Source organism: Equus asinus, chromosome 8 (assembly GCF_041296235.1).
Source record: "Equus asinus isolate D_3611 breed Donkey chromosome 8, EquAss-T2T_v2, whole genome shotgun sequence".
In the NCBI taxonomy this organism is placed as follows: domain Eukaryota; kingdom Metazoa; phylum Chordata; class Mammalia; order Perissodactyla; family Equidae; genus Equus; species Equus asinus.
In genome coordinates this window covers 43,797,360-43,941,538 of record NC_091797.1, presented here as the reverse complement: position 1 = coordinate 43,941,538, position 144,179 = coordinate 43,797,360, and the positions used below count along the sequence as shown (strand labels likewise).

At 39.2% G+C, this 144,179-nt stretch overlaps 1 protein-coding gene, 1 long non-coding RNA gene and 8 other non-coding genes across 11 annotated transcripts in view; 4 read left to right on the top strand and 6 right to left on the bottom strand.

The window, feature by feature from the left end:
* Positions 1 to 8,683, bottom strand: part of ZNF322 (zinc finger protein 322) — a 22,041-nt gene extending 13,358 nt beyond the window's left edge. Inside the window, exons 1-2 of one of the 2 annotated variants that reach the window (XM_070515471.1) lie at positions 8,377 to 8,683; positions 7,466 to 7,552 (exon numbers count right to left, since the gene is read on the bottom strand). The gene's annotated coding sequence lies outside the window, so the exon portion shown is untranslated. Of the gene's footprint in view, positions 1 to 7,465; positions 7,553 to 7,681; positions 8,340 to 8,376 lie in introns of those variants that run through there. The other variant, XM_044777065.2, reaches the window with a different exon arrangement.
* A 20,979-nt stretch (positions 8,684 to 29,662) lies between these two features.
* On the top strand, positions 29,663 to 29,735 carry TRNAM-CAU (transfer RNA methionine (anticodon CAU)). Its single transcript has one exon. It is a non-coding gene; the product is annotated as a tRNA-Met (tRNA).
* A 13,140-nt stretch (positions 29,736 to 42,875) lies between these two features.
* TRNAI-AAU (transfer RNA isoleucine (anticodon AAU)) lies at positions 42,876 to 42,949 on the top strand. Its single transcript has one exon. It is a non-coding gene; the product is annotated as a tRNA-Ile (tRNA).
* A 16,713-nt stretch (positions 42,950 to 59,662) lies between these two features.
* Positions 59,663 to 59,735, bottom strand: TRNAM-CAU (transfer RNA methionine (anticodon CAU)). Its single transcript has one exon. It is a non-coding gene; the product is annotated as a tRNA-Met (tRNA).
* A 4,071-nt stretch (positions 59,736 to 63,806) lies between these two features.
* Positions 63,807 to 63,879, bottom strand: TRNAA-AGC (transfer RNA alanine (anticodon AGC)). The gene has a single exon. It is a non-coding gene; the product is annotated as a tRNA-Ala (tRNA).
* An 8,406-nt stretch (positions 63,880 to 72,285) lies between these two features.
* Positions 72,286 to 72,358, bottom strand: TRNAV-AAC (transfer RNA valine (anticodon AAC)). Its single transcript has one exon. It is a non-coding gene; the product is annotated as a tRNA-Val (tRNA).
* A 1,536-nt stretch (positions 72,359 to 73,894) lies between these two features.
* TRNAR-ACG (transfer RNA arginine (anticodon ACG)) lies at positions 73,895 to 73,967 on the bottom strand. Its single transcript has one exon. It is a non-coding gene; the product is annotated as a tRNA-Arg (tRNA).
* A 19,774-nt stretch (positions 73,968 to 93,741) lies between these two features.
* On the top strand, positions 93,742 to 93,835 carry TRNAI-UAU (transfer RNA isoleucine (anticodon UAU)). Its single transcript has 2 exons — positions 93,742 to 93,779; positions 93,800 to 93,835. It is a non-coding gene; the product is annotated as a tRNA-Ile (tRNA).
* A 17,893-nt stretch (positions 93,836 to 111,728) lies between these two features.
* On the bottom strand, positions 111,729 to 117,954 carry LOC139046080 (uncharacterized). The gene is made up of 3 exons (XR_011505632.1): positions 117,876 to 117,954; positions 112,902 to 113,175; positions 111,729 to 111,998 (listed from the first exon to the last, which is right to left on the bottom strand). It is a non-coding gene; the product is annotated as an uncharacterized lncRNA (long non-coding RNA).
* A 994-nt stretch (positions 117,955 to 118,948) lies between these two features.
* TRNAS-GCU (transfer RNA serine (anticodon GCU)) lies at positions 118,949 to 119,030 on the top strand. The gene has a single exon. It is a non-coding gene; the product is annotated as a tRNA-Ser (tRNA).
* The last annotated feature ends 25,149 nt before the right edge of the window (positions 119,031 to 144,179 follow it).

Below are 144,179 nucleotides of genomic sequence, written 5' to 3'. Positions count from 1 at the left end.
AAGTAGGAATTAGTGGATATTCTTTTTAACATGATAAAATATACATTCCTTAATCCTACAGCCAGTACCTAAGTGAGAAAAACTAGAGTCATTTCCACTAAGATCAGGAACAAGTCAAGAATTACCACTATCTCGTCTCTTATTAAACACTGACCTGGAAGTATTAGCTAATGCAATTGAAAAGGAGAAATCAATTAGAGGTATAATAATTGAAAAGAGGTAAAATTATCTGTTTGGAGATATATAAAAGTATAACTAGAAAATCCTAGAGAGAACCAATGCTAAAACTTAAATAGTAAAGGAATTCAGTAAGGTAGGAGGATATGAAATTCACACACAGAAATGAATAGGCTTTTTCTATACACAAATAACCAATTAGAGTGTACAATGATAGAGATACTCCTTTTACAAGAACAAAAAATATAAGATACTTAGAAATAAATTAAATAATAATTATTTAAAATGAAGAAAAGGAAAAAGTTCAAACACTGCTGAAAGATCCAAAAGTATACTTGAACAAATGGAAGGATGTCTTTTGTTCTTAGACAGAATGACTCAGTATCATAACGATGTCAGTTCCTCCTAAGAAGATTCATGAATTACTGTACTCGAAATTAAAACAGATTCTTCATGGAACGAGACCAGAAGTCGGCAAACTATGGCCCACAAGCCAATTCTGGCCTGCAGATTGTTATTATAAAGTTTCACTGAAACAAGGTCACACTTATTCACTAATGTATTCCATGGTTTCTTTCATATAAGTCGGAGTTGAATAGCTGTAACAGAGAGCATATGACCGCCAAAGCCTAAAATATATACTTTCCGGCCCTATACAGAAAATTCAACAATGCCTGAGCTGTAGTTATTATTCAAGTTCACTTGGAAAAACCAAGACGCAAGCATAGCCTGTAAACAACGAAAAGCAAGATTGAGGGGTGGGTGACTACCCCTATGAGACATTAAAATATACTATAAAACCTCTAATATTAAAATAATGCAGTTCTGGTACATGAATACATAAAAATACAAGTGGAATACAGTGGGAAATCCAGAAACAGACACAAATATATATAGAAATTTAGTGTACGCTAAAGATGACACCTCAAATCGCCAGGGGAAAAAACGGACTTTTTAATAAATGATGTAGAATATCAGGGTAGTAATATGAAAACTGATAGAATTTGATTTATACCCAACACCAAATACCAAAATCAACTCCAAATCGATTAGGGATCTGAATTTACAAACTGAAACCATACACGTACTGGAAGAAAACACAGGTGAACTCTGCTCTAACTACAGTGTACAGAAAGGTCTCCTGCCTATGACACAAGACTGATCATTTAATTAAAAATAAAAACATTTTGCATGTAAAAAAAAAAAAAACAACAAAGTCAAAAGCCAATGGACAAACTGAGAGAAAATATTTGTAACATATATTTGAGACAAAGGAATAATATACCTGTTATATAAAGATCTCTTAAAAATTGAGGTAAACAGGCTGGCCCGGTGGCGCAGTGGTTAAGTTCGCACATTCTGCTTCGGCAGCCCAGGGTTCACTGGTTCGGATCCTGGGTGCGGACATGGCACCACTTGGCGAGCCATGCTGTGGTAGGTGTCCCACATATAAAGTAGAGGAAGATGGGTACGATGTTAGCTCAGGGCCAGGCTTCCTCAGCAAAAAGAGGAGGACTGGCAGTAGTTATCTCAGGGCCAATCTTCCTCAAAAATACAAAAAAGAAAGAATGAACCCTATAGTAGTTTATGGACTTTGGATGATAACGATGTCTCAGCATAGGCTCATTGATTGTAACAAATGTACCACTCTGATGCAGGATGTTGAAAGTTAAGGAGGCTGGAGGAAGGGTAGTAGGGGGTATACAGCAACTCTCTGTACTCTCCGCTCAATTTTGCTGTAAACCTAAAAGTACTCTAAAAAAATCTATTAAAAAAATGAAATCATAAAAAAATGTACATGAAATATTGTTTCTCACCAATCAAAATGGAATACATTAAAAAGTATGACAACACATTTTGCTGTCAAGGTTGTAGGCAATGCTGGAGGGAGGGAATGGAAACTGGCACAAGCCTTCTGGAGGGGTATTTGGCAATATCTAATAAAACCAGATATGCATTTACATCTGACTCAGCAATCCCATTTCTAGAAACTGACTCTAAAGATACATCTCCAACAATATGAAGATACACATGCATAAAGTTATTCACTGTAGCAATGTTTGTAATTTGAAAACATTTAAAACAACTTAAATGCTCATATATAGGAAAACAGCTGAAGAAAGTTGGTATATCCACATATGATGGAGTACTATGCAGCTGTAAAAGAGAACAAAGAAAATCTTTATGAATTGATGTGGAGTGATTTCCAGGATAAATTACAAATTTTAAAAAGCAATGGTATAAAAAAAAAGTCCTACATTTTGTGTAAGAATGAAGTAGAACTAAAAACTATACATGTATCTATTCATTTGGCCAAAAAGAAATTCAGAAAAGATAAAGAAACTATTGAGTTTGGTTATTATCACAAGGTAGGTGAAAATGGGATCAAAATGACAGGAAAATGGAATTGGCGGAGGGTGGAGGCAGAGAGAGTCACAATTCTCTGAGTATACATTTTTGTAACACACATATTTACTTGTACATTTTTTTTTTGAGGAAGATTAGCCCCGAGCTGACATCTGCTGCCAACCCTCCTCTTTTTGCTGAGGAAGCCTGGCCCTGAGCCAACATCCATGCCCATCTTCCTCTACTTTATATGTGGGTCGCCTGCCACAGCATGGCGTGCCAAGCAGTGTGCCATGTCTGCACCCGGAATCCGAACCGGCAAACCCCGGTGCAAACTTAACCGCTGCGCCACCAGGCCGGTCCCCAGTTTTACTTTTAGAGTTGCTATATTTCATGTATTCTATAAACTAACTAACTAAACAGACAAAATGGGGGAGGAAAACACTAAAATGGAATACAAAGAAAAACAAATGAGTCTGTGTTTCAAAAGAATAACACAACCACTCAGGGGAAAAAAATAACTCAAATAACTCTTTAACACACTATTAGGACTACACAAACTCAAGCTAAAAATAAAAAGTACTAGGAACAATTACTGAACTTTAATGGTGGTAAAGATACACTACTTAATGTATATCCTAGGACTGAACAATTAAGTAAACATAGTATGGGTAATGGCACCCAGATTCCTCACTGTCAGAGAAGGGAGTTACAAACATAGCAGAGGGAAAGGACAGACGGAACTCAGTACTGTTTAACTGGAATCAGAAGTATCAGTATGAGGTCAAGGTTTTAAATTATATATAGAAAAAACAGAAATGGTGTACATGTGAAGGTGTGTGTTTATTTTTTTCTAGTAATGTCTGCTGAGAGGTCACAGAAACAATGATTTCCTGATAGTAATGAGCAGACGAAGCACTCAGTCTTGGTTTCCAAACACCCTTCTCCACTGAAAGGAATCAGGGTCCTTGGAGAAACGGCTGATTCCAGGGACTACAAACAAGATGAGGCTGGAAGATCTTGTTGTGCCAGAAAATAAGGAAGTGCCCCCAAAATGGTGACAATAGGCCAAACGAACCCAGGAGCCAGGCTGAAGGGGCTACCACTGAACAAATCTGGAAGAAATAGAACATCAAAATAAATGATAATAATAAGCCAGTAACACAACAAGACTCCAGGAAATCCATACTCATTTTAAAAAAAGTGAATAAAGAGGAAGAAGGGAAAGTTTTTTCTTAACTGAAAAAGCCAACAATTAAATGTAGAAGAAATGAAAGAATTTAAAAAATCACCATGTCCAATCGAAAGAAGAGTGTTAATTGCTTCAGGCAAAAAATCTAGAGGGTAAAAAGTTTTGTGAGAATCAGGATATTTACACAATCTGAAAATATCTACCCAGTAGATATTGAAGAAATACAAAGACGAACAGAGTAACTTGACAGTATAGAAACCCGGAACACATCACCATAACCAAGTGATCAAAGTGAACATCACCAGTAACAAGACATCTAATTTGCCTCCTAAAATGATGCAAAGACAAGAAGAAAACATCACTTCTGTGCTATCTTCCCAAAAATGTATACCCTGAATCTAAGCATAAGGAAACGTCAGACAAACCCAAATTGAGGGAAATTCTACTTAATAAGTGGCCTAAACTCTTTTTTTAAGAAAATGTCAAGGTCATGAAAGACAAAGTCTGAGGATATGTTCGACAATAAAGAAGACATGACAGGGGCTGGCCCCGTGGCCGAGTGGTTAAGTTCGCGCGCTCCGCTGCAGGCGGCCCAGTGTTTCGTTGGTTCGAATCCTGGGCGCGGACATGGCACTGCTCATCAAGCCATGCTGAGGCAGTGTCCCACATGCCACAACTAGAAGGACCCACAACGAAGAATATACAACTATGTACTGGGGGGCTTTGGGGAGAAAAAGGAAAAATAAAATCTTTAAAAAAAAAAAAAAGACATGACAAGTAAATGAAATGAGTGATGGTGGATTAGATCTTGGACAACACAAAAGCTTTTTTTTGCTTTTCTTAAAAAAGACATTAGTGGAACAATTGGCTAAATTTGAATAAGGTCTGGAAATTAGATAACAGTATTATATACATGTTAATTTCTTGAGTTTGATAATTGTAACAGTAATGTAAGAGAACAGCCTTGTTTTTAGGAATAAACTATTGGTGTTTAGGACACGCTTTCTCAAATAGAGTTCTGAAAATGATTTGACTAATTATTTTTCAATTCTCCCAAGGATGACATGTAGTTAGTAGCATTGTACATGCACGGGAGAGACGTTAATTCACTATACACCTTAGGACTTTAGGGCTTAATTCTCCCATAGTTTAAGAAGAGATATTATGTATATAACTTACTCTCAAAAGGTTCAGAAAAAAAATGCACATATATGTGTGTGTGTGTATAGAGAGACAAGTAAACAGAATCATAAAGCAAACACAATGCTAACATTTAGGGAATACAGGTGAAGAGTATATAGGCAATCTTGTACTATTTGCAACTTTTTTGAAAGTCTGAAATTATTTCAAAATTAAAAGGTATTTCACTTTGGGGGCTGGCTTGGTGGTGTAGGGGTTAAGTCTGCACACTCCACTTTGATGACCCGGAGTTCGCAGGTTCAGATCCCGGGCGCAGACCTATGCACCACTTATCAAGCCATGCTGTGGTGGTGTCCCACATACAAAGTGGAGGAGGATTGGCACAGATGTTAGCTCAGTGACAATCTTCCTCACCAAAAAAAAAAAAAAAAGGTATTTTACTTTGTTTTTTAAAGAACATGGCAGCTGAGAGTTAGTATATTGCACTAGTTTAAACTGAATGTTTAAGCACTAAAATCAGATTTTGGTTCAAATTGCCACTCTGCTCCTTTGTAGCTGTGAGAATTTGGGAAGTTGACTTCCTTCAGCTTCAATTTCCCCTTTGATAAAATAGGTAAGATATTATTACATGCCTCAAGGAGTTGTTATGAGAACTGCGACACTGTTAGTAAAAGACTCTACTCAAACGCTGGGTTTCAACAGATGCTCCATAAATGGTAAGTAGGTTCTACTACTTTCGTAATTCCAACTGTGCATGCACAAAACCCCTAACATTTATTGAGTCCATCCTCTATACTTGCCTCTTGTGGAAAGCCTTGTTCAAAATACATTTAAAATAATTAAATAAATAATAAATAATAACATAACTCAGCCAGTTAATGGTTTATAAGAAGATCTTGAAAAACCAGAAAAATATTTATAGGGAATTAGGAGGAAAAGGAAGAATTCAGAATCACAATTAAGTAAAGATATGCAGGCATACAGACAAATAGCTAGTATAAGATAGTGGGCTTATGGGAGTTTTGTCTTTTAAAACATGTATTACTGTTAAGATCAAAAGGAGAAAAGAACGGAAATAAAGGATTCTGAGCTTGGTCATAGCCCAGCAAATGAATCAGAGTATTCCCTAAAGCTATCAGCCCAAGGATTCATATTTTCCTTAAATATCCAATAAACTGTGGGGCATCAAGAAGAAAAAAATTTTAAAATACGGAAATCATTTTCTTATTCATATCTAAGTCTTTTAGATGTCAGTACCTAGAAAAGAAAACAGTCTGGCTGTCAAAACTTAAGGTACACCAAGACACTTTCCTAGTTCAAAACACTGTAATTGTTTCCTATTACACTCAGAATAAAACCCAAAGTTTTCACTGCTCTACATAACGTTGCACATCCAGCTGTCTTCAGCTTCACAAGCCTCCTCAGAACCTTTGCAAGTTCCTTCTGCCTAGAATGCTCTTCCCCCAGGTGGCTTGCTGTTTTATTTAAGTCTCTGACTGACAATTACTTCCTCAAGAAGAGACACTTTCTATTTTATCTAAAACAGCTGCGTCCCCTTACCCTGCTTTATTTCTCTCTACAGCACTCATCATCGTCTGTGTAGTCTATATTTTACATTCGTTCATTTGTTTCTCTCTCCTACTAGAATATAACTTCCATTAGGGTCAGGATTCAGCCTTTTGTTCACTGCAATATCCCTAGCATCTAGAATACATTTGTTGAATGAATAAAAAACATAAAGGAATAAATACTAGAGCGCAAAAAGGGCCATCATCATCCTTGGAGCCCCAGTAGAATGTTAACAGGCTAGGCTAGTAGCTCTGGCTGATCCATTTGGCAGATTCAAATAAATCCTTCAAGTCTTAGCTTCAGGGTACCTCCCCTAAGAGGTTTCTCTTACTTCATCCTAGAAAAATCTGGTTCTGTCTTCCATGTCTAAGGTTAGAGTGCAGAGAATAGGCAGACAGGCAATAAAAGTCCAAGCAGACAGGATGAATATAGAACTTCAAAGCTCAAGGTTATCCTTACAGTTAAAAGATATATGGGACAAGCAGACAAAGTCAATAAAGCATTATCTAAAAAAATACATAATGCTTACTGTATCAGGCCTGAGGTATGGATTATCTCATTTATTTTCCATTGATTACATGGATTGCCTCACTTAATCTTCCCAAGAACTCTGTAAAGTACGTATTAATACCAATGTTTGCACCTTACAGATAGAAAACCATACGCTTAGGGCAGTTAAATAATTACCCAAGAACTCACAGCTAATAAGTAGCAAGGCCATGATTTAAATCTCCACCCTCTGACTCCAGAGTCAGCATAAGCATTGGGCATACTGTCTTTTTTGGGCTGCGAATCAATCAAGAAGCAATTCCTACAAGCCTACTGCGAATATGTATGTTGGAAAGGAGTAGAAGCTACACTTAAATGGGTAGGATAGGACCAAATTTTATCACTCTGCTATCTGAAGAGCTAACAAAGGGACATTCGCTTTTTCCAGGTATCTTCTGACATTCCTCTTTGGCCTCCCCCAGTGCTCCTCTCCAACCCCCTCCAAAATCCACCACATTTATACAGAAACAAACAGCCTAGTATCCCACTTACCGTAACAACAAAGACTCAAAACTGTCTTCCTTTGGGTCCACAAGGTCTCTAGTCCATAATATTCATAACATTCAATTCTTCCTTCTCCTAGAGGAAAAACCAATAATATAGAAATTTACAATTTTTGTGAAGTTTATAACTTTTCTGGAGCTGGACATCTAAATATTAGTCCCATTTACTCCCCAGTCTGGTCAGCATCCTTCAACCATATCTTACCTCTTCCCACCGTTGCTTACATTTTGTTTCTCCTGCCAGAAGTACCTGCCACTGGAGCAATCAGTTCCTTCCCAAGAAGCTCTAGACAGAATATCAAGAATCCTTCTGGGTGATGACTAACTTTAACTTCATAATAAAGCCCTGAGTCCTGTTTCCTTTGTTTTAATTTTTATCCTTCTGCTAATTGTTTTTTGTTTGTTATTATTTCAACTTCTAAGGTCAAGGAGCCCATTCTTCTAACACTCTAAACCCCAAGATGTAGTTGATAGGCGTATACAATAAAAAGTTATATATAATGGAGGTTTCCCAAAATGGTTATGGAATAATTACACAAACCATATCCCTCTGCACATAGATACGACTGCAACATAACTAATCTCTGCATTAAACTGCCGGGGGGACTCCATTCAACGTCCTTGGGTTTTCTTTCCCAATATGAAAGACCTAGATCGCTTAGAAAAGTGCCTGGCAGTGTTTACTACTATTGGAACGACGATATGAAGCCCTCTTCTTCCAACTTTTCATTGACCGCCTTTCAGTCTGCCGTCAGCGGGTCTCAGACCCCAATCGGTCGCGAGGAACAGAGGCTGCTCCTACCAAGCTGAGGCCGCGGGGGTCTCCAGTCCCGCCGCGCCCCTCCCCGCGTCCCCGGTCCCGCAGGCCAGGCCCCTCCCAGGCCCGGCGGCCGTGCTTACCCCGGCAGCCCCCGGCGCCGCCCCTCCGCCAGGGACGGCACTTCCGGTTACTCTCCGGACACTCGGATTTGGGTTTCCTGGCGGCCGCAGGCTCCACGGCGCTGGACCTGAGGGCCTACCTTCGGGAAAAGAAGGAAAGCAAACCTGGGGAGCCAAGGAGAGCCAGGAGCAGCTCCCTTTGCGCAGTTCGGCGAGGGGAGTCGGGCCCAGGCCGTCCAGCGGGCGCTTTAAGGCCCGATAGGGCCGGCTACGCGAGCCCTTTCAGCCTGGCTGGGAAGCGGCCGGCGCAGCCCCGCCCCCGCGAGTCACATGACCACCCCCGCTTAGCGACTAGGGCGCTCCACTCCCCCCCCCTCGCGTCTGGGCCAATAGAGGCCGAGTCTCTAGAACGGGGCGGGGCCCTGGGGCGCCTGCGCTCCGGGGCCTTTGGCTTTTCGGGGCGGAGCCGGCGAAGGCTTAGAGGGCTTTTCGGACGCTACGGAGGGCGCTGGGTTAAGGGAACCCTCCACTGCGGCTTGTCTAAGAAGAAACTGCTCAGTTCGTATTGCAGTTTCCAACTTCTCTTTTCTTTCCTTGAGGCTGTTGAAAGGGGACTCGAGCCAGGAGTAGCGTGACAGAGATGGATGCTGGCGACCCTGAGGAAGACGCCCCGAAGGATCTGGAAGAGATGGAGGATCCCAAAGCACAACGGAAGCGCTCAGTCACCGAAGATGTGGCCAGCGAGATGGATGAAAAAGGGGGTAGTGGTGGCGTTGCGTGGGTGGAGACAACTGCAGCGAAGGATGGGACTACTCTGACAGGAGGGGGTTCTCCAGGCCTTTCTAATTTTGTCTCTGGCCTGGAATCAACCAAGAGTAATCACCTGTGTTTAGGGTGGAGCAGAAATGCGATTTCCTTCAGAGTGAAATAGGTATATATATGTTTTCCCTGCTCAATCGTTCAATGAAAAAAAGTTTTTTTTAAAAGCCTTCAGATGTTAAAGGGGAAGAATAAGTACGAGGAATGTGGAGGACTAAAGGCTGGGCAGCGTGATCAAGGACTTGCCCCATGAGCAAAGTACTGGGGTTAGGGAGCAGTGAGAGCGTCATCAGGATCTTAACAAGTCACGTGTTCGAGGTTAACTAATCATGTTCCTAATTCTGGAGTTCTTCCCCACAGCAGCTGCAGCTTCGTTTCATGTTTGCTTTTAATGAAAACTTCTAAGTAAGGTCAAAATGTTCTATCCAGAATCTTAATATTTTAAATAATTTTTAATTACTTTTGAGTACTTGATATGTTCCAGACACTGTTCTCATCGCTTTGCGTGTATTATCTCATTAACCTGTAATAAGAATTCTATGAGATGTGTTATTATTTTTATCTTAGGAGAAAACTGATGCCCAGAGACATTAAATAACTTGCCCAAGTAACTAGTGAAGCTGAAATATGAATGGTCTGATATCAGAGCGTGTGCATGCAATCACTATTTATATGGCCACTAGTGGTGAGTGTATTGTGGAAAAATACTGGAATAAAGATGAAGTGAACTGGGTTCTGATCCTTGCACTGCACATAAGAAAATCCCAGTAAGCATTGAACTCTTTGTCTTTTCTCTCAAGAGACATTGGCCCGAGCATAGTGCTCATTTTATTCATTATTTCATTCACTTGCCGAGTGCTTATTGAGCACTTCCAATTCACCTGAGGCTTTGCTGGGTATTAGGAAATTAAAGGCTGGTGAAAACTCAGTCCTTTTCCTCTAATGGCTCACAGCTAGCATGGAGATAGCAGGTGTCATAAGTGGTGTGATAGAGGTAAAGTTACATAAGGTAGTCTGGAAGGATAGAGAAGGAGCACTTAGTTAAGACTTTGAGAAGGGATCAGAAATTACTCCCATTAGGAGGTGGGGCATGAGATGAGTCTTGAAGGAATAAAAGCAAAGAATTGAAGATGGGACAGGAATGAAAGATGGGAAAAGTCAGAGATATTTGAAAGTGATTTCAATTAATGGACTTTATCCTTTGGGAAATGGGAAGCCATTCATGGAATAGCTCAATTATCTCCAAATGTAATATCTTTAGAAAGATGATTTTATTTTAGTTTTAAGTAGAGAGAAAAGCAAAATTGGAAGGCTGGAGACAAGGATAAAGAATAAGAAGGAGCAGCCAGTAAATGATGAGGAAAACAAATAAAAATGAATCACAGTAACCAAGGGAGGAGACTTTCAATTAGAAGGTTTTTGACAGCAATGTGGAATATTAGAGATAAGATGAGATAAGCACCAAGGAATATCGGATAATGTTAACATGATAATTACTGTGTTCTAGGCACTGTTATAAGCACTTTATATGTATTAGCTCACTTAACCATCCAACAACCCTGTGTGCTTTAATCCTCAAAAAAAAAAAAAAAAACCGTGTTAAAGATGAGGAAAAGGAGGTCGAATAATTTGGGCAAGATCATAAAACTGATAAGAGGCAGAATGGGGATTTAAGCCCTGACAGTCCAGCTTGATCTGTACTTGCTACCACCATACTCTACTGCCTCTCTGAAGACGAGCTGTGGAGTTTAAGAATGAAGATTTTCATCTTTAGTGGGAGCAGCCTCTATGTAGTGTGGGAGAAGGGGAAGAAGAGGCACAGGCAGTATCATCTGTTGTTTTCAGAAACTTGGCTATAAAGATGAACAAGCAGAGAACACGGACTCAGACAGGAAGCAGGGCCTAGGAATTCAGGGTGGGAGACATCTGAATATGCTGCCAAAAGAAAAAGTCAATAGAGAAGAGGATTCAGGAAAGGAGTATTTGATATAGGGAGGCCACTCGAGATAGGAGAGGCTGGGATCTGCAATACTGGAGAAGAATTAGTCTTGAACGAGGGAGGAATCTGAGATCAGAGGAAGGTAAATATATCTGTATTGTTTTGGTCTTGTTCAGAAACCATTACTTTTAAAATATGGAGGGAGTAATCCAGCTAGCCTTAGGCACCATATTTATCATCCCTCCAATCTGTTCTATTAGTCATTCACCAGAACCTTGATTCAGAGAAGTCATATTCTTCTCACAAAAAAGAGAAAAATCTGTCTGATCCAATCCAAAGATAATAACAAATAACATATTTTTAAAAAAACAAGTGCTTCAACAATTCCAATCCGGTAGCATTGCTGTTCTTCACCTCCTGATTTGCCAGGGCATCTCAGATTTTCCCACTGAAGTACACCCAAGCAAGAGGAGGATGAACAAGTGCCTTAGACTGGCTTACCACAGGTGTAAAATTAATTTGGGGGTCTCATTTTATCTTTAAAATTCATGCAATTTGCATTCTACCCTATGATCTAGTTGGGCACTGGAAATGGAAAACTAAGAACGGTTAGTTCCTACCCTTTATAAATCATAATCGAAAATGAAATAGATATGTGCCTAGGTCAGAGGTGGCAAATCTATGAGGCAAATTACTAGTCTCCCTTTTATCCATGGCAGCTAACACCAATCAGTTGTGACTTTTCCACTCAGCAAGAACTGAAGCTCAGGTTCCTTCTCAATACCATATCCATTGTCCGTCAGTCACAATGGGCTTTGATTTGCTATCTGTGTGCATAAGAGACAAGTTTAGTTCAATAGGATATGTACTAGATGAAAGATCTGTGCAAAGTGCGTAAGAGTATTGGAGGAAGTGGGTTATTTTGCCTAGGGAGATCAGAGGAGACTTTACAAAAAAGAGTTAGGCAGTTCATGGCTGTTACGATCGCTTTGTTCCACAGTCTTCAGGGAACCAGATTTCTTCCGGTTCATTCTCCACCATCCCTTGGAATGTGGCGTTAATCTGGTAGGTAGAGTTCTAACCATCATATTCAAGTATTAGACAGAAAGATGGATGGAGAGACAAAGAAGAAAAGGCAAAGGGCATGTACTAGCTCTTATTAAAGTTTCCGAGAAGCTGCCGCACAATCATCCTACCTGCATCTCATTGGCCAGACCTTAGTCACATGGCCACGCCTAATTGCAAGTTCTATTCCTGTGGAAGAAGATAAATATGGACGTTACATGGGAATATGGGATAGGAGAAAGGAAAAAGAGAGGAGACAGAAAATGGTTGTTGTGTCAAGTAAGTGTAGTAAATACTGGAATCAGGTTAAGTGGTGTGTTTTTTATTTTCTGCCGGACTCTTGTAGCTATTATCCCCTACATGTAATATGCACATTCATCTTCTTCCATAGGAATAAAACCTCAAGTTCTTTTGCCAAGTATATAGACAGCAGAATAAAAATTAACTCCTTTGCAGCTAGGATGATGAGACAGTAATATCCACTGAATAAGAGGTGCAAGAGAGGTAAGAAAACCTGGAAAGAATTGGCTTAAAGAAGTAACAAGAGATGAAGTTGGTAGTCTAGAGGGCCCAGTAGATAGAGAGGAAGTTGAGTATATGGAGAGGGCAGAATTCCTTTGGGAAATCTGATGAAAAGCAACTGGAGATTTGACCGTATCTAAAGTCTCCTTTCAAACGAGCTCAAGTGGATGGAACTAGCTCAAGTCTGGAGGGGAGAAATAGCAGAGGGATATTCCTGAGTATATCCTGTGCTATTCCAGTAACGGCTCCATTCCTTCCTCACTAGAACATGCTTCTCTCCCAAGAAGAATTCAGGGGAGTAGGTAGAGTTTCTGTCTTGGCCCTCAACCTCTTGGCCCCTTATCTTGCTGAAATAGACTTATATCTCTCCTTACTGGGTACAAATCATATTCCTTGACAAACTGACACTTGGCAGTGTCTGGGACATGTTTTGAAAGTGATCATTGGCTTTTCCCTGGTGTGAAAAGTAAGCAGCATCCTGTGACAGCTATAGACAGTAGTTACCTTGTTGCAGATTAGGTCTCTTATTAGCTGGATGTTACTGACTCAAACCTTAAAATGTGGTGGTAGGAAGACACCAAGAAATGCAGGCCTCCATGAAGACTTAAGTGCCAGCAGGTGAAGCAGTCTGACCCTTCTTGAACTCTTATGATCCCAGAACCCAAACTCTCCACTTTCTCTACTTTCTTTATTTTCTCTCAGTTCTTCAGTATCCTGTACCTGAACTTGCCTGTCTGTCTCTCTCTATAATTATAATCAGCTGCAGTTCTATCTCAACTATGCTCTTCTTCTCTTGAAAGTATGTGAGTGTGAGCAGGGGAGGTGAAGGGAAGTAGCATGTAGTTTAGAAGCTAAAAGAATTGACTCCTCTCCTAAGCTTGAATTTTCACTTCCTCCTCAGAATATTTGTTTTCTTTTTTTTTTTTTGAGGAAGATTAGCCCTGAGCTAACATCTGCCGCCAATCCCTCTTTTTTGCTGAGTAAGACTGGCCCTGAGCTAACATCCGTGCCCATCTTCCTCTACTTTATATGTGGGACGCCTGCAACAGCATGGCTTGACAAGCAGTGTGTGGGTCTGCACCTGGGATCTGAACCAATGGACTCCGGGCAGCCTAAGTGGAACATGTGAACGTAGCCTCTGCACCACTGGCTGGGCCCCAGAATGTTTGTTTTCTGACTGATGTTTTATTGTCTTTGCCATTGTCCTCTCCTTCTTGTGCCTCATTTTGGTAGCTTCCTTTCAGACCTTTCCTCTTTTTCCCTCAGAGTCACTTGTTTTTGCTATCTGGGAATTCACTTCAGGTAAGAGATGAGGAAACTACCTGACTGCTGTCGTTCTAAAAAACATCTGATTTTTGGGATAGAGATGAAGCGTAAGGGAGGACTATTGTGACTAGAGTTAAACAAGTTAGAAATTATGACCTGCAACCCCTGGACAGATACGTTTGATAGATCCGAGACTCTTCTGAGATGAAACACTAGAAAGTGAGATGCCACATTGGTCTCAGGAGACTGTATGGTATCTAGGGTTGCCAGGTTTAGAAAGAAAAAAATTCAGGGGGCCTAGTTACATTTTAGATAAATTATGGATTTTTAATGCTTGTTTGCATGGGACATACTTATACTAAAAAGTGATTCATTGTTTATCTGAAATTCAAATTTAACTGGGCATCCTGTATTTTATTTGTCAGTTCTATAAGCAGCCTTTCTGTAGAGAGACAAGTTGTGTGGAAGGAGTTCATTTATAAGTGGCAGAATTTGTGATAAGGCAGAAAATTTCAAAATTTCCTAGGATGCCTCTATTTGGGAAGGTGAAGATATATAGGAGAGTTAGATCATGTGAGTATTTTCAACTAAGATGATAAGATCTGATTATAAGAGAGAGAGAGATTGATTTATCTCTAGCTAGGGTCAAGTATTTGGAAAGAATAAGGATGTGGTGATTTTGGAAAGAAGAAATATAAGTTTGGGGCTAATAGTAGGTAGAAGGATAAAGGATTGGACATCTCAGGGAGAAGAGCAGGATAAGGAGCCAGCAGAGGTTTGGTGTGTGTGGGCCATATTGAGGTGGAAGGGTGAGTTTGGATAGGAAGTGACTTCAAATAGGTAGATGATGAATTTACTTTGGTTGGACAAACATGGTTAGGCAAGCAAGTCAGCAGTAAGGAGGGTATGAGTTGGGCTTGTAAATGTAAAGTGCGGAGAGTTGATGAATTGTAGAGGAAAGTGATTCATGGATTTGAGATAGAGGAGAGTTTTTTTGAATGATGTGTTTTGTAGATACATTGGAATTCCATTGGAAAGTCTTTTGAATCTTCCTTACATAGCATGCAGCCTCCTTTTTTTGCTGTTAAATCATTTCCACACTAAAGAGGCAGGCACATTCTACCCTTGAGACATGCACTAAGACAGATAATCTAAGGGACAAGACATAATAGAGATTCAAGCGGAACTTCCTAAGACACTGAAGGAAACGATTGGGCTCTGGAAAGAGTTAAATGATAGGGTTTTTCTGCACAAATCTAAACCCAGACCAGGAATGGACTCCAGAGAGGAGATGTACTTTTCTTATGTCTATGCAGCAGATGTATTTGTGATTCTTGGGATCCTGATACACGCAATGCTGATGAAGACTTTTATAGGAGTCAGACTAAATCTCCTGTTAGTGTCTCCATTTTATGCTTCATCAGGTTCCTGAGTTCTGGTGATTGTCCTCACACCTGTGAATCCAGGTAAATTTTAATCTAGTCAAGGGAAGGTCTTTTCTCCATGTCATCTCTTCTTAATTAACCTTTTTGTCTCATACATTGAGTCTATCTGTCTGTTCATATAAAGATGCCTCTTATCTTCTCCTGAATACCATCTGATTGCCTTTCTGTGTTTTCTGTCCAGCTCTCCACATTATCTGTTTTGCAACTCTCCATTTTGTCTTTCCATCTTGACTGTTACAAATTCATAAAACAATACCTCCCTCCCTGAGTTGTGGGAAGGATGAAATGTAATTTATGCAAATGGACCAACACATTCATACCAACACAGGTATGAAATAGGTACTCATTAAAATGTTACTTCTCTAAAGGGCAGGATCTATGTCTTCCGTTCCTTTTAAATCCAAACTGTTCTGAGCCCAGTAAACACACCAAATAAATACTGACAATTTGAGACTTCTGTTTAAAATCTTTTTCTCTGTTTTTTCCTGTACTTGTTTCGTTGTATCTTTATATTTCACTGACTTTAAGATTTTTCTTCCTACTTCTCTTTCCCGTGATTCCTTTCATTCAATTCATCCTCAACCAGATATACTTGGAGAACTAGCCCTGAGGGGATGATCATAACCTGAGGAGGGTAAAGCATAAGGAAGTCAGAACCTAAAGTACTTTCCCAGAACAGGCTGAGTCTTTATGAGATTGCCCATTGTAGTGGTGAGTGCACCTGAGTGTTGTTTGAATTCCATATGTGAGCCTCACTGTGCTTTATGTTTTATACAGTTGGAGCCTTTGTATCCTGGTACGAGTCATTTTGTCAAAATCCTGTGAGTCCTGTGGAGTCAGGTTCAGATTTCGATGAGAAGGTGATTCCAAAAGGACTCATTTTTCAGCTCAGATGAGCAAATGGAAACTCTTGTATAGCCCATGTATGCTTACACAACTTTTCTAAGCCATGGTGTCTCTATGTTTTTGCCTCTCCTCGCTGAATACCTTTATACTTATTTCAGAAGACAGGCTATAAAGTGGGCATATGAACTCAAATTTATGACAGAGCTGGATCAGTGGGCTGGGGGATAAAACTCAGACCACCACCAAGTCCTTCCTTCCCCTTATTTCGGGTGGATTATGTAGAAGCAGCTGATTTTAAGCAATTTTTAGGCAATGATTTGAAGTCTGCCATTTGCCGTTTCAGAATTCCTCTTTTTCCAGCGTTGATTAATTTTCTGCTCTTGGGCAATATTGTTTGTTGAAAAATCAAATTTTTTTCTTTTTTAAAAATTTTATTGCAGTACTATATAAACATAGCATAAAATATGCCATTTTTAACCATTTTTAAGTGTACAGCTCAGTGACATTAGTTACATTTACAATGTTCTGCACCATCACTACTATTTCCAAAGCTTTTCCATTACCCAAACAGAAACTCATTAAGCAATCACTCATACCTGTTTCTCCTCCATACCTCATATCCTCTAATCTACTTTCTGTCTCTATGAATTTGCCTATTCTAGATATTTCATATAAGTGGATTCATATAATATTTACCCTTTGGTGTCTGGCTTATTTCACTTAGCATAATGTTTTCAAGTTTCATCCATGTTTTAGCATAGATCAGAATTTCCTTCCTTTTAATGGCTGAATATTTCCATTGTGTGTATGTACCACATTTTGTTTATCCATTCATCTGTAATAGACATTTGTGTTGTTTCTACCGTTTGGCTATTGTGAACAATGCTCCAATGAACATTTATGTGCCACTATCTCTCTGGGTCTTTGTTTTCTATTATTTGGGGTATATGCCTCGGGGTAGAATTGCTGAGACATATGGTAATTCTATGTTTAGACTTCTGAGGAACTGTCAGCTGTTTTACACAGCAATTTAAATTTTACATTCCCACCAGCAGTATATGAGGGTTCCAATTTCTCCACATCCTTGCCAATATTTGCTATTTGCCATTTTCTTTTTAATTATAGCTGTCCTAGCAAGTGTGAAGTAGTATCTCATTGTGGCTTTGATTTGCATTTCCCTGGTGATATGTTGAACATCTTTTCATATGTTTATTAGCCATTTATATATCTTCTTTAGAGAAATGTCTATTCAAGTCCTTTGCTCACTTTTAAATTGGCATTTGTCTTTTTGATGTTAAGTTTTATTTCTTTATATATTCTGGATATTAAACCTTTATCAGAAATATGATTTACAGATATTTTCTCTCTCATTCTGTAGGCTATCTTTTTACTTTCTTGATAATGCCCTTTGATGCACACAATTTTTAATTTTGATGGAGTCCAATATATCTATCTTATCAAAATTTTGAGTTAATTTTTGTATATAATGTCAAGTAGAGGTCTAACTTCCTTCTTTTGCATGTGGAAAGCCAGTTGTCCCAGCCTTGTTAGTTGAAGAGACCATTCTTTCTCCATTGAATGTATTTGGCACCCCTGTGGGAAACCAGTTTCCCATAGATTTATGGGTTTATTTCTGAACTCTTAATTCTATTTCATTAATGTATATGTCTACCATTATGCCAATATCACACTGTTTTATTTCTGTAGCTTTATAGTAAGTTTTGAAACCAGGCAGTGTAAGTCCACCAACTTTGTTCTTTCTCAAGATTGTTTTAGCTATTCAGATCCTCTTGCAATTCTATGTGAGTTTGAGAATCAGCTTTTCTATTTCTGGGAAAAAAAAAGAAAGGCTGTTGAAATTTTCATAAGGATTGCATTAAACCTGTAGATCATTTTGGCAGTATTGCCATCTTAACAATATTACATCTTTCAATCTGTGAACATGGAATGTCTTTCCACTTATTTAGGTCTCATTTAATTTCTTTTAGTAATGTTTTGTAATTTTCAGTGTACAAATCTCTTACCTCATTCGCTAAATTTACTCTTAGGCATGTTATTCTTTTAGATACTATTGTACATGGGATTACTTTCTTAATTTTCTTTTCTTTTTTTATTCATTGCTAGTATATGGAAACAAAACTGATTGTTGTGTGTTGATCTTGTACCCTGCAACTTTGGTTAAATTATTTATTAGCTCTGATAGCTTTCTTGTTGATTCTTTCAGAATTTTTATATATAAGATCGTGTCATTTACTAAAAAGAGAGAGTTTTACTTCTTCCTTTTTTACTTGAAAGCTTTTCACTTCTTATTCTTATCTAATTTCTTTGGCTAGAACTTGCAGAAAGCAAGTTCTCAGTTCTTTAATCATTCAGTATGGTATTATCTGTGGGTTTTTCAAAATTGCCCTTTATTGTGTTGAGGAAGTTCTCTTGTATTCCTAGTTTTCTGAGTGTTTTTATCATGAAGTGGTATTGTATTTTGTAAGATGCCTTTCTTGTGTCAGGTGAGATAATCATGGGTTTTTTTTTTTCTTTGCTCTATTAATGTGGTATATGACATTGGTTTTCTCATGTTGAACCATCCTTGCATTCCTGTGACATCCCACTTGGTCATGGTGTGTAATTCTTTTAATATGCCATTGGATTCAGTTTGCTAGTATTTTGTTGAGAATTTTTCATCAATATTCATAAAGGACATTGGTCTATAATTTTCTTGTTTTTTCTTTATCTGACTTGCTGTCAGGATAATGCTGTCCTCATAGAATGACTTAGGAAGTGTTCCCCCCTCATATTTTTTGGAAAAATTTGAGAAATATCAGTGTTAATTCTTCTTTAATTGTTTGGTAGAATTCATCAGTGAAGCCATCTGGTCCTTGAAGGTTTTAGGTTACTGATTCAGTGTCTGTACTTGTTATAGGTCTTTCAAGATTTTCTATTTCTTCTTGTGTCAGTTTAGATAATTTGAGTGCTTCTAGGTATTTTGCCACTTCATCTAGGTTATACAATTCTTTGACATACCATTGTTCATAGTATTCTTTGATAATCTTTTTTATTTCTGTGGAGAAAATGGAACCCTTGTACACTGTTGGTGGGAATATAAATTGGTACAGCCACTGTGGAAAAGAGTATGGAGAGTCTTCAAAAATTAAAAATAGAACTACCATACAGTCAAGCAATCCCCCTTCTGGGTATATATCTGAAGGAAATGAAATCACTGTCTCAAAGAGATACCTGCACCCTCATGTTCATTGTAGCATTATTTATAATAGGCAAGACATGGAGGCAACATAAATATCCACTGCCTGATGAATGGATAAAGAAAATGTGATATATATATATCATATATACATATGATATATATGGAATATTATTATTGAAATAATATTGGAATATTATTCAGCCACAAAAAGAAGGAAATTCTGCCATCTTTGACAACATGGATGAACCTGGAGGACATTATGATAAGTGGAATGAGTCAGACAAAGAAGGACAAATAACTCTATGGTCTTGCTGAAATGTGGAATCTAAAAAACTGAAGAAAAAACAGATTGGTGGTTGTCAGAAATAGGGAGTAGGGGGTAGGGAAATGGGTGAAGGTGATCAAAGAGTACAAACTTCCAGTTACAAGATAAATAAGTTCTGGGGATATAATGCACAGCATGGTGACTATAGATAATGATACTGTATTGGATATTTGAAAGTTGCTAAGAAAGTAGATCTTAAAAGTCCTCAGCATAAGAAAAAAAAAACTATGTAGGGTGATGGAAGCATTAACTAAACTTATTGTGGTAATCATTTTGCAATATATACATATATAAAATAATTATGTTGTACTCCTTAAACTTATACAATGTTATATATCAATTTTATCTCAATAAAGTTGGAAAAAAAAAAGAATGAGTCTAGGGTGGACTGTAGGTGTACAGCTGACAGCCATCCTGCCTGAGTGTTGATTTACTCCAACTCAGTTTTTGCTTTCCACAAATTATTGATATATACACAGTAAGTAGTATTGGCAATGACACAAATGCCACCCCATTCTGCCAGCATATACTTGAGCTATTTGGTTGTCCATCACCACCTTGACTAGTGAGATTAGTGAGTCCTGTGGGTCTTGAATAGCTCAGGCAGTAGTGTTAGCTGTCTCCACCGTAGTCAATGATGAGCTGCATGCCATTCTTTTCCAGGGCATGTACATCTGTGCCAGGTATAATAAAATGGACAGCAGAGTGGAACCAATTATTTGATTTCCTGGCAGAGTGTCTCTGTCAACCCTGTGATGTGTCAGAATTGTGGGGCCTTACCCATTTAGAGTATCATTTTCCACAAATACCTGAGGACTCAAAATTCCCAAACAGCATGAGGGTGATAAGCACTCCCAAAGCCCAGTAGTTCCCACAGAGGAATATATAACCCAGTGGAGCATATGTCACCCTGGTTAGGGGACGGTCATTATAAGAGTCTCTAATCCATTTGTACAAAGCAGTGTCTGGTTTAACCATGGGTAAGGTGGCAGAGTAAAGTTGTAGGATGTATAGACTGTTTCATGCAATCTTTGATATTTAAGGTCTGCCTCTGATTTTATGTCTATGTTTAAAGTTAGCTGCATACATGAGATATTAGGTATCCTGTGTATCTGAACATGCACAGAGGATGTCACTCTCCAGTCAGAACCAGTGGTGGCTTTTGGGATCCCTCTCAGACTGGCTATAGGCATAGACTATTTGCATCTGTGGGGAAGTGCTCTAGCAATGCTTCACATCTGCCCTCCTCCCAGCCCTGTGCTGACCTTCATCAATGTGTTGTCAATCTAGGCACCACTATGTGTTCTAAAAGAACAAGAGAGGGAGAGATTAGTTTTCCCATTGCTACCTGCTTCCATACTTCCGTGGTCAGAGGTGCTCCTGGTCTTTTGTGGTCTGGAGTCTTTTGTGGGTCCATATGAATAGGGTTATTTTTCGTATTTCTGTGAAAAGTGATATTGGAATTTTGATAGGGATTGCATTGAATCTATAGGTGACTTTGGGTATTGTGGACATTTTATCACTATTAATTCTTCCAATACACAAACGCAGATCTTTCTATTTTTTTGTGTGTGTGTCTTATTCAATTTCTTTCATTAGTGTATTGTAACTTTCAGTGTACAGATATTTCACCTGTTTGGTTAAGTTTGTTCCTAAGTATTTTATTATTTTTGAGGCTATTTTAAATAGGATTGTTTTCTTTATTTCCTTTTTGGATAGTTTGTTGTTGGTGTATAGAAATGCAACTGATACTTGCATGTTGATTTTATATTCTGCAACTTAGCTGAATTCCTTTATTAGTTTTAACAGTTTTTGTCATGGTTTCCTTAGGATTTTATATATGTAAAATCCTATCATCTGTAATCAGAGACAATTTTACTTCTCCGTTTCCAATTTAGATGCCTTTTATTTTCCTTGCCTAATTGCTCTGACTAGGATTACCAGTACTATGTCAAATAGTACTGAGAGCAAGCAACTTTGTCTTGTTCCTGATCTTACCAGGAAAGCTATCAACCTTTCACTGTTAAGTATGATGTTAGCTGTGGGTTTGTCATATATAGCCTATATTTTGTTGAGGTACATTCTTTCCATACCCGATTTATTGAGTTTTTATCATGAAAGGATGTTGAATTTTGCTAAATGCTTTTTCTGCATCTACTGAGATTATCATATGATTTTTATCTTTCCTTCTGTTAATGTGGAATATCACATTTATTGATTTGAGTATGTTGAAGCATCCTTGCATCCCAGGAATAAATCCCACTTGATCACAGTATGTGATCCTTTTCTTGTGCTGTTTAATTAAGTTTGCTAGTATTTTGGTGAGAATTTTTGCATCTATATTCATCGAGAATACTGCCCTGTAATTTTCTTTTCTTGTAGTGTCCTTACCTAGCTTTTGAATTAGAGTAATGCTGGCCTTGTAAAATGAGTTTTAGGAGTGTTCCCTCCTCTTCAATTTTTGAGAAGAGTTTGAGAAGGGTTGGTGTTAATTCTACTTTAAATGTTTGGTAGATTTCACCAGTAAACCATCTGGTTCTGAGCTTTTCTTTGTTGAGAGGTTTTTGATTACCGATTCAATTTCCTTACTTGTTATTGATCTGTCCAAATTTCCTATTTCTTCATGAATCAGTCTTAATAGATTATATGTTTCTAGGAATTTATCCATTTCTTCTAGGTTATCTGTTTTTTTTTTGTGTATAATTGTTCATTGTACAGTTATGTGCCATGTAATGACATTTTGGTCACCGATGGACCACATATATGTCAGTGGCCCCATAAGATTAGGACCATATAGCCTAAGTGTGTAGTAGGCTATACTATCCAGGTTTGTGTAAGTACACTCTATGATGTTCACACGATGACAAAATTGCCTAAGTGTGCATTTCTCAGAATGTATCCCTATTGTTAAGTAAGTCATGACTTTGTATTTCTCTGGTGTCAGTTATAACGTCTCCTCTTTCATTTCTGATTTTATTTATTTGAGTCTTCTCTTTTTTATTTGTTAGTCTAGTTAAAGGCTTGTCAACTTTGTTTATCTTTTAAAAAAACTAGCTTTTAGTTTCATTGATCTTTTCTATTGTGTTTTCTAGTCTGTATTTTGTTTATTTCTGTTCTGGTGCTTGTTATTTCTTTTTTGGGAGGGCTCACTTTGGGAGAGCAAAACTCTTCACAATTCAGACTTTCCAGAGATTCTGAGTGGGCCATCTGGTGGTGTCCATGAGTGGGCTTGCTGTTGGAGTCCTTCTGAGGACAGATCTGGTGCCTGGATCAGGAGGTGGGTAGGCCTGGTGCTTGGGTATATGGGGACCAGACTGTTGCCTGGGTTTGGTACTGGGGCAATTTGGGAGCCTGGCTTTATGAAAGCCAGTCTGGAGGCTGGGATCATGAAGGCCTGGCCCTAGGGCAAACCTGGATCCTGGGGCTAATATGGAGGTTGGGTTTGTGAGGGCCAGAAGGGCACTAGAATAACTGGGAGCCTGGGTTTGTGGGATCAGGCCTTGAGATTGGGTCCACAGGGGCTGGCCTGGTGCTGGGGTTGGTTGAATTCTTGGATCTGTGGTAGTTAACCTGGAGCTAGGCCTGCTCAAGAGCCTGGGTTTGTGTGTGCCTACCTGACCCTGGGTTTGTGGCTGCCCGATTGGTGACCTGTTTCAGTTGCTGTTTGAGTCAGCAATTCCCTCATTTTATGGCTCCATGGCTGGTGGGTGATAGGGTGCATGGAAGGTCCACCATATGCCATGGAGTATGCCCGTTGTAGTGTTGCTTGGGCAATGAAAGATGTTCCTTTGTCAGTGTAAAGTACAATGGGATAACCTAAAACAAAAGTGAACAGCCACCACCACTACATGTAGTTTGGCCTGTTGGGCAGAACATCATGTCCAATCTCTTTCAAAATGTGTCTATCTGGGGCCGGCCCCATGGCAGAGTGGTTAAGTTTGCCCACTCTGCTTCAGTGGCCTGGGGTTTTGCTGGTTTGGATCCTGGGTGAGGACATATCACTGCTCATCAGGTCATGCTGAGGTGGCATCCCACATAGCACAACCAAAGGCATGCACAACTAGAATATGTGGCACTCACAAGTGGAATATAGGCACTCACAACTGAAATACCACTATGTACTTGGAGGCTTTGGGTAGAAGAAGAAGAAACAAAACAGAACAAAAACAAAGAAGATTGGCAACAGATGTTAACTCAGGTGCCAATATTTAAAAAAAAAAAAAGATGGCCATCTGTTTCCCAGATGGTGGCTGCAGCCCAGCAGACTCCATTTGCTTTTAGTTTTATAGAGCCATCAGTAAACCATCTCATACCATTGGCAGGCATGTCTTTGAATCTTGGGCCCCTGGAAGCCATAGGAGGAGCCAAAGCATCCCCTACGGGTCAGTTGTTCTCTTTTGTGTAAGGTAACTATTTGTTCATAAAGTCTACTGGTCCCTTGGGGTGCTGACCAAGTGTGATCTTGGATGTACCATTTTTATTTGATGATTGAACTCTGTTGAGCCTATGAAATTTTATTGGTAGGGTTTGTAAACACCCAAGTGAGAATGAGAAGTTCAGGTCACAGTGTCACATGAGGTGCTCTGGCCATAAAACATTCAGTTTCCATGAGTGTCCATTAGCAAGCAAGGAGCTGCTGTTTAAAAGGGGTATGTCTGGCAGCTGCCTCAGGAAACTTACATGCAAAATCTGAGAGGCTGGTCCTCCTCAGTGGCAGTTTCCTGCTGCCATAGACCCAATCAGTATGTGGGGGATTATAGACACCTGTAGTTTGATTGGGCCAGCAGGATCCAAAGGTCCCAAAGGTGGTGCCTGGTCCACAGCTTGTTAAACAGCTTCCGAAGTTTGCTGCTGCAAAGGGTCCTATTTAAAACTGGTGGCTTTGTGGGTCACCCTGACTAAAGGGGCCAGGAGAGCACCCAGGTAGGCTATATGTTATCTCCAGTACCCAAAGAAGCATACTAGTGGTTGGGCCTCCTTTTTTTTTTGAGGAAGATTGGCCCTGACCTAACTACTACCAATCCTCCTCTTTTTGCTGAGGAAGACTGGCCCTGAGCTAACATCCATGCCCATCTTCCTCCACTTTACACATGGGATGCCTACCACAGCATGGCTTTTGCCAAGTGGTGTCATGTCCACACCCGGGATCTGAACCGGCGAACCCCAGGCCGCCAAGAAGCAGACCGCGTGAACTTAACCGCTGCCCCACTGGGCTGCCCCGGGCCTCCTTTTTATTAGTGGGTTTCACCAGGGCCAACAATGTTTGTTTGACTGAATCTGGGAAACTTCTTTGGTTTCTTGGCAAAATGGCCTCTAGAAATTGTACCTGCTGTGTTGGGCCCTAGACTGAATTTGGATTTATAGCCCAATAGGCACTAATCATTGTGTCAATGACGAAGTACAGCCCATAGCCACCTGTTTTTTCTTTTTTTTGGTGGGTCCTACTAACAGGATATCATCAATGCAACTGATGATTACAACTTGTGTGGGGACTTAGACTTATTGAAGGTCAAGTCCCACCCACTGGTGGCATATTGCAGGGGAATTGAGATATTTTTGTGGTCCAGTGAAAGTATACATGTGAACACACATTAGTTCTGATCCTCATACCAAGAGGAAATTGAGAAAAAGTCTTTATCCAAGTCAATAACAGAGTACCGATCTCTGATATGGTTTGTCTCTGTCTCAGTGATAGTGATGATATCTGGTAGCACAGGGGCCAGGGGCAGAACCTTGACACCTAGTCTATGATAGTCCACTGCCAGTTTCCATACCCCACAGGCCTTTTTGACCAACCAAACTGGGTTGAATTGTGACAAAGAAGCGTGAAGAATTCCTGCTTTCACAAAGTCCTACATTAACAGAGTAACGTCCTTTTCCCCGCTGGGGATTTGGTATTGTTTTTTTGGACAACATTTCATATGTTTGGGTGCTCTGCTACTACGTTCATATATATTTATAATTTGTATATCTTCCTGGTGACTTGACACTTTTATCATTATATAATGTCCTTCCTTTGTCTCTTGTGACAGTTTTTGACTTAAGGTCAATTATGGCCACCTCTTCTCTCTTTTGATTACCAGTTGTATGGAATATCTTTTTCCATCCTTTGACTTTCGGCCTGTCTATGCTTTTACATCTAGAGAGAGTCTTTTGTAGATAGCAGGTAGTTGGATCTTATCTTTTATCCATTCAGTCACTCTATGTCTTTTGATTAGGGAGTTTATACATTTACATTTAAAATAATTGCTGATAGAGAAGGACTCACTACTGCCGTTTTGTTCAATGTTTTATGTCTGGTAGTGCTTCTGTCCCTCTTTTCCTCTCTTGCTGCCTGCCCTCCTTTGTGTTTCATTGATTTTGTGTAGTGACATGCTTTTAGTCCTTTCTCATTTTCTTTTTTGTATCTTTTGTAGGTTTTTATTTTGTGGTTTCCATGGGGATTGTATAAAACATCTTATAGTTATAACAATCTGTATTAAACTGATGATATCACAAAAACTCTTCTCCTTACATCTTGCCCCTGCTTTATGTTATCAATATCACAAATTACATCTTTTTATATTTTGTATCAATTAATATAGTTTTATAGTTTTTGAGTGCTTTTATCTTTTAAATGTCAGAATTAAAAGTGATTTACACACCACCATTACAGTGTTATAGTGACCTTTATCAGAAAGCTTTATATTTTTGCTTTTGTGAGGTATTTCACTTTCTATTTATGCTTTTGGGTTGCTGTCTAGCATCCTTTCATTTCACTTGAAAGACTCAATTTAGCATTTCTTGTATGGCAGGTCTAGTGGTAATAAACTCTGTCAGCTTTTGTTTATGTGGGAAGGTCTTTATTTTTGAAGGACAGTTTTGCCAGATATGGTATTCTCAGTTGGCAGGTTTTTTCTTTCAGTGCTTTGAACATCTCATCCTACTCCCTTTTGGAATGTAATGTTGCCGTTGAGAAATCCACTGATAATCTTGTCAGAGCTCCCTTGCATGTGATACGTCACTTTTCTCTTGCTCTTTTCAATATTCTCTCTTTGCCTTTGAATTTTTGACAATTTGATTATAATGTGTCTCAGTATATGTTGGTTTCATCCTAGTTGGAGACCTCTGAGCTTCTTCAATTTGAATGTCCATTTCCTTTCTCTGATTTCAGAAATTCTTAGCCATATTTCATCAAATAAGCTCTCTGCCCCTTTCTCTCTCTCTTCTCTGCTGGGTCTCCCATAATGTGTATTTTACTCTGTTTGATGATGTCTCATAAATCCCTTAGACTTTCTTCACTTCATTTTTTTTCTTTTTGCTTCTCTAACTGGATAATTGAAATGACTTGTCTTTGAGTTCACCAATTTTTCTTTTGCTTGACCAAGACCGATGTTGAATCTTCCTAGTGAATTTTTCAATTCAGTTATTATATTCTTTAGCTCCAGAATTTATGATTTTTTAATAGTTTTTAACTCTCTATTGATATTCTTATTTTGTTAATATATCATTTTCCTGATTTCATTTAGTTATCTGCTTTCTCTTGTAGCTCAATAAGCTACTTCTCCTGGTCTTTATAGACTTTATTTGTATAGGGGAAGACCTTCACCAATAGGCCTGGCTAGAGGTTCTGAAGACCTCTTAGAGGTGTGTCTTCGCTGAGCTCTTGCATGTAATTTCCCAAATAGAGAGGTTTGTCAGTTGCTTTACCCAAAGCTCATAATCTCTTGCTCCCTCTGGTGATTATCTGTGGTGCTGCAGGTTCTGTGATGCTGCAGCAAGCTGCCAAGCTCTCCTTTGTTCTCAGCAGCCCACAGGCATCCAAAGTATGGATGAAGGTCCCCTGTCAGCACTCCTAGTCAAGTGAGACAGAAACCAGTCCCTTGTGCAGCCTCCCCCTCAAAAGCCAGAATGTTGGTCATACATCTCATTTTTCTTTTTCCTTCCCAAGGGAGAAACAGTAAGTTGAACATTTTCTCTGGATTTTGCTGAGCTCTGCCAGCTTGGAGGAAAGTCTATAGTGGGTAAAATGCAATGGCTTTCCTTATCCATTTCAATGTGCCTGTTCTTGGCTTTGCTCTTGCTTGGGGTCTTGCAACTTCTTAACTGATTTCTGGAGTTCTCATAAAGGCTTTTTGGACCTTTGGATATATTGATGTTAAGTTAGTATCTCTGCCAGGGAATAAGTTTTGTGGCTTCCTATTCTGCCATCTTGCTGATGTCACTCCTTGCCAGCATTATAGTTTGAAGCTCTAGAGTTTATACTTGCTATTTATTTTAGGAGAGTGCTTCTGATGGTGTGTTTTCTTTTCCTGGGAACATTTTACTCCTTTTTTCTATATGGATTTCATCTTAAGCAATAAGTTGATGCTATTTAATAGTCAAACATTTCTAACACTTGGCTATGCCTCTCTCAATTCCTTTCTGCTGATTATCAGGATGGTCACATGACTGAACACTGGCATGTTCAGTGACAATTGTGATAACTTCTATCTACAAGGAGAGGAGTTTGGGTATGGGACTCACACTAAAAAACTGAACAGATAATACATGAGGATTTTTTGACCTATAATTTCAAGATTTATAGGAAAAGAAAGATTCAAGAAGTCCAATTCACCAAAAGCTGGAAATATAAAAAGAAATCAATAGTTATTATTTTATCATTGCAAACAAATTCTGTCAATTATTTTCTTTGAAGTGATAGGCTGATTTAATTTTTAAGAAAATGTCTGAATATATCATAGTTTTGTCTGTTACTTACTCTTTCAAGTAAAAATGGTGTTCCATGAAAAAAAATCAGGTAGATTAGTTCATAACTCAAATTATTATTTGCACAGGTGAGAGCTAATAAAATTATATTTTTTAAGGATATTCGTAAGTAAAATATTTTTTTTCCTGAATGTTTGGCACTTATGGACACAATAACTGCCAGCACCGCTTGGTCACTGCCTTAATCCACAGGAGGCACCAGCAGTTTTACCTACTGTCGTTTTTCAAAGCAAACAAAACCTTGATATTATTATGAAAATATTGCTGGCCTCACCCATACCCTGAAAGTGTCTCAGGACCCCCAGGTGTCCAGGCACCACACTTTGAGAACTGATGATTAAACATATTTCTGGGGATTTGAGGGACAAAGAGCCGAGGTTGCCTTGGAAGTTTTGAACCCAGATGCCAGGCACATGGCAGGTTGTGAACTAATGTCTGTTGAGTGGACTAAAGAATCCATAATTCTATAAATATTTGCTTAATGAGTGAATGTGGTGATATGGGGAAGCCAGGTGGAGAGAACGTGATCTAGAGGAGAGAAAACACACTTTTTGGAATCAACAAAATCTGTTTTCAAGGTCTGGCTTTACCACTCAGCAGCCGTGGATTTGATTCTGCTGCCCCTCGGTTTCATCAGTAAAGTGGAGATAATGATATATAGATTTATGGCAAAAAAATTTAAATTGGACTAAATGAAATTATGTGAATAAAATCTTTAATAGAATTTTGGGTACGTAGAGGTGAAGAAAACATGGAGACACAAAGTCAGTTTCTGCTATTTTGACTTAATGTGGGCTTACCATAGGAAAGTGTAGACCGTAGACGTGTTTGGGAGCTGTTCCTCCAAATCCTATTTAGTGGGTCGACTATTCCGACAGGGGAGACTAATGACGGTAAAAAATGAATCGATACCTCTGTGGGAACGACGATCTACATCAATAGAAAATAAGAAGTGAGTACATCCCGTTTTCCAGGTGTGAGGCTCTTTTGAGCGCGGGACTAAAAGATATTTGGAAATATCTCGAAGAACTAGTAACCCTGGGTCAAGAAAACTGTAAATCCAGAAAGTAGCCTGGCTCGGGCAAAGAAATTAGATGATTCCTTTAGAATCCGGCCAAAGGTTGGTTTTCATCGCCTTCTTAGCGCAGTGGGCAGCGCGTCAGTCTCATAATCTGAAGGTCCTGAGTTCGAGCCTCAGAGAGGGCAGCTGTTTTTTTTCTTCCCTCTGGCGTCTGGAAGCATGTTCATTTTTCTTGTATTTGTTCTAACCACAAAAGATAACCACAACTCCTTTTAGAGATAAGACAGAGCATCCTGGATAGCTGCATTTATTTGAAGCTGGGACGTAGTTTTTTCTGTCCTGAAATATCAAGAAAGTAAAACTATGTTAGTGCCAGACCTTTCTCACAGTAATCGTTTCAGGGCTTCATTCAACATGAGCTTCGCACAACAGCTGTTTTCTGAGAGGTTCTGGAGACGCGCCGCTTTGGTGGCCTTGAGGCGCGGGAATCCTTAGCAGTCCTGAAAAACGAGGTGGAGCATAAAGCTAGTTCCGAAATAACCACCTGCCCAAAACAGCTAACAGTGCGGAGTGCTGGCTGGCGCCTGCAGCGTCCACGCCCGCTTTCTCGGGCTGTGCTTCTCTTTTTCCCTCCTGGTTGGTACCCGCAGCTTCCCAGTTCACTACCTCAGAGTTTTACACCTCAGTGCAGGTGTAGGAAACATTGATCTTTTTTTGGTCTGTTTTTAATTTTATGGGTACATAGAAGATAGGGAAATATTGGACATCTTTGAAGTGTGGTAAATCGAATCTTTCTGATTTTTTCCCCCTGTAATTCCACACATGACAGGGCTGGCGATGTCTTGACCAACGCTCCAAAAGACTGTATGTAGATGATGAAAGAAAACAGGGGAAAAGAGATGCGGGATCCCAAAGCAGCTGGAGATGCTCAAAGAGCAAAAAGGTCTGTGTGGTGTTGGGCGGTCATTTTCATCTCCCTGCAGCAATGCAGGGTGCTGTCTGAAGGGTGGGCCCGCAACTCTCTGTTATAGAAACCGAGAGAAGTCAATTTTAATGGTAACAAAACCTCTCTGCTAACTGGTTTTGGGATTTACGTGGGATTTGACCTGGGAAACAAGGAAGTCCAATGACGGGGACCTAGAGAAGCTAGACTAAGAGAAAACAGGCGGGTCTAAGGTCTCGGAGTAGATCTGGCCTTGGAACAGAAATTGCAAATCGCTAGAGAGTCGGGCAGAGGAAGCTTCTAACACCCAACAGAATTTATAGAAAATGAATTCATGCAGGAAGAGAGGAAGAGAGGAAGAAAGAGAGTGCTGGAAAGTGTCATTAACGAGGTGTTTTCCCACCTGTCTGGGATCCCATCATCACCATCCTTGGCTCTGTATTTCAACTGTAATGCCTGAGTCCTGAGCAACAGCCTCAGAAACCCTTCAAAATTATCAAAGGAGACAAAGAAGCTATTCTCATGTGCCACACACAGAACCTGGATACTTTTTCTCTTTTGTTTTAGAGGCTCCTGGAGATAAAAACACATAGACAAAAACTTCCCAGCAGAAAAGCAATTCCACCCTATCTGTTCTCTAAACCTATTAAGATCAACACAGACAGAGGAAAGAATTCACTGAGCAGAACTGAGCAGTGGGACAGTCCCTGCATTTTGACTCTCCCTCACAGCCTTTCCACTTCTTTAACTTGAACCCAAGCCCCCCATACCCCAAGATTTCTGAGGGTGAAGCTCAGGATGTGAGGGAGCCTTGGGATCATTGCTCACAGACTTCAAATTGTTGAATAGTCTAAAAGAAATGAGAAAATTATCATGTCTTTCAGATCCATAAATGCCACACCCCCTTGAGTTTTAAGGCATTCAAGGGGAAGTCAGGACTGGAATTACTGCCAATCATCTCAAAGAGTGCCCTGAGCAAGAGCATGGGGACAATCAATTACTTTGTTGGCTCCATCACAATTTATAGTTCATAGTTTTGTGGAAGAGAGCATGCCCATCTGGGGAAGGCCACACAGAGAACTGCCTGGTTAATTAGTACAGGTATTTCAGAATGTTCTGAAGCTCTTGTATTTTAAAAAGTTATGACCATCAATTGACTGTTGACATTGTGGCTGTTTAGGAGGTGGCTTTGGGGTTGGCATTCCAGGCTCCGTGTTCACTTGGCCATTCTCAGTGTGCCTAGTTATGTGTAAGTGGAAAAAACGCATACACAGAGAAAATTTTTCTATGTAATTTTTTATATATAAAATGTTTATATGTAATTCAAGATACGCCTTTTTTTTTAGTTTAAAATTCCAATGAATTATTTTGTTCTTTAGACATGAAAGGGATTGTGGTATTTTTTATTCATTTGTTTTGGGTGTGTTGTTTGTTCATTTTTAATTTTATTTTTCCTTTTTTCTGCCAAAGTCCCAGTACATAGTTGTGTATTTTTAGTTATGCGTCCTTCTAGTTGTGGCATGTGGGATGCTGCCTCAGCATGGCTTGACAAGCAGTGCCATGTCTGCGCCCAGGATTCAAACAGGCAAAACCCTGGGCCGCCGAAGCAGAGTGCATGAACTTAACCACTCAGCCATGGGGGCGGCCCCTTTGGGTGTTTTTTTAGAGTTGTTGAACAAAATAATTGTTAGAAGGAAATCAAGGTTCAGTTTTAACTTTCAATACACAAAATCTATCTGCAGCATCTGGAAACCGTTGTTTAGGCTCCTGCTTCTTACTCTTACTGCCCCCCCCCCCCCCCCGCCACCTCACCCAATGCTGTTGGTCCATTGTGCTTCACACTCTCCATGGTCCATGTCTTCCATGAATAAACCATCGGCTCCCCCAAGACCAGCAGCAGTGGGCTTTCCCCTGTAATCTGGAGAGTTGCACATACCTCCATTGGCTCAGTTATCTCAGAGTATTGTGATAGATTCCAATTCTGACCTTCATTTACATAGGAAACTCATTTTTACTGCATATTTCTAGCAACTAGAGAGATCTCATCCCGCAAATGCTATACGTAACTGAATGAATAAATAACGTTGCTAGGATGACTCAAATAAAAGAGTGGTTAACTGAGCATTGGTGACTGGGACATCCTGACAGAAACTTGATCTAGGTCATGATAGATCTGCAGGACGTCCTCTGTCCAAGAGTTGAGACTGGGAGAAGATGTGAGGGCATTATTTCTAGAGTGAGTGGCAGGTGTAAGGATTAACATCTTTATGGAACTGCAGGTAGACCGGCACAGCTAGTGCTCCATCTGATCATAGTTCAGAGTCTGCAGGGCATGTTACAGTGACTGCATTCTATTATCTCCCTTAAGTTCCTGCACCCCAACAGGCATTGTTTGATCCTTCCACAACAAGGGCTGGAGCAGTAGTTCAGTGGGGAAATAAATGCCAGGTTTGAGATTTCTGTAGCCTGAAGAGTAACGAGAGTTCACTGCCTTCGCCTCAGGCCATTATAGCCCTGTGGGGATGAATAAGGCTGCCTGCCTTAAATTTTCCCTTTCTCTCCCCTTAGAACCTCAATCCAGCTCTTATCCCTGCTTTGAGCAGGTAAAAGTGAGAAGTACCGTCAGGGCTGGAAAACACTTTGATTTTGAAAATCTCTTTTATCAAGGTTTCAGGACTTCTGAGTATATTTAGTTCTGGGCCTGGACATTCAAACTGTCTTTGTAGATGAAAGGGAGTCCAGAAAGTTTGACTGAGATTGAGGATAAAGGATACAATGAATTCGTATTTGCCATTTTTTTTTCTTTTGCAAAATAAAGAAGCATAGAGATTACTGAGGCAATTACATTATTTTTAAATTTTATGTATTTTTTGAATAGGTGACACATTCACACTGTTAAATATTCAAGAGGTTTTCCAAAGGGGTTATAGTGTTCCCAGTGTTCAATTCCCCAGCCCAAATGCAAGCAAAGTTATCAAATGTTTGTATGTATTTCCAAGGATATTTACGGAATGTGCAAGAAATACCTAAGTGTATTTTTGTGTATCTAGCTCCTTGCTATATACTCTGTGAAAACTTGCTTTTAATGATAGACCTTGAATCTCTTTGTTTTTCTTCTTGCGCTCCTCTTCCCCATTTTAAGTCCACCAAAGATTCTATTTTATGCGTCTGCCATACTTTATTTAACTGTTCTCCTGTGAATGGGCCTTTAGGGCATTTCCAGTTTCTCCATGTTACAACTAATGCTGCAATTATTATCTTACATATATTTTATGACATATGTAAGGGTATCTGTCAGGTAAATTCCTAGAAGTGTAGTTTCTGGGTTAACTTTGATAGATTTGGCTAAATTGCCCTCCATAGGTGTTGTAGAAAATTTGGAAGGAATTGGTAGTAATGTGAATTGACCCTTGATGGTTGATGAGCAAAATATATCGCATTTCTCAGAGACTGACATTCACCTACAGTAAAGACAATTCTCAAAAAAAGTGTCATATGTTAAAATGGCCCAACATTTTTACAGGTACATTTTGGAGTGGGGGAAGATGTATAGTTCCATGCAGGTGGGTAGAAGAAAGTTGAGTCTCAGAAAGATGTAGGTCCCTGGGATTACAGTAAGAAACAAAAAATGGTTCCCGTGCCCTCTGCCTGCAGACCCTCCCACTCTCACTCCTTCTGCACCTGGAAGGAGCCACTGTCTTTCTCTCTTCCTCCCAGGACTTATCCGGCTTTCCCTTTCACAGCCATCACTGGGTCTTCATGTCCACAGGAGCCTGGTAAGGCCAGGAGCTCAGGATGCCTCATCCTCCCCATGGCCCGTCCAGTTCCCAGTAGCACCTCAGGCCAGACCCAGCATCAGGTCCCTAGAGGAGAGAGGCCCAGCCAGGACCCCTGCCAAGCCCTGTCTGAGGTGAGCCCAGATCTGCCCAGTCAGACGAGGGGCAGTCTGGGGCACAGGGTGTGTGAGGAAAGGAGCTTCGCAGCCAAGAGTAGACAGAACCCTGGATACTGACTGAAGAAAGTAATCCCAGACACTTAAACCTCAAAACAAAAGAGAAATAAAAATCAAATTGAAGAAACATGAATAAAGTAGAACTGACTTACTGTGTTCTTGGTGGCATGCTGTGAACTCTGTGAACACACTCTGCCCTGTGGCCTTGGCCACAAGCCCACTGAGTCTAAGCCATGTAGTTGGAGGCCTCGGGCTTTCTTTCCTATCCCTTTTCCCTTAGAAGCTGAATCTTTGGCAGTAATAACTTGAAGGTGCACTTTGTTTTAATAAGAAAATAGAAAATGTTTGCTCCATTCCACCTCTTTTCAAGTCTACTCCCGAAATTGCAGTTTTTTGGATGAGGAGCCAAGCAGCTAACTACGAAAAGGATATTTTAGGCCCATGCAAGGTCCCAGAGGAATGAAATCATCCAGAATGAAGGAGAACTAACAAGTGGTTAATTGCATAGAAGGGGCGGGGGGATAAAATTTCAGAGGATGAGGGGCTCTGAACACTTTCCTGTAGGGAAAAGGTCACCATTAAATGATTTTTCACTGGACTGTAACATGACCAAATTTGTGTTTTCAAAAGACAGCAGTGGTGCCTATGCAAAAGATGGTGTAGAAAGAGAGGAAAGTGAAGTTTAAAGGTCGGGAGAAGAGTTAGCGCATTACCTTAATGGAACTGGCAGAGAAGCTGAATGGATTTACAGAGCACTGGCAGTCAAGTTAGATTCATTCACCCCTTCAGCACACATTTAATAAGGGCCTCCTTTAGCTGTCAGCCTCTGGGGCCCTACATTATTAGTCTTGGAGATTCAGCTGCAATCAAGACAGGCATAAGCTTTACATTCTTGTATGGGGAGACAAAAGTAAAAATAAAATAATAAGCTAAATTATTTCGGATATGATGGAAGTAAAAGACTTGATATGATTCAGGGAAAGGTGCTCTGAGGAGATGATTGTGAGGTGAGCATAGATAATGTGAAAAGTCGGGTATGTGAAGACTCCTGAGTCTTTTAAACAGAAGGAATAGTTATGCAAAGGCCCTGAGGCAAAATTAGCTTGGATTATTGAAAGGGAAAAATTAAAAGAAGCTAGTATTTCTAATTTAGACAGAGAAGTAGAACTGACAGAATTTAGTGAAAAACTGAAAGCGGATGATGATAAAGGAAATAAAAGTACATAAGTCTCTGGCTTGGGCAATTGCATCGATGGTGGTACTTTTCTCCAAGACTGGATATTCTAACTAAAGCAGATTTGAGGAGAGAAATTATTGGGTTCTTGCTATGTCATATTAGTCCTGAAATACTCATAGGATGTGCAAGTGGAGATATCAGTGAGAGGTTATGGATGAAGATTGGAACTCAGGAGAGATGGCCCTCCAGAATATAGATAATGCTTGTAATTGAAGTTAGGACAAATGAACTGTATAGGGCTGTACTACTCAATTCAGTAGCCACTGGTGACATGTGGCTATAAAGTGTTTGAAATATGGCTAGTATGAAATGAGATGTGCTGTAAGTGTAAAATACACATCATATTTCAAAAACTTAAAATGAGAAAAAGAATGTAAAATATCTCATTAATAATTTTTATATTGGTTATTTGTTGAATTGATAATATTTTGGATATATTGTGTTAAATAAAATATAGCATTAATTTCAGTTGTTTTTGTTTGCTTTTTAATGTGACTATTAGAACATTTAAAATTATATATGTGATACATGTTTTTATTGAATAACCATGTCATAAAGTAATTATTCTGAACCTCCTTATGGGAAGGGAGTCACATTTACAGAAATATTTACATACAGTGTTCGAGTGGTCACAGATCTCCCTCAAATTAGCTTGAGATAAGAAATGACCTATGTATAGAACCTCAAAGAACATTCATACTCTAGAGAAAGAGAAAAAGTGGAGAGATTGAAGAGTTCAAGAAGAATTAACTAGTGTCATAAAATCCAATTCACATAGACGGAAAAAAGAATAATATTTCAAAAACTGTAGCATTTAAGTAAGGGAAAAAAAGTTCCCATTGGATTTTACAATTTTAAGGAGATTGTAGTGGCCTTGATGAAAGCTGTTTAATTGAAATGCCACATGCAAGCCTACTATAGTAGATTGTAGACTGAAAAGAAGGTTGGAAAAGAGAGAGATCCATGCATATTTCTCTTTATGGAACTTGGAGTTAGAGGTAAGGATGAAAATATGCCAATTTCTTGAGAGTGGATTTAGGGAATTTTAGGATTAAGGAGAATGTTACGTTTGTGTGTATATAGTGTTTGTTGTTAAATAATTAACAATCATGAATATGATATAATATCCACATTTTTTTATTGAATTTCTGATTGTTGCACACACACACAAATCTCTTTTAGGTGATTAAGTTATAAACTAAATAAAATCCACACTTTTTTATGTCTTTTAAGTCTCTTTTCATCTATAGAAGGTCTTCTCCCTTTTTTATTATTATTAATTAATTAATACACTTTATTTTTTAGATCAGTTTTAGGTTCAAGGAAAAATTGAACAGCAAGCACATAGTTCCTGATAAACAATGTCACCCTTCCACCTGCACAGTTTACCCTGTTATTAACAGCTTGCATTAGTGTGGTACATTTATTACAATTGGTCAACCAATATTGATACATTTTTATTGACTGAAGTCCATAGTTTACATTAGGGTTCACTCTTTGTGTTATGCATTCTATGGGTTTTGACTAAGGTATAATAACATGTATTCACCCATGATATCATACGGAGTAGTAGTGTGTGCCAATTAATTGTTGAAGGAGCTGAATCTTTTATCCTATAGAACTTCCCACATTTTGGATTTATTTGATTGCATCTTCTTGGTGTCCCTTGACATATTTCTTGGTCTGCTCTATTTCTTGTAAATTAGTAAGAAACAGAGGCTCATTTAGCTTCAGGTACAAATCTTTTAACAGTAAAATTTGACAGATATTGTATTCTATTTCTATTGCATCATTTTATGAGGTACATAATGTCTGGATTTCCCTCTTTTAGTCATCAATATTAACATTGATATATGGGCTCAAATGTCGTGTGTATAATATATATAATATATAATCATGTATTGACATAAGATTGATACACAATAAAATAAAATTAGAAAATATCATTGAAAGAATAAAAATAAAGGCAAACAAGAAAATATTAATTCTCAAATGCACACTTTAGAAGAAATCAAACGTGTACTTTCAGACTCCTTAGAAATAATGAAAATGGGGATTTATGATGACATATTTCTTAGGATTCTGCAGAAACTGCTCTCTAATTTAAAATTCTACCCTTAAATATTCTTTAATTAAAAACATTAAGACAAATAATCTGAGCATTTAACATAAGAAGTAAGAAAAAGAAAAAGAATATAAATAAAGCAAAAAAAGAAAAGGATGGTAAAGGAAAGGCAGGGATTAACTAGAAAATAGCAAAATATGGCTGGTCATTTGAAAAAAAAGAATAGAAAATGGAGAAAGCACAAAAAAGAAGTAAAATGAATCAGTAGCTGTTATTAAAATTTTGGAACTGAGACAGGATAATTTTTTGACGTAGTTGTATTTGATCTTCCCACACTACTCGCTAATCCCCACACCACCCGCTCCAAATGTTCAAAGCAATGGCCGTATTTTATAAAACCTTAACTATAGACACTGCTGATGCAGTAAGATTAAACAGTCCACGCAGACTATGTCTGAGTGCTCTGGAAGCTCCCATTCTAGGAAAGAGAAAAACAAACCAATAGCTTAAAAACATACTTCTGGAGGAGATAATATTTGTGAAGAAGGTAGACTAGAGAATGAGAGACTGTGTGGGCAACACTTTAGCTGTAGTTCTTGTCTGAAGAAGGAAAGTTTGAGTTGAGACCTGAGTACCTAGTAGTGCCATGCCTAGGGCAGGAGTGGAAAGGAAGAGATTTTTGGAAGCTGGAGCAAGGGTCTCTGTGAAGAACAGTAAAAATGGTATGAAGGAGGCAAAGTTTCTTGGATCTTTTCCCAGGCAAAGAAGCTCCAGACTAGGGGTTGGGGGCACGGACGACAAATCGGAGAATGGAGTCTTTGATCGTTACGGGAGTACTCTACCGCTTGAGCTAACTCATTACCAACCCACTGCCAGACAGACCACACCCCACTCACTTTCCTGGCTACTGAGGGCTGCTGGGAACTTTGGGCCTTTAACCCCAGCCAGGACCAGATTGAAGGTGGAGATTATCAGACATTGCCTTGGGCAAAGCTCTGTGAACCTATAGTATCAGGAACGGCAATTTCCTAAGAAGGTCACAGGGGGATGCCTCACTCTCACTTCCCAACTACCACCACAATTAAGATATAGAACAGTTGAATTGTGTTAAATTCCTAGGGCTGCTGTAACAGAATACCAAAAACTGGGTGGCTTAAAGCAACAAAAATTTATGGTCTTAGTTCTGGATGCTAGAAGTTTGAAATCAAAGTTTTGTTAGAGCCATGCTCTCTCTACCGGCTCTTGGGCAGAATCTTTCTTTGCCTCTTCTAGCTTCTGGTGTTTGCCAGCAATCCTTGGAATTCCTTCGCTTGTAGATGCGTCACTCCAGTCACGTGGCAGTCTTCCACCTGTGTGTTTTCACATTGTCTTCCCTCTTGGCCTTGTCTCTCTCTGTGTCCAAATTTCCCCTTTTTATAAGGACATTAGTCATATTATACTAAGGCTTACTTCAATGACCTCATTTTAACTTGATTACTTCTGTAAAGACCTTATTTCCAAATAAAGTCACATTGTGAGATACTAGGTGTTAGGACTTCAACATATCTTTTTTGGAGGAATACAATTCAACCACAAACCTGCATCATCTCAAAGCGTTCCCTCAGGGCTTTTTGCATCATCTCCCACGCACACCTTCACCAGGGTTCCATGCAACCACTGAGCTTATTTCTGTCAAAATAGACAGGTTTTGTCTGTTCTTGAATTTCATACAGTTTGTAGTATTCACTGTCTGGTTTTTTTCACTCTGCATGTTTTGGAGACTCACCTGTGTTGTTGCATGTATCAGTTGTTTATTCTTTTATTGCTGACCACTGTTCAATTCTGTGAGTATGCCAGAAAATTATTCACTTACCTGCTGATAGACATTTGGCTGGTATGAATAATGTTGGTATAAAAATTCACATAGAAGATTTTTGTGGGCATATGATTTTATTTCACTTGGGTGAACACGTAGGAGGAGAATTGTGAAGTCACATGGTAAGCATGTGTTTAACTTTACAATAAACTGCCAGACTGGGGAACTCATTTATGCTAATTAACCATATAAGGATGGAGTGAGAATACCTATTTATTTATAAATCCCCATAGGCAGGATCAGAATCAACATTTTGTAGAATTCCCCCCCCCCCCCACCCACCCAAGAAAAAGACCACCAGGGAAACAAGTTGATCCTACTAAGCTGGGAGCAAAGAAGAGCCGCAGCTTGACAGAGTCTTAGTGGTGCCTCAAAAAGAAGCAAGGTGTCAGAGAAGAGGATTTAAAGGGTTTGGGGATTGGAGTTAGTTATAAGATAGCTTAGGGTGAAAGTTAGTAAGGTCCTTCTCAGCCAGGACTGGACAGAATTTCTAAACTAGATGAATCACTGGTTCTGTCAGTGGGACTTCGTCACTGGGACAGGAAGATCTAAACAATGCTGTTAGATGAATTTGCCTTTGGTTTTATCTTGGAACAATGGGTCTGAATGAGTTAGAGTTAACATAATTTGAGCTTCGTTTGTGTTGTACAACATCGTCTGTAGACTTCTTCCCTGTTGTGACTTCACTGGGCTTTGGGAAATTCTCATTTTGTCCTCTTTCCTCACCAATGGGGCCACCCAGGAGACCCAGCTGCGGTACAGGTACGCGGGACCTTGGCTCTGAAATGGTATTTACCAAGTCTAGAACAACTGTCTGCTTTTACAAATAATAAATCTGAGGAATAAAACGACTTCTCTAACATTACACAAGCTAAAGAGAGATGGTATCTGAAACCAGGTTTGCTTTGTCAGTAACATAACTAGGACGAATGTGGCCCTTTTTACAATCATAGGGATTTGATGTCGTGAGAAGCGTGGGACCCAGCTGACCTCGGTGTTAAGTTGTGCGCGATTTTGGATTTGCGCCTTGACCTCGAGGGTGAGCAGAATCCTGGAGTTAACACACGCCGATCGCGTTAAGCCTTTTGCCCCAGCGGTCAGAATAAGGAGAGTTGAGAGACCGCACACGAACGGGTCTGTTACACTGGCGGGAAAAACAAGGAGTCAGGTGTAAACCCGGGCGTTTGGGGCGCTGACAGGCCTCCCTCCTGGCTGCCCATCTGTTTCTCAGGCCAGGCCCCTGTCGCGTTCAAAACACCAGCTCTCGCCATTTCACAATTCCACAAACCGTGAGCGCCGCCCAGCATTCTCCAGGTTGTAAAAGGCTCAGGATCTCTTCCCGGATCCCTGAAACCGTCTCCTCCAAGACCTCCATGGTGATCCGAGAGAACGTGGGTGTGTCCTCTGACCGCGCAAGAATTCCTTGGGCGCCCCAGGAGGGCGGCTTGAGAGAGGGGCCGCCCCCAGCAGCCGTATAGTCTTTGCATTCGGGCTGGAGGTTCTTTCTTTTTTTGACAAATTAAAAATACCTGTTTCAAAATTTTCACGTTCTAAGGGGCTTGCCAGTGGGTAGGTAGGAAGATCGCTGCAATTGGTCACTAAGTTCAAAGTTCGGAGGCAAGGAGAGGAAGAGTTTCCCTAAGCGCCGTGTTCGTCCCTGGAGGAAATTAAGGGGGAAACAGATGATCAGGAGGAAACGCAGTAAAATGCAGCGTTCTCTGGAGTTTTGGGAACAGCCGTGGGAATCTGCCACATCGAAAATATGCTCATTCCACCCACCGAGTTCGTGTGAGTTTACATCCCTCATTATTAGGACTAAGGACTAAAGCAGCATGTCGCTCGCCGGTTTCTGGTGGCGCGGTGATCGCAGTGCTCTGCTTTATGGCCTGAACAACCTCAGAGATTTCCGGAGTTTTTTCTTTTCCGTCTTTTTCTTCTTTTCGGGCGCCGGCTTTCAGACCACGCAAAAGGCGTAAGGAGGATATGTGTTTCCTCAACCTATTTTTTAGCAGATTTCTTTCCTTTTTTTCTTTCTCCTCAAGGCTATGTCCATGCAAGCTCTGAGGAGGAGGACGCCTCCAGCTGCCTCATCCAAGAGCATTTCCTGCCTGTGCAACGCGCGGGAGAGGACAGCAACACTGCGCGAAGGAGGATTAACAAGGGTCAGGCTGTGGGGAGGGCCGGTGGATAGAATTTCAGGAGTGAAGCGGCAAGACAGGCCAGCCCCGTGAAAAATGGGTTGAAGAGAGATGAGAGTCGACTCCAAAAGCCAGGAGGAGAAACAGGACATTAGCAAAGTGGCCCAGGCAGAGAAGCTGAACCTCTGTAATAAGGCAAGGCAGTGGGTTGAGACTCCTTTATTTAGTCAATTATTCAGTACGTAGCTACCGTGGGTGTCCCTGGGGATTCACCCTCTCCGTGGACTCTGCGTGCTGCGAACCCAGTTACCCGGGATCCGGGACAGTTCCAAAACTGAATCCTGAGGAACCGATGTTTTCCCTGCGAGAGAAATGGCCAGCCAGGCGGAAGCACGGCTCGCGGAGGGAAATTAGGTCTTCTCTTTGGAGCAGAATGTGTCAGCCTCGTCGGACAGCTGGATCCGCAGAGCTCCCAGCGAGTCTTTCAGTTTCAAGGTCATGAGTCAGAGCTTCAAAGTTGAGTCTTTCTGTGCTCCAGGTGTCAACCGCTTAACCTGTTTTAGGAAGAAGAAATGAAATGCAAAATGACTGCAAATGGAACGTATTTATCTAAAGTGTCTTTTTCAAATAGGAATATGGGAGTGGTTTCCCGAATTAGGTAAAAATGGAAAGGAGGGGGATGAATTCTCCCTTTAGGGAAAAATGGGTGGAGAACCCTTGGAATTGTGCTAGAAGCCAAGTGCAGAGGAGCCTGGGTAGATGACTTCTATCTGCCTTGACAGCAGGTGGAGAGCTAGTAGCGGTAATTGTCTTCCGTCAATTTCTCCGAGGGTGCCTAGGAGGCGATGGGAGCACAGTAGAAAGGAGGGAAAGAGACACGCCAGAGGGCGGGTGAGGTTGCATTTTTAAGTAAGGTGGTCATGAAAACCCAACGTCACTAAACACCCAATCAGGTGACAGTTGAACTTTCTTCCGCGGAATTTTATTTTGACTGAAATTTTAGGTTTAGAACAAATGAAGGATCTAACTTCTTCCAAGCTCTTGAGATGAACCGGAAAAACATCCTTCCTTTGGTGATTGGAATAATATTCGCCTTTAAATAAGTGAGCAGAGATAGAGAATTTTTGGGGCGCCTGGCCGGTTAGCTCAGTTGGTTAGAGCGTGGTGCTAATAACGCCAAGGTCGCGGGTTCGATCCCCGTACGGGCCATGTGTACTTTTTGTGCCTATGTTGTTAAACATGTTTTCATGATAGGAAAACTCTTGAGAAAAGGAGAACGTAAGTTCATGTGCGTCTGTTCATCTTTTGATGGGATAGAGAGCAGATAACTGTGATTTGTGTGCTTCCAGTGTTGTGTTCCGAGAAGATCACATGATGAAGGGAACGTAATAGCTCTGAGATTCCAGAAGAAAACGAATCAGGGAGCAACATGCAAAATAGAAATGAAAACACTAGCATAAGGACCTGGGCTTTTCATCTTTTTACCTTTACCAAGTGTCCAAATATTTCTCAGCCATGACTAGCTCCTGAGATGGATTTTCTAGTTATGCATCTGCTTACTTGCTGCAGGGCTGTCCTTGGCATGAGCAGGATGAGTAAAGCTTTTCAGAGCACCTCAGGCCCTTACCTCTGCCCCATTCTTCATTCCTATTTCCTCTCTTTTCTGTTCTCACACTTGACTCCAGAGATACCAGACTTTAGGAAATGTCCCATGCAGAACGCACAAACTTCACTACACTTTGCTTGTCCAACTGTGTATTAGACCCAAAACCATCTTCTGGGAGACATTTGCTCCCTGACATTTCTCCCAGTTTTCTGAGGTTGGGTGATGTTCCTCCCAGGACTCTCAGATAGCCAGGAACATATCTATTTTGTGGCATTTACCAAGTTGGGAATGTCTGTTGCTTAGCCATCTTCCCTATTAGATTGTAAGCATCTTGCGGGCAGGATGCTTATTGCCTAGTGCTAGTATTTTTAAAAGTCTCCAAGAATGATGGAAGAGTGAAGAAATGTGTGCAGGCATGAAAGAAAGAGTATACTTTGTGCTTCAGATGGATCTCATGGGTCTGTGGGAGCCATGACATCTCAACACATAATAGGTATATGAACATTAATTATAAATTGTTCTGATCATTTGAATTTTTAAAATCTCAAAACCAATCATTTTATTGCTACAGAAAATATGGGTTTCAGGTACACTTGGCTCACTGTTTTATTCACTACAGATCAGTGGAGTGGTTCTCTCCCATCTCTCAGCCTCAGCTCAGTTCAACCTTCCAGACTTTCCCTGACTTTGGATCTATTGGGCATGCTCTGTCTTGATCCTGGCACCACCATCTTGATCCTGGGGGCATATGGAACCACTCTGAATGAGCCTCAGGGAATACATTGAGAGAATTGGGACCACTCACCATATATTGTAGTCTACCCTTCATTGGACCTAAATATCTGTGTTGAGATAGTATGGATCCCACAGACCTGTGAGGTCCAATTGAAGCACAATGTACACGCTTTTTTTGATGCCTGCACTCATTTCAGTAACGCATATGAGGCCATAGCCAGTATTCCAGATCCAGCTATAATAGAAATAACTCAAACTAAAGCTCCAATTGAGTGACAGTGATAAAGATAACAATTACATTCGTGTTATATAATGATGTAATGGTTCTTAAACCAAAATGCCATGAATTTGGCTATTATTAAAAAAAAACACCAACTTTGGGTCCCCATAAGATTTGGTCCTATGCTGTATTCTTATAGTTTTATCTCTTCTGCTTCTCTTTGCTAAATTTTGAGTTAAGTTTTGTATATAGTGTGAGCAAAGAGTGAAACTACAGTCTTTTACATGTGGATATCCAGTTGTCTTAGCACCATTTGTTGAAAAGACAGTTCTTTCCCAACTGAATTGTCTTGGCATTTTTTCAAAATCAGTGACTGTAAAGGTAAGGGTTTATTTCTGAACTCTTAATTCTGTTATATTGATCTATGTGTTTATTCTGATGCCAGTATCATATTGTCTTCATTATTGTTGCTTTACCATAAGTTTAAATTCAGATATTTGAATTCTCCAGTTATGGTCTTCCTTTCAAAGATTGTTTTGTCTACTGTGAGTACCAAGCTCTTCTGTATAAATTTTAGGATCAGCTTGTCATTTTCTGCCAAAAAAAAGCAGCCAGTTGGGATTTTGATAAAGATTGCATTGAATCTATGATTTACTCAGGGAGTAGTGCCATCTTAACAAGGGTAAGTCTTACTGTAAATGAACATGACGTGTTTTTCCAAATTTCTAGGTCTTCTTTAATTTCTTTCGACAATGATATGTAGTTGTAAGAGTATAAGTTCTGCATGCTTTTTAAAATGTATCCCAAAGTATTTTATCTTTTTGAATAAAGAATATTGTAAACTAAATTATTTTCTTTATTTTCAGATAGCTCATTGCTAGTGTATAGAAATACAATTGATATTTTTATATTGTTCTTGTATCCTGAGATTTGGTGAACTCATTTATTAGGTCTATTTTTTTTTTTTTTTAGTGGATTCTTCAAGATTTTCTATGTAAAAGATCATGTCGTCTGCAAAATGAGTTTTACTTCTCCCATTCCAACCTGGACTTTTAAAATTTCATTTTATTGACCAACTGCCTTAGCTAGAACCTTTAGTACAATGTTGAATAGAAATACTATTTATCTGTGTTAATCTAGAGTCTAAAATAACAGGAAAAGGCTTTTCTCCATCCTGAAAGGAACATGTTTCCTTTCTTCTTTTCCTTCCTAAGGTCAATAGGCAAAAGTTCTGGTCCCTTCAAATTAGAGGTTTGAAACCAACACATTTGCATATTGTTTCTCTGTAGTATGGGCTTTCCATTATGGTCAAATTCGATGCTTAACCATCCTTATCTCCTGAGCACTCTCCTGTGTACTGAGCCCCTGCTATATGCTCAGATTAAGCCTTTCCACAGCAGGGCTTCCTGCTTTTCCCAGAGAACACTCAATTTTTCAAGCCTATTTAGGACTCTTGTCTCACCCAGGGACTACAGGGAAACTTAGATGAAAGTCTGCTCCTTCCAAGAAGAGAAGCATGGTGGATTCTAACCTCAATCTGTAAATTCATTCTTTAAGCCCTTGATAAATATCTATTATAAAAGATCAGTGTGAGAAGCCTGCATTCCACAGAGAAAAGGCGACCAGAACAGTAGCTAATGCTTGCTAAATGGTTCCCATTGCTCTGATCCTGCTCCAGGTACTGCAAATCCACCTAGAGAATCCTACAGTCCTCATTTTCCATATAATGAAATTTGTGAAGGGTTTGTCACCCCAGTCCTCAAGTAACACCATTTATTCAACTACCTAAACCAGTCCCGTGTATAAAAAGCTCTCATAACCTCCAGTTGTCATGATAGTTAAAAATTATTCTAGTGACAGTGTTAGAAAACCTTTGGGCTCAAGGATCTCCACAAGTGAGAAGGAAGGATAATATGAGGTATCTTCAAGATGAAAACTTTCCTGGCTCTTCCCCTGAGAGCTGAACGTGCTGCCTCCACACTCGTGACCCCCTTTACTGCCTAATGATTACTCCACAGTAGACATGATCACCTAGCTTAACATGCATTTTTTTATTTGCTTCTTGTCTGTTTCTCCCACTCCTCCTTGTGGATATAGCTCCATGAGGAAGGGAATATTTATGTTTTAATCACCCTTTAATTACTGCAACCAGAACAGTCCATTCATAAGATACATCCTCAAGAAATATTTGTTGGGTTATTAAAAGCATCAATGATTTTACACTTCTCCACTGCTTAATTGTGATTGGGCTACTTACAAAGCACAAAGCTGGAAGAGAAATTTCCCCTGCTTCTTCCATCTGATGGAGAAGAAGACAAAAAATATGATTTAGCTTGTAGTTTCTGGGTTAGTGTAAATTTTCTCTGCTCATTTTAGTGAAAGCCCAGGGAAGCCCAACAAACTACAAAACTAATTTCACCATCCTCAGCAAATATCACATCAGTCTTCAAATCCTGACTTGGCACACTCGCTAATTTTACTTTGAGTTGTTTTTCTTAGTGCACCTGAAATATCCTTTGTTTTTATCTGGATAATGTTGGTCCAGGCAGCGTGAAAACAGGAAAAAGACCTGCCCTGTCTGAGGCTTGAACTCAGGGCCTTCAAAATTATGAGACTGACACACTGCCAGCTGTCCCAAGAAGACAGCTAGCAAATATGGTTAAAGTGAGACTTTTTATACGATTTTATAAAAACCAATGCTTAATTAGTTCCCAACTTTTACAGAATCCAATTAATACTTTTTGAAAAGTGCACCAGATAAGCCAACGCTGCACCCAAAGGATTTCACATCCCAAAGCGCAAGAGTTTACTCCTTTCCAGTATCCACCCAACTACAGGAACACCTGGGTTGCATGACTGGGGACAATAGTGCCTGGCTTTTGTTTCGCTTGTGTTTCAGTTATGTGGTTTTTCCTGTCCTCAGAGATCTCAGTTGATCTAACAGCTTCCATGGTCTCCTTCGTTGAAAAGAAACATAAGAAGCACTCAGTTAATATGTCTTAGCTCAGTGACTGACTGACTGACCAACTGAATGAATGAAGGAATGAATGAGCAAACAAAGAGTCCAGAAATTTGTCTACAGTCCTTACTTCTGTCTTAGTCTATACCTTACTTGCATCTACGTGACTGGAGACATTTTCCGTACAAAAACCACAAACTGAACTTAATAAAAGTCTCCCTGGATTTCTTTAGCCTGATGTGACATTAATTATACTAAGAAACTTGTGGAGATTATCTCATATAGTCCAAATGAATTTTGAAAACAAAACTATGTATCATAATCTGCACTTTCCAGTATAATGGAGGGTCAGGTGGGTTAAGTAATGTTCCTCAGGTCCTAGAGCTGTTAAGTGGCCAAGCCTGGGGTGAGAAGTAGATTTTCAGATTCAGACCATGGGCTCCTTCTCTGTTCCAGCTCATAATCTCTCTGCCTTTTCTTCTCCACAGTATACCACCTATCCAAACCACATATCTAACTCCTAATCTGCTCTCTGCCGGCCTTTTGGGTTTAGACTTCCAAGTCAACTTTGACTGATTCTCTCCCTTCAAGCACCACATCCATGATTTGCTTAATACTGAACAGTGTTCTTGAGAACTCTTTTGAATCTATCACTTCTCTTCCATTCATTCAGTACATATTCATGGGAGAGCTGCTCTATTCTAGGCACCGTAGTGAGCTCAGAAGAAATCTGATGGCCCCAGACATCAAGAGATAAAAGGATAAATAAGGACAAGGGACAAACCACTTCCAGTTTCACCACTTCCAGTCTCTCTGGCATTGAAAGCTAAATACCTCTTTCTAAAATATCAGTTTCATTAATGTCACTCTTCTGCACTCTGATCATTCTTGATTTCTTAGTTTTGGTATGACCTTGCTTCATTCTCAATCTTTGGCTCTTCTTTCTAGCTACATTGTGATTTTGATCTATAAGGTCAATTAGATCCATGGGTGGATGATATTGTTTAGTTCTTCAACGGGTTTGCTGACTTATTTACTAGATCTGTCAATTAATGAGAGAGAAGTGTAGACATCTGACTAGAATTGTGGATTATTCTGTTTCTCTTTTCAGGTATATCAGCTTGTGTTTATGCATTTGAAGCTCTTAGTTTCAAGTACTGACCAGCCTTCTACATGCTGTGGTTTTAAACTCCATTCCATTTTCAAAGCACTTATGATGCTATTTGGAGATCTCTGTAGTGTGTGTAACTCAGTGGCCAATGTGGACTTTGGCAGTGGGCTATCACTTACTTCAGTTCTCAAAGTCTATGGTATGTTATTTAGGATTGGAGCCACTTCTTGACAATTCACAGGTATGTCCTGGAGTTCACAAACAACTTTATCTGTTTGTTTCCACAGTGTCTTTTCTGATATTTTCTGGTTGCCTGGGGTTCCCCATTTTACCACTGAACAAGAAAGCTGAAACATTATTTACCCTGCTCTGTCTTGCACTTCTCAGGACTGTGCCGTATTTAGGGCCAAGCCGCAGGAAAAAAAGGGAGAAAAAGTGCAATTGGGTATGTTCCTAGAGATCACAGCTTCTCTGAAGGAACAGAAAATAAATTATAAATTGAGAATACATCTTCATCCTGAAGCCAGTAAGAGGCAGAGCAATCCTGTCATATTTGCCCACAGCTCACAAAAGAAGAGCATCCAAATTCCTAATGCATTCAGAGGATCTAATGTTTTATAGCTTCTTTCAATAGGTTTGAAGATTTGAGGTTGGCGCCTGGAAAGGTGAGGTGGAAATAGCAAAAGCTGGAGAATGTGGGCATCGATCCCACTACCTCTCACATGCTAAGCGAGCGCTCTACCACTTGAGCTAATCCCCCTCCAGCATACCCTTCACTTTCCCTCCTCTCATTTTCCAGTGTACCAGTCTCCACTTCTTTATTCGTTCTTTTGGGCTGCCCAAAGTACACGAAATGTCAACACCATTAATGTGAAATTTAGACTCCACTAAGGGCGCATCTTCTGAAAGTTGACCCGGGACAGGAGTATGGTGGCTATCTATTCCGCTATGAGGGAAAGGAGGAGAAGGTAGCCATGGGAAACTTCTACAGCCGCTGCCATTTCCCATTTCGAATTTTCGGAGATAGAAGAGAACACATGCCAGTTGGGAGGACCCACCTAGAAAGGTTCAGCTAATGAAGGACAGCTATCCTGGGATGATTATCCGCTTCTTAAAAGCAAAACAAAACAAAATAAAATAACAACAAATAGTTTGCATTGCCCTGATCCTGCTCCAGGTACTGTAAATCCACCACAGAATCCTACGGTTCTCATTTTCCATATACAGAAATTTGTGAAGGATTTACTACCCGAGTCCTTAAGTAACACCATTTATCCAACTAAGTGAACTAGTCCCATGTGTAAAAAGCTTTCATAACCCCCGGTTGCCTTGATTGGTAAAAATTACTCTAGTGACAGTGTTAGAAAAACTTTGGGCACAAGGATCCCAGTAAGAGAGGAAGAAGGAGAGACTAAAGATCTTTAAGGTGACAATTTTCCTGAATATTCCCTTGAAAGTTAAATACGCCACTTCCACAATCCTGATCTACTTTACTACCTAATGATTACTCCACAGTAAACACTATCACCTAGCTTATTATGCATTTCTCTTGTTTGCGTTTTGTCTGTTTCCTCCCGTTCCCCTAACTGGGATATACCTCCACAAGAGAGGGAATTATTGTGTTTTTTTCACTCTTGAAACACTGCACTTAGAACAGTCCCAAACAGCACATGTGCTCAAGAAAGTTTTGTTAGATGAATAAGTGAGTGAATGACTTTCACTTCCTTCACCTCACAACTGCAGATTAGGTGACAAAACATGAAATTGGAAGAGAAATTTTCTCTACTTCCTTCATCAGATGGAGAGGAAGATCAATAGTATAACATAGCTTGCAGTTTCCAGTGTAGTCTAAATTTGTTCACCACCCATTTTGTCAAACCTCTGAGAGTTGATTTAACCATTCTCAGTGGGGATAAGGCCGAAATTACAAATGGTTTACTGATGGTGGTGGTGGTGGTGGTGGGGGGGGGGGGCGTTTGTTGGTTTGTTTTATTTTATTTTATTTTATTTTATTTTATTTTATTTTTTCTGCTTTTACTCGGTGATCCAGTTTCAATCCTTTTTTTTCAATGGGCTACATAACCAATGTTATGTTAGATATGAACCCTCTCCAAAATTGGAGCTCCGGACCTCCAGGTTATGAGACTAACGTGCCGGTAACTGCACTAAAGGAGGAATCCCTTCTGAGTTGATCACATTCAAAGTAAAATATCAAATTTTATTCACCAAGAACAGCTGCCTTATCAATTTCAAGCCCTTAAAGAACACAATCAATGCTACTTGAAAATCACTCCATACAAGCCAATGCTGCACTGGAAGGATTTCACACCCAGGAAGGGTGGAGTCCACATCTCTCCAGTATTCACCCAGCAGTCCCACTCTGGCCTGCAGGACCAGGGACAATTGTACCTGCTTTTTGCTGCTCTTTTCCCTCCCCTCTTGTGTTCCAATAATCTGGCTTTTCCCTCAGAGATCTCAGTCACTCTTACACTTTCCATGATACTGTGTGTTCAAAAGAAACATAGAAAGTACACAGTCCATGGACTGACTGATACTCTTTAAATTTGTCTCTAGTCCATACTGTTCTGTCTTACTCTGTGTCTCTACTTGCATCTACGTGACTGGAGACCTTTTCCCTACAAAAACCAAAACTGAACTTATGATAAAATTCTCCCTGTTTTTTTCAGCTTTATGTGCCATTAATTATACAAGAGAATTATGGAGATTATTTTATACAGTCCAACTGAACTTAAGAAACAAAACTATGTCTCATAACCTACATTTTCCAGTATAATGGAGGCTCAGATACTTGAAGTAATAATCCTAAAGTCTCAGAGCTGCTAAGTAGCAAAGCCTAAATAGAGAAACAGACTTTCAAATTCAAAACATGATGTCTTTCTCTGCTCCAGCTAATGGTCTCTCTGCCCACCTATCTATATACCAAATATCTAATTCCCAACCTCCTCTGTGCTGGCCTTTTCAGCTTAGACTTCCAAGTCAAATTTGACTCATCCTCCTCCTTCAAACGCTACACCCATAACTTGCCAAATACTGAACAATGTTCTCGTGCAGCTCTTTGGAATCTATCACTTCCCTTCCATTCATTCAGTGCATGCTCATTGGAGAGCTGCTCTGTGCCAGGCACTGTATTAGTCTCACGTGATTCAGAAGGCCTTAGGCCTCAAGAGATGGCAGGATAAACATGGACAAGGGACCATCCACTTCCAGTTTCACCACTTTCACTGTCCCTGGCATTTACAGTGAAATACCTATTTCTAAAATATCAGTTTCATTTGTATCACTCTTCCACACTTTGACCATTCTTGGTTTCTTAGTTGTGACACGATCTTGATTTTCTCTCAACCTTTGGCCCTTCTTTTTATCTACATTGTGATTGACCATAAGGTCAATTAGATCCATGGGTGGGTGGTATTGTTTAGTTCCTCAATGTGTTTGCTAATTTGTTATCTACTAGATCTATCAATTAATGAGAAGTGTTGATGTTTGCAACTGTAATTGTGGATTTTTCTATTTTTATTTTCAGGTTTATCTGCTTTTATTTATGAATTTTGAAGTTCTAAGTTCCAAGTTCCAGAGTCCAACCAGCCTTCTGCGTGTTGTAGTTTCAAAGTCCATTCCATTTTCAAAGCCTTTACCATACTATTTGGAGATCTTGGGAGTGTGTGCAACCCAGTGGCCAGTGTGGACTTGGATAATGGGTGGTCACTTAATTCAGTTCTCAAAGTCTATGGTATGTTGTTTAGTATCAGAATCACTTCTTCACAATTCACAGGTGTGTCCAGAAGTTCACAAACAACTTTATGTGTTTGCTTTTCATAGTGTCTTTAGCAATATTTTCTGGTTACCTAGGGCTCCTGGTTTCAGTCCACTGACAAGAAAGCTAGGGTGTTGTTTATCCCTCTCTGCCCTGCACTTCTCAGGCTGTGCCACATTTAGGGCCAACCTGCAGGAGAAAAAGGGTGAAAAAGATCAACTGAGCATGTTCCTGGAGCTCACTGCTCCTCTGAAGAAACAGAAAACAAATTATGAATTGAGAGTAGAGCAACATACTGAATACTAGTAAGATCCAGAGCAACCATGTCTCTTCCTCACCTATAGGTAGTCATAAACAACAGAAGGGTCCAAATGCCATAATATTTTGGAGATCCGAGGTCTCAATAATATAACCTGGAGAATGTGGGCATTGATCCCACCACCTCTCACATGCTAAGCAAGTGCTCTACCACCTGAGCTAATTCCCCACTGCCTGTTATGTATTTTCCCCTACTGTTTCCTAGCCATTTTTTGTTTCTTTCTCTCTCCTTCAGTTTTTCACTGTACCAGTCTCCACTTTTTTATTCACTCTTTGGGGAGGCCTAAAATACAGGAAATGTCAAGTCTCTTAATACAAATCCAGCACTCCACTAAGGGCTCATCTTCTCAAAGAGGACCCGGGGCAAGAACACGGTGGCTACCTATTCCTCTGCCAGGGAAAGGAGTAGAAAGTCGCCCTGGGAAAACTCTAGCTCCAACACTATTTCCCATTTCATATTTTCCCGGACAGAAGAGAACACATCCCACTTGGGAGGACTTATCCAGAAGGGCCTTGCTAATAATGTAGCACAGCAATCTCCTAATAGTTATCTGCTTTTAAAAACAAAACCAAAAATAGACATGAGTGGGACTATCACTAGTTCTTTTGATGTGCAGCATCCTGGAAGAAGGAAGTGGGGTGATTTTTCCAGGATGACAAGCAAGCACTGTCTGTTTCTGCTTGATTTTGAACCAAGGACCTCTCACATGTTAGGCAAGCGTGATAACCGCTATACTACGGAAACTCATGCCTTGAACTGTCTCTGGAGATACATATGCCCTTCTTGGGAATGCATGTCATTTAGCAATTATATATCTATACCACATGAGAACGGCAAAAACTACAAAATATTGCAGACAAGAGCCATAGGAAATAAGAGGCGAGATGATATCAGACTGAAGGAATAAAACATGGACATTGAGGGGTACAGATGAGAAGTGGACATGGGATGGAGTGAACATAGGATGTGAGAATTCCTGTTTTAAGAAATATACCTGTTCAGTTGGAGTGGTGTGTGCATATGTGTGTGCCCGTGTGTGTGTGTGTGCGCATGGATGCCTATGTGTGTCTGTGTGTAAAATAGACATGAGGGAAATAGTAAGTGAAAAGCCTGGACACATGGAGATTTGTTGGGGAGAATATTGTGGAGGCTTAAGAACCTTTGAAAAAGTTCCAGGTAAACGGTTTACATAATCAAAGTAAAATTTTAGGAAAGGGTTTTAGTTTTACATGCCAAGAGTTTGTAAATGAGTAAACTCGAAATGGAGAGAAAAGGAAAGAAATTATAAAGATATTAAAGGGTTGAGTTGTATCCTGTTAGCGCCTGAGATCAGCAGTAGCATGAGTCTTTCTGCATCTCCAGCGCCCAGTACACTGCCCGGTACAGAATACATCTTCCATAAACATCATGGACTGGATAAAGGAATAGATGAATGAGAAGAAAGAGAAAGGTTCTGGAGAGATTGTTCAGGAAAGATCTAAGGCATTTGTCTAGAGACTGAATGTAGAGATTTGAGGGAGAAAAAGAAGTCCACGGCACTTAGGAATCTTGAACCAGGGTGGCAGACACAGAAGAGATTTTTGAATTAATATCTGATGAAAGGAAGAATAAATCCACTCATTTATAAGTATATGTTATATGAATGAATGAGCAAATTAAGGAATAAACTGGTATGGAGAAAAACAGATGGTGAGACTATGAACCTGGTTAAAAGTAAAGCTCATATTTTTAGTTCAGAAAAAATCAGCCTCCTGTATCTGGTTTTATTCCTTACAGCCTTGTGTTTCAGTCCCTCTGAGCTTCGGTTTGATCTGTAAAATGGGAAGAATGATATTTAAGTTAACTGCAAGGCTAAATCAAACAACTTGCATAAAATTAGTAACCTCTTAGACAATTTCTAGCATATGGTGCTCAGAGTCTTTTTGTGTGGAATATTATTTGCCTTTCAGGAAACTGCTCTCAAGATCTGATAGAAAATTTAGTGAAAGTCTTTTGTCATCTGCTGATTGGCTCATTTAGTTTGTAGTAACAGGCTTCTGAAACACAAAAAGAAAAGTGGAGGAATAGAACATATTCATTGCAAACAAGATATGATTTTCCAGGCAAAATGGCTTGATCCAAGGATCCAAGTAGGGTATTTATGTCTGGATTCCTAGTTCATTCCTTTTTAATCTTTCTTAGGTTGTACTCCAAGTCACCGGTTGTTGTCATCCTTCTCTCACAGGCTCAGAGAGATAGCAAATGAAAAGAAAGAATCTCCCATGAACCACTATAGGGCTTTCTTCAGCCTACAGATGGAGCCTTTAAGGAGAATCAGTGGCAGAATGTGATCTTCAGGGAGCAAGCTCTGGACAAACTAATCTTCAGAAATCCATTTCTGGGGGTTATTTTGGAAACACGTAAATAAGAAATGAAACAGTATATCGTCTCCTTTCGACTCCCTAAGAGAAAATCAAGGAGGCAAAGTTGGAATCCTACAACCCGGAATCAGATATGTCACCATTTTGTGGTCACTGGCACCACAAAGAATAGAGTGCTTTCAAGGATAATTTATCCTGAATGAGCTACTGCTCTGTCTACAGTGTCACCGTTCTGGATGTGTCTACTGTCTCTTCTTCCTCTCTCCATCTTCCAGCCTCACAGAATGTTAAAGATTTCTGCTCTATCCAATGTAAGGATCCTCACAAACCCTTTAGTCAAATCCTCCAGCCCTCTGCATCCTGGTACTCTCCTGAAGAAGCAGAAGATAAGGGACCATTTTAGGGCTTCACTGTTAGAGAACAGAAAGAAACTAGAAATTAAGGATCCATGCAGAAGAAAATGGATAAAATAAAATGTATGCAAAAGGACCCCTGCTTTGAATTCTGTTCTACTTTTCACCCAACATTCAAATGACTATCAGCTGTGACTGGGTTATAAGAAAAGTCCTAAACATTTGTGATCCTTACACCTTTATTTCTTATTCCCTAATTATAAAATAGAAAATTCTGTTTGGGAAAAAATAAAAATTATACATTATTGATAAATTGCAATTCATCAGTAAAATTCAAACATTGGATAAAGCACAAAGAAAGAGAGGAATACATTGGCCGATGCAGTGATTAATATTTTGCAGGTATGATAGGATGATTTATTTTTATTATCTTTTAATTGTAATTTAATTTAATTTTATTGATTTGCTGGAAAAGATTCGCTCTGGGCTCACATCTGTTGCCAATCTTCCTCTTTTTTTTTCCTCCTCAAAGCCCCCATATACACTTGTATATTTTAGTTGTAAGTTTTTCTAGTTCTTCTATGAGCTCTTACTACGGCACGGCTACTGACAGACGAGTGATGTGATTCCAGGCCTAGGAGCTGAACCCAGGCAGCTAAAGCGGAGTGCACTGATCTTTAACTGGTAGGGCATCAGGGCTGGCTCCATATGATGGTTTATTGAAATATTAATTTATATTTCATCTGCCTATCCCCTATCCTTACCTATTACCTGAATTTCAAGTTAAAACCCATATTTTATGGCTTAACTCTATGCAGTTAGGATATAATGAGGTCAAAACAATGATTTGAGCATAAAGAATCTCATATTCTAGAGGAGAGACAGAATATTTAAAAAGAGAACCTTCATAAGACACTTTCTGTATCACAGTGTTTGTGAGGAGGATGGAATAAGTTGATGCGGTAGATACTGAGTATATGGCTTTAGCCAGGGAGGTGGTCTCTGTAGCACAGTGACATTTGATTTGGGGAACAAGTGCCAAGAATTAGACATCTTACTAAATCTAGGTCAAGATTAGAAGAGATATTATTCAGGAGCTGGCAGCTGAAAAAGGGCCTCTGTAGACAGCTGGCAAACTAACCCACACAGAGCCCAGTTGCCAGATACCCACAGTAGAACCAAAATGTAAGAAACTTTTTTATCTCATTTCCAGACCATGCACCAGTGGCCTAAGCATACGTTGGGGTTGCTGAAGGACCACCCATTCACAGACTCTCCAAGAGCATCATCCGTAGGACTCTTTGCATCTGAAAGAGTTTTAGCTCAGGTTGAAGGAAAGGAAATTCTTTGTGAAGAGTGAAATGCAAGGACTGTTCCACAGCTCAGCATGGCAGAAGCATAACCCTCTGTTTCTTCCTTCCATGTTTTTGGGCTTTATCAGGTTCTGCTCACAAATGGGGATGAAATACATATTCAAAATTATCTGGTGGGATTTTTTCCCAATATTTAGTCAGATTTTATTGGCCTCTTCAAAGAGGAAAAATTCTATCTTGGGTTCTATGTGTGGAAATTATGCACCACATGGTTGTTGCATAATTTTGCAGGCACCTCTGAAGGTTTTGATCAGCATTGTCATTGCAGGCCCTGTGAAAGTTGGGTCCCAGCAGATGGATAAAGAATATCCTGAAGGAAGAACTTCGCAAAGATCTTACTTTTATTCTTCTTTCTTGAGTTTTCTTGAAGAACTCCCCTTGTTTCACAATATTCTTTTTATGACAGTCTGGGTCTTTTTGATCTCCTTCTAGACTCCTGCTTCTCTGAGATGTCAGATTCACAAATTGTCTTGTACATCTTGTCTCTCTAGGTGTCTCCCACCAGCCTTCCTTGTTTATTCCCTGGTTCAATTACAAAGCAGTGGAGAGGGCTTTTTTTGCACCAAAGGCTGTCTGTTCAGAAAACAGGGTGGGTGGTCCACCCTCCCACTAGCCATTAACTGTGGATCTTGAGTGAAAATGCCCAGCACAGTCCCATAGAGATGATGCTTACTCTCTCCACAGCATTTTCCAGGTCTTCCTTCCTTATCCATAGCCCACAGACAGAGAGTATTGGTCAAAGAGAGAGCCTGAGCCGACTTGTGTGTAAAATAAAAAAGAACCAGAAATATACAATTGCCATTTTTTAAAGAGGTCCAATATTTCCTCTGCTGAGTTCAGGAGAGAAGCTCTGAGAATTGCAGGTGCCTCTCAAGAAGAAATGAAGGAGCAAAACTGGAGAATATAGATGTCTTTTCCACTAGTTCTGATCGCAAAGAAGGCATCCTAACATTTGACCTAATTCCTAAGCTCTAACCCTCTTTTTGACCTGTGGTCATTCTAGACATGTATCCTAACCAATTGTATGGGTCTAACCATGTGCCACAGGGTTACTTCACTGCTACGGAAGATAGCGTCTTCTGATCTGACTGAGAGCAGAGTATCTTAAACATGAACTCAGCAAAATTACAGTGAAAACCTACTGTTTCCGTCAGGGTGTGGGGAAAGGTAGACGGATATGATATCATCCTGGGAAAGATCTAGCTCTGAGACAGTATCACTATTTGAATTGCCAGGAGGCAAGTGAAAGTGCCAGCTGAGTAGGGTTCCAAGTTGGAATTTTGAGACTCTTCCACAGGTTGTGTATCTCACCATAAGAACAAGGTTGAGATTTTTACCTGACTTTGAAAATAGGGCACCTAGGATAACCAGGGTGGGCAGCTGTCTGGGCCTCACATCTGCACCATCATCCCCTCCCAGTGTGGCCCAGGTGCCTGGGTACAACTTGGTCTCTCCTCTAATTTTCCAGAGAAAGGAAGCATTGGCGTAGGAAGGCACTAGGATCTTTGGACGAGAATAAGGTAGGGTTAGGAGGAGGAAGAATTTTTAAGAGAACATTGGAAAGTGGAAATCAGGGCTTTTACTCAGCATTTAATTTTAAAGAAATTAAAGAATGGTCAGGAAAGATGAACAACAAAAACACTGATGGTCTAGGGGTCAGAATCCCTTCTCAGTCTAACTATCTGACAAAAAATTTGAGATTCTGAGTCAGAAATAATGAGAGAAGGCTTTTGTCCATCATGAAAGACACGATAACTCTCTTTTCTTCCTTCTTTCTTGAGGTCAATAGACAACAACTCTGGTGCATATGCCTTTCAAATCGTGGACATGAAACCAAGTTGTTTCTCTCTACAACGGACATTCTGGTCAGATTCACTGCTTAACCGTTTTGACCTCTTGAGCACTCCCCTGTGTGCTGAGACTCTGCTGTGTGCTCAGATTATGCTCTTCCGCAGGAGGGGTTCCTGCTTTCCCCAGAGAACTTTCAGTTTTTCAAGCTTGCTTAGGGTTCTCTTCTTACCCAGGTACTAAGTGAAAGCTTAGAGGGAAGCCTACTTTTTCCTAGAAGAGAACCCTGGTGGATTCTCACCTCAATCTGTAAATCCATTCTTCATGCTTCTAATAAGCATCTATGAGACAAACTGGGTGTGAGGGGCCAGCATTCCACATGGAAAAGACAGCCAGAGCAGTAGCTAACGCTTACTACTCTGTTCCCGCTACTCTGACTCTGCTCTAGGTGCTGAGAATCCACCTAGAGAGTCCCTCCATTCTCATTTTCCGCATGAAGATACATGTGAAGGATCTGTCAGGTATCACTGTTCATGCAACTAAGCCCACTTGCCTTATGTGCAGTTTCCTTGATGGGTAACCTCCAGTTTCCTCGATAGGAAAAATTTACTCTAGAGACAGTGTTAGAAATCCTCTGGGGCACAAGGATCTCAGCAAGCGAAAAGGAAAGACTATTAGGTATCTTCAAGGCAACAACTTTCCTGAGTCCTCCCCTGAAAGCTGAACATGCCACCTCCACAATCCAGATCCCCTTAACTGCCTAAGGATTACCCCGCAGAAAACATTATCACCCACATTATTATGCATTTTTTCTTATTTGTTTCTCTCACTCCTTTCAACTGGGATGTAATTGCATGAGGAAGGGAGTTTTTGCGTTTTCTTCATGCTTGAATTTCTGCACCCAGAACACTCCATTAATAAGATATATACACAAGGAATATTTGTTGGATGATTAAAGGAAACAATGATTTCACACTTCCTCCATCCCTTTACCGTGGCTGGGCAAGCTTCAGAGAACAAAGTTGGAAGAGAAATTTCTCCTGATTCTTCCATCTGATGGAGAGGAAGAGTAAAAATATGATATAGCTTGTAGTTTCTGACAAACGTAAATTTCTTTTCCATTCATTTCATTCAAAGCATCGGGAAGCCCAACAAAACACAAACCAGATTTCACCATCCTCAGCAAATATTGCATTCAAATTTTTATCTGGCACATTTATTAATTTTACTTTGTGTGTCCTGTTTTAGTGCACTTCACCTACCCTTTCTTTTTACTAAGATAACACTATGCCAGGCCAATGTGAAAACACGGAAGAAAAGAACTGCCCTCTCTGAGGCTTGAACTCAGGACCTTCAGATTATGAGACTGACGCGCTGCCTACTGCGCTAAGAGGGCAACCAGTTGCCTTTTCACTCCTTAGAGTAAAATGTGAAATATTATTTTCCAAGTACCCACACTTTATCAATTCTCAGCTTTTAAAGTAAACAATCAATACTACTTGAAAATAACTCCATATAAGCTGCGGATGCACATGAAAAATTTTATCCCCAAGTCCACGCCTTTTCTGTATCCACTCAAGGACAGGACCATCTGGGCTGTGGGACTAGGGACAATAATGCTTGCCCTTTTGGCTCTTGTGTTCTAACGATGTATTTTTTCTCCTTGCAACAAAGGTTTCAGTCGATCTTACAGTTTCCGTAGTCTCCTTTGTTAAAAAGAAACATGGGAAGCGACCAGTTAATATGTGTTAGTTCACTGACTTACTGACCGCGTGAAGGAATGAATGAATGGGCGATTAAACAGTCCTCAAATTTGTCCACAGGCCATACTTCTGTCTTACTCTATATCTCTGTTTGCATCTACAGGACTGGAGACATTTTCCCTACAAGATCACAAACTGGGGACCGCTGGTGGCACAGCGATTAAGTTCGCGGGCTCCAGTTGCGTGGCCCGGGGTAGCCCAGTTAGGATCACAGGCACCGACATCCACACCGCTTATCAAGGCATGCTGTGCCAGGCGTCCCACATATAAAGTAGAGGAATATGGGCACAGATGTTAGCTCAGGGCTAATCTTCCTCAAAATTAAAAAAATAAAAACAAAAACCCACAAACTGAACTTAATAAAAGTCTCCGTAGATTTTTTGAGCCTTATGTGCCATTAATTATACGAAGTGATTTGTGGAATTATTTCATATACTCCAACTTTTGAATTTTGGCAACAAAACTATATATCATAATCTACACTTTCCAGTATAATGGAGAGTCAGATATGTTAAGTGATTTTCCTAAGGTCCCAGAGCTGCTGGGTAGCAAAGCCTGGATTGAGAACCAGATTTTTGGATTCCAAAACACGAGCTCTTTTCCTGCTCTAGCTCATGATCTCTCTGCCTTTTCTTCTCCATAGTTGCCCACTCGGCTGTATAGCAAATATCTAATTTCCAACCTCTTCTGTGTCCATCTTTTGAGGTTTGACTTCCAAGCCAACCTTGAGTCGTTCTCCTCCTTCAAACACCACGTCTATTATTTGCCAAATACTGAACAAGGTTCTTGTGCAACTCTTGCGAATCTCTCATTTCCTTTCCCTTCATTTGATACGTACTCATTGGAGAGCTTCTCTGTGCCAGGCACTGCAGTAGGCTCAGGTGATTCAGAAGCAATCTGATGGCCCCAGACCTCAAGAGATGGAAGGATAAATATGGACAAGGGACCATCCCCTCCAGATACACCTCTTTCAGTCTCCCTGGCATTCACCCCTAAATACCTCCTTCTAAAACATCAGTTTCATCCATGTCGCTCTTCTGCACTTTAACCATTCTTGATTTCTTAGTTTTGATAGGATCTCCTTTTCTTGAAATCTTTGGCCCTTCTTTTTACCACTGTGATTTTGCTCCACAAGGTCAATTAGAGCCATGGATGCGTGGTGGTGTTTAGTTCTTCAATGTGTTTTCCCAGTTGTTATCTGCTAGATCTATCAATTAATGAGAGAAGTGTTAACATAAGCACCCGTAATTGTGTATTTTTCTGTTTTTATTTTCAGACTCATCATCTTTTTAAAAAGAGTTTTGAGGCTCCACATCCAGAGACATACATATTTAGTATAGTTATTTCTTTGGTGAGCTGATACCTTATAATTAGATACCATCTCTCTTTGTACATGGAAGTTTTATTTGCTTTGAAATTTATTTTGTCTGATATTAATATGTCCACTTGAGCTTTTTTTCATTAACGCTTGTGTGGTGTATCTTTTCTCATTCTTTCATTTCAATTTTATGTAACTTTTAATCCCTCATATAACTATATTTGAAGTCAGTTATTTTTAATATATTCTGACAATTTCTGATGGTTAATTGATGTGTTTAGATTATTTACATTTAATATTATTATTGATAAGTTTGCATATAGATTTACTATCTAACAATTTATTAATAGTTTGTTCTCTTTAGTTTTCATTCCTCATTTTTCTCTTCCTATGTTTTTTGGCTTATTTAAACATTGTTAGTAGGTTGTCTGGTGATTACTATATACATACTTAACCTTTCACAGCATACTTAGAATCAATAAATTACCATTCATGTTTAATATAGAAACCTCATCACCATTTAGTCCCTGTATGTTATGTGTACAGTACTTCTAGATACAATGAAATTCCATCAGACAATGTCACAACTTTCACTTTCAATCATCAAACATACTTTACAGAGAGAAGACCAGTAGTCCATCATATTCCCAGATATTGCCCATCTCTCCTATTGTTCCTTTGTTCATGGTATTCTAAATTTCCTTCTGGTATCATTTTTCTTGTCTAAACACCAGACTAACTCTTTTCTAGCACTTCTACTAGCAATGTATTCTCTCAGTTACCTTTAAATGAGAACGTATTTCTTTCACTCTTGTCTGAAGCATATTTTACTATACTTAGCATTCTGGGTTAACAGGTGTTTCTTTCAGCATTTAATAAATGTTGTAATTTCTTTATGGCTCCCGGGGATTCTGACGAGAAATTCACAATCATTCAGATTGTAGTTTTCCTTTCATTTTCCTTTGATTGTTTTCAAGAATTTTCTTTTTCTTTTGCTTCCAGCAATCGAATTGCGATATGCCTGAGTGTGGATTTATTTGGGTTTATCCTGCTTGAGGATTGCTGAGATTCTTGAATCTGGTTTATATCTTTGTCAAATTTGGAAAGGTTTCAGCCATTAATAATTCAAATGTTTGCTTTTTTTCTTTTTCAAGGGTCTCTGTCTCCTCTTCTTTGGGTCTCCAACGATGTGACTATAAGATGTTTGTTATTTTCATATTTGTCTCTGAGGCTCTGTCCATCTTTTAAAATACGCTTTCCCTCTATCATTTAGATTGGGTAGTTAGTATTGTTCTATCCTCACATTTACTAACTTTTGCTCAGTCATCTCTTTCTGCTATTGAGGCAATCCTGTGGTGTTGTTTATAATTTGGGTTAATACATTTTTCAGTTCTGAAGCTTCAATTTGGATTTGTAGCTTTCCATTATTTGCTAAGACTTTCTCACATTCCATTCATATAAAGAGTTCATGCCCCTAATCCTTGGAGCATTTAATGATTGCAGTTTTAAAGTATTTGTCAGATGATGACAACATCTGTGTCATCTCACTATTGGTATCTGTTGATTCTCTTTTCCAAGTGAATTAAGGTTTTCTCGGTATTTCACATGCTGAATAATTTTGGATAATACCCTGGCTGTCTTTGTTTTATGTTATAAGACTTTGTGTCATTCAAATCCTATGGAGAATATTGCCATTTTTGTTTTTGCAGACACTTGACTGCCTTGTGTTCAAGTTTTAAATACTGACCAGCCTTCCTTCTATGGTTTCAAAGTCCCTTGCATTTTCAAAGCCTTTACAATATTTTTTGGGATCTCTAGAGTGTGTGCAATCCAGCGGTGAGTGTGGACTTGGGCAGTGGGCTAACACTTACTTCACTTTCCAAAGTCTATGGTATGTTGTTTAATGTCAGAGCCACTTCTTCACAATTCGCAGGTCTTTGCAGGAGTTCACAAACAACCTTATATATTTGCTTTCCACAGTGTCTTTTCCAATATATTCTTGTTATCTGGGTCTCAGAGTTTCAACCCTTGAAACTGACAAGACAGCTGGGGCTTTATTTACCCTACTCTGTCCTGCACTTCTCAGGACTGTGTCACATTTCTGCCGAACTTCAGGAGAAAGAGAGAGAAAAAGAGAAATGGAGTATGTTCCTTGGAATCACATCTTCGCTGAAGAAACAGAAAACAAGTTAAAAATTGGGAGTAGAGCTCCATACTGAAGGCCAGTAAGTGCCAGAGCAACCCTAATTGCCCATAGGTCATAAATCAGAGAAGCGTCCAATTTCCTACTGCGTTCAAACTATCTAATATTTTGTCGTTTCTTTCACTAGTTTGGAAGATTTGAAGTTGTCACCTGGAGATCCGAGACGAAGAAAATAACAGAGTTTGGAGAATGTGGGCATCGATCCCACCACCTCTCACATGCTAAGCGAGCGCTCTACCACCTGAGCTAATTCCCCAGGACCCGATAACAGTGCTCGTCCCTCCTCTTTTTCAGTACACTAGTCTCCACTTTATTCACTCTTTTTGGCTGCCCAAAGTACAGGCAATGTCAAGGCCATTAACGGGAGACCGGGACTGTACTACTGGAGCACCTTCTCAAAGATGACTTGGGGTAAGAGCGGCTGCCTATTTCTCTGCGAGGGAAAGGGGGAGAAAGCCACCGTAGGAAAACTAGCGCCTCCGCCATTTCTCATTTCGAATCTTCTGGGACAGAAGAGAACACAGCCCAGCTGGGAGGACTCATCCAGAACGGGCTCTCTAAAGTAGTACAGCTATCTCCGGACGATTACGTGTTTTTAAAGACGAAAACCGAAAAACAACGACACAACTGGGATTATCACTTGTTCTTTTTACGTGGGGCCTCCTGGAAGAAAGCGGCGGGCGACTTCTCTTGAATTTCGGGAGGCCTAAGAAAACACTCCGTGTTTCTGCTCAGTTTCAAACCCGGCACCTCTCGGGAGTTAGAGGAGTATGATGACCTCTATCTACACTACTGAAACGCACGCTATGGCTCACCTCTGGAGATGAAGTCTCCATTCTTGCTAAGGAGCGTCCTTTAGCGATTCCGTATCAACACCATATGAGAACAGCAAAAAATACAAAATATTACAGACAAGAACCATAGGAAATAAGAGGCGAGATCGTATCAGTCTGAAGGAATAAAAAATGGACTTTGAGGGGTGCAGATGAGAACTGACCATGGGACGGAATGAACATAGGATCTAGGAATTCCTGTGTTAAGAAATATACCTGTTTAATTGGGGTGGGTGGAGGTGCGTGTGTGCACGTGCATACGTGTGTGCGTGTGAAATAGACATAGAGGAAAATAGTAATTGAAAAGCCTGGACACGTGGAGATATGTTCGGGAGGATATTGTGGAGGATTAAAAAACCTTTGAAAAAATTTCAGCAAATGGCTTACATAATCAAAATAAAATTTTAGGAAAGAGTTTTGATTTTGAATGCCAAAGAGTTTGGACATGAGTAAACTAGAATTGGAGAGAAAGGAAAAGAAGTTATAAAGATATCAAAGGATTGATGTTTATCCTGTTAGCTCCTGAGATCAGCAGTAGCATGATTCTTTCTGCATCTCCAGTGCCCAGTACACTGCCTGGCACAGGATACATCTTCCATAAACATCACAGGATGGATAAAGGAACAGGTGAATGAGAAGAGAGAGAAAGATTCTGGACAGGTTGTGCAAGAAGGATATACAGCATACATCAAGACACTGAGTGTAGAGATTTGAGGAGAAAAAGGAGTGCAAGGCACTTAGAAGTCTTAAACCTGGGTCACAGACACAGAAGAGATTTTTGAATTAATATCTGATGTAGGGAAGAATAAATTCAGTCACTTATAAGTATTTTTTATATGAATGAATGAGTGAATAAAGGAATAAACTGGCACGGAGAAAAACAGATGGTGAGACTATGAACTTGGTTAAAGGAAAAGCTCATATTTTTAATTTAGAACAAATTAACCTTTGTGTATCTGGTTTTGCTCCTTACAGCCTATGACCTGAGAAAAATGTTTCAGTTCCTCTGAGCTTCAGTTTCATCAGTAAAATGGGAAAGATGATGTTTAGGTTAGCTGCAAGCTCTGGACAAGCTAATCTTCAGAAGTCCATTTCTGGGGGTCCTTTTGTTAACATGTAAATAAGAAATGAAGTGGCACATCATCTCCTTTCCACTCCCTAAGAGAAAATCAAGGAGGCAAAGTTGGAATCCTACAACCCAGAATCAGATATGTCACCATTTTGTCACTGGTCTCACAAATAATAAACAGTTTTCAAGGATACTTTGTCCTGAAAGGATTATTGCCTTGTCTACACTGTTACCGTTCTGGATGTGACTACTGTCTCGTCTTCCTCTCTTTAGCTTCCGCTCTCAAAGAATTAGAGCTTTCTGCTCTGCCTAGTGTAAGAATCCTCACAAGCATCATTAGTCAAATCCTCCAGCCCTCTGCTTCCTGGCACTCTTCTGAAGAAGCAGAAGATAAGAGACCATTTTAGGGCTTCACCATTAAAAAACAGAAAGAAACTGGAAATTAAGGATCCATGCAGAAGAAAATGGTTAAAATAAAATGTATGCAAAAGGAACCAGTCTTTTAATTCTGTTCTACTTTCCACCCAATGTTCAAATGACTATCAGCTGTTCTTGGATTACAAAGGAAGTCTTAAACATTTGTGGCCCTTACAATTTTATTTCTCATTCTCTAATTATAAAATAGAAAATTTTGTTTGCGAAAAATAAAAATTCTGCATTATAAATAAATTGCTATTCATCAGTAAAAATCAAAACATTGGATGAGGCACAAAGAAAGTGAAAAATAAATTAGCAGATGAAGAGATTAATATTGTGCAAGTGTGAGAGAATGGTTTATAGAACTACTCATTTGGATTTGATCTGCCTATTCCCTATCCTAAACTATTACCTGCCTTTCAAGTTAGAAACCATATTTTATGGCTTAACTCTAGGCAGTGAAGATACAGTGAGGTCAAAAGAGTGATTTGAGCATAAAGAATCTCATATTCTAGAGGAGAGATAGAAAATTTAGAAAGAGAAACTTCGTAAGACACTTTCTAAAGCACATAGTGTTTGTGAAAAGGATGGAATAAGTTGATGTGATAGACACTGAGTATATGGCTTTAGCTAGGGAGGTGGTTTCTGTAGCTAAGTGATATTTGATTTGGGGACTAAATGCCAAGAATTAGACATCTTACTAAACATGAGTCAAGATTAGAAGAAGCTGGCAGCTGAAAAAAGGGCCTCTGTAGACAGCTGGAAAACTAGCCTACACACAGCTCAGTTACCAGATATCCAATGCGAATCCAAAATGTAAGAAGTTTTTACATCTCATTTACAGACCATGTACTAGTGGACTAACCTAATGTTAAGTTTGCCCCTGAACGACCATCCATACACAGGGTCTCCAATAGCATCATCCACAGGACTCTTTGCATCTGAAAGAGTTTTAGCTCAGATTGAAGGAGAGCAAAATCTTTCAGTGAAGAGTGAAATGCAAGGACTGTTCCACAGCTCAGCATGGCAGACTCATGACCTCTTTCTCTTCCCTTCATGTTTTTAGGCCTCATCAGGTTCTGATTGCAAATGGGGATGAAATACCTTTCTAACATTAACTACTGGGATTTTTTCCAAAATTTTTTCAGATTTCAGCTGCCTCTGCAAAGAGGAAAAATTCTATCTTGGGGTCTATGTGTGGAAATTAAGCACCACATGGCTGTTTCATAATTTTGCAGACATCTCTGAAGGTTTTGATCAGCACTGTCATCACAGGCACTTTGATGATTGAGTCCCAGCAAGGGGGTGAAGAATCTCCTTAAGGAACATTGATGCAAAAATCCTCAACAAAATACTACCAAACAGAATTCAACAGCACGTTAAAAGGATTACACACCATGACCAAATGGGATTTATTCCTGAAATGCAAGAATGGTTCAACATATGAAAATTGATCAATGTAATATGCCACATCAACAGAAGAAGGAAAGAAAACATGATTATCTCAATTGCTGCAGAAAAGAATTTGACAAAATTCAATACCCTTTCATGATAAAAAACACTCAATAAACTAGGAATAGAGGGAAGCTACCTCCACATAATAAAAGCCATATATGAAAAACCCACAGCATGCATCATACTTAATGGTGAAACACTGAAAGTATTTTCTCTACGATCAGGGAACAAGGCAAGGATTCCTGCTTTCACTACTTCTATGCAACATACTACTGGAAGTTCCAGCCAGAGCAGTTAGGCAAGAACAAGAAATAAAAAGCAGTCAAATCAGAAAGGAAGAGGTAAAATTATCTCTATTTGCAGATGATACAATCTTATATGTAGAAAATCCTGAAGACTCCACAAAAAAAAGGTGTTAGAACTAATAAATGAATTCAGTAAAGCAGCCGGATACAAAGTCACCAAGTAAAAATTAGTTGCATTTCTATATATCAACAATGAACAATCTGAAAACGAAATTACAAAACATTTTCATTCATAATAGCAACAAAAAAGTTAAAATAGTTAGGAATTAACCAAGAAAGTGAACGACTTGTACAATGAAAACTACAGAAAATTGTCAAAAGAAGTTAAGGAAGACATAAATAAGTAGAAACACATCCCATGTTCATGGACCGGAATACTTAATACTATTAAAAATGTGGATACTATCCAAAGCAATCTACAGATTCAGTTCAATCCCTATCAAAATATCAATTTTTTTCAGAAATAGAAAAATCCATCCTAAAATTCATATGATATCTCAAGGGACTCTGAATAGTCAAACAATGTTGATAAAGAAGAACAAAACTGGAAGACACTTCCAAAACTTACCTCAAAGCTACCATAATCAAAATAGTGTGGTATTGGCATAAAGGCAGACATAGACAAATGGAATAGAATAGACAGCCCAGAAATAAACCCTAGCATATATGGTCAAATGACCTTTTGACAAGGATCCCAAGACCATTCAATAGGGAAAGGACAAGTCTTTTCAACAAATGATGCTGGGAAAACTGGATATCCACATGCAAAATAAATAAATAAATAAATAAAGTTAGAACCTTACCTAACACTGTATACAAAAATTAATTCAAAACAGATCAAGGACTTAAATGTAAGAACTAAACAGTAAAACTCTTAGAAGAAAACACAGGACAAACTTCATGACATTTGATTTGGCAATGACTTCTTGGATATGACACCAAAGACACAGGTAACAAAAGAAAAGCTAGACAAACTGCACTTCATGAAAATTTAAAACTTTCTGTGCATCAAAAGATACTATCAAAGCAGTAAAAAGGCAACCCACAGACTGGAAGAAAGTATTTGCAAATCATATATCTGATAAGGAGTTAATATCCAGAATACATACATACATACATACATACACATATATATAACTCCTGAAGCTCAACAATGAAAAAACCCAATTCAAAGATAACAGAGGACTTGAATAGACAATTCTCCAGAGAAGACATACAAATGGCCACTAAGCCTACAAAAAGATGCTCGATGTCACTAACCATTAGGAAAATGCAAATCAACTCTACAATAAGATACCACCTCACACCCACTAGGATGGCTACTATAAAAAAACACAAAATAGCAAGTGTTGACAAGGATGTATAGAAATGGAACCCTCTTGCACTGTTGGTAGAAATGTAAAATGGTAGAGCTGGTGTGGAAAACAGCATGGCACTTTTTCAAAAATTTAAAAATAGAATTACTATATGATCCAGCAGTTCCACTTCTGGCTACATACCCAAAAGAATTGAAAGCAGAGTCTAAAGGAAATATTTGTACACCCATGTTCACAGTGGCGTTATTCACAATAGCTAAAACACGGAAGCATCCCAAGTGTCCATCAATGGATGAATGGATAAGCAAAATGTACTATATACATATGATGGAATATTATTCAGCCTTTAAAAGGAAGGAAATTCTGCAATATGCTAGAACATGGATGAAACGTGAGGGCATTACGCTAAATGAAATAAGCCAGTTACAAAAAGACAAATACTGGATGATCCCACTTATCTAAGTACTCCAGAAAGTATAATGGTGGTTGCTAAGGATCAGGGAGAGGGGAGAAAGGGCAGGTTATTGTTTAATGGGTATAGAGTTTCAGTTTTATAAGATGAAAAGAATTATGGAGTTGGATGATAGTCATGGTTGCACAACTATGTGATGTATTTAATACCACTAAAGTGTGCACTTAAACATAGTTAAGGTAGCAAATTTTATGTTAAGTGCATTTTATACCAATTAAAAAAAAACAAGCAGAAGAAATCTGAGTCAGGCATTTGGGAGCTGAGGAAAGAATATCTGCGGACAGCTGGAAAAGGAGCTCATTTACTGGAGAGTCACAACAGAATCAAAATGTGAGAAATTTTTCATCCTATTTCAAGCCATGCACCACTGACCTAAGTATACATTGAGTTGCTGAAGGACTACCCCATTCTCACAGTGTCCAAGAGCATCATTCATAGGATCCTTGGTGACTGAGGGGTTTTAGCTCAAGTGGAAGGAGAAGAAAGGCAGTCAGTGATGGGTAAAATGCAAGGATTGTCCCATTGCTCAGCACAGCTTAATCACGACCCTCCTTTTCTTCCTTTCACTGTTTTGAGCATTGTCTGGTTCTGATCAATGATGAAGATGGAATACGTCTCCAGCATTACCTGCTGTTCAGTCCTTCAATATCCTAGCTGATTTTTTTTTTTGTCTACTAGATTCATCAATTATTGAGACAGAACTGTGAAAATCTATAGCTATAATTGTGAATTTGTCTATTTCTCTTTTCAATTTTATCAGCTTTTGCTTCATGAACTTTAAAGCTCTGTGGCCAGAGGCATACAACTTTTAGACTGTTATGTCTTCTTGGTCAATTGACACTTTATAATTGCATAACATCTCTCATCACCTCTGGCAAATTTCTTTGCTTTGAAGTCTGCTTTGGCTGACACCAGTATACTCACTTAAGCTTTCTTTTGATAAGTAATTGCATGGTGTGTCTTTTCCTATTCTCTTATTTTTAACCTACTTATATCATTATATTTGAAGTGAGTTTCTTATGGTCAACATACAGTTGGTCATTGTTTATATTTAATTCATTCTGACAGTGTAACTTAATTGTTGTTTGGACTTTAAGGTAATTATTGATATTTTTGAGTGTAAGTCTACCATTTCGTAATTTGTTTCCTATTTGTTTCCTCTATTTTCATTCTTCTATTCCCACTTCCTGACTTCTTTTGGCTTATTTAGATTTTTTTAGTATTCTACATTAATTTATGTATTGTGTTTTTTTTTTTTTAAAGATTGGCATCTGAGTTAACAACTGTTGCCAATCTTCTTTTTGCTTTTTTTTTCCTTCTTCTCCCCAAAGCCCCCTAGTACATAGTTGTATATTCTAGTTGTGAGCGCCTCTGGTTGTGCTATGTGGGACTCTGCCTCAGCATGGCCTGATGAGTGGTGCCACGTCCATGCTGGGGATCTGAACTGATGAAATCTCGGGCCACCGAAGCGGAGCTCGTGAACTTAACCACTGGGCCACTGGGAGGCCCCTGTATTGTGTTTTTTTTTTATTATATCTATGTGTACAATTTTTATTAGTACTTGCTCTGAGATTTCCATAAAAATACTTAAATTTTCACAGTACATTTAGAATAAATATTTTATAATTCAAGTGGAATGTAGAAACCTAATCACCATTTAGGCCCCCTTTACTCTAATCCCTTTATTTTATGTATATAAAATTTCTACATACAATGAAAATCTATCAGACAATATTACCACTTCTTATTTCAATCATCAAACATAGTTTAAAGAAGTAGTGACAAGTAAGTCTATTTTATTTATCCAGATATTTATCATTTCTGTTGTTTTTTCATTCCTGACATTCCAAGTTTCCTTCTAGTATTACTTCCCTTCTGTGTAAATAATTTCCACTAGTCATTCTCACTTTACTTCAAATGGAAGTGTATTTATTTGAACTTCATGTCTAAAGCATATTTTTGCTGTAGATAGAATTCTGGGTTGACACTTCTTTTCTTTCAGCATTTAAAAATGTTATTCCATTTCTTCTGGTCTCCATGGTTTCTGATGAGAAATACACAAACATTCAAATCATTGTTCCCCTACTCTGGCTGTTTTCAACATTTTTTCTTTTTCTTTAATAGTTTGATTTTAGAATTTCACATGTGGACTTCTTTGAGTTTATTCTGCTTAAGTTTGCTGAAATTCTGGAATCTGTAGGATTCTGTCTTTTGCCAAATTTGGGAAGTTTATAGCTAAGTCTTCAAATAATTTTTTACCTTACTTTCCTCTCTTCTTCTGGTACTCCAAAGATGTGAATATTACATCTTTAACTCCTTTCATTTTGTTTCCTGAGGCTCTGTTCACTTTTAAAAACACTTTTTCTTTCTATTGTTCTGATTGGGCTATTACTATAGTTTTCTCTTCAAGTTCAGGGGCTATTTCCTCTGTCTTTTCTATTCTGGTATTGAGCCCATCCAGTGAGAATTTCATTGTTGTTTATGCAATAAATGCTGGTCACCTATTCCTCTGCGAGAGAAAGGAGGAGAAAAGGTAACGGGGGAGAAACTCTCCAGGAGAAAGCTCTGGTGCCGCTAAAACTTCATGTTGCACATTTCTGGAAGAAAAGAGAGCATTTCCCAGCTGGGAAGCATTCACTCGGAACGTCCCGGCTAATAATGTGGCATAGCTATACCAGGATGATTATCTTGCTCTTAAGAGAGGTGGGACTATCTCTTGCTCCTTGCAGGTTCGCTCACTTAGAGCAGGCGATGAGGAACACTCATCTGGGTTGTGGAGGGCAAAAGTTATCCGCTGTTTCCGCTTGGTTTCGAACCAAGGACCTCTTGCGTGTTAGGCAAGCGTGATGACCACTACACTACGGAAACCCTTTGACCCACGCTCTTTTTCTGATTTCTGAGATACACGTTCAATCCCTGTTAATGTGTGTCATGTAGCAGTCATAACCCACACTATATGAGAGAACAGCAAAAAACACAAATGTCTTTTACAAAAAGGGGGTTAAGGTTCAAGACTATATCAGAGAGAAGGAAGAAAAAATGAAACTTGAGGAATGAAGAGGAGGGGAGAATACAGTGTGAACAGAGCAGGCATGGTTGTAGGAATTCCTTTTGGGCGGAGGGATACCTGTTTAATGTATTTGAATTAAAAATGAAAAGGCACGCGAAACTGTCAGGAGCTGTTTAGGTGATATGGCAGAGGGGACACACTTTGACCAAGAGAGGCAGCGAGAGCTAAGTCAGCCTTCTCTCCTCTTTCGTGCTATCCTTTCCCTTACTTGTGGTAGCAATCTCCGCTTTCCAGATGACAACCACAGAGCTTTTCACCCACGACAGCAAGTTCAGATCTAAACAACAGACACTGAATCTTTTTGTTTTCTCTTTATGGGTACACACGGGGCGAAGATGGAATCGACTTCACTTAACACCCCACACTAAGGGCCACATTATCCTACAAGGCCACAACACAGCCGGGATGAAAGGAGCCGCTCTTCCCTGCTCCTTCTTTTCTCTTTTCTGTCGCCAAAATTCTCTCAGCCGCCTCCCGCACTCTTTCAGCGTCAGTCTCAGTTGACTAGGATAGAAAAACTCTCCCATTTACTCCTCCAGGATTTCCGCCCTCTTTTCTTCTGCTGCCAGCCGACCCGCCCGGTTGTGCGTCCGTTACCATCACGAGGAGTCTCTCCCTCCGTGAGGACGAGCGCTCAGGGCAGTAACCGCAGGGACTTGTCCCCTTTGAGCCGCGGACCCAGGGTGTGGGGAGGTTTGCGCAGCGGTGGGTTGAACTTCTGCAGATACCTGCAGGGACGACCCAGCCAGTTAAATTCTGTGCTGCTACCTCCTACCAGCTGATCTCAACCCCATCCACTGGTAACTTGATAGAAGATCCGGATCGTCCCCTTTACTCTGTGAAGGTCTCATCGCTTACGAGCTGCTTCTCCTCACTCGTGGCTGTTTTTTACACCTGACTGGTGATCCGCGTGCATTCTGCCCTCCCCACTTAAGCTTCTCTCTCCTTTGGTTATGAAACAGCTGTAGCTTGTTTCGGTGTGAATTTGGACAGCTCAACATTGGGGGAAATTAAGCAGGATTCTCTGATGATTATGTTAATTCGAGAGAGGGCATTAACAAAGAGTCGAGTGTTCTCAGACGGGACACTTTTTCATGCAAAATGGGCTAGTATAGAAGATATTGTCAGACTTGCGCCAGGTTCTTGTCTTATTCTTTTGTAAATCTTTTCCAGCCTCTCTCAACTTCCCTCAATCCTTCTCAGATGTGTCGTGATTGAACAAGTTTTATGAGGATCTCCTTAAAATAAAAGCTTCTGAAGAATTTTTTTGATACATGTGGATTTTAAACAGCACAGCACACGACCTCATCTCCTCAGAAAACTAAAAGCGACCTCGAGCCAGCCAGGAGTCGAACCTGGAATCTTCTGATCCGTAGTCAGACGCGTTATCCATTGCGCCACTGGCCCCACTCATGTTAGCATTTTTTGAACCATTGTTAATTAGCCTTTGTGAGATTCTTGCATTTTTATACCATAGAATTTCTGGATGTTGTTGACGTGCCCTCGACATCTTTCCCATTTGTCCGCTCTCCAGTTTCCCAGTTGAGAGAATGTAAAGATTCGAGGTCTACCCTGAAGCCTCCTTAGTTCAATATCCTGCTGGCCTCAGATCCTCGACCTTGTGGGGAGGGACCTGGAAGCAGCAAATGATGGAGTTTTTAGGGCTTCGCTGTTGCAGAATGGAAGGCAACCGAGAATCAGGGACCAGGATGAACAAACGGAATAACAGAAACACATGCAAACCCAATTGCACTATTAATTCTTCCTCAGTTTGGGTTGTGTTCTTTCTTGTACTCTTAGAGTGCGGAGCACATCCCTCAATTGTGGCGTTTATCACACTGTGTTATAAACAGCTGTTTGCTCAGCGGCATTTCCCACTCAATTGTATCTTTCTTGAGGGGTGCACCCTCAGTGTCTACAATAAATAATTTCACATTAAAAGTATGCATACATGAATGAAGTGAGAAAAATGCCTGCAAGCATCAGGAAAAAAGTTTAACTTGTGGTATAGGTAGGCATCACGAGTCTGTGATTCCATGCTATCCCAATTCAGATGTTTGAGTGGGAGGTGAGTGGAGTGCTATATACAGCAGTGGTATTCTAGCTTCCTGAATATACCTTTTAGGCTCACAGTAGTTTATGTGCTCAGGGTTTAGGGCTGGGCATGTGCGCATTAATTCTAAAGCTAGTGACAGTCAGACAGTAGGGCTGGGCTGGAATAGTGGCTGAGAAGTAGGCCTCCTAAATGAAGAGAATGTCTAGGCTGCTGAGATTAAAAAAAAAAGATTAATGAACCAAGTGCACACTAGACATTTTCATTATTTGTTTTTCATAATGGTAGTGATCAGGAGGATTTAGAACACAATGCTTACAAAACTTGTAAGATATCTAGCCCAAAGATCCCTCCCCAATAACAGGAAACTTTCAGCAATAGCTCCACAACAATTGAAACAACAACACTCAACTGGCTTAAACAAAGTTAATTTATTATCACACATAGCAAGTGCAGATGGTAGGGAGGCAACATGCCTGGTTAATTCAGTAGCTCCATGATGTCATCAGGACCCAGATATTTTGAATCTTGGCACTCTGTCATTCTCAGCATATGGATGTCATACTCCAGCTGTTTCCCCTGTAGCACCTAAAACTCTCACAATCTCAAGATAAAGCCCAGAAGGAAAACAAACAGACCTTTTTCTTGTATCTCTTGTTGAGGATGACTTCTATATGCTCTCCAGTAGATTTCCCCTTACAATGGCTAGAATTGTATCACATACTATCACTTAATCCAACTACTGCCAAGAGAGGGACCACTTTGATTAATTAGATCAATCAGAATTCTGCCTCTAGAGCTGAGAATTGGGTCCACCCCTTCCAAATCCCAAGACGGTATCGAGAAGGTTATGTGAATGCAATCATTTTTCTGTTGAAAAGGAGGAATGGGGGCAGTGGTGTTGGTGACTAGTGCTGGGACAGACAAATAGTACTGGCTGCAACACCCTACTCCATCCCCATATTTGAAATAAAATGAAATAAGTATGTTTATTAGCATTTTTGAGAGCTGAGAGCTCTATTACTTACATTAACCCACATTAGACCATAGCTAGATTTCCAGATCTAGCCATCATAGATGCAATTTGACTACAGTTTGTATTCAGTACTTGTATACAAGCACACTACTTGTACATCACATTAATTGTACACGATTACATATTGACTTAGAATTCAGAATTTTATGTATTTGGCCATTAATAACGCCATACACCAGAGATCTTTATGACTGTATAGTAAAGTGACACTACAGTTTCTGAGTCTGAAGTGTCAGAGGTTGACATGTGCATCACAGTGCAGAGATCTGAAGCTCAACCTGAAATAGCTGCCTCCATCTACCTCTCCAGGACAGGAGAGGAGTCAAATTCCTAACTCTGGAGATCAGCAATTTATGCTACCTAAATTTGCCTATGAAATATATGTCTCATTGATTCCCAGTCTTATATTTGTAGTTTCTTTAATAAGAGCTATTTTTAATTTGTTTCATCATCATGATCTGTTCATCTCCAGCATCACTACCGTTTAACACTTTGTCTTAACTTTTACTCTCTATTGTTATCATTGTTCATGTAGAAGAAACTTGAAATGGAAAGAAAGAGCAGGCTTAGAGAGCAACCCACGTTAAAAACTTGACTCTGCCTTTTACTAGCTATGTGAATTTAGACAAATCATTTAATTTCAATCACTCAATTACCTTATCTGCAAAATGGGGATGATACTTATGCTGCAGGTTTGTTGTGAGATTAAATGGCATAATGCAGGTAGAATCTTGGCAGATATTTAGACAGTCATTGAAGCATAGCCATCATTGACAACAGTGTCCTACTCCTTCCCAATCTTCTAAAGCTTAACTCCAATAACTCAAAAGGCATTTATTGAATATCCATTTACCAAGTAAAATGTGAAATCTTAAGGATTCCAAGATAAAGCTGAATCCTCATTCCTCAAGGAACTAATATCTAGTCAGAAAGACAAATATAAACTCATAATTACAATAAAACAGGAGAAGTGCTATCCCAGAAATAAAGAAGAAAATGCACTAGCAACACAGAAGTAGAGCAATAAACTCTGGAGGGGAAGTCAGGGGAAGTTCTCCATGACATCACATTTGAACTTAATCTTTTTTATTTTCCCTGAGGAAGATTAGCCCTGAGCTAACATCTGCCAATCCTCCTCTTTTTTCTGAGGAAGACTGGTCCTGAGCTAACATCCATGCCCATCTTCCTCTACTGAGCTTAATCTTTAAGGAAAAACAAATTTGCCCTAGTGAATAAGAAAATAAAGGGCCAGAGGGTTCAGGATATTCAAGACTAAAGTTACAAAAGATGCATGCTGGGCCGGCCAAGTGATGCAGCAGTTAAGTGCCCACGTTCCCGCTTCGGTGGCCTGGGGTTCGCCTGTTTGGATCCCGGGTGTGGACATGGCACCACTTGGCAAGCCATGCTGTGGTAGGTATCCCACATATAAACTACAGGAAGGTGGGCATGGATGTTAGCTTAGGGCCAGTCTTCCTCAGAAAAAAGAGGAGGATTGGCAGCGGATGTTAACTCAGGGCTAATCTTCCTCAAAAAAAAAAAAAAACAAAAAAGATGCAAGGCGTATTTTAAGGAAAGCAATTCTATGTGGCAGAGCTACAGCTTCAACTGGCATGGAGAAGACGAACTGGAGGAGCAGGAAAAGTGGCTAGAAAGGCAGGTTGAAGAGGCACACCACGGGCTTCTAATACTGGCAATATTATTTTTTTCTATATCTGGTGATTCCTTTCTTGTCCTTCCAACTGTATATATACATTTTAATACTTTTTTGCATGTATGACATGCATCACAATAAAAAAATTAAAACATTTTGAAAGATAGGTTGTGCCAACTTGTAAATAACTTTATTTCTCAAGATAAGGGACTTATCCTGTAGGCAAGAAAAAGGGAAAATAGGTTTTTAAGAAGAACATTCTCAGTTCTGTGTTTTAGGAAGATTGAATCTAGCCGGGCAGCACCGTAGAGCTAGACTGCAGTGGGGGAGAAGCCACATTTAGAGACCGCATAGTCTGGGCAGGGATGGCAAAGGCCTGGTCTGGCCCAAGGCGGGTGAGGAGGGCTCAGAGAGCGGAACAGAGGTCTGGCTAAGGTGGAAAGGACAGGCTTTGATGATTCATTGGAAGTGATGAGCAAGGGGAATTTGGGACGGTGATTACATTTATGAATCAGGAAATTCCATTAACTTTCATTGAGTAGTAAAAAAATAGTAAGCTGAAGGAAATGAGCTCCATGTCTACTCCCCAAAGTTTTTTTGTCCTGATTCTACCAGAATTTCCTTTGAGTCTATGAGCTACGCCTGCATCTTCTTGATAAATTCACCCTTTTGTTGATGTTTAAGGTAGTTTGGATAAGGTTTTGTTACCTTATGTTACCAATAAAGAGTCCTGAATAATACAGTAGTGATACCACACATGAAATTCCCAGAGGACAGTGAATTTTTATCAAAACTCAGGCTTGGTAGGTAGAGAAAGAGCTTTGTTACTGTTTGAAAGCTACTGCCAGGTGACCAGGAATACCAGTGAGAGGGTGGAGTGGGCCTAGGGAATCTTCAAGGTGAGAAGATTTTCATTCCAAGTCCCAAGAGCCAAAGCACACTCATGCCTCCCCACGCCCCAACTGTGTCTTCTCTTTGTGAAAAACCTAAGTTCCTGGAATCCTAATCCACATCTGATGAATGATTAGTAACAGGCCAACTCTTTCCAATCTTACACAGTAATTAAACAAGATTGTGTGTGTAGCCGTGAAGTCTTGAATTACGGGCTAGACATGATGTCTCTATTAAAGTTAGTCTTCTCACCACCAGTGAGGTTAGGCTAGCCATCTCTATCTGGTTTCCTCTATGTGACTGTCACTGTTTCCACTGGTCACTGATACTTGCGTAGGTTTCACATGGATTGGTTGCAGTAAAACACACCGAAGCCAACAATGATGGGAGCTGAAGAAGCAGAGAATTCCTGAGGAAAGAATGATGTTGTTGAAGATGAAAATGATTACAGCACTTTGATATTTGTTAAGAAATTCACAGTTTTTAAACAGGCTTAACAAACAAGAATATGGTCTAGGAACGTAGAGTGCAGATTACTCTGTCAATTCCATTTCTTTACTCCACCCAGCCCTCACCCTACTACAATCTATCTTACAAATTCTCTCTTATCTCTAAGACATGGTTCTTACAGAATGTACAGGAGAAATGTATTCTATGTCTTCTTTGAAGGCAAAATTCTAACATTGTAGAGTAGAAGAAGCTGCAATGAGCAAATGGGACGTCACTGCACCACATCCATGCCCAGAAACTAGAAACTAACAGTACTCAAAGGAAATAGTTGAAACTCATAGATATGGTTGTTCTGGATTCAGGACCTATCCTAAGAACTCACAAGGCTCCAAGAACACTCACCAGATATGAAAAATAGTGTGGCGCTGAATAAAAGGATGAAAGTTGGGTAGAGAAAGGTGATTTTCGCTTCCTTGTCTAAGTTAGTTAGTTTCAAAATATCCAGAGAGTGCAGCAGTAATGCAAGGCACACGCAGATACCTGTTACTCAGGAAAAAAAGGACAACAACCCATCTTGTTAGCTCAGTCTATGGCCTTAGGGCTAATTCCTAAGAACTTAAATTGTCATTTTAGCTCCCCCTACTCTATTTTTTTCCTTTTATTTTCATTGGATTATCTTTTTTTTTCCTTAGCAGTCCCTGAATAGTTTCTAACAGGCTATGCCCAAAGGAACATTACCCCAGCCCAGAACCAGAACAATTGAGGGAATCCTCTTTCTCCCATCTCTTACCTATGATCAAGAAGGTGATTGTGAAGACAAAGTACTGTTCCCAGGAATCCGGAAGGGAATGAGGGAAGGCCAGGAGTATAAAGCTCAGGAAGAAGGAGAGAAGAAGGGCGCTGATCATGAAAATTTGGCCAAATATGAAGTAGTCTGAATTAGGGAGGGAGAGGGGAGAAAGGCCAGCAGCTCCCTCTAGGGCCCCCTTCCTTCCTGGGGCTGAATCTCTAGAATACTAAAGAAGCAGTGCAGAGACTTTAAGATAGGAACCAATGGCAGCTGGTGGGAAGTTAGGGTTAGAGGGAAAAGCAAGTTGCAGAAAGATCTAGAATAGTGATTCTAGCTGGGCTGGTATCCCTAGGGAGGCCTGATCCCCTGGCTCATTCTGAAATGAGTCTCTGTTACTGGCAGGAGTGTTATTGCCTCCTTCAGGTGTGCTGGGGCAGAACAAAGGGCTGATAATTCCCAGAAGGGACAGGGTTGGAGTAGGGCCCTCCCTTTCAAGGTCAGGACTTACTTGATCTTGATAGAGGCATCCAACATGTGACCTCACCTTTGCAGATTGCGAAGAGAGCACTGAACAGGACTTTGGAACTGCCTGGGATTTCTATCTTTACCCAGGTGGAAAGGCTGAAGGCCCACCATAGAAGGGCAGAACCGGTGAAAGTGCAGATGAGGATAAGAATGCGATATAGTCTAAATATCCCACATTTTCTACAAAAGGGTGTTGACTGCAGGAAAAAAAAAAAGAAGGTAAATGAGTTAGATTTCCTCAGTTCCTTTGGGATGTCTCCCCATTCTTAAATACCCAGACAAGTCCAACCTCCTTGCCTTTTCTCATACTCAGCTTGCAAGGGTCTCCCTCCTCCTCCTCCCCTAACCAAATCCTCTCCAGGCCACAGACTAACCCTGTGTCCCTCACCCACAAGGACTGAGATCTTTCTCTTTGATCTTTACATTTTATCTGAACCACTTGCACACAATCATCCACATCCTTGTACTGTTATTATGCTTTTCCTGGAAGTCTGGGCATATTGTCTCACTACCTAGATGAGAAGTCCCTGGAGGAAAATAGCCCTGACATAATCTCCTATCACTTTTAGCATAGTGCTTTATATGTAGGAGGATTTCATTGACTGTTAACAGAAAGGAAAAAAAACATAGCATATACCAAATACATTCCTTGGTGATGTCAAGAGAAGTGAAAGTTTTTTCTGACGCTCTGTAGTGTCAACATTCCCCCTCATCATCACTCCCTTGGAATCACAGCCCTTTTTTTCCTTCTCTTACTGTTAATGATCCCCATTTACCTTTTCTCTTATTTCTTTTAACTCTTCTGTTTCAGCTTTCATCTCCTGATTACACTCTGTTTTCTATAGCGCCTTTTTACATTGAGGTCCATTCTAGCCTTCTCCTCAAGAGTAGAATCTTGTAGTCTCCTCCTGTGTCCTCATTGGCTGGAACATTTAGTGATATCATAAGTGTGAGAACTCTAGCTCCCAACAAAAACATGAGATCCTACCTTACTACCCCTACTTTTTAAAAACATGACATCTCCCATACCCTTTCACCCAGCAAAGTTTTTGTTTTCCTTGGCACATGTGTGCCTCAAAGTTATGGCTTATGCCCTTAGCTCTGAATTCTAATACTAAATAGGTAGGAGTACTGTATTCCTGTACAAGATTGAAGGACACTTGAGAGAGAATACAGGATAATCAGGGAAATAACTGGGAAGATGTAAGTGGAAACCAGTTTTGTGTTAAGGGTATAGTGGATCATACTACAGATCCTTCAACAGAATGATGTTAATACATGTAATGACTTCTGACCCCAACTTTATTGTCTAGCACACTGCTTGGCCAATGGTGGATATTCTGCATGTTTGTTAATGGAGAATTAACAAATAAATAAATAAATGAAAATAATGAGATGAAAAAGCAGGGGGTTGCTAAGAACCTCTATTTAGAAGTTTCTTAAATGTAAGCTCTGGAATGCAGGGATTATCTTTGTCTATTGTATTCACTTACATATTCTGAGCACCTAAAATATTGTCTGACACAAGGCAGGTACCAAACAAATATTTGTGGAGTAAATGACTGACTGATCCAGGAACAAAAGGCTCATCCTTAGGACGGAGGGTTGACAAATCTGTCAGTTTCCCTCAAGTGACCATTTCTGTATGCTATGTACTATACCAACATATTTCTAGGACTAACTAGGATGTTAGAGTGTGCAACAATAATACATTTCCAGCTTAGCATTATAGGTTTATGTGTCAATCAGTTGTACTTTTAAAAGAGGGCAGTATGATAATGTCATTGGCTAGCATAAATAGCAGTGAGGGAAGGGGCACCTGGGATGTGTATGCAAGAAGAAGGAAGGATTAAAGTTTGAAAAAGGAAAATCATGACTCATTCACTTAGTAAATCATGTTTACTGTCATTGCTCTATTTCTTCTACAATGCTGTGAGATAATTTTTTATCAAGATTGAGCAAAAACAAGAAACTAATCATCTTAGATCTTTCCAGTACTTTTTCAGAATCTATTGATTATGTGAGCTTTCTTCTTTAGTTTATTAGTATGATGGATTATATTAAGTGATTTTTGAATATTGGACCAGCCTTGCATACCTGGAATAAACTCCATTTGGTCACAGTGTATAATTCTTTCTATACACTGTTAGATTCAATTTTCTAATATTTTTCTTCAAGACTTTTGCATCTATGTACATGAGAGATATCAGTCTGTAGTTTTCCTTTCTTGTAATATTTGTTTCTGGTTCTGGTATTAGGGTAATGCTGGCCATATAGAATGAGTTAGAAAGTATGCCTTCTGCTTCTATTTTCTGGAAGAGATTGCAGATAATCGGTATAATTTCTTCCTTAAATGTTTGGCAGAACTCACCAGTGAACTCATCTGGGCATGGTGTTTCTGTTTTGGCAAGTTATTAATTGTTGACTTAATTTCTTTAATAGATATAGGCTTATTCAGATTGTATTTTTCTCCTTGTGTAAGTTTTTCTGGATTACATCTTTCAAGGAATTAGTCCATTTCATCTAGGTTATATCATATTTGTGAGCATAAAGTTGCCTAATATAATCCTTTATACTATTCCTTTATTGTCCATAATATTCTTTTCTTCCATTATTATTTTAATATCTATAAGATCAAGAATGATGTCCCTACTTTCATGTCTGATATTAGTAATTTCTGTCTTCTCTCTTTTTTTGTTAGTTAAACTGGCTAGAGTTTTATCAATTTTATTGATCTTTCCAAAGAACCAGCTTTTGGTTTTGTTGATTTTTCTCTATTGATTTCTTATGTTCCATTTCATTGGTTTATGTTCTAATTTTCATTTTTTTCCTTCTGCTTACATTAGGTTTAATTTATTCTTCTCCTAGTTTCCTTAAGAGGAAGCTTAGATGATTGAGTTTAGATCTTTCTTCTTTCTAACATGTGTATTCACTGCTATAAATTTCCCTCTAAGCACCACTTTCACTTCATTCCACAAATTTTGGTAAGTTGTGCTTTTATTTTCATTTAGTTCAAAATATTTTAAAATTTCCATTGAGATTTCTTCTTTCATCCATGTGTTATTTAGAAGCGTGCTGTTTAATCTTCAAATGTTTTGGAGTTTTCCAGCTATCTTTCTGTTATTGATTTATAGTTTAATTCCACTGTGGTCTAGACCAGACATTGTATGATTTCAATTCTTTTAAATTAGTTAAAGTTTGCGTTATGGCTCGCAATGTGGTCTATCTTGGTGAATGTTCCATATGAGCTTGAGAAGAATGTATATTCTCCTGATGTTGGATGAAGTAATCTACAGATGTATATCTAGTTAACTGATGGTGCTGTTGAGCTCAACTACGCTCTTACTGATTTTCTGGCTGCTGGATCTGTCCATTTCTAATAGACGGGTGTTGAAATCTCCAACTATGATAATGGATTCATATATTTCTCTTTGCAATTCTATCAGTTTTTCCTCATGTATTTTGACATTCTATTGTTAGGTGCATACACATTAAGGATCATTGTGTCTTCTTGGAGAGTTGACCACTTTATCATTACGTAATGCCCTTCTTTATCCCCGATAATTTTCCTTGCTTTGAGGTTTGCTGTTTCTGAAATTAATACAGCTACTCCTGCTTCTTTTGATTAGTGTTAGTATGGTGTATTTTCTTCCATCCATTTACTTTTGGTCTACATGTTGGATTAATATCTGCCGTATTTGCTACTGTTTTCTATTTATTGCCATTGTTCTTTGTTTCTTTGTTTCTTTTTTTTTTTTTTCGGTCTTCCACTCTTTTTATGCCTTCCTGGTTTTAATTATTTCATATGATTCTAACTTTATCCTCTTCAGCATATATCAATTATACTTTTTTTTTACTTCTTTTTTAGTTGTTGCCCCTGTTTTTGCAAGATATATTTACAAATAAATCCAATTCCATTTTTAAATAATAGTATACCACTACACAAGTAATACAATGAAATTACTCTGTTTAATCCAAGCAGAAATCAGTCAGAAATAACCTTCTCTGGAAGCCAACAGGAACTCTGGATGCTCACACACTCCGAGAGAGCCTGTAATGGGGAGATTAGGAATATTTTCTAAGATTATACTATAATCTTTTTCTGGGACAATCCTGATCTCAAATATTTCACCTACTATCTCCATAAAATATTTAAATGGCAGAGAATTAGTATATCTCGGCATCCAAATTTCACTTCCCTGATGCTGTTTAATGCCTTTTAGGTGATTTTTAGGCAGGTCTTAAAGGGCACTGGGTTACCAGAGAGTCAGTCAGTCACTTGATTTTTATTTTATTTTTTTTACTTATCTAAAATGTGAATTAACACATATTACTTTTTTTTTTAAGATTTTATTTTTTTTCCCTTTTTCTCCCCAAAGCCCCCAGTACATAGTTGTATATTCTTCGTTGTGGGTCCTTCTGGTTGTGGCATGTGGGATGCTGCCTCAGCATGGCCTGGTGAGCAGTGCCATATCCGCGCCCAGGATTCGAACCAATGGAACACTGGGCCGCCTGCAGCGCAGCACGCGAACTTAACCGCTCGGCCACGGGGCCAGCCCCAACGCATATTACTTTTTAATAAGAAAAAATAAAATATTTTTTATTAAGAAGAAATTTCATCATAGAAGGGACTAAGGAGATGGGAACCAGAGCAAAAATAAAAAAAAAATAGAAATAAGTTTCAGAAAAATGTGATATAACTACTGAAGGTACATATCCTTCCTGGATGGTATAATTTACCATTTTCACAGGTCCTTTTCCAAAAGACACTTCTCTCACTGATATTTTATAGAGGGCAAGATCCCAAAAAGTCCAGTGATGGTTGAGTTTCTACTGACCAAAGCTGGATGCTTACTGCTTCCTTTGTCATACTCACTGGTGTTCTCCTCTGGGCATTTCCCTTTGAATCACACAAATGACAACCTAGAGGCCATCAGGGACAGATAGTTTAGTGAGACAACTGACATAAGAAGTAGCTTAGGATCACAAAGAGAGAGAACTGAATTTTGTTAAGTTCTCTTAGTTAACATAGGTCTGAGCAGAGTGTCTCAATAAGATAAAACTCCAAAAAATCTAGTGGAAACAGGCCCAGAAACTGTCCTTTCAGAACCAGACTGGATACATCTCACTCTAACCTCAAGGAGTGAAAATACACAACCCAATACCAGATAGAATACTTTGATGCAACCTACAAAAAGAAATGTGTTTTACATTGTGACGTAGTGGATGTATGCATGTGTATTTGTGTCTGTGTGTATGTATATAGTACAAGTGGATTTTATACTTTATTCTTTTTTTATCAAACAAAAATACTATTAGAAGATCCCAAAGTGTCACTTTAGATTTACTTATTAATTACGTTTGCAATGGAAAGATCTGGCCGGTATGACCTTTGCAAGGATCAGCCTTAGCATGACCACAAATTAGCAGTATCTAGCTTGTGATGTGATGCAGTGAGAAACATACACCATCAGCTGTAGTGTGTTCTTATCAAAAACATTTAATCTTAGTCTATTGAGGAAACAACCAGACGAATGCATCCTATGGAGCATTCTTTGAGATACCTGGCTTGGACTCTTCAAAAATATCAGGACTAAAAAGGACAAGAGAACAATAGGAGGACGTTCTAGATCAAATAATTAAAATGTGTGATTAAAAAAATGCAATGTGTCATCCCTGATTGGTTCTTGACCAAAAAGAAAAAAAATTAAAGGGCATTTTAGAGACAATCTTGAAATACAAATATAAACTGTGTATTAGATGATATTGTTGTATATACTAAATTTAGTGGGTAAGATTACTGAAGTACTTAGGGGTGAAGTAGGATGAGATATGCATCTTACTTTTAATAGCTCTGTTTTGTCAATGTTAACTTTAAGACGTCTACTAGACACGTAAGTGAGGATATTAAGTAGAGAGCTGGAGATATTAGCCAGGAGTTCAGAGGGGAATACAGTTTTGAGACATGTAAATGGATGATATCCCCTAGGGAAAAGACTTAGAGAAGAGGGTCAAGAACAGAGCTGTGATTTGCTCCATCATTTAAAGGTCCAGCAGAGGAATGGTTCCTTATAGCAACAAATTCCAAAGAAACAAGTGATAGACAGAAAATTTGTTTGGTTAGTTAGAGCATCACTTGGGAATCATGCCCCTGAGAAAGGAAAGACGAAGAAAAATGGGATGTATATAGGAGCAGTTCTGATATAAAGCCAGTTTTCAATACCAGTTAGTACACAAGCCATTCTACCAATGGACTCTTATGCTTACACTTAACCATTGATATAAGGGTAACCATAAGTATAAGGCTGAGATTTTAATAGTGTTACATAGTGTTGCGGCCAGGGGCCCCAGAAATGAAAGACACTTGTCCAGAAAGGAAGTACACACAGGAAACACTACTTTTCTATCTAAGGAAAGCAAAGCATTACTTTTTTTTAATCTAAGTTTGAGGCCTAACTAAACCCATCAAGTGCTATTTCTTGTGTAAACTGGGCTGGGGCATGTAGCTGCAGCAACCCCAAATCTCAGGGTTATGCCTTCCTCCAGCAGACCTCACGGGAGGAAAGACCAGAGAACTAAGAAGGTCACTTAGCGTGTGTATGGTAGTGTTGCCTACCTAGTCATCTCAGTCAACTAGTAAACGTGGCCCACTCATATCATTGAGTAGTATCAGTAGGAATAGTCTTCTCTACTCTTGGGGAGGAATGATAACAGAAGTGGAGAGGTGGGTAAGAGAACTTGAGGACCTCCTCTCTCCTGTAGAATTTACTATTAGAATAATATGACTTTCGGATGTGATCGATTATCAAAATTACCTAAAACGCATTTATATTAGTCAGTTTGGGCTGATATAACAAAACACCATGGACTGGGTGGCTTAAATAATAGAAATTTATTTTCTGACAGTTCTGAAGGCTGTAAGTCCAAGATCAAGGTTCCTGCCAATTTGGTTTCTGATGAGAGCTCTTTTCCTGGGGCTCCTTTATTCTCACATGGCCTTCCTCTAAGTGGGGGGGGGGGGGGGGGGGGGAGGAGAGAGTGCTCTGGTGTCTCTTTTTATAAAGACACTAATCCTATTGGATCATGGCCTTACCCTTATAGCTTCATTTAATCTTAGTTACTTCTTTAGAGGGCTCATCTTCATATACTGCTATATTAGGGGTTTGGGCTTCAACATACGAATTTTGGGGGATGCCAACATTCAGTTCATAACAGTATATAAAAATAGACCTGGGCCCAAGCCTTATTAAATCACATGTGGACAGCTGGATGCTGAGCCATGGATCAAAGTTTGAAAACCAATGGCAAAGTATACATCATTTCTAAAACAAAGAGCATTTAGATAATGAAATAAAGCAAAAGATAGTTTACCATTCATTTTTTCTGAATCTTCCATCAGCTCTCAAAGAGCAAGAAGCAATCCCACAGATTGGAAGATGGTCTTAAAGAGGGCAGAAATGGGAAAATACAGCTCTCGTGTAACGCTCAAGGATTTGAAAAGCTCTGAGAATATAAGGAAAGTGAACAGATACATCAGAGAAGCAGGTGATTGGTATAAACTCTGGTATTTTAAAAAAGCACTTACCTAGCACCTAATATATCAAACGCATTCCAGGAAATATGAAGATACAGATTAAGCTCTGTCCTCATGGTGCTTACAGTCTTGTAAAGGAGATAACTGAAGTAAACAATTACAACACCTAACACAGTACCTTGCACAGAGTAGGCTCTCAAAAGTTCCAGTTAAAGGAACGAATAGATAAATTAAGGATAAATGATAAAATAAATGGAATAAAGAATGTGATAAAATACAGGTTCAATGTACTATGGGAGGTTGAGAGAGAGAGAAACTATTTCTAGTTTAGGAAGTGGAGGAGGGAGTGAGAAAACTTCACACATGAGTTGGGGATTTGTTCTGGGTCTCTAGGCCTGAAAAACATTCAAATGGGAATTGATGGAGGAGAAACATATTCGACATAAACATTATGGAAGAAAAAGTAGGGTGGCAGGAGAGCATGTGAGCTTTTCAGGAAGGAGCAAATAGCACCAAATGGACATGGAACACATTAAAAGAGGTTAAAACAGAAAGAAGATATTTTTTCGTGGGACAGGTTGGAGACAGATCATAGAGGTGATTCAAGAATGATAGGGAAGGTACAACCTATGAAACTAAGGAAATTTGGGAACAAGAACAACGGTTCTTAAAGATTATTCTGATGACTATGTATTAGGCAGATTACAAGGTGAATCAAGTTGAGGCAGGGAGACATTTAAATTATGAAATAATCCATAAGATAGGCAATGACAGGTGGAAATAAATTAGAGGGATGGATGTGAGTCATGAAAAAGCACAACTGGCTGAGTTAACATCTTTTTATATGTTGAGGGCCAGAAAGGAAAAAAAAAAATTACCTCTATGTGAAAAAATAACTAAGCTTTACAACTCAGGAGATTTGGATTTCTGATCCCAGCTCCAGATATCAGTGGTGGCCTCAGTTTCCTCATCCGTAAAATGAGAATAGAGGAGAGGTACTGGATCAATGGTTCCCAATCCTGGATGTATATTAAAATCACTTGGGCACAACCAGAAGAACCTGCAACTAGAATATACAACTATGTACTTGGGGGCTTTGGGGAGAAGAAAAAGAAGAAAAAATAAGATTGGCAACAGAAGTTAGCTCAGGTGCTAATCTTTAAAAAAAATAAAAATAATAAAATAGAGTAAAATCACTTGGAGGAGTAAAAACAAACAAAAAAACTACAAAAAAACACCCTATCAGAAACTAAAAGGGAACAGTCCCCAAGACATTGAAAGGATAATAAGATAATACTAAAAACGACACTGCCCATTAATATGACAATCTAAATTAAATGGACCAATTTCTTCAAAGACACAAACCAGCACAACTCAAGAAGGATTTGATAATCTGAATCGTCCTTTATCTATTAAGTCAATTACCTTTGTAGTTTAAGAACTCCCTACAAAGAAAATTACAGGACCAGATAGTTTTATTGGTAAATTCCAACAAGTATTTTAAAAAGAAGCAATTATCATTCATATAATCTCCCACAGAAAATAGATATAACACTACCCAACCCATTTTATGATGCCCAAATTAGCCAGTTGGCAGTGCCAGATAAAGAGAGTACAAAAAAAGAAAATAAAGACCAACATCAACCAGGAGCATAGACATAAAGATCCTCAACAAAATATGAAGAAATAAAATCCAGCAACATATAAAAAATAATCATACACCGTGACTAAATAAGGTTCACGTGAAGAAGTTGGGAAGCTGGTTTAATGATAGAAAATCAATCAATACAATCCATTGTATTAACAAATTAAGGGAAAAAAACCATGATAATTTCAGTAGGTGTGGAAAAAATAATTTTACAAAATTCAACATCCTTTCATGATAAAAACTCTCACTAAACTAGAATAGAATGGAATTCCCTTAATCTGATAAAGAACATTTACAAAATCATACAGTTAACATCATACTTAATAGTGAAAAACTGAATGATTTCCCCCTAAGATTGTTAGTAGGCTATAATATCCTCTCTCACTACTCCTGTTCTACAACTTACTTGTAGTCTACATTTGTTCAATTAGGCAATAAAAGTTATAAAAGTCATAGGTTGGAAAGGAAGAAATCATACTGTATTCAAAAATACTATGGGAGGCTACATTGAAAATCCCAAAAAGCCTACACTAGAACTCAGCAATGTGTTTAGCAAAGTGGCATAAAACCAGGTCAAAAAATAAAATTATTCATATTTATATGCACTTAAACCTAAAATTATTCCATATTTTACCTTTGAGATATCTTCCAGTGTTCTGACTATATGGAGATTTTGTTTTGGAATTTGTGATATGACAAGCAAAACAACTTTCATCCCAAGAAAATAATAAGCCTCTTGAAAAAATCTTGAGCATTATATTTTTTCCATCTATTTTAGAAATTTTAGAAACTCAGACATCTTAATCTTTCACTTTTTAGAATACATAAATCTTGCATTTGTAAATATTCATCACTCTTAGTTTAAGTAACTTCATAACCAAAAAGTAATATTTTTCCTTAGTAGCAGTTTACTACCATAATGGTGGCTAAATCAGAATTAGTTTGAAAACTGTCGTTTAACCTGCTTCAGGAAGTAGTAAAAATAATACTTTTTGATACCTTTCTACAATTAAGATACGTCACTTGAGTGAATATAAATAGGATTTACCTATTGTCTAACGTATTTCCTAAGCATATCAATCACCAGAATTATGTTCAAATGACACCACACATCCAATACATCAAACTGATTTTACTCAGATTCAGGAGTCTATACACCCAGATGGTTCACTAAAATGTTGATAGAATTGGTATATTTCATATTGGAGAGGGCACTCAGCTGATTACGTTTGTGTGCATACTATATGCAGTAAGAATAATACCATCAGTAAATATAAAATGATGCTCCTAAGAACGATTGATAGTTGTTTTTTTTAAATAGAATGTTCCTAGTTTCAAGATCTACTCAATAGTTCAAAAACTCAAGTTCATAAGATGAAATGATTAAGGAAATTTAAAGTAAGGTACAGTTATTTCTCAAATAGGTATGTTTTTTTCCCTACTGACAAGAAATTTTAAGTAGTCTTTCAAATAATGTCTGCCTTTAAGCCGGATAAATGAAGTAGCATGCTGGGACCATAAATTCCTCTATTCTGTCCTCAAAGTACATTTTATTGAACAAACAAACAAAATTGAAGACTACTCAAGTGATTCTTCCACTATTCCAAACGTGTAGGAACATTCCAGGGATGATTGCATGATTTTATGTATCATAGACTTGAGGTTGTTTTGCCCTTCCAGTCCAGAACATACTTTGATCCTTTCTTACACAGTGAAATGGAAATTTCAGAATACCAGATCACAGAGACTATTGCAAAGGTTTTGCATTATGTGTACTTAAACTATACATTGCCTAAACGAGAAATGGATAAATCTACATTACTTGTGGATTGCTGATTGAAAATGAATGGCATTAACAGCCTGAATTGACCCAAGTTCAAATCTGAGCTTGCTCATTGAAATTGGGGCAGGTTTAGGAAAAGGGTGAGAGTGCTTTCTCCATATCCTTTGGCAGAGTCACTCTGCTGAAGTAATATGTATTATTGTTTATTAATTTCCTAGCTAAAACGGTCACATCGTGATACAATGTAATTATAGCTTGAAAAGAAAATCACCCGCCTCTGACCATTGGAGGTGGATTCCAGGCATTGCCTTTTAAAAAAATTATTACTGTTTTTAAACACTCTCCAGGTTATTCCAATGTGCAGGCAACGATGAGAAAAACTGAACTAAAAGATCTCTAAGGGGCTTACTTGTTGGATACTCATGATACAAACACGATTTTTACTGTTGACTGGAAGACGACAAGAATGAGATTTAAATTTAAAAAAAAGAAAAGCAAAGGAAAAGGAAGTGGGGCAGGTTTGGCATTGGACTCCTGTGAGTGTGGACAGTGGCCAACCGGCAGAAGGAAGTCCCTGCCCAGAACAGGATTTGCTGCCCCTAGTAGCGAGAAGTCGTGGTTGATCCCTCATCCGAGCCTCCAGGACCCCCGACTTTGGCCCAGGTACGAGGGGAGTACGGTGCTTCCCGCCGCTGGGGACAGGCTTGAGGAGATCCCGCATATTTTACTACGAGTCCCCTCGCCTCTACGCTGTACTTCGTCGCGGATGCAGGATCAGAAATCACAACCAGAACCCCCTAGAACACAAAACTTTCCAACTCCCACAGGAGAAAAAGTGAATCCGGCCGGGAAAAGCACAAGTGCGTCGCCAGCTTTCGGTCCTGTGAGCCATTAGAGCCACGAGACGAAAACCTCCACCACCAGCTGCAGGGCGGACGCTCTAGGAAATCGGGAGGTTTGTTATCTCAGTGGTTTCCTTCTGCCACCAGGCAACTTCCCCGACGGTTTGGCATTCCCTGGCGGTCCGGTCTGGACCGAATGCCCTTCACTTGTAGTCAGTGCAGTCTAGCCCAGTGGTTTTCTAACTTTAGCGCGCATCGGAATCACTTGGAGGGCTTGTTAAATCACATTGCCCGTCCCAGCCCAGATCCTGCTGATGTCTGGCGACTACCCTTTGAGAACTATTTTAGCCTCTCTTATCTTGATCGCCCCAGAAAGCGTGATTCTTGGGTGTAGTTCGGTACACATCGGCTGGAAACCGCAAGATAGATTCCAAACCTTTTTCAACCAAGGATCCACAGCTGAGCTACAGAAAATAGATTATGACGTGAGTCACTATTTTCTCAATGGATGGCACATGACCAGTTCCATTCTAAGAGGGAAGTTAATTCATTACATACAGTGGACACCTTAGGGCATTAGGGCTTAATTCTATCAGGAACCTGGGTTACGTTTGAGGAAAGATGGACCAAGGCTGTGTCCCCTACACATTTCACACATCGGAAGAATCTTAGGATTTTTTCAAGGTCTGTGTCCTCACAGAAGACAATTCTTTGAGTTAGTAACTTCAGTACACTTTTCCTCGTGTGCCACAATCCCCTTTATCAGTCTTGTTGAAGATAGTGAGATATCTACTTAGTGCTCTTTAGTTAAGTGGTAATCTTCTCCCTGAGTTGGAAGACAGTCTTCCTCCAAGGGCAAATACCACAGGCTTCAAGAAGACTTCAGAGTCTTTGAACTTTATGTACTTTGAACTTTATATACAGAGTACTTTTCATATATGACTCAACGTTTTTCTATCTTATAAGGGTTTTTAAAAAATATATGATATATGCACATATATATGGCAAATAGTAATCCAAAAAAAAAAAAAAGAAGGAAGAAAGAAAGAAAAACTGGGATAGAAAAGCTAGCTAATTGTACATAATCTCTAGCCCACACCGCCCACCCATAAGAAAGACCCTGACACTCCGGGTAAACACACACACAAACACACACAAAGCCACTTCTAGAGATAGCTCCTTCCCCTACCCTGCCGTCTCAAAACTCTCCGAAGCATGACGTCTTTAACCCAATCAGATATTTTTTAAAACCTAGTTTAATCTAGCATAGAGACATTCAGAATTTCAGAGACCCAGTCTCTGGCCTGTTTTAGCTGTCGTGTTCTCCTGGATAGTGTCGACTCTTAGGTCCCAGGGAGGGATGCCCGAGGAAAAACACCAAGCTGCTGATCCCATTCCATCGACTGTTTCTCAGAGCACTTCGCGGAAAATATAGCCCAGCACTACTTCCTCTCAATAACCGTTTGCATCCTTTGGTGTCTAACTTATTTGTCAAGCGAGAACGGGAAAGAGGAAAAGGGAACGGCTTTGGTAAATCCCACTCGAAAGGGCTTCGTGGTCCTTCCACCCTTCCCGCGCGAAGACAGCCAGCTTCCTCCGACGCTCGAGGGAGAAGCATCTTGGAGAGAGGCAAAACGAAAGGTTCTGGAACCCACGCAGCAGGAGGCTGGCCCGCCCACTCGGCCCAATGAAGGTCCTCCTGGAAATGCCTCAGGCAGTCGGAGTCTCCCAAACCTCTGCTCTTTTCCCAGTCGCCTTGGAAACATCCACCTTCGTTTCTGCTAGCAGAACTCCCTCCGCGCTTTCAGGACTGGTGGCCCGGGACGGTCTACAGCTGAACCCAGTCTGCCTTTGTACGCCAGAGGCAGCTCCGGGACTGCGAGAGAGAGGAAGGCACGTAGGTGGCCGCGACCAGAACAAAGACGTTGCACGTTCCTTTGTAGGCCGTGTCATAAGTGACCGGAAGCTGTGAACGAGTGCTCCAGTGGCGCAATCGGTTAGCGCGCGGTACTTATATGGCAGTATGTGTGCGAGTAATGCCGAGGTTGTGAGTTCGATCCTCACCTGGAGCATTGTTTTCCAATTTGAAGTCGCCTCCCTTGAAGACCTTTTCCACCTGGCTTCCCTCTCTGACTAGCGACCTTACTCCACCGTGTTTGATGTGCTTGAATTTCTCCTATAGCACTTATTCTTACCAGTCTCCTTACCGTTTTTGGAACCTAGCAACGCCAAGCAATTACCGGCTGAATCTGTTGTGCTGCAGTGGGTTAGCTTCTGTAACTCTTTATTCCCACCTTGTCCTGCAAGCTGATCTCAAATAAAGAACATCTCCTGAAACTCCCCTTCACACTGTGCTTTTATGATCATCGTTCTTTGGGAAGCCCCTGACACATACTTAGAAAGTGCTAAGTAACTTCCCTGAGATGGTAAGTGTTGACCACCATTAGAGGGAACTCAAAAGTGGGAACTCGTACATACCGGGCTCCTGTCTAATTAAAGCTCCAGCTTGGGGGAAAAATAAAATACTGATTTCTGAAAGCAGCGTCGCTTCTTGTGTTTTTCCCTCACTTAATTTTACCCTGATGAACCAATGTTGACGAAATAATCGATAACCAATCTATAAATGAAAATTGGGGTGAGTGTATTCTGAGCCAGATCTGAGGACTAGCTTAGCCAGAGGCCTTCCTTCCCCAAGGAAGGAAGGGCACCAAAGAAGTGGGGTGTACAGAGTGGTTATATACCCTCAAAGAGCATGTTTCACATGTGATTGAAATGTCACTTTTATAATAGTCATGAGACTGCAGGCACAGCGATGGACACAGCAGGTAGAAGGTCTGCTGTCTCTGTGGGCACAGCAGGGTGGCAGGTCGGTTGTCTTGAGCTGGGTGGTCACAGGCGAACACAGCAATCAGTTCCTAGCCTAGGGAGAAATGCTTATCCTTAAGGAAATGCCAATGTGAGGGAAGTTGCATCTTTATCTCAAGGGCATTTGTTCTTGCCTATGGGACATAGCAAATGCTTAAAGCAGATATACAATGCATGCTCAAAGGCCATGTCAGGCACTTTTAGAAAAACAAGGTCAGGCCAAATTAGGTTTACACCAAATGGCTTCCTTATATACTCCAATATATCCTATTGCTTGCCATTTGTTTGTCACCAACAACCACGGAAGATCTATAGCTTTCATCAACTAAGAAACAGAGCCTGACATCCTCAGATGATCCAACTGCCTGGGCCTGGAAAAGGATGAATGAAAATGAGGCCCAGAACCTGGAATCTGTAGAACAACATTACAGGAAAAGCATATTGTTGTATGTGAGGTAGGTAGGAAGCGGGTACTGATTTTGACTTAAAAACATGCTTCTCCCTCTCCACAATGACACAAGGAGTCTGCCTGGTCATAGATCTTATCACATGCCTCCCCACTCTGCCCTAAGAGGGTGAATTGAATTAGGTAATTTGGAGTACTTTTCCTAGCTGTTAAGATTATCTCAAACTTGAGAGTACATATGTCCCACCTGTGACAGGTCATAGAAGGTGCATGGAATGAAGCTGGGCCCAGAGAATTCTCTTGAGGTCTAGATTCCTAAATCTGTCCTGTGTCTGTCTGGACATTGTCCACTCACAGAGTGGTCTCCCTGGGAAGGGCAGGGAGGTCCCATCCAGGAAAGCAGCAGGTAATAATAAAAGTGGGCACTTTCTCACTTATAGATCTTGCTAAGCCAGCAGAGTATCTTGGAAGCTCTCAAAGTATAATCTTCAAATATGTATAGCGATTAACTGTCAAAGATTTATTTGTCATTAATGAGGAAACCAACAGTATGGTAAACTAGTTCAAATGACAATAGAAGAGACTGGTAAATGTATAGTCAATGGGAAAAAAAAGAATGCTCAAATAGATTGCAAATCTAAGTAAAAAACTAGCTAATGTCTTACAGGGCAATAAAAACTATAATCTTTGGGGGGGGGGTTCCTAAAAGACAGAAACTAGTTGCATTTCTACTGGGCAAAAGTCATTTGAAACTTATCAATCTTCTACAGAATAACATTTAACTTTGCAGAGTCTGTGCCCTAATCAATAGTAAATAGTGACAAAAATAAAAAGTTGCATTGACCAGAGACTCGGTTGCCCCTTAAGTGAGCTTGTTAAACAATGCTTTAGTACGATTTTGAAAGGTTTTTCTGTAATCTTTTTGCCTTATTTTAAGAGTAGGATAATTTTTCTTAACATAGCTAGCATCTTCATTATTTTATCTCTGCCCCCATTCAAATGAGAGTATTACTGAGTATCTGCTCAATAATTTAGCTTTAAAATGTAGATGGTGTTTTAAAATGGTAAGTGACCTTTTCCATAGGAACTCTTTTGAACTGGTTTAAACCAATTTCGTGATACACAACTTGGGAGCTCTCTTAAATATTTAATTCACAATTCTTGAGCACAACTAATTTATCCAGTGAGACTACATTTCTAATATTCTAATTAACTAATTAAAAAGGACAGATGTCACTAAAGAAAATCAATTTCTAATATTCCATTATGCTAATTAGCAGAGCCTCTGGTGTTTATCAAAGGTAAAGAAAATATAAGTACTTTTAGTGGCCACTTCTGTACTGTTGCTTTCTACTTATGATGCCAGCTGACCATCCTCCAGCCTGTGATACCGTGGCAATGGCCTGACCCTAGAATCATTTTAATATACACATTTATATTACACTGTGCAGTTGGTTGAATTATTGGTCCCTCCGTGTATCTCATACTCTTACTGAGGGTGGAGTGTATGTCCTCATCTATAGTAAATTGCATTTCTGAAATAGCTCTCATTCTCCTCTGCAATGGGACCTTAGAACTTCCTCACCTATAATAGGAAGCTATTTCTCTTTCCCTTGAATTTGGACTTGCCTTGTAACTTCTTTGAGCAATGCAATGAAGTGAAAGTTACATTCTGGGGCTTGTGAGCCCAGGCATTAAGAAAGTATGACAGCTTCCAATTTTGCCTTCAGGGAGAAGCCTGAGTCTACATAAGAAGTCCAAATACCTAGAGAGTGTAATGCTGTGAGAAGGCTCAGGCTAACCCCATGAAAAGACTACATCGAGAGATTACCGGCCAATCCCCAGCTGTTCTAACCATTCCAGCTGAGACATCAAATGTGTGAACCAAAAAGCCATCACAGATATTCCAACCCTAGCAGACACCACATGAAGTAGAGAAAAACAATCTCTGTCAATCCCTGCACAAATTGTAAAATCATAAACAAATAAATATTATTGTATTAAACCGCTACATGTGGGTGTAGTATTTCAAGCCACTACATTTGAGGTGGTTTGCTATGCAGCAAGGATGACCAAAAAGCATGGTCCCTTGACTTTGGTTTTGGCTACTTAACTTGCTTTGGCTGATGTAATGGGGTAGAAGTGACAGTGTGCTTATTCAAAGCCTGGACTTTAAGAGGTGTTGCCTATTTCCACTTGCCTTCTTATAACTCTGGGTCATCATAAAAAGAACAAGCTCCAGTTAGCCCACTGGTCTGAGGGGGAGGATGAACAATATAAAGAGAAAAGCTCTTTGACTTCTCTTGCTGTCTACAGATTAAAGCAGAACCACCCAGCTGAACCTGGCCCAGATCATCTGACTTCTCCAACCAGCCTGTATGAAATAAATGCTTATTGTTGCATGTCACTGAGCTTTGAAGGTAGTTTATTATGCAGTAATTTATTACTCTTTCACTTTGTCTTTGCTGAAGGATTACAGACATCTTAAGAGGAGTTCACAATTCAGTTCTTGAGGCATGACCACAAAGTCATTAGGAAAAGAACAGAGAATATATAAAACTTCATATCACTCTGTCCATATTTTCCCACCAATTTTTACCCCTAGAGCATACACTCTGTACGTGACGTAGAGGATCAAAAGGAAGCAAGGTTAATTTCATAACCTTTGCAAATTTGTGCTCTATAACCTCAAATCCTATTGGCAATCTTAGGCCTGATAACTCCCATCCACCCAGAGCAACTTTTGCAGTTTCCCCAATCCGTATAGTACCTAACTCCACAATATTGCCATCATGCTCAGCAGGTGATCCTATCTTCTGTTTCACAGAGAAATTATAACCTCCTCTGATTCATACATCTGCCTCCTCTCTCTATAAATTTATAATTCATCTGTGTCAGTTCTCAATTTTCACTATTTGCCTGACCTTTCTAGGGAAGATGTCTCTCTCTCTTTTAAAGATTGAACTCTTCATCTGCGCCTCCAAATTTCAACTCCCCATTGATGACTTAACCTTAAAATATGTCATCTTTAAACGGACACACACACTAACACTCTGCTTGATTAAGATCCACACTGCCACTCTCAATATAATGTCATTTTTTCCTCTTTTCCTTTAAAGCTTACTTCCAGAAAGAGAAATATGAATTAAGGTCTCTCTATTCCTTCCAGTTTTCAACCCACTGCAGACTGGCATCCACCCACCATTTTACTAAAAGTGCTTTGAGTTCTCAGGTGACTTCCTCACAGAAATCCCATCAACACTTTCAGATATTTTCTAACTTGATCTCAACAATATTTGACCTTTGACTAATCTTTTGTTGGTGATTTTTTTGTATTCCCTAGGCTTCTCCAACTCTCCTATCCCTTTCAGTTTTCCCATTTCCTCTCTAAGTACGAGTTTTCCATCCAAGATTCAGTTCTTGATCTATTTCTTAGGCTAACTTGGGTCTGCACTGATGAATTTCAAAGATCTGCAATCTGTTGAAATTTTGTGTAATTTTTTCTGTGTATGTTACCACTGAAAAAAGGTTAAGAACCATGAACCAGTATTGTATAATGTTCATGGCCTAAATACATCCTCTGTCAATATTCAGGAGGGCCATCTTCCTGTGCTCCAGATTCTTAACTCTGACTCACTTCTTGATAGCTCTCCTTGTACATTCCATATTGTATTATTCAGGGTTCTCCAGAGAAACAGAGCCAATAGGATATCTATATCTATATCTATATCTATATCTATATCTATAGCTAAGCTATAGCTTATCCATCTGGCTGGCAGTCTGGAGACCAAGGGAAGAGTTTGCATTATATTATACTATATACTATTCCCTTATGATGTTTTTAATTTCTGTGAGATCAGTAGTGATGTCCTCTGTTTCGTTCCAGATTTTACCTACTTGTGTCTTCTGTCTTTTTTTTTCTTATTCATTTTAGATAAAATTTTATCAGTTTTGTTGGATTTTCAAAAGAAACATCTTTTCATTTCATTGACTTTCATTATTGTATTTCTGTTTTCCATTTCATTGATTCTGCTCTAATGTTTATTATTTCCTTTCTTATATTGGTTTTGGGTTTAGTTTGCTCATCTTTTTCTAGTTCTTGAGATGAAAGCTTAGGTTATTTATTTGAGGACTTTCTTCTTCTCTAACATAGGTATTTAAAGATATATTTCTAAGTACTGCTTTAATGGAATGCCATAAATTTTTATATATTGAGTTTTACTCATTAAGTTCAAAATATATTTTAATTTCTCCTATCATTTCTTATTATACCTAGGGATTATTTACAACTGTCTTGTTTAATTTCCAAATAGTTGTCAATTCCCCGAATTTCCTTCTGTTATTGACTTCTAATTTAATTTTATTGTGGTCAGAGAATGTACTTTGTTTAATTTCTGTTTGCACAAGGACTAATATTCAGCTAGCATTCAATAGACAGCAAGGGCCCTCTGTAATCTTTCCTGAGCATGTGGCCTACCAGACCACCCAGGACATGTGGGAGATTATCGAGGATCACTATGACTGGCTTTTTCCTGGTATCTCCTTGTTAAAATCTGACTATTCTTCTGTTCTTTGCTCACCTCAAGCAGTATTGTGATCTCATACTAGCTTCAGTGTTGGCCTTCTCTGATTTTTGGCTACCTAAATTGGTATTGTTCTCAATAATACCCTTGGTCATGGATTTTTCTGTGTTACATTCATAATCAAGTTGGCCCTCTCCCTTCCCTGGTAAAATTACTGAATCATGAAGCCTGGACTGGGTGGGAGCATTCCCAGACCAAAATGCCATAGGTTCCTACTTTTCTTATTGAGGCTCAGCATGTTTCCTTGAATAAAGGTTTCTCAATTTGTTACATGCACTGTACCCTCTCTGCACACTATCCTTGGTTACTTCTCCCTTATACCATCTTTGTTCATTTTTCCAGGTTCTTATCCATACCTGAAATGCCATTCTGTAAGGCAACTATATCCTTCTCATTCCTTAAGTGAAGGTGGAAAGAGAACTGGGAAAGGAAGTTGTAAGAAAATGAACAAGGGAGACTCATATCTTCTCGTCTGAGAGCAGCCCCTGGAGAGGATGAAAGAGAGGCAGAAGAACGCTTCTCTTTCAATTTTAAGATTGCATCAAGGCAGAAATTCTAACTTTCAGTCTCAGATTCAGTTTCCAAAAGAGGCCACCAGGAACACAAAGGTTTCACAGGATCTTTGGTTGCAAAGTAAAAGAAAAGGAAGAAAAAGAGGCTCAAAACCCATTCACCAACCTGTTTGTGGTAGCTCTAACTCAAGCAGAGGTTCCTATGACTATGACTCAGAGCATTACCTAAAAGTCACTATCAGTCGATCGTTCTTTGTTCATTAGCTTAATCTAATTTACTCAGATGTTGCTCAGAAAGCATCTAGGACAAAAACGTTGTAGAAGCTTTCCCTCTCCTAAATTTCTATGGTTCTCTCTGCTGTCAGCTGTGAAACTACTCTTCACTTCAGTGCTGAATACCTTTTGCTCATTCATCTCTTGTCTTGTTTTTTTTCCTGCAGACAAACTGAAAAGAGAGAACATTTCACCTGTTTACAATCATCACCTCCAGGTCCTTCCAAGACTCCACAACCAAGACAGCAGCCTGTCAGGGCCTCACTGTTCCCTGCACACTTATTCTCTTCCTGATCCACCCCCACTTTCTGCTCCCCAACCTCTAATCAGGCAGATCAATGCCCAACTCAAACAGGATCTACCTTGGGTGCAGTCAGAAGTTCTGGAGACCAACTCCTTTCTCTGAGAAATCGACTTTCTGTCTGGCTTGAGACAAACCCGAGTCAAGTAAGCTAAACGGTCAGAGAAGAAAATCAGTGACCTAGCCCTTATCAGGTTTCTGAAGACACAAAGGTGCTGTGAAGGGCAAATTGGGTCCCAAGATCTGCCAGGAGGGCCCAGGAGGTGGCCAAAAAGACGTGGCCCAGACTAGCAAAAGCACAGTAAGAGCAAGAGGGGCCTCGGCTGGTATGGGGAGGAGAGGGCCCGGCTAGGGGAGGCCGCTGGTTACACACTTTCTGTCAGTGTACGTTTTCCAGTACATCAACTTCCTTCCACTTTCAAATTAATTGGGATGATAGTGTTCCATGTCAGAGTGACAAAAATTTAATCTTCCACACAAGTTCAAATTGCAGTTTCTTTAAAAATTTGCAAGGGATCAAAAACGTTCATGTCAACATTCTCTGGGGTGGAAAACAGAGTATGAACTCCAAATTTGTCTTTAAGTTTCCCTCGAAGGGTGGAAAATTCCCATCGCCGCCTCAGAAATCCTAGAGAGCCCCGGAGTTACCATACGTCCTGAGCATCCTTTTGTTTCCTCCGATTTTCGCCTGATGAAAGACACAACTGAGTCAAGCCAGAAGAATATTCTTCCTCTCCTTCTTTCGAACTTCTGAGTTGGCTATTGGAGTCCAGCGATGACGCCCGCCCTTGACCGAGTCGGAGAAGACAGGAAAGCACAACAGTTGGAGATATATAATTTTAAGTCGGCAAAGAGAAGACAAAGTTCCGGCTGGAATCATGAAACACAGCAGCGTAGAGGGACCCCTTATTCCAGGTCGCCCGCCTGGGTCGCCGGTAGAATTCATCGCCTGGAGGGTCCCAGATTGTCAGACGGGTCTCCCTTCTCTCTGCACTCTGTAGCAGCCCTAACGGCGGCTGGGAGACGGTTTTCGGATTCATAAGCGCCTGAGACACTGAGTATTTCCTTAGGGCGCCAAAAGCAGAGAGCAAGTGCCCAGCAGGCTGTAAAAGTCTTGGAAATTGGGGGCCGCACCAGTTTTATGCCCATGAAAGCGGGGCCTGGTTCCACGTGGGCAGAACTTGCCCGCTTAAACACAGAGGAATCGGTGGCCAGAGAGCAAGGCCTCAGAGCTCCCGTAGCTTTTAGAAAGACTACACCTTACATTAATTTTGTGGTAAGTTCCAAGATCTACGGCTGAACAGTTCAGCACCACAGGCTGGACTCAAAGGAGAATATATATTGCAAATCTCAGGTCCTGATGGTGCAATGGGAGTTACAGAGACTAGTATATAGTACACGGCACATGAGAAATTTTACTTTTGTTTATGTCCACATTTGTGGGAAGGGGTGAAGGAAGCAAAGCAAAATAACAAGACAGAAATGTAAGAGGATGCAAAAAGTTTGCTCAGTGTTGTTTGTGATCCTTGTTTTCATGGGCCTTGGAGTAAATTTCTCCTCCCACAGTCCAGCAATATCCCAGGACATTTATAATCCCAAAATGCAGGTGGGGAGGGAGATCCAGAGAACTCACTGGCCTGAAGCTCCAATGGAATATACACTTTCTGCCACGTTCATCCACATGATGCCACTGCTAGGAGAGGGAGCTATCCTGAGACAGCTCAAGACCCCTGAGCAGGTAAATGACACCTAATTTCATGAAAAATATATTCGGAGACTTAAGAGTGCAAAACTGCCATTTATTCTCCCCCTACCCCACCCATTCACGACCTCCCACAAGGTAAAGCTAACCAATTCCACATTTGATCCCATTGGAAGATACTGAGAGAGAGGAAAGAGAAAAGATAGGCATGGATTTAAGACTGACTAGTTTGAACGGGGGAAGCCAAATTGTATGACATTGCTGTCTCAGTTACACTGCCTCTAATAAGGTGGACAGGCTTTACACTAATTCAGTCTATCATGCTTCTAATAATTAACAAACAGGCAGGATAGCTCAGCAACCCTACTCCCAACCCATACACCTTATGCTAAGCATCAAATTGATGAGTGAGTTTTTTTAGGGGGTCCACTTAATAGTAAGAATAGAACTGTGCACATGAATTAAACAAGAACAGGGAATAAGACTAAGAAAGTCTCTACAGCATAATTATAAAGAATTATTTAGGTTATATGCAGTATTTTGAATCATACTAGACATTTTGTTTTATTTAATATGATATTAACTCCTTAGATTTAAAAACTTACCCATTGGATCTGATGAAAGATAAAGAGGCACATTAAAATTTACAAGAGTTTATTTGAGCAAGCATCCATTTAGATCAGGAGTGCCAAACCAAAAGTGCTTAGGAGGTTCCACAGGCAGAAGCTATGGGAATGGTTTTTATAGGGAAGATGTCAGAAGCAAAGCAAAGAAATAATCTGATTGATTGTAGCTTAAGGTTGTTTTATGTAGGAAAGCCTAATTGTCTCTCTTTGATCAGTTGTTCCTAAATTTTGTTTTCTCAGATTCTGGTGCATTGACCTTGGCTTAGGTTTTGGTTTGCTCCCCTAGGCTACCAAGGCATTTAGAGCCATCTCAGTCTAACGGCCTCCTTGTTTAATGACTTTAACAAATCTCTAACAAATTATGCTTTCCTTTTACAGAGTAATATAACCTATAGTAAATGTGTATTGTAAACTTAGCAAGATAAGATTAAGCTTTATAAAGTTAGAAACTAACATCAAAAGAAAATATATAGTGTCTCGGTTGATTTGTGCTGCTATAATAGAAATACCATAGACTGGGTGGTCTTTAACAACAAACATTTATTTCTCACAGTTCTGGAGGCTGAGAACTGCCAAGGACATGGTGCCAGCCCATCAGGTGTCTGGTAAGAGTCCTCTTCTGGGTTACAGACTGCTGACTTCTCACATGGTGGAAGGGCAAGCAAGATCCCTGGTGCCTCTTTTATAAAGGTGCTAATCACATTCATGAAAGCTCTGCCTTTATTACCTAATCACCTCTCAAAGGCCCCATCTCCTAATACCACCATCTTGGCCGTTAGGTTTTCAACACATAAATTTTAGGGGGACACAAATATTTGGACCATAGTATATAGAAAACAAAGTATATCTACCAATATACGTTTTCAAGTGCATTTTTAAAGAAAAAATGAAAAATCTAATCAGAGCATTCAGAAAATAATGAAAATGAGACATCTTAAATTTTGGATGAATCTTTCAGGGCTCAATTCTAATTCTTAAATGCTTTTATAATTACAGAGAATAAAATAATTGTAAATACCACTGCCTTCTTTCTTTCTCATTAAGTATAATCACTTGCTCTGTTCTGCACCACTGTGCCCTTGTCTCGGATGGCGCAGCATCGCTAAGCATCCGCATAGAAAAAACAGGAACACCTTAGCTCCCTCCCTTTAAGATGTGCAGTTATTCCTGATTTTGAATCTGCCTTTTACTGGAGAGAAGCTCTGGTTTGACAGACATATCATGGCAGAAGTTGGCAGTCCAAAACACTGGAGAATGTGGGCATCGATCCCACTACCCCTCACATGCAAAGCGAGTGCTCTACCACTTGAGCTAATTCCCCTCTGATGAAACTCCCTTCATGAATATTATCTCTATATCTATTCTTTCAGGCCCACCTGAACCCACTGGGCTGAGCGGAAGAAAGTGGAGAACAGCTACACCTGGAAGGTTGAGGTAGGAAAACTCTAGCCTTACCCTCATTTGACTTCCTGGATCTTACCGCGGAGGAGCAGGAGTCCGGCTTACTATATAGTTCTCTCCAAATGCTCTCCGCTTCTCTTTTGTAATAGGACCTGGGCCATCATTAGCTCATGATGTCTTGGCTGCTTGAGGAGGACAGTCTGTACCGGCCTCTTGTCCCCTGAGGAAGCTACAGGTTCTGCTGACCTTGTTCCCACCCACAGTCCAAAGTGTCAACAGCCCTAAGTGTCTTAGGCCCAGAGCTGTAGGTTAGAGTAGGAAGGCCCTAAGATCCCAGGGAGAGGGGAGGGGCTGAGAGAGGGCAGGAACTTGTAAGAGGCCTTCATGATGTTGGGGGTGATGATGGGGGAAGAACAGCTTTTCTAAGTTGGACTATACACATGAATACAAAGAATATTTTTAAGGAAGATCAATTGTCTCCTCCCCTCTTCTCTCTGGCCTCACTGACTGAAGGCTCATCCTTAGCCTGAGCCTCCGAGTAAGCTCAGGCCGGTCCCCTGCATGTTGGGGCTCCCCAGGATCTCATAAAACACTTGCTTCCCCATGCAGTCTGGCAGGATGTGGACCCCTGACTGGAGGATCTGACATTTCATGGTCCTCAAAGTAGGTCAGTCAGTGTGCTACATCCTCTAGAAATCCACTCATCAAGCCCTTCCCAAGCTGTTCCTGGCACAGCTCCAGAGACCAGGGATTCCAGGAAAACAGTTGAGGGAGGAGCCAGCAGATGTTCCCTGAGCAGTTATTGCTTGCACCAACCCATGACCCCACAACATTACTATGGCTGGCAGCAGTGCCATTGCAGTCCCCACTTTCCATGTAAGGAAACTTAAGAAAGAATCATTGTCCTGGCCAAAAGGGGAGAAACACCTGGAAATAGAGCTCTGCAGAGCAGCCCCAGTGCCTGGGATCCCGAGAGCTCTGTTTTCCTGGCCCCTCTTTCCACGGCCTGAGTTAATTTCTTCCACAGTCGCTACCTTGTGATCCTTATCGTAATGTAGCTCATTTTGTTTTTTTAATTTTCCTAACACATGGTACATTCTGGGGTCAAACACCTCAATATAAGAACGTTTAGTGAAGCTTATTCACGTCCCAGTCACCCCCTAAAACCCAAGTAACACTTAAGATGTGTTCTCTTTTTGCTCTGGTTCTTTCCACAATTTGTAAGTATCATTCTACAAAAAATGTCCTACCTCTTACATTTGTGTCTTAGACCATCTTAGGAATATTTCCCAGACGTGGAGTGGGGAAGTAAGCTTGTCTCCCACAAGGAAATTCAAGCTCAAACCCCTGAGATTATTACAGTCAGCTGTTTAATCAAGCTAAGCAAGGAGCCATAAATTCTTACTGTTTCCCAGTCTCCTTTTGGGCATTGGGTGACCTTTCCTTGCAAGGTGAGCGTTACCAAATAACAGCACAGTTTTTATTGTACTTTTTCTGAATTGTATCTCATAGGCTGGAAGAAGTTACATTCCCGGTTTATTTGAAATCTGAAACTTCAGCTACTCTAAATTCTGCCTGAGGCCTGTGGAAGGAAATTGTGAATGTCAGCTCTTGAGAGAAGCCTCCTTTGACCAATATAATCAAAATACCCCGTTCCCGCCCAGCAGTTCCCATCTTTCCTATTTTATTTGCTCTCTTGCCCAGGATGATGCCTCAGAGCATGTCAGAGGCTTCTGTAGCTGTAAAGAAGAGCTAAGCTCAAGTACTGTCTCATAGACCAGACTCCTCCATGTGTGGCTTCTGAAACAATCCACTAGCTAATGGAGAGGACTAATGGAGAGAGCCAGCAAAGAGCACTATGGGCTTCTAAGAGTGGCCCTGGAACTCCTGGCCCACAGGTTGCACCTCCTCATTCCATCTTAGCTGCGAGTTAAATACTATCTGGCTTTTGTGACACTTTAGGCTAATGTGCTTGAAGCATCTCATCCACCCCTCCTCAGTCCCCAAGAATCTGAATAGGCATTGCCACGGTTCAATAATCAAATATAAAAAGGAGCAGAGTGAATAGTCTTGACCTCTAAACCTTCTTTTAAAAGGATTCTCTTTTAAGGCCTACTCACACTCAAGCAGAAGGGATCATACAAGCCGTGTAAATCAGGGGTTAGAATCTTAGGAGCCATTTAGAATTAAATATATATGTATAATTGCTAAGAACAGGAACACTGAATGCAATTTAAGATTTATCAATGTATTTATGGTTCTTTTTTGTTTAGAATGCGTCCCATTCATATTTTCCAAATACTGTGATTTTAAGTCATTTGAAATATTTCTCCATGTACGCCAGCAATTTTAATGTACAGTGAGGTCATTTGTTTCAATGCTTAATGTTTAGAATTTTAAAAAAATAAGTAAAATATTCACATGGTTCTGTTCAAAACTTTGGTATCAGGTTGTTTATACAGGTCTTATTTTGATCCTTATCCTCTCCTCACTTTTCTTTCTCTTACTGTATAGGTAAAGTTTTAAAAATTATGATTTTTGGACTTAAAGTTACGTTGTTTCTTTTTGAAAACATAGGCAAATAAATAAATATTCATGTTTTTTCTCTTAAACAAAAAGTAGCACATTCCTACTCACTTTTCTTTTTCACCTAACCATATGTCCTGTTTGGAGTGTTGAGTCCATTTATATTTAAGCTGATTACTGATATATTTGAGTTTAAGACTATTATCTTGCTATTTGTTTTCTATTCTTTCCATTTGTTCACTGTTGCTTGCATTATTCTTATGATTTTGTGTTTTTTAATGATTTCTAGCAGGAATATTAGGCTTCCTAAAACTATCCTAATGTTTACAAACTTTCTAAAACCGTTCAGAGCTGAAAGTCCTGATATATATTGTTTTAATTAATATCGAGATATAACCATTTTCTAATTTTCGTTATGATATTATATGTATTATATATTTCATTATATGCTATTTCTCATTTCTCTTGTCTAGATTTTATGAGATACCATTGACCTTAGTGTTCTGGAATTTTGTGATTATGTGTATAGTTGTAAGTTTCTTTAATCTATTTTACTTGTGTAGTTGTGAATAGTTTTAATTTATTCTATGTTAGTATGTTGACTCTTTCCTATTTTCTCAACAGTTTCTTTTGGGGCTTTGATTATGTGTTTGGTAGAATTTCTCTCCTCGCTTTCATTTTTCTTATCCTTCTTTCATAATTCTAACTATTTCTACTTGTGGATAGTATTTTAGATAGCTTCCTCAAATCTGACTTCCAGCTTTCCTAATTCTTCCTTCTGCTGTATCTAATCTGCCGTCTAATAAATCTATTTAAGTATATGATTTTAATTTTCAGAATGCCTTTGATAATTTTCAAATACATGAGAGTTAATGTATTATTTTCCCAATGATTCATTGCCCCCTCCTGTGAAAAGACTATATATTTTTGTCAATTTCCTTATTAATTATACTTTTGCTCCTTGTGAAATTAATATAATTCCTTTACCCTTTGATATCAGAATTAACAACAAGATGAGTCATGTGATTGCTTTGCTCAGTGTAGTGCAAGCAGAAATGTAACATATCACTTGTAAAGTTTACAAGCCATGTCATAGTTCTTTATTTACTCTTTCCTTCTTCCCTGAGAAAGGCAGTGTTCTAAGTAGGGGCTGCTCCTACACTAAAGATTCCAGAATAAAGAAATCAATAGAAAGGAGCCAAAGCCAAGCTATAGTTGGCGTACAATGTTAGTGAAGAATAAGTTTTTGTTATAAGCCACGAGATGTTTTGTTAATCATCAGATAATCTGCCAAAAGTTACCTAGTACTTGTTCCCTGCTCATATTTTCAAGCTTTATCTTTATTTAAATATATTTAATATGGGTATTTATATTCTGAATGTAATAATTCCAATATAGGAGTATTTGTGGATCACTTTTTTCTTCTAGTTTTTTCTCTTAGTTCTTTATTTTCATGTATATTTTGGATTTTTGAACCTGAGCTTCTCATTTTCCATTGGACTATATCTGTGGAAATTCTTTAATACCTGGGTTGAAGTTTCATTCTTCAAAAGATTTCCTTTGCTTAAGGTATTGTGTACCATGCAACGAAATCAAAATAAAACAAAATTTAAAACAAAAAGCCCCATAAAATCATGTTAAGGCCAGCTTATTCATACAAAAACCTAGGGTGTTTTTTTTTTCCCCAAACTAGCAAATGCGTCAAAATAAGAACATTTCTTTCATATTCCCTTTGTGCAATAGGTTATTCTTTTCATTTATACCTATTCTGCAATTATACTCCTTTGGGTTTTCACGTGTGTGGGAATCCCTTATTATGTTATCTTTCTTTAGCCTTCTCTAAATTGATCTTCATTCAACTATAGTCCCCAAAGAAGAAACTCCAGAACTGCAGTGTTTGGTAGAAACCTTCAGACTAACAATTGTCTTTTACTCTCATTTTTTCCAAACTTTCTGATTTCTTACATCTTTTGTGGATCTTGAGGTTCGTCACATTTTTTTTTCTTTCTTCTTTGTTTTTTTTTTTTCTTTTTGAGGAAGATTAGCCCTGAGCTAACATCTGCTGCCAATCCTCCTCCTTTTTGCTGAGGAAGACCAGCCCCAAGCATCCTCCGCCACTCCATGTGTGGGACACCTGGCAAATCATGACTTGACAAGCGGTGCGTAGGTCTGCACTCGGGATCCAACCTGGAAAACCCTGGGCCGCCAATGCTGAATGTGCGAACCCAACTGTTGCACCATTGGGTGGGCCTCAGATTCATCACTTTTATGCCAGGTTAAAAATATGTTCAAAAATGTTCAAAATTTTGTCCAGAATTAGGTTGTTTTCAACCTGGAAGTTACATAGAGTATTTATTTCACAAAACAGCAAGGAATATCAGTTCTAACCTTATAAAAGATTTTTTTTTTTAAATTTAACCCAGGATTTTAGTTCTTCCAGTATGGAAGGTTATAGCCTTTCTTCAAGGAAATTATTGCCACATGAGATTAAAAGTTACACTAGTAAAATTCAGGGCCATTTATTATTGTTGTAGTGCTCTGACTAAAGGATGTTCAGAGGTTATATGGTGCTGAGATGTGGACTTAAACTCAGTACTGAGATTCTTTCAGTGTCCAGAGCATACAGCGCCCAGATACCCCAGCTCCACTCTTTGTATTCCAATTCTGTCCAAAAAAAGCAGTCACACAGTGACCAACTTCCCTATTTGACTGTAATGTCCACAAAGGTCATAGCGTACGTTAAGATATTAGAAAAATAATAGCAGGGAAAAATTTTTGTTTGTGAGTCTAGCTAGAGAGGAGATATGCAACATATTAACATTTGGGGAACTCCAAACAGTCAGAGTGACCCTATTATTTTTGTCTTATCTTAAAATGCATTGTTCTCTTGAGCATGGTATGAGAAGTGCTCAGTTATATAGGGTCACTCTGACTGTTTGGAGTTCCCCAAATGTTAATATGTTGCATATCTCCTCTCTAGCTAGACTCACAAACAAAAATTTTTCCCTGCTATTACTTTTCTAATATCTTAACGTACGCTATGACCTTTGTGGACATTACAGTCAAATAGGGAAGTTGCTGTTTATCATGATGTATGCACTAATGTAAATTTGGCAACAGTGGTGGATTTGCTGATTATTCCATGAAATATTTGCTGTATATGCTCTATGGGCAATCAGTAGGGTTGGGGGCTGGAGAAGTTGTCCTTAAATGCAAGCTGCGGAGGAAACTACCCAAAACAATACAGCATGGCCAGATTCCTTAAGAAAATTTGAAATTAAATACTACCTAACTCAATTAAATTATTAGGCTTATTTAATACATAAATTTACTTATCTAAATTAAAAAATATCCAGCATTGAGACATAAGTGTTTTCCATTACAATTTCTATTAGTAGTGCTTTATTACTATTAAATATGTTAAGGCATACAAAGTTATAGTTATTATCTGCAGACAAATTCTGACCATTCAAATTGATTTTTCATGGTTCTACAAACATCAGTGAAAAATTCTTACTACTCTTTTGTTTCTGTTTTCTTTTTTTCCCCTGGAGTGTTGGCCCTATATACATATGAACGAAATGATGATTGTGTAATCTTGCAGTTTTTTCAGTTTTATTCTGATTTTTTATCACACTTTTCCTCATTAAACAGTTTTGTTTCCATGTTAATTTTTAATTTTAATATATATTGATTCCTATTTGTTTTATTTTTTATAATTTTTCATTTTCCTGGCAACTCTTAGTTCATCCCTTCACTTCTTGACCTTAAAGAATGTGAAGCATATACATGTATTTTACAGCTTGATCTTAAGAAATGATCCTTCTCAAATTGTCTGAATATACATGTATATACTATCCACTATCACAAATAATGCAATTTTAACCTCAGAATGGGTGGAAAATTGCTTTATTGTGCCTTTTGAATCAACTTTGAATCTATGAAAGTTCAGTCTCAGATGGAGGTCCAAGGTTCATTCTTGCTGACTTTCTCTCCATCTCTTGATTTAATCCTTGGACACTGTGTCCCTCTGAATGTCTCCAGCCCTAAGATTCTGCTCCCAAAGTGGCCCCCACACATGAAAGCTTCCTTCTCAAGTCGTCAGGGGTTGAGCCTATGAATATCTAACCCAGCTACTCCTCAGAAACAAGCTCTTGGTTTCATCTTGAGGCAGCAATTCAAGGAGGTGGCCCCTGGGAAATATGCAAGAGGAAGAAACAAACCCACCTTTAAACTGTGGGCCTTTTGGGTCTGGTTCAACTTCATCCCCAGCAAAGTCCAGTATTTAGTATTAAGTCAGGTTTTAAAATTAATTATTTTTGAAATTTTTATCCTAAAGCTTCCTTTTTGGTAAAACAAATTTGGATAGTCTTCTGAATAGTATATACTCCTGGTAATATCAGATAAGCTCAGGAGTGTATAATCCAGCAGTTTCATCCCATATGCTCTTCTTTTTGGACAAAGATCACGTGTCTCCTCGAGAGGACTGTGGTCAAATTGGAACATCTATAGCTTACTTGTTACAGATCTTCATGGATTGCATGCTTACACTTTCGCTTGGGTCTCAGGGAAGAAGAATGGACACACAGGTTCCATTGTAGACACATTTGTGAAGGTGAATAGACAAAAACTATCAGAGACATTGAAATAAGAAATGACTTTTAATTCACAGTCCAGGAAAACACCCACCTTCTGCAAGTCTGGGTTCAAGTGAAGAACAGCCCTAGTGTCGGTACTGGCAATAAGTTCTTCTCCTCCCCTAGGGCCCACCATTCAGAACTCTGGGTCTGAAAACAACAGGAAAGGACCTTGAAGATATGAAGATACACTGCAAACACCCACTGTTCATTTCATTGCTTCTCTCACTTCCACCCCTAAGTGGTGGCAGGCAGATGTGAGATGGGAGGACACAAGCAGCAGAGACGAATGTCTCAGTATTGTCTGGTGGTCTCATCTGGATGTATTCACATCACATGCTCTGCAGATCATTAGAGAATATGAGGAAGTCATTGGCCATGGCTAGATCCAGAGTTACATTCACTGTGAAGACATAACAATGTGGCATATAAAATCAAGCAAAGAATAAAACAATGTGACAATGACAACGACAGTGACAATTGAGTAAAACAACAACATTAAAGTATCTATCATTAGTTCCAGTAACTAAACTAAGCACTTTACAGGTAATAACATACTTAAATTTTCAAACACTCTTTTAAAGTAGGAATTCTATCCCATTTACAAGTGAGGTAAAGTAGCTTCAAAGTCTCTTTTTAAGACCCTACATCATGTAAAATGCAGTCTAATTTTATGATCACTAACAACCAAGAATTTTAGAACCAGAACTCAATTAATATTTATTAAATGTTTAATCTTTTACAAGAAACTATGTCAGACATTTAAGAAAATTGTTTCCATTTGAATTAATATTTTTTGGAGAAACATTTTTCAATTCTTTCAAGTCAACCTTACTCAGATCTTAACCAGAGTGAGCCCCTGTGAATGCTAGGTGCTGGAACAGATAACATGCCCAATAATTGCAGCAGAAGCACCAGTATCTCCCTTGGTCATACTACCTTCTCCAGTTACAAGTGGTCAGACTATACAAGTCTTGAATAGAGCTGACTCATGATGGGTATGATGTTAATAATTGTAGTTGCGTCAAGATTAAGCTACAGCTGAACTCTCATTTTTACTTGACTGATTTGCTCTTATGTAAACAGAAATGTAGTGCAGTTGAGCTCCATGCATTATCTGAGGATAATGGAGCCCCACTCTATGAATTATCTGAGGAAGCAACACATACATTGCAGTAGCCTCAACTCCTACTTTTCCTATAGCTTCTCTGAAAACTCACTCAGCCCTTTGAGTTAGAACAAGCCTAGTCTCCAATGATCCCTCCCTCCTCTCTCTTTTTCAGAGAGCCAGGAATGGTGTACTCACCATAGAATCTCAGCATCCAGCGGCACATGCTCAGCATGGGCATCATCACTTTGATCTCAGCCAGTTTTTCCAGGACCATGTTGGTCTCAATCCTCTGCATCCATAAGCTGTCAAAACTGGGGAGAAGTGCAAAGGCCATCTTGATTTTCCCCCTCCAAATGCCTGAGGCAGGTGAAGTACAAGTTGTGTTTCCAGAATGTCAAACAGAGAGCTTCAAAATAGTTCTGGCAGATGGGACATATAAATTCTTTTCTGAGTTTTTCTGCCATGGCTACTGTAGGAAAAAGAAGGAAAGGTTTACAATAATAGTGAATCATATAAATTGATCATTCTTGGGGAACTGGCATTCATGCATGTATTTTTAAAAAGGAATCATGCCTCTGTGCATTGTCCTATAATTGTATTCCAAGAAAGATGAAGGAAAAGACAGAGACATGGAGAAACAAAGAGGAGACATAACAAGCAATGTTTGTAAGAGGAAAGAGCTGACCATTCTTCGAAATTGTTTAAAAGTATCAAGCTGCATACTTAAAAAGCACCAAAAATGAAGAAATTAAACACACACACTTAAATACTCCATGTCCCACCAATTTCATAATTTATATTCAAGTACATGTCATAGAAAGTCATAAACAAGAATTTCTAGAGCAGCCGTATACAAAATTGCTTCAAAGAATAAATTACACAAATGTCCATCAAGAGTATAAGGACAAACAATGGAATTTTAGACAGCAAATAAAAAGTAGAAAGGAATTATGTCTCCTGGAACCCGATGGAGACAGCTGAGGTTTATAGGGTGGGGAGAGTTTAAGGGCCAGCAGCCTGGACAGTTGACAATGTTTCAGACAGGTGTAATGGTCTGGGTAAGGATTTCCTGTCCTAGAAACGAAGACCAGAGAGGCTAGTGCCAGGACAGAGAAGAGCCCTATCTGCAGCCATAATCCCCACCCTCCTTCAGAGTTGAGGAAAAGGCGCCCCAATGCGAAGAAGGAGGATCAGATGTTGCAGTGATTGATCACACAGCTGCGACCTGGTTGACCTCCTTCTCGGCTAAAATTAGAGTCTGCAAACCACCCTCATATCCCCCTCCCCCTCCACCAAGCTTCAAACGTGCTAGACGCACGTTCCTCCCCAATAGAACCTCAGAAGGAAATGAGGCCCCTGGAGGCCAGGGATCCGGTACTGGATGAAGAATTCCCCACTTAGACCACGTTGCACGAAGCTGAAAGAATGTTTTTTGTTTGATCTGGGAACCCGAAGGAAAAAGAGAGGGAAGTAACGCTGGACCTGCGACTCTCCTGGCTGTGAGAACTTGCATCTTAACCCTCACAACAACTCTTCCTTCCTGTAGCAGCAGTTGAATCCACTGGGCAGTTTTTCCAGCACTTGGGAAAGCAGCTTCTCCAATCTCCCGATTCAGAAACAGCATATCCTGCTCATCTTCAGAGGTCTAGGTCCAGAGTCTCCCGTCCCTTCCCCAAGATCAGTGATACCAGCACTACCTGGTCAGCTCCTCTTCATTAGAGACCTGAGTTTCAGCAACACTGCTGCTTCTCCTCTAAGTTTCTGTTTCACCAATTCCAGCCTCTTTCTTTGTTCCCTCAGCTCTAGGGATAGTAACTGCTTCCTGCAATTGCTAACTCTGTTATACCTTCTTCCCTCTTTTACACTTACACCTTGTTAATAACCTTATAATTGTTTACACCTTGTTAATAACCTTATAATTATTTAACAGTTCTTCATATTAAATTCACCCTGTTGAAGTAACTGGTGTAGTTTCTGTCTCCTAATTGGATCCTGACAAGCTGATACTGACAGGGAAACTAACTCCATAAACACAGTGCTACAGAAGTAGTGTGTATTTATATATTACTGTCTCCCTCTCTATATAAATAAATTTCGAACTGTGGGGTACTTGCATTGCATAATGACTAGGGCATGCTGAGAAGAAAGGTGACCCTGAAGAGAAGGTGAATAGGAAGGGGAAAGTGCAAACTTGGGGGCAATTCAGGAGGAAATCTCATCAAAATTTTTTACTGAGAATAAAATCTACTCTAATTTTAAGGTACATAAATGAATAAGAGAAAAATAATCTTGCTTTCATCTAGAAGGGAAAACAGATTTGTAAGTATTTACTTATTACTGATAGCCAAGTGCTTTAGAGACTGAAAATTGTTTGGCTTGACTATCTTTATAGTCTAGACATCAAATCATAAACATTAGATAATCAGTTGAACACATTTTTAACGGAAATATTTTATAACTCATATCTTTTCACTTTCCTAATGTTGATGCAAATAATCAATAACCAATCTATAGATAAGAAAGATAGTGATATTTATTGAGCCTAATGTGAGGATTAGCCTGGAAGCACTCTCTTCCACAGGAAAGAAAGCAGTCTGGAGAAGCATGGTTTACAGCAGTTTTATACCATTTCAGAACAAAGAACATACATCAAGCATGAACGGAATATAATTTTCTTTCCAAAACTCACAAGGATATGTTTTGCTGCAGTTTAACGCATACACAGCAGGTCAACTTGACCTTCATTCTCTGGGAAGAAAATCTTATCTTCAAAGAAGTATTAGTATCTGCATCAGAGAAAGGGAGACATTACATTCCTGTTTTTAAAGAATGCATTCTTTGCTTTGGGAAAATGTTTGAAGCGGATGTACAATGCATGTTCAGTGGGCCATAAGTCAGGCTGCTCTGGGAAAAACAAGCTTTAAGCCAAATAAGATTTAAACCAGAATGGCTTCCCCATTTACTTCAATATGTGAAAACTTCTTATTATTCTTATTATGTTCATCACTAATTTCCTTTTGTAATGAGTTAGTAGGTGTCTGAGTACTTTCAAAGAGGCAGAAGCCTCACGCGGAAACATATATTATGCAAAGGGTCAGCTTTCTCCACAGGAGCCAAACTCTGTCCTATGAATAACTTAGAAACTGTACAGGCAACAAAGGATAAAGGACAAATAGTCACAATTTCACAGACATATTCTAGTTTCAGATTAGACTATTTAAGGAGAAGGCAGAAGGGAGTAGAATGATGGACTAGGTATTCTGGGGGTTCCTCTCACTGCAAAACAAATAGATGCTGAAAAATATTTCTTTCCAAACATTGTCTGACATACAGGAAGCTGGGGAAATCTTCAAAAACATGCCTTTTGGAAAGAACAACCCAAAACTTCTGTAGAATAGAGAAAGTTATCGAGAAACTACCATACCAAAAGGACCAATTCCAGATGGTTTCACCAGGGCAATCCACAAAACTGTCAGAGAACAGATAGTCCAATACTATGTAAATTGCTTCAGATGATGGGAAATGAAAGAAAACTTCTAAGTTCTTCTAATGAACAAATATAACATTAATACCTAAACCTGATAAAGATAGCACACAAAAAATGAAAGTTGCAGACCAAAATCTTAAATAAAATGTTAGCCAATATTAAGAAAATGATACACCATGAACAAGTAGGGTTTATACCAGGAATGGAATGATGATTTAATATTAGAAAAGCTATTTATATCACACCATATTAACAGTTTTAAAGAGGAAAAAAAACCCTCATGATTACATGATTTCCTTCATTGATCTCGAAAAATGCTTTGACAAAATTCAACCCCTATTCCTAATAAACAACTCTTGAGAAAATATAAACTAATGAATTCTTCCTTATCATGATAAAAAAGAAGTTTGTAATTCAATCCTAAAGCTAAGATTTTAATGAGGAAACCCTGGAAGCATTTCCATTAACATCAAAAACAATGCAAGAATGTCTGTTATCTCCACCACACAGAATAACATTTTCCTGAATTTACTATACTAGAGACAGCAGTTACAGGCAAAAGAGCTAGGAAAGAAGATATAAAACTATATCTATTTTCAGATGACATGACAGCATACCTGGAAAATCCTGGAGCTGCACTGTCCAATAAAGAAACCACTAGACACACTTGGCTATTTAAATTAAAATTAATTTAATTAAAAAAATAAAAATTCGATTCCTCAGTCATACATTTCAACTGTTTAATAGCCACATGTAACTAGTGGCTAGTGTATTGGACAGCATAGATACAGGATATTTCTGTCACCATGGAAATTTCCATTAGGTAGTGCTGCCCTAGAGAATCAATGATAAAACTAGCTCAAACAATAATACAATTCAGCAAGACCATAGGATATAAAATTAACATGTAAAAATCAATAGCATTATATACTCAAATAACTAGTTAGGAGACATAATGCATGAAGACATGATGTCACTTATAAAAACAACCAAAAAGAAAAAAAATCTTAGGAATACACTTAAAACACAACTGAAAGATAAAGAGTAGTCAAACAAATGGAAAGACATTTCTTGTTCTTGATTAGGATGTCACAGCATCATCAAGAACTCAGCTCTCCTTAAGCTAATTTACAAAGTTCATGCGGTCCAAAGAAAAATTTCCAATGAACTTATTGATGGAACTAGAAAAGTTTATCATTAAGTTAATAGGTAAAAATAAACATACAGGAATAGCTGAGAAAATACTGAAAAGAAAGAGCTCTGAGGGCAGACTGGTTCTCTCATTAAAATGTACAACAAAAATCTTTATAATTAACAGTGTGCTACTGATGCATGAATAGGCAGACAGATCGGTGAACTAGAACAGAAATTTCACAAGTAGATACAACTACATATAGAAATCTAGCACATGATAAAAGTGGTATTTCAAATCATTGAGAAAAAGGTTTTAATAAAGGCTTTTGGGTCAATTATGTACCTATTTGGAAAAAGATAAAATTAGATTTATTCCTCACCCCATACACAAGAATAAACTTGGTGCTATAAATATAACATCTTTGCAACTTTTCTGTGAAATACTTTCTAAATTAAAAAGAAATTAAATAAAAATGAATAGTCCCTGAGCTAAATACTGACCCTGGGGAATGGTAATCCAAAAGCATGAAGTCTCAGGGATTCCTCACCATTTCTCGAAACACCGAGTGCATTCCTGCCTTTGCTCAGGCCCTTTCCTGAGCCTGGAACACCCTCATTCTTCCACACCTGGAAAAAACTTGTTCTTCAAGACTCACCTTCAATGTTTCTTCTTCTCCCAGGCATTTATGATTCACTCTGATTAGTCAGAATTAATTCCTATTCTTGTTCATTCATGTGTGTTTTGTATTAATTCTTATGGAACAACAAGATGGAGCTGAAAAAAATTTTTTTTCTCTTCTTTTTCCTTGAATCATTTTCTCGGTAAGGGTGAGTTTCTTAACGTTTTCAGTACCAGATCCCTTGGAAAATCGAATGAAAGTTGGGCAATATCTCCCCTAGAAAACCAACCCAACAACCGTACAGGCATTTGAGGGGAGATCAGAACTCATGGTTCCTCTGATATGGATGACCTGGGATGAGAGCCCCACGAGTTAAGGATTCTTCTCTAAGCAATTTCACCCTACAATATTGAAGAAGCGGCGATCACATTGAATGGATATACAGCATTGCCTTACTCAGATCCATCATCTAATTTTCCAGACTGTTTTATTAACCATGAAATAGGAGCCGGATTCGCCAGTTCCCCTGAGATGGACTCCAATGGGACCAACTCTGGGAAGCTGTGCCCTCTGTCGGCTCCAGGAGGCGCTCTCAGGCGGCGGGGATCCTACAGAGGCGCGGGACCAGGCTTCCCCGAAGCCGGAGGACTACCACAATTCGCACCTGGTCGGCCGGGCCACGCCCACCGCCAGCCGGGACTTGACGCTGTTGCGCCGCCAGCCCGAAACCAGGCAGTCCGAGAAAGGAAGCCAAGGCTTAGGCATAAGTGTTTGTATAACGTCTCATCCACTTTTATGACTCCTGTGAAAGCTAAGCCCGTTTTTCACCCGCCTCTCATCTTTTCCACTCCAGTTCTTTGTCCATTCGTGTGGAAGCTATCCCTTTCCACGTCTCCTAGACGTCTCCAAGCCATCTCCTAAGTATCTTTCTATTCAAGATGTCCGGTGAGTTTCCAAGTATAAACTCTGAAATGAAGTACTCCAAAATCAGGCTACAGCGTGACGAGGTGGCCGAGTGGTTAAGGCGATGGACTGCTAATCCATTGTGCTCTGCACGCGTGGGTTCAAATCCCACCTTCGTCGATTGTATGATTTTTCGGTAAGAAATTTTCAAAAGTCTCCTGGCATTTCCAGTTTGGAGCATACTCCCTTCAAATATCTGCTCAGTGTCCCAGGTTTCTCATAGAGAAGGCTGTCTTCTTCTCCACTCACTTGTGACCTCTGCTATCCCCCCACCCACCCATAAGCATGAGTATTCTTGCATTTTATGGCATTAATGTTTTAGAGAAGATTTGTGAATTATTCTTCAATTTTACCCGACCTAACGTATTGTTCTCTTGATATTTAGCAGACTCCTTGACGGGGCTTTTGTTTTCAACCAATTCATAACCAGGAGAATTAATTAGTCAAAGGCTTTGAATCTATGGATCATTTTAACAATTGACCAGTTTTGTTTCCAAATTTGTTGTTTCTTTTAACAATGTCATCACTAATACTTGAGTAAGCCAGATTCTCCGGTACAATGCACAATCTACTTTCACAATGATTTAGTATTTTTATATTTATATAATGATCAGAGTACAGGTTATAAATGTATAGATGTGTGAGATCTATCCAGTTAGGAAAATTTGTTTCCTCCTCAGATTTCAATAGTTTTTCCAATTACATTGTCTTCTGTTTTAAAACTTTCTTTAAGACTATTTAGTAAAAATGTTTTTGCAAACTCTTCTTTTTTTAAAAAAAAGTAAAAATACTTATTATGGCAATTTTAAAACACATTGAAAATTAGAAATAACTATATAAAAATATCCACAAACCCATCTCAGAGCTTCAATAGTCCCCTCTATTGTCTCACCCAGCCCATAGGCTCCTCCCTGTCTGCTTTTTCAGTTCCTCTCTTTGGGAAACTATTCTGTCACCAGTAAACTAAACTTAAGCAGCACCTCTTCCACATTCCCTAGAGCAGTTACCACCTAAAAACTTCATAGGCCTGCCTGCAAGTATATTTAGAGTCTTTGGTTATTTATGATAAAGAGAAAAAGAACTTCATTAATGGGAAGAAAAATCTGAAAATATGACTCTTTGACGAAACACTTCACAGAAATAAGTAGTCTGTGGAAAGCCAATCCAAAGAAAATACTCTCCTCTCAAATAAAGGTACTCCATTATATGGTATCACTTTTTTAGTGAAGACAATATGCAGGCTGCATTTTTATGGTGGGGCAATAAGGCAGTATATTTTTGTACCTAGAGATGGTGGTTCCAGCTGATTGCAGTGTTCCTTTCCAAATTTCCCCTTATTTTTCGTCCTTCCTCCCTCATCTTCTTACCCTAAATGATTCTCATTCATGTTATTTCTCTCTACAAATATTTTTTATGCTTGTCCCAAAGAGTAACTGGCAGAACTTTGTCTTACATTACTCACCCATCCTGTCTGATATATATTTTAACTCATTCATTCATTCTCACATTTATTCAATAATTATTTCTTGAAGGTGGAAAATTGGCCCCTGGTGATGAGGAGATGAACAAAGTGCTTCTGCCTTCATCAGTGTCAAAGGCTGGTGTGGGGTTTAAATCTAAAACAAGTCGCTGAAAGTGTTATGAGGGCTTGCTGAGGTATTGGGGGAGCAGTGGGACGTGTAGCATTGGAAAGTATCCAAGGAAAGAACCAGGTGCCTCTCTAAGCTCTGGAGATCAGGCAGGGAAGGAGTTGAGGTAAGACTCGCTGGAGCTCGTTATGAATCCTTGAGAGGAAAATGCCTGAGACAGACAGCCTTTCTGAGCGTGGACTGGAGGTCATTTCTCAATGCTACCTCCGTGTCTTCCTTTATGACCCAAAGACTTTTTCTTGGAGAACTGGTCAATCCCTTTGACTTCCTCTGTTCTACCTTGACCTGGGAAAACCCAGAAGCTTATAAAATACTTCCCTCTTGACAAACCGCACGTGGTCCCTGCTTTTTACGCTGCCGCTCACATTAAGTTCTGTGAAGAACGCGTCTACCGACTACAAAGAAAAGGAGGAGCTTGGGAGAAGGCAGGTGTTGATCCTACTGCTTCGCGCACGCTGTCCTCTACAATTTGAACTATTTTTGTTTTCTTCCTTGGTAATTTTAGAGCGGCAGACGCCCCGCCCCACCTGTTCTTTGGAGGCAAACCCGCGCGGGAGCCTTTACCTGACCTGAATTCACTCGCAGTTCCGTATAACCCCACCTGGACTTAAGAGAGCTTTAAGTCCTGAAAAAGAAGCCTCAGCCACAGCCGAAGGGACCCCTCGTTGTCCGTACATGAGAGGGTGGGAGCAAAGTGAAAGTGAGGGCGGGACAGCTCTGATTCCCCACGGTTTCAAGATCCTGATTAAGGATCACTGGGGAGCAAGCAGATCCCAGCTGCGGAGGGCACTGCAGATGACTGTCGGGCTAAATAGCACCGCAGAGCCTGAAGACTCTATTTTCTTGTTTTTAAAACAATTATAGTTGTAATGTGATTGTTACAATGTGTCCAGAGGGTAGAGGCTGTGGCTTTCTGTCGCCTCCGTCCTCAAAATCCTCTGACCACTCGGTTTCCATGAGACTCTGGTCAACCCCAAGCACTTCTGCCAGGTCCCAGCAGGCTTGGGTGAGCTGTGGAGCCCCTTCAAGCCTCAGCCTTCCAGAACATGGCTCTTGAGGCTTTCTATGTTTGTTACGGAAAACGTGAAACATACGCTCAAATACGGAACAATATAGACCTACAACGACCATGGATGCACCTCTCAGCTTCAGTCATTACCCTGCAGGACATTTGGTCCTGTCCGAAACGTCCCTAAGACATTTAACCCATGCCAAAAGGTCCTTGATATCTGCTCCTGTCCAAAGCCGTTTATATGGACCGAATATGCTCATGGACATTTTGGACAGACCAAATGTCTGCTAATCGTTTGCCAGGGCCATGAAAGAGATATGATAGAGGCATTCTAAAAAATGGGATGGAAGCTGTCCATATCAATTCTAAGATTTTGTACTATAAATATGTGAAATTGGTAAAATAGCATCAGGTGTTTTTCAAAACAGTTTGATGACATATCTTATTACCAGAACTATGACTTCTCCCCAAATACCTATTTTAGTTCTAATTTTAAAAAAATAGAAACTAAATCCTCCATTTAAATTAATGTAGGACCAAATTGTTTTTTACATCTTAAGTGATAGTGAGACTGATATTATTGTGGGGAGTGTCTGGGCACTAAAGAATGATGTTGTGAAACAAGCAACAAATTATTTGCAAAATTAATTTTCTATTCATTTTTTAAAAAGATATTTAAATATTTAACAAATCAGAAAATGCAGAAAGATGCAAAATGAAATCCTACCTCCTGGCCTCCACTTATTTAGTTTCTCTTAAATCAGGTAACACTCTTTTATTTTTTTATTTTTTGCTAGATCATATGGTAGTCTAATTTTTACTTTTTTGAGGAATCTCCGTACTGCTTTCCATAGTGGCTGTACCAATTTACATTCTGACCAGCACTATACAAGTGTTCCCTTTTCTGCACACCCTTCCAACACTTGTTATTTCTTGTTTTTTTAATAATAGCCATTCTGATGGGGAGGAGGTGATAACTCATTTTAGTTTTGAATGCATTTCCCTAAAAACTAGTTATGTTGAACATCTTTTCATGAGCCTCTTGGCCACCTGTATATTTTCTTCGGAAAAACATCTCTTCATAAACATTAACTTGAGGGGCCTGCCAGGGCCTCCTCAATCCACCTGGCCTGTTTCTGCCCTCTCTAAACATCGCCATCATCCAAAGCACACAAGAAAAATCCACTGGAAGAATCGATCACAGGGCGGGAGAGCGGTGGGAGCACGTGAGCACTGGGTCGCTGCTCCACGAGGGCAGGAGGTATGTGCCCAAGGGTCCAGAGTCGCTCCTTGGGAGGCTTGTGGGGCACCTGGAGGGGGTGAGCGGGGGGAAGAGGGGGTATAAATGGGAATGCTCTGGCTTGTATTAGTGGTGAGTGTGTGTTAAATCAATAATCAGTCCAAGTTCTTCATTCTGCTCTCAGATTTTGCTCGAAACATCCAAGGGGTAAAAAGGTTCTTCTGGAGCAAGATTCTTCTCCAAACTCTTTCGGGAACGTGGTTTCTGCCCTTCCTCTTGGCTGAAGAATGTCTGGAAAAGAGGGGTCCGTGGACCTGGCCGCGGCAGGCATGAAGCCATTGGCTCATGTGGGCCCCAAGATGCCCACCTGCCACCAAGAGTGACAGACTCCCCAGTCCGGCGCCCTCGGTGTCAACCTCAAGAACCTGGGTAGCAAACCAGGCAGTGCCCAAATCCTTACTAAAGCACATGCTGGTAACACTCTTTTAGTTTCTTTTGTATTTTTTCAGAGATTCATGATGTAGATAACATCAATTTAAAAATATTGTTATATTCCATTTTTGAATACTATTATTCTTACATTTCTTTCTTTTATTAATTACAGTTTCACCATGGATATTATTTCATATCAATACATTTTTAAGTCACTCATTCTTTCATAAGTTCAATAAAATCTCTTTGTGTGGATGGATCCTCTAGGATATTTTCAAATAGCCAAAGAAACAGCCCTTTTTGCTGGATAATTAGATTAGGTTTTTAAAAATAGTGCTGCAATGCGTAGTAATTTTTGTACTGTAATTCTCGCATGAACTATATATGTGTATGATCACTGTAGAAGTGGAACTCCTGAATCAAAGGATGAATACATTATTATTTTGATAGAATTTGCCAAATTTTTCTTCTCCTCCTTACTACTGGAAACTTGGTAGTAAAAGAGCCGTCTTGTCATAGGGAGAATTTAAAGCCACTTCTTCAGGGTGGCAGAATGGACAATGAGAAAATGGCGGGATCCCTGTAGCTTAGTATGATCTCCTATGTCAGCTCAGGGCTGCTAGTCACCAGTTTGTTGTATGACAATAGACCATCATATGTTTAAGCTGTATGACAATAGACCATCATATGTTTAAGCTACTCTTACTTCGGTTTCTTTTTACACAAAGCATAAAAAAACTGTTATTTCAAAATTTTTCTCTAAGGGATCAATGAAACAGACATTTTCTTAAGTCTTAATGAGCGTACCAACATTCAGCCAGATGTCCATCTCTGTGAATCAGCACAAAAGGGCTGACAGTTGCATAATCAATCCTAGAAGAGCTTTGTCGAGATTCTGCCCTACAAATCTAAAATTAAATTAGGAGCTACTACCATTGAACTGGAATCCCTAAACACAGTGACAGTGATTTGATCCCAGAATGATATATACAAAGTGGTGGCACTCAGTCACCAAAGACACCGAAGACAAGGTGGGTATGGTTACCTTAATGAACATTAATCAGAATGGTCTGACTCACAGAAATCTTTGGCATTGACTAGTTAATCATGGTCCTGTAGAACTGATGTTTGTGAGAAGTCTACTAAAGTCTTACTTATCTGGATAAGGAGAAAAACTCCAGGTCTTGTGGATATAAATCCTACTTGAATCACTAGAACATCATGGATAATCACGGATCCTAAATCATTCCCAGACTTGAGCCAGTTCAGTGATCTGGAGTACCTCGAAAGATGAGGAAGATAAGGTCCCCATGAGGGAACTCTGCTACATTGCCCAAAACATACACTGATAATCTTCATCCCAGCCATCCCCAAAGAGACCTGCTGTCATTTACTAGAGTGACTAGATAACGGATAAAGTAATATAATCAGACTTTTCAGAGGTTCGTAGACATCAGCTCTGAACTGACAGTAATTCCTAGAGATTCAAAGTGTCATGTTAGACCACCAGTCAGAATAGGAACTTAATGGAGTTAGATGATCAATGAAGTTTTATCTCAGGTCCATGGTTTCTTCTAAGAAATCCACTGTCCTTTAAGAATCATTGTTCCTCTGTGGGCAATGTATCATTTATCTCTGGCCACTTTCAAGATATGTCCTTTGTCTTATTTTGTGAAACTTGAGTATGACTAGTCCAGGTATAAACATTTTTGAGTCTATATGCTTAGAATTCTCTGAGCTTTTTGAATCTACAAGCATATGTATTTCACGAAATTTGAGACATTTTCAGTTATTATTACTTCAAAACTTACATAAGATTTCACAGGCAAAATTGATGCAGAATTCATCTTTCTACTTCTATTTTACTAATAACAAAAACTATAAATACACAAGAGGTGAGAGGTAGTTGATGTGACTATCTGCCGTGTCAGTGTGTTCTAAAATTCAGTATTACCAATTTCTGCTTCCAACCTCCCACTGCTTTAGATGTGTAATGATTTTAATAATGTCTTTCTCTGTTTTAAGTTATTTTCTGCTTAAGATTCTAGATTCAATTTAAATTTCTCAGCTCAATTGTGACTTTTCAGAGGGAAACACAGAAGAGCACTTATTTGGAGAACCCAAATTTCAGGGTATCTGTGATAGTTAATTTTATGTGTCAGCTTGACTGACTAAGGGATGCCCACACAGCTGGTAGAACTAAACGTGTCTATGAGGGTGTTCCTGGAAGAGATTAGCATCTGATTCAGTAGACTGAGTAGGAAACTCCCCTCATCAATGTGAACAGGCATTGGCCAATCTGTTGGGGGCCCGAATGGAAGAAAAAGGTGAAGAAAGGGTAAATTCTTTGTCCCTTCTTGAGATGGGACATCCATCTTCTCCTGCCCTCCGATGTGGGGGCCTCCTGGTTCTTGGGCCTTCAGACTTGGGTACTTAAACCAGGAATGCTTTGGTTCTCAGGCCTTTGGACTCAGACTCAATTGTACCACTGGCTTTCCTGGTTCTCCATCTTGCAGATGGCGGATTGTGTGGCTTCTTTGCCTCCACAATGGAGTGAGCCAATTCCTATAATAAATCTCCTTTATATGTACTATATATAGATATCCTATTTATTTGATTTCTCTGGAGAACCCTGACTAATACACTATTCTAACCATTTTTTGCCACAAATCACACATCTCCTTATTTCTCTGGAGACTTTCTGCCTATTTTTAGTGCTCAATAATCTCTTCTTCATAATTAAATTTTAAAATGCTATTCTTAATTTCATTTTCAGGCTCTTACATCCCTTCCTTTTGAGTCCTTTACCAATGACCACTTCAGGGAGTGCTTACTTTGTCTCGTTCTCTATGATAGAAAAGGTTGTCACAGAAAAGTTATGAAGCTAAGATAAACAGTATAGTCCTGGCTTTCAAGTACCCACAGTTATATGAGGAAGTTAAGCTCCTGAACATATTAGAATATAACATAATAACATAACTAAGTTATTTAAAAGCTGTGTGAACATGGTACAACAAAACCAAAGAAAAATTTATTAGAGAAGTAAAAAGCCCAAATGTTTACAAGGGCCACAGAAGAGATATTGTAGAGGCATTCTTTAAAATGGGATGAAAGCTGTCCCTATCAATTCTAAGATTTTTGTATTATAAATATGTGAAATCAGTACAATAGCATCAAGTATTTTTCAAAACAGCTTGATGATGTATCTCATTGCCAGAACTATGAATTATATCCAAATACCTATTTTGATTCCAATTTAGAAAAATGAAAATAAAATTCCTTATTTAAACTAATGTAGAACCAAATTATTTTATAGCTTTTTGTTGATTGAGAGATTGATATTATTGTGGGAGTGTCAGAGCACTAAAAAATAATGTCTTGAAACAAGCCACAAATTATTTTCAAAATTAATTTTTTATTCATTTTTAAAAGATATAGTCAAATGTTTAACAAATCAGAAAATAAAGAAAAATATAGAATGAAATTCTACCTACTGGCCTCCATTTACCTAGTTTCTCTTAAATCAAGTAACACTCTTTCAGTTTCTTTTCTATTCTTGCCGAGATTCATGATGTAGATAACATGAAGTTAAAAATATTATTATATTCCACTTTTGAATATTATTATTCTTGCATTGCTTTCTTTAATTAATTACAAACACACCTTGGATATCATTGCTCATCAGTACATTTTGAATTCACCCATTCTTTCATAAGTTCAATAAAATCCTTTTGTGTGGCTGGTTCCTCTAGAATATTTTCAAATAGCCAGAAAAATAGCCCTTTTGCTGGATATTTATGCTATGTTTTTAAAATAATGCTGCAATGTGTAATAATTTTTGTACTGTAATTCTCACACACACAATATATGTGTATGATCATCCTAGAAGTGGAACTCCTGAGTCAAAGGGTGAGTACATCATTATTTTGATAGAATTTGCCAAAACGTTCTTTTTCTTCTTACTACTGAAAGCGTGGTAGTGAAAGAGACACCTTACAAGCAGGAGAATTAGAAGTGGCGTACACTTCCTGAAGGTGGCAGAATGGACAGTGAGAAGGTGACTGGGTCCCTGTAGCTCATTATGATCTCCTGTGTCAGCTCAAGGCTGCTTGTCACCAGGTTGCTTGTAGGACAATCTACTTTTATGTGTTTAAGCTACTCTTCATTTTTTTTTTACACACAGCATAACATAACTGTTATTTCAGACTTGCTACCTAAAGGATTGATGAAATAGACATTTTCTCAAGTCTTAATAAATGTTCCAGCATTCAATAAATCGTCCATGTCTGTGAATTAGCACAAATGGGCTGAGACATGCATAACCAAGGTTTAGAATTTCTAGAATATTTAATTCTATAAAGTTATTATCAAAAGAGGAATTAAAATATAAAGAAAAAATACAATCTGTCCAATAAAAGAAAAGAAAACAAAGCATCAGAAGGAGAACACTTTGAGCAGCTCTGATCTCAGGGGGAGTTCGGTAGAGAACCTTGGAGTTCTGAAGGTAGAGGACATGCTTGTGGTGCTTGTGGAGAAGAAATATCATGTAGACACTTGCCCAGCCCATTAGACACTGACATAGGGCATCTCGTATGCCCATTAGAATGAGAAAAATCCACTTCATTTTCTGGCTTTCTGGTATAAAATAACAATATCTGTTATTGTCACTATTTTGTGAGCTGTTCATGCTGCTGATGCTTTGGATGTAATAGAGTAAGTTCATGCTTAGCAAGGAATTGAATATCCAGAAGAAGAGAAAGAAGCAAAGGATATGCCATTTGGACCTTGGCTTCAGCTTTGCCCACTCGGGGGCACTGGGGATGATGGTGATGGCCTGGACCACAGTGAGGAAACTGGTCATGCAGAGTGAAAGTCCCCGAGCCACCCTTTCCAGATAAATAACAATTTTACAGCCTGTATCATTTAGGAAGCTTATCAAACCAAAAGTTGCTATTATCTTTGGCATTCCTTTGAAAAAAAGCACTATGGTATTTGCAAAAGCTAAGTGCATGAGAATTAGATGTACCGATTTCTTTTCAGTGCCCTGAAAGAAAATGTATATATAATTGATGAAAACAAAACTGTTCCCCATAATACCGGATCCAGTTATAAAGAGGAATATTATTCCTTTAATAATTATCAAAGCCATTTCTTACTTCATGGGCAGAAGAATCTTTGGATCCAGTCAACACCTCTTGAAGAAAGCAATAGTAGTGATGATATGTATCTGCAAAGAATAATTCATTTCACAGGGTTTTTCTGGTGTGTCAGGAACACTGACTCAAAGGTCATGATATATGTAATGTAGCAGATTTTTGTCCAAAGAACTCTATTCCTTTCCCTGTGGGCAGTTCTTGTGGGTGATTCTGTATGGCTTGAAATACCATCTTGAAGATGAGTATTCAACAATTAAAAATTGCAACACAGACTTTTTACTAAGTTCCACACCAGCAAAACCAGCCTAGTTGTTCAAATCTTTACATATCCCACATATGTTCAATCTCAGCAAGTGCTGAATTGAACTACAAATTACCTCAACCTGAATTTAACCCTGTGTTTCTGAATTCATTTTATGATATTCCCATCAGCCAATTCCAAAAACTGGGGGCTCATCCTTATCCCTGCCTCCTCCCCACACCCCACAACAGAAACTTCAAAAATCCCATTGCTTCAACTTCTTTTATATCTCACAAATTTAACCTTGTTTCATCTTTCAAAGTGCCCTTTCTTATGTTTAATATCCATTGTATATCTCATTTTGATTAGTATAACAATTTCCTGGTTTGTCTCCCGATTCCAATATCTATATCTATAATACATACACCTTAATATTTCCAGAGTTGTCTTTGAAAATCACAAAATTTTTCTGTGAGTTCACTGCTTATAAATTTTCAGCAAGTTTCCTGGTTTCCAGCAGCAAATTAAATGGCATGGTCCCAACTTTTAAAGCCCAGTCAGCCAAAGATCTCGAGAAACAAGCTTGTGGGTTGAATCAAATCAGATTTACTGACTGGATGCAGCCTGGGCAAGTGTCTAGGGGAACCTTGGAATGCTACCCTACAAGGGTGTTTATGAGAGGTCTGAGTCCCACTGAGGAATCTGCGGAGACTATAAGGGAAGCCTGGATCAGTTCAGGATGTGCTGATGTTTTGCAAGAGGAATAGGAAAAGCTGATTGACTAGGACTTGGGTGCTGTCATGAGACAAAGGTAGTTTATGAATTAGGGATCCCCAATAATCACTGAATATAGCAAAGTGGGTGGGGCATCACTGGTAAGAAAAGAGTAATCACTCAATCAGGGAGTCACTAAGGCATTTACAGCTGCTTTGGAGATGTTTTCAGGTAATTTAGCTGCAGGCTTTACCTGTGTCTATTCTCCCAACCTAGTTAACAATAGGACCGACTTGACCTTTATCAGTCCAAGCTGATTTTCACTCTTTCAGGCTGGATAAGAATTTACTCTTTCACCACCAACCTCTTGAATCTCATTTCTCAAATAGAAATTTATATCAAACTACTGATAATTTTTTCAAAGCCAGAGAAACCAGAATGTTTGATTTAACTTCCAGGACATGCATATGTCTTATATACTTAGAAAACATTTTCTACAAGCCTTCATCCTCCCTCCATATCTTGCCAGTCATTAGGGGCTTGTCTTAAGTTTATCTTGTCTTGAAGTTCTCTGGCAACATGAACTGCATGAACCTAGTCTTGTATCCAGGTTTGCTACCAGGTAGCCTCATGGCTCGGGGAAAATTGGTTATTGGCTTCAGCCTCCATTTCCTTCCCCACAAATGAGGAGACAAACAACTGCACCAAAGTGTTACAGAAAGTATTACATGACCCTAAATGCCTAGCACTTAGTGAAATAAACTGCCAGCCTAACAGAAAGAGCATCAGTATTAACCAGTATTCTTGAATAAGAATTGATTAAATATTTACTCAAAGCCCTGGAGTCTGTTAAAAATGACTGCACTCAATACACCTCAATGCCCTGATATGCCCTTATCAAAATGCCCTTATCAAATATATTCCCATTTGTTTTGTTTTTTTTTATCCCCATCTAGGGTTTCCTATTTTTCCAGCCTTCTCTTTCCCTTCCCCAAATTTCAAAGCTCTGGTCAGAATTGGTGCCAGTTTCTGTGTCATCTAATAAATCACTTCTCTTTCTTTCCAGCTGAACATTGTCAGAGGAGGGAGGGATGGAGACCCTCCCAGATTATCTTTTGGACATGTTAAAGTAAATTATTTAAAAAGGCATTCTTTACATTCAGAATGATGTGTAATGCCCAATCTGGATCTAACACTTACTAGCTTAGGCAAGTAAGTGCATCCATCTCAGTTTGTTGTCTCAACTAAAAGATGAGATTAGTTCTTTCTACTACATAAGAATATGGTAAAATTAAAGTGGATTGCCTAAAGTTATAGTGCCTCACAACCCATCAATTAAAAAAGTAGGAATTTTCCAAGAAGCACCTATAATTTTAATCATAATTATTGTTATTTGGTGTCCCCATCAAGCTGGCATATAGTGAATGAAGTTAACTTACACATGTGGTATAACAGTGTATTAAGACAGGAGACTTTAAGGATAGATGCAGGAAGAAAACCTTTAAATTAAACACATGCTCTTGGGGAATTTGCAACATAATGGGAAAGACAAAGTTGGCTCATATGCAAAAGACAGAAATGCACCAAAATGAGGTATACCAATTTTATAAAAACTAATAATGCTGACAGATTCACAATGCAGGTAAAAATGGAGTTTGAAGAAAACAGAGTTGTTCTTAGAAACTTGAAAAAAATGCTATCGTAGTGATTGCTGGGTAAAAGAAAATAGCAACCTTACGTGAGAACCCACTCCAGAGTTCTCTTGTGGTACCAGATCTTGAACTCAGGGACAAAATACTCAAGCATTCCTGGAGTCACATATGCTGAAACTAGTCTCTATCCTCTTTCTGGCTGCAGGGCCTTACCTTTGAAAGATCAGAAGAGTCCAGGTGGTCAGGCTCGCAGACCCCTCTCACGAACTCCCTCTCTTAGCGAAAGAGAGAAGCAATAAAAGAATTGGTCAGGTGTACCACTCTGGTACTTGCTGTGCAGTCAAAGTATTTGTTAGTCCTTCTTGCGGGTGAGGTCCCCTAGACCATATTTGTACCTTCTGGATTTGTAGAGCTCTTGGCTGACATAAACTATAGCCAAGACTCCAATTTTCCAAGTTATCACCTTGGCAGGGAGAAAGAAATTCTCTGCAGAATCTCAGTCCCTGAAGTACAACATTTTTCTCCCTCCACAATTACAACAATTGTTTGGCTCAGAAATTATCTCAGTTTTAATTAAGGTTTAATTATGTTAATAGGAAAGATGTGCAGTGAGAAAATGAACAGCCAGTCAAGCTTCTGTATCCAGCATTTCCCATTTTTCCAGTCCTCTTTTCACCTTCCTAAAGTTCCAAAGCTGTGAATTAGAATTAAAGCCAGCTTCTGAGACACATAATAAGTCACTTATCTTTCTCAAGGCCTTCTTTGTGCATAAGGATATAATAAATAATGACTAGAACTGGAGATTCTGTTTTCTGAGCACATTCCAACTGTGGATTTGGAGAGGACAAAAGTCACTTTGCTCTTCCGCTGCACATTGGGGTTTAGGGGAGGAAAATGATTTTCCTTCTACCTTTCTGTGTTCTAAGCTGAGGTCCCTGTACTAAAAGACTCATTAAGAACAGAAAAACAACCAGAAGTTTATTATCATGTATACCTCGTGTATACATGGGAGAAACCCAGAGAAAAATGAGTAACTCCCGAGGTCGCTTAGAATTCGGGCTAAACACTATTTTAATAGGGAAAGGGAATGAAGGATATAGGCCTCCTAGGGGAGAGTAAACGATTTTTAGGAAAGATTAGTTGAGAGGTCTTATACTGTTTGACAAATTTTGTCTAGTGTAATGTCTATTTCTAGCCTCCTCTCCTGTGATAAGAGTCAATCCTTCCTGGTTGATGCAACTGCCAGGGAGAAGATTTATGACAATTGAGTTCCTTTTGTAGGATCTGTCTCCAGGCAGATTAGGGGAGTTCAGAGAAAGCCTCTCCTTGCATTGGCTGTTTTCAAAGTGCCTACACCTTAAAATAATGAATATTTCAAAGCAGCGTATTTTGAGGCGCCTTGTCCTGAACTCCTACAGTCATATTTGAGTAGCATCTTCTGTTACCTCCAGGGGGTTAGAGATCTTTTCTCTAAGTGGTTGTTTTATTCTTTATCTATTCAAAAACAAATGGACTCAAAAACTAGAAGGACCCCCCCTTTTTTTTTACTAACTTCATTAAAACTAACTTTGATCATCTATAGCAATTTTCTACCCCCAAGAGTGGCTTTTCCAGTTCCCAATGCAAAAGGATATAAATAAATGGAGGGTTTGGGCTGAAATTAGAGGTGAAAGTAGAATTACTTTTCACCAAGTGAGAGCAGCACTGAGCTGGTCTGGGAGGCAGGCTTCTGGTCACAGGTCTTCCCCTCATTTTCTGGGGAACTGTACCCTAATCACTGACAAAGATTCTTTGATTGACCTAACTTTAATCAGGCTCCTGAACCTTCTCCTAGGTCCATCTGTGCACTTCCTTGTAAAATTTACTTTTTAGCAAGAACCCTGCTATATCAGTTTAACCAGAAGCCCCCACCCTTAATATCTGGTCACTCGATGTCTGCTGAGGTTCCTCATCCTCCACCATCCCCCAGGAGATGTCCACTCACCCTGGCCTGTCTTCAGTAAGAGTCTTGTCAGGTCAGTTAAGCCACATCTCCTTACCCCTGAGGTTTCCTCATAATAATTTAAAATCCACTGACCTCCCCCGGACCCACTGCTACTTGGCTATAAATTCCCACTTTCTTATCTCTACCCCCAACCTTAAAATCCCATTACAGTGGGCCCTGTACCTTTCACAATGGTTCTGAATAACGTCTGCCTTACCATCTTGAACAAGTGCCATTGAATATCTTTTTCTTTAACATTACCTGCAGATGTACCTGAAACCTGCTAAAAAATACTTGTGTCATAAATAAAAAATAGCCCTTTGAGGCCAACCCCAGTGGCCTAGTGGTTAAGTTTGGTGCACTCCACTCTAGCAGCCCAGTTCAGTCCTGGGCCCAGACCTACACCAATCGTAGGCGGCCATGCTGTGGTGGCGAACCCACATACGAAACAGGAAGATTGGCACTGATGTTAGCTCAGGGCAAATCTTCCTCAGAAAACAAAATAGCCCTTTGAGATAAAGTACTATTTTCATCCCTGATTTTAAATGAGGAAATCCAGGTGCAGATAGATTGCATAAATTGCCTAATGACACTTCTAAAGGAAAAAGAAAAAAATTAATTTTTCCTGGTGCAAAAAGAGTGATTTCCCTCCCTCCCTTTTCTTAGAGCACTTTTTCTAAAATTCGTAATTGGAACTTTTTTCTCTACCCCTTTCAGATATATGCACATCTTTTAGAGAGCTAAATAAGGTTCTTGCCAGTTTTACAACCCAGCAATGTTTTTCTCAAATGTCTGTCAGCTGTCTTCTGAAATGTAATCCTTGAAGAAGATAGTGCTCTTATCTCCTACTTTCTCTGGGAGAGTAGGAGCCCAACTTCTGTGGAGACCTTACACCACGTTGAAAACTATATCCTGTCATCAAGATATGAGAAATTTATTTTTTCGTTGGATAAAACCAACTAATTTACCTAGAGAGTCACCAAAATCATCAAGTGAATTTGGGTTGAAATATGTGTGACAAGTGGTGCTGTCAAGTCCTCTTATTTGAGGACTAGTTATCATTTATCTTGAGAGCATGTATGTAGTGGATTGTATTTGCTTGGCTATGTAAAAGGTGAGATTTTTTGTGTTCTTGCAGTTTCTTTAGTGGATTGACTGTGATGCACATCGCCTTATGGTTTAATGCTTTTTCAGTAAGAAAATTTTTTCTTTCTCTCTTACTTTTATAGAGAGGTCTTGTGGGTTAGCAGGAGATTTTGTTTCTAATTATCTTTCCTCAACACACATAAATAATAGCTGAATCAAGAATTGAACCCAGAAAATCTAACACCAGTGCATAAGCTCCTAACTGTCAATTATAGTTCCCTATGCCTATTGTTTCACATGTGTCCTTCTGGGTCAGTCTCTCAGTCTGTCTCTTGTCAGCATGACTCCCATCTCTTCTAGCCTCTGCCTCCATCTTTCTCCCTGCATCTCTAGATGTGTGTCCCTCATCCTCCTCTTCTATTGGGAGGAACTGCCATTGGTGGTAGCTCTGGGGTTTAATGTGGACTCCACTGATTCTTGGCTAAGTCACAGTGGACGGGTGACATTTGATGAGCCATTTGGCCACTGTATTGCTATATTTTCTCTTATGTTTTGTAAAATGGTAATGAAAATAAGAGCTATATCAGTGATTATTTGTGAACATTCAGGAAGTGGTGGTAGGTCAAGAACAAAGAAATGATTGTTATGTATACTTAAGGTAGGAAAAAACCCTTCTTTCCCAGTCTTAAGACAGAGCAGAATGGGTTGCACAGATGACCCACATTTGCATTTCTTGAGGATGGAACTATTTGACTCAGAATTTCTCACTCACCTCTTGAGCAGGTCTAGTTCATCATGACTTGGATGGGTTTCACTGTACAGTGGATAAACCTGTGAGTATATTGTACATCTGTGACATTAACCAGTCTTTTAAGTAATTAACAAGTCAAATGTCTTCAATCTATATCTTCCTTTTCTTTGTATAAAGCATATCAAACAAATGCTGTTATTTGAACCACTTTCTCCACTGCTTATTTCCTTGCTGCAAGTTTGAGACAAGCAAAAACACTGCTAAAAACTGAGGCATGGCTGGCCCCATGTTGTAGTGGTTACGTCCAGCACGCTCCACTTGGGCAGCCTGGGTTTGTGGGTTTGGATCCCAGGCATGGACCTACAGTATTCTTCAGCCATGCTATGACAGTGACCCACATACAAAATAGAGGAAGATTGGCACAGATGTTAACTCAGGCCTCATCTTCCTTAAGAGAAAAAGAGGAAGATTGGCAACAGCTGTTAGCTCAGAGCAAATCTTCCTCACCAAACAAACAAAAGTGAGACATATACTAACAATTTATCTAATAACTTTGTTTTAAGAGTTATGAGGTGGTGGTTTGTGTTAAAACTCTTTCTTCTCTCCTCTCACCCCCTGGTGTGTGTGGATTTCTGGTCAGGGACAGCATGCTGTGCCCCTGTACATCCCCTGCAGTGACTGGGAGAGGACAGAGCTCAGCATTAAACTCAAGTTGCACCTCTCAGGATTCTCTACCTACAGCCCTATCTCTGATTCATTATGATTGACTATCACTTGTGATGCTCTGTATAAACCTCCTCTTCATTCTTCCTGTCATCTTTTCTCTTTATGATTACAAATTTTTATTTCTACCTAGGTCCAGTGACTCTTCTCAAATTCCGTGTAATACTGTAAGTAGCTACCCATTCCCAAGTTTGAAACCTGAGATTCCTTTATAAACACAGGCAGCTGAGCAGTTAGATGAGCATCATGAAGGAAGCTAGCAGTGATCTCCTACCATTAAACTGCCAAAATACTTTTTAGTCCAGTTGGTACGAAGTTGTCTCTGATGTTAAAATCAGGGAAATGATATTTTTCACTCAAAATTCACTTAATGCCAAGATTTTAGTTCTAAATACCATTCTCTGCTAAAAGGAACTAAGGCTTTTTAGAGAACAGGTTGATTCCAGGGCTAATTCAGGGAAAGTGCAAGATGAGACTAGAGCATGATTTTGTGTCAAAAGTAGGGAAGCACTCCAAGAATGATGAGGATGTGTCAAATAGAGAGCCAGCTGGAAGGGACTCCCTCTTGTCAAATCTAAGAAAATCTGAAAATCAAATTTAATAATGACTTTAAAGATTATAAGCTATTGAATAAATTAAGAATCCATCGGTCCACAATTGAAATAAATGAATGAATAAGAGAGAAGGAAAAGCCCTAACTTTGAATGAAAATCCAACTAATACATATAGAAGGAGCAATAAACTAGAAATCGCCATTAGAAAACCACCATAACAATAATTTCTTCAGCCCGGAATCATCAATAGGCGATAAAACTTGTGAGTGAAAATTTAAGTGAAGCAGGTTATTTACGTAGTCTCAATATGTCTCCCTCAAAGATTTATTCATAACAGATGTCATTATTAAACACAAAAATGCAGTAACATTACATTGGAGAGACCCATCAAATATCAAGTGAAACAGTTAACAACTCCAGGAATGGGACAAAGCAACAGGATGGAAGCCCTGATATCATGTACTGAGAACTAAGCATCACTTCTATGGTATTCCTGCCAGTAGAGTTTGAATTGAATCTAATCACAAGGAAAAATAAAAACAAATTAATATTGAAGCACATTCTAAAAATTAACCTGCCTATGCTTCTTTATAATTTCAATGTAATGAGGCCAGCCTTATTGCCTAGTGGTTAAGTTCAACATGCTCCATTTCAGTGGCCTGGGTTTGGCTCCTGGATGCTGACTTATACCACTCATCAGTGTCCATGCTGTGGCAGCAACCCACACACAAAATAGAGGAAGATCAGCACAGATGTTAGCTCAGGGTGAATGTTTCTCAGGAAAAAAAATCAATGTAACAAAATACATAGAAAGACTCATGAACTTTTATAGGACAAAACAGACTGAAAAGATGTGGCAACCAAATGTTAATGTATCACATAATCTTGGAATATCTTTTGCTCCAAATGATAACCTTGGGACAATTGTTGAGCTCCAGATGTATTCTATTGAGTGAAAACTAGTGTTATATTATTAATAGTAATTTCCTGACTTTAATAATTGCACTGTTGTTATGTAAGGGAATATTTCATTTTTAGGAAATAAACACTGAAGTATTTAGGATTCAAAAATAAAAAGTATGATGAATATGTTAATAATTTCAGAAAAAAAATTAAGCAACAAGGCAAATTGCTAAAAGTAAGACAACATTCATCCAATGTTTTAAATCAAGCAACACAATACTATTTATGATTTTTTAAATCTCCAATGGTAAAATTCACCGAAATTTCTGGCTACAAAGGCCTAAGTTTGACACACTGAATACCTGCATGTCCTTGGCCACTCACCTAACTTCTTTTGGCTCCATCTTCCTTAGACTGTAAACCAGAGGTTAAAATGTAAAGATCTTCTTAAAGGTTGTAAAAGCATTTATTTACAATAAAATGACAACTAAATATGTTCTTGATATTTCCTTTCTATGATCATAATTGTATATGTATAATAGTTCCTTCTGTTTAAAGAAATGTCTAGTCATTGTTTTATCCGCATCTCATCAAAGGAGGTGGTAATGAGCTGTCATCTGAGTAGGTTTAACAGTGGGTTTAGCTGGAAATCAGCAGAAGAGCATATGGATTCAACTCATTTTTTTACCATTTGACCCGTATATTAAGTCCCTACTCTTGAAAAGCCTTTATTGTATTAGAGGACAAAAACAGAAAAATAATTATTTTGAGAAAGTGGGGTACCGGCTAGGTAAAGGATACACACATTTCTATAGCTACATACTACTGGCAGATTTTATGAAAGGATTAGTTATCAATAACTAATGTTTCTTCACTGTATTGCAATTTGATTACTTTCTAGTTTATAATTTTTAAATTCTTATTGATTGATATGTCTTAGAAACTCGTTAATGTATAAATATTCATATTTTCTTTTTGGTATTCCTTGACCATGCTTGGAGCGAAATTCAGTGCCAGAAAAATAAAAGAAATTATCGCTCATACTTTCAATCTTCAAAGTAATAATACTACCCAGCACTACATGCATCAAGACTTCTTGTTCACCATTGAGCACACTGTACCTCCTTGCATTCTTCCTACGCAAAGTAGATGCCAAGTCAAAATTTAGAATATGATTAAATATCCATTTAATGTACAGAAGTACTATCCAAAAGTCCTGGCGTAACATAGAGAAAGCAATTGCCTGATTTATTTTCACTGTTTTTTGTAATTGATTTTATTGAGGTCACATTGATTTATAACATTGTATAAATTTCCGCTGTGCATTGTTATATTTCAACTTCTGTATAGACTGCATCGTGTTTACCACCAATAGTCTAGCTGTGATCTGTCACTGTACACATGTACCCCTTTACCCAATTTGCCTTCCCCCCACCTCATTCCCCTCTGGTCACCACCAGTCTGTTCTCCATACCATTGTGCTTGTTTGTTTTATCTTCCATATATGAGTGGTGATTGCATTTCTCTGACTTTTCACTTAGCGTAAGACCCTCAAGGTCAATCCATGTTGTTGCAAACGGCACGATTTCATCTTTTTATTATGGCTGAGTAGTATTCCATTGTGTGTATATATATACATATATATATATATATACATATATATATATATATATATGTATATACACACATACATGTACCACTTCCTATTTATTCATTCATTTGTTGATGGGCACTTAGTTTGCTTCCAAGTGTTAGCTGCTATGAATAATGCTTCAGTAAACATAGGGGTGCATATATCTTTTTGAATTAGTGTTTTCATGTTCTTTGGATAAATACACAGAAATGGAATAGCTGGACAATGGTATTTCTATTTTTAAGTTTCTGGGATATCTCCATACTGTTTTCCATAGTGGCTGCACCCATTTATATTCCCACAAGCAGTGTACGAGGGTTCCTTTTTTTCTACATGCTCTCCAAAACTTGTTTTTTCTTGACTTTTTACTAATAGCCACTTTGACAGATATGAAGCAATATCTCATTGTAGTTTTGATTTATATTTTACTAATAATCAGTGATGTTGAACATCTTTTCATGTTCTTTTTCCTCAGGATTGCTTTGGCTAATGGGAGTCTTTTGTTGCTCCATGTAAGTTTTAGGATTCTCTGCTCTTTTCTGTGAAAAATGTCATTGGGATTCTGATTGGGATTGCATTGAACCTGTAGATTGCTTTAGGTAAATGGACATTTTAGCTATGTTAATTTTTCCAGTCCATGAGCATGGAATATCTTTCCATTTCTTTGTGTCTTCTTCAATTTCTTTCAATAATGTTTTATAATTTTCAGTGTTGTATAGGTTTTCACCTCCTTGGTTAAATTTGTTCCTAGGATTTTATTCTTTTTGTTGTAATTGTAAGTGGAATTGTAGTCTTGATTTCTCTTTCTACTACTTCGTTGTTAGTGTATAGAAATGCAACTGATTTTTGCATGTTGATTCTGTACCCTGCAACCTTACTGTATTCGTCAATTATTTCTAAAAGTTTTTTATTGCCTTCTTTAGTGTTTCTATGTATAGAATCATGTCAGTCACAAACAGTGACAGTTTTACCTCTTCCTTTCCAACTTGGGTCCTTTTTATGTCTTTTTCTTGCCTAATTCCTGTGACTAGGACTTCCAATACTGTGGTGAACAACAGTGGTGAGAGTGGGCATCCTTGTCTTTTTTCTGTTCTTAGAGGAATAGGTTTCACTTTTTCACCATTGAGTATGATGTTGGCTGTGGGTTTGTCACATATGGCCTTTATTATGTTGAGATACCTTCTTTCTATACCCATTTAATCGAGAGTTTTAAACATAAATGGATTTTAAATCTTGTTAAATGCTTTCTCTGTGTCTATTGAGATGATCATGTGATTTTTATTCTTCATTTTGTTAATGTGGCATATCATATTGATTAATTTGTGGATGTTGAACCATCCCTGCATCCCTGGAATAAATTCCACTTCATCATGGTGTCTGATCCTTTTAATGTATTGTTGTATTTAATTCGCTAATATTTTGTTGAGGATTTTGGCATCTACATTCATCAGCAATATTGGCCTGTAATTTTCCTTTTTTGCATTGTCCTTGTCTGGTTTTGATACCAGGGTAATGTTGGCCTCATAAAATGAGTTGCGAAATGTCCTGCCCTTTTCAATTTTTTGGAAGAATTTGAGAAGGATAGGTATGAAATCTTCTTTGAATGTTTGGTAGAATTTACCAGAGAAGCCATCTGGTCCTGGACTTTTGTTTTTTGAGAGGTTTTTGATTACTGTTTCAATCACTTTACTTGTGATTGGTCTACTCGGGTCCTCTATTTCTTCTTCATTCAATTTTGGGAGATTGTAATGAGTCTAAGAATTTTCCATTTGTCTAGGTTATCAAATTTGTTGGCGTATAGCTTTTCCTACTATTCTCTTATAATCCTTTGCATTTCTTTAGTAGCCATTGTAATTTCTCTTCTTTAATTTCTGATCTTATTTATTTGAGGCTTCTCTCTTTTTTCTTAGTGAGTCTAAAGGTTAGTGAGCTAAGGTTTTGCCAACTTTGTTTATCATTTCAAAAAACCAGCTCTTAGTTTCATTGATCTTTTCTATTGTTGTTCCTTTTTTATTTTTTTGGCTTCTATTTCATTTATTTCTGCTCTGATATTTTAGTATTTCCTTCCTTCCACTGACTATGGGCTTTGTTGGTTCTTCTTCTTCTAGTTCTTTTGGGTATAATGTTAGATTGTTTAGTTGAGATTTTTCTGGTTTCTTGAAATAGCCCTGTAAACTTCCCCCTTGCTACCACTTTTAGTGCATTCCATAAGTTTTGGTGTGTTGTGTTTTCATTTTCATTTGTCTCCAGGTTTTTTCTTATTTCTTCTTTGGTTTCTTCATTTATCCGATAGTTGAGTAGCATATTGTTTAGTGTCCACATATTTGTTACTTTTCCAGCTGAACAGGTATATTTATTAACACAGGAATTCCTGTATCCAGGCTGTTCCTACTATCCTATTTCAGTCCTCATCTGCACTCCTCATATCCATTTTCCGTTCTTTCACTCTGATATGATCTCGTCTCTTATTTCCTATGGCTTTTGCCTGTAATATTTTGTGTTTTTTGCTGTTCTTTCATAGGGTGGATATTTAATTGCTACATGACACAACTTCATAAGAATGAAACACATATCTCTAGGGGTGGTCCAATCCTTGAGCTTCTATAGTGTGGTGCTCATCATGCTCACCGAATACGTGAGAAGTTCTCAGTTCAAAATTTAATGGAAACACTTGGCTCTTTGTTTGCCCTCCAGAATTCAGGAGAAATCAACCCAGTGCCTCCTTCTAGGAGTCCTCCATGAAAGGAACTAGTGATAAGCTCGCTTTTGTTGTAGCTTTTGTTGTTGTTGTTGTTTTTTAAGAAACAGATTATCATCCTGAGATAACCGTGCTGTATTAGCTGGGCCTTTCTAGGTGAGTCCTTCTAACTGGGACATGTTCTCTTCTATTCCAAAAATTTGAAATGGCAAATTGTGCTAGTACTAGAGATTTCCCATGAAGACTTTCTCCTCTTTTCTCTCATAGAGGAATAGGAAGCCACCGTTCTCTTAACCCGGGTCATCTTTCAGAAGATGCAGCCTTAGTGGAGTCCTGGTTTCCCATTAATGGCCTTGACATTTTCCGTACTTTGGAGAGCCCCGAACTGAATAATGAAGTGGAGAGTGTTACATGAAACATGGGAGAAAGCAAAAGAAGGTAGGCAGGTTCTGTGGGGTTAGTTTGTGTAGCAGAACATTTGCTTGGCATGTGACAGGTGCTGGGATCGATGCCCACATTCTCCAGCTTTTATTATTTCCACTTCAGATCTCCAAGTGTCAATCTCAAAACTTCCAACCTATTGAAATGAACAACAAAATATTTGACACTTTGAACAAAGTACAAATTTGAACAATTCCTCATTTGTAACCTATGGACAGGGATGAGAGAGGGCTGCTCTGGCTCTTACTGGTGTTCAGTATGGAGATCTACTCTCAATTTACCATTTGTTTTCTGTTTCTTCAAAGGAGCTATGATCTCAAGGGACATACCCAACTGCTCTTTTCCTTTTTTTTTTTCCTGGAGCTTGTCCCTAAGTACAGAGTAATCTTTTGAATTGTAGGGCAGAGCTTTGTAAATATGCCCTAGCTTTCTTGTCAGCGAAATGAAATGGGGAGCTCCTGGTAAATACAAAATATGAAAATATGGAAAGTAAACACATAAAGTTGTTTCTGAACTACTGGACACAACTGTAAATTTTGACGAAGTGGCCCTGATCCTAAACGACATACCATAGACTGGGAAACTGAAGTAAGTGATAGCCCACTGCCCCAGTCCACATTGGCCACTGGGTTAGACACACCCCAGAGATCTCCAGATAATGTTGTAAACACTTTGAAAATGTAATGGATTTTGGTACCACAACATGTAGAAGGCTGGTCGGTACCTGGAACGTGGAACTTAGCGCTTCAAAACTCATTTTACAAAGCTGATAAGCCTGAAAATAAAAATAGTAAAATGCACAACTGCAATCGCAGATATCCACACTCTGCTCTCCTTAATTGATAGATCTAGTAGATAACAAACTAGGAAATACACTGAAGAATTAACACCACCACCACCCATGGATCAATTAACCTTCTAGAGCAAAATCACAATGTAGCTAGAAAGAAGGGCCAAAGACTGAGGGAAAAACAAGATCATATCAAAACTAAGAAATCAAGAGTGTTCAGAGTGCAGAAAAGTAATGTGAATGAAACTGATATTTTAGAAAGTGGTTTTTAGCTGTAAATTCCAGGAGACTGAACATGGTGAAAACTGGAAGTGGATGGTCCCTTGTCTATATTTATCCTTCCATCTCTTGAGGTCTGGGGCCATCAGATTCCTTCTGAATCACCTGTGCCTGGCAGGGAGCAGCTCTCCAATGAATATGTACTGAATGAATGGAAAAGAAGTAATAGATTCAAAAGAGTTGCACAAGAACATTGTCCAGTGTTTGGCAAGTTGTGGATGCAGTGTTTGAAGGAGGAGAATGAGTCAAAGTTAACTTGGATGTGTAAGCCCAAAAACTGACAGAGAGGAGGTTGGGAATCAGATATTTGGTATTTGGATGAATGGGCTACTGTGGAGAAGAACAGGCAGAGAAATCATGTGCTGGAGCAGAGAAAGAGCTCCCGGTGTGGAATCTAAAAGCCCGCTTCTTAATTCTGGCTTTCACACTTAGCTGCTCTGAGAATTTAGGAACATTACTTACCTTTCCTGAGCCTCTCTTATACTGGAAAGTGCAGATTATAATACGTAGTACTGTTGCCAAATTTCAGTTGGACTATATGAGATAATCTCCACAAATTTCTTAGTGTAGTTAATGGTATATAACTCTAAAAAAACCACAAAATCTAGAGGACTTTTGTTAAGCTCAGTTTGTGGGTTTTGTAGGGAAAATGTCTCCAGTCCTGTAGATGCAAGCAAATATACAGTAAGACAGAGAAGTATGGACTGTAGACGAATCTGAGGACTATTTATGTGCTCATTTATTCATTCATTCAGTCAGTGAACTAATACAAGTTAACTGGGCACTTTCCATGTTTCTTTTCAACAAAGGAGGCCATGGAAGCTGTAAGATCAGCTGAGATCTCTGAGGCCAGGAAAAATCACATCATTGTAACACAAGAGCAAAAAAGACAGACAGTATTGTCCCCAGTCCTGCAGGTCAGATGGTCTTCTTGTTGGGTGAACACTGGAAAGGAGTGGAGTTCAGCACTCTTGGGTGTAAAATCCTTCCCGTGCAGAATCGGCTTATTTGGAGTGATGGTCAAATAACATTGATTGTATTCTTAAAAGTTAGGAACTGATAAAGCAGTGGTGTTTGGAAAAAAATATTTTATATTTCACTTTGACAAAGTTTATGAGCTGCCTTCTTGATGCAGTTGTCAGTGCATCTGTCTCATAATCTGAAGGTTGTAAGTTCAAGTCTCAGAGAGGGCAGGTCTTCTCTCACGTTTCCACAGTTGGCCTGGCCTAATATTATGTTGATAAATACAAGGGACATGTCAGGTGCACTAACAAAACAACACAAAGTAAACTGCCACATAAGGATTTGAAGATTCATCCAATATTTGCTGA